Source organism: Homo sapiens, chromosome 4 (assembly GCF_000001405.40).
Source record: "Homo sapiens chromosome 4, GRCh38.p14 Primary Assembly".
NCBI lineage: Eukaryota > Metazoa > Chordata > Mammalia > Primates > Hominidae > Homo > Homo sapiens.
In genome coordinates this window covers 51,818,400-51,962,578 of record NC_000004.12, presented here as the reverse complement: position 1 = coordinate 51,962,578, position 144,179 = coordinate 51,818,400, and the positions used below count along the sequence as shown (strand labels likewise).

The following is a 144,179-nucleotide window of genomic DNA, read 5'->3' as shown; positions in this document are numbered from 1 at the left end:
AAAATAAAAATGGAGTCACTTATGTTAAAATCCCTGACAAAATGGAGCCAGAGAAGGCCATGAAGGCATGCAGGGTTTTTGTGCATGAATGCCAGATAACAAGAACTATCACGAAAGATTCTGCAAATACCACAACCTTTCCATCAAAGTCTTACACACCAAAAATACTTCTGCAAGGACATCTACCCAATAACTGCCTGTCCAACCTGAAACTGGCACTGCCCATCTTATTGATCCTTGTAGCTGACAGTAATTGTCTCAAAACAATTATGTAATCCTCCTCATTTTTACATTAAAACACTTTGTCTTCCTTTACTGTCCTGAATATTCACATAGTTTACTATGGCATGTATATTCTCATTACAATGCCCATTCACAAATAAATATCATTTTCTTTACAAAGCAGAACTTTCCACTGGGTAGCCAGATCATGTGGCTGCCCTGTAGAAAATCTTTCAACTCAGCTTCTTCCTGGGACCACAACACCCTGTGTGACCTGCCCCACCACCACCTTGCCAGTCTGCTATTCTCTGTGTTTCACCACTTCAGCCACAGTAGCTTATCTCTGCTCCTGGAATATCCCAACTGGGGCCACTACAGGGCCTTTATGTTTGCCATTTCCTCTGCTTGGAATGTGCTGTCTGTATTTCCTAGCCCAGTTTCTTATTGTAATAAAGATCTCAGATTAAATCTCACCTGTGCACATAGACCTTTCCATTTTACCCTGTCTAAAGTAGCACACCCATCTCAAAGCATTCTCTATCATGTTTTGGTGTTTATTGTCTTCCTACCCCCTAAAATGATCTACAGAACTATTGTTTTTTTAAGTGTTTCCTTGTATATTATTGGTCTTCCCAATAAAGGTAAAAATCTCATTTGTCTTGGTTGCTACAGCATCTCCTGGGCTAGGGACAGTGCCTGGCACACAGTATACTGGTGCTCAGTCAACATTTGTGGATTCAACAAATAAATTTGGACTCCAGATAAACCAAATAGAAACAATGCTTTTCAACATACTATATTAGAAAGGACACACATATTAGTGATGGGAATGAGGTCTCAGACTGTCCAAATTCAGAAAGGACTGAAGAAAAATGCATTCAATCTCCTTTATTAATGACTTTATTTTCTATTTTATTTATTTATTTTTTTGAGACAGTCTCACTCTGTCACCCAGGCTGGAGTGCAGTGGTGCAATCTTGGCTTACTGCAACCTCTGCCTCCCAGGTTCATGCCATTCTCCTGCCTCAGCCTCCCAAGTAGCTGGGACTACAGGCACCCGCCACCACACACGGCTAAATTTTTGTATTTTTAGTAGAGACAGCATTTCACCATGTTAGCCAGGATGTTCTCAATCTCCTGACCTCATGATCTGCCCGGTTTGGCCTCTCAAAGTGCTAGGATTCTAGGCATGAGCCACCATGCCTGACTCTGTTAATGACTTTATGTGATTTTGTGGGAAGGATCTCCATGTTCCAAAAAATTGAAAACTTAGCAGAATGTTTACTATCCTTGAGTCTCAGTCTTTTTCTTCACTTAAAACATTTTCACAAAATTTCAGTAGAGGAGGAGCTACCAAATAGTGACAATTTTCACCACTGGGAGGTGGCTGCTTTGATCCAACTTTTATATGCTTTGGTGAAAGGAAACACACCTGTCATTGTATTATTAAAGGAATTGGGTAAGAATTCCTGGGGATTCTAGGTCCCTGGTGGTATCTAGCTCACCCTTGACTTCACTTTAGTCTCTTGAGTCTTCATACCTTCCTTGGCATGTTGCAGTGCTTCAACCAAAGTCCTGTACTTGCCTGGGCTTTTCACCTACACTTTGGCACAACCCCAATTTCTGCATGACACACGTGCCCAAAGGCTCAGTCACACAGCAGTGGAAGGCGTTTATTATAATCCTCTGTGGTCTCATCAACGGGTCTGCCTGGCGTTTTACCATTCCTTAAGGGCAAGGAGCAGGTTTACATAATTGTCTTGGTACAATGGCTCATTCCACAAAACTGGGACAGTGGGTGCAGTCAGCCTACCAAATACCTTCTTGCATTTAACATGTGACCTTTGTCCACTTTGTTACCTTAAAACAATCTTTTCGAGGAAAAGTGCCTACCCCTGGCATAAACAAACAAACAAACAAACAAACAAAAACTCTTGCAAACTTTAAAAGTAAGCAGGGTTCACAGTGCTTCATCTTCCTCCTGCTAGTCTGTAGGAGGTCATATTAAATCATGAATCAGATTGTCTGGAGCCAGGAAGCCAATAAACAACTAGTTCTTTCTAGAAACATTTAACCACCTGGCTTTGTATATGTTCTGGCTCAAACACAACTACAGATTAAAGCTGCGTACAGTAAGAAAAGTGACAAATGCTACAAATCAACTGCCAAAGTATTTCAGTAAACCTCATCAAATTCACAAAATAGACAGGAGCAGGATGAGAATGATTTGTGTCATGGCCAAGGAATCACTGAGTTTAGGGAGAGCTCTTTCACAGCAAGCCTGCTCTCTGTCTAGGGTAAGATGTTTCCTCATCCCTCAGGCTACTCCCTGCAAACATAACCCTGAGGAGTGGCCAGGACAGGAGTGAGAGCCACACACTCAGCACACCCATAAGACCTCGTGGGGACCTACATGGCCATCGCATCTCCCAACAGGTCCAGAGCCAGTCTCAGAAAACTGAATGCACAGTGTCTTCCAATGAATAGGGAAAATCCCTTTTCTGCCCATAATGCCTGGACAACAGGCTTGCTGTTGAGGATAAGAAGATATGAAATAATGGGAGGGAAAGTTTAGAACCTGCCCCTTCGGGCCTTGAGGGATTGTGGGAGGTGATAAGAGAGGAAGTGAGATGGCCTTTCTCAATGCAGAGGTAAGCATGTGGGTTAGAGCAGACCAGGAAAATGCTGACAGCATCAGGACTCTGGGAAGGCGACCACCTCAGACACCCACCACCTCACCAACCTGGGGCTACCACAGCTAAGGAAGCCCTGCAATGCAGTGCAGTGAAGGAGATGGGGGCTGGAAGCTAGCTGTCCACAGCTGCTGTCTCCTCCACTGTGGTGTGGTTTATCCCATAATGACCCAGGATGAGAGTGGACTGGGCCTCATTTCTCTGCCTCCCCAGGTTCCCCTAGCCACGTGCTCCTGGGCCCATTCATGGAGCTGCTGCCAGCCCACAGGACCTGTTCCATCTCTGCCACAAGCTAGCAGCACACTACTGCCTATGAGCCCTAGTTTCTTCATCCATGTAGTAAGGATTAGAAAAGCCCCTATGCATTGGCTTATGCAATACTTTTTGTTTCAGTTTCCTCATCTGTAAAATGGAGCTAATAATATTACCTACTTCAAATGATTGTTGTAAAGATTTCATGATTTAACATGGGTAAAGCACTTACAACAGTGTCTGGCACTAAGAGGTGCCATAGAAATGTTTACTGTTATGGTTATTCTGTGTCCAAGTTAATTTTGCTTCTTCAAAGTTTCTTCATGAATCATATCACTTAGGACATGAAAATATTTAAGGGTCACAAAATTGAAACCTTATAGAGTTGGAACAGACTTTAAAAACCAATCTAGTCCAACCCTTTTGAGTTACAAATGGCAAAAACAGGCCCAGCATAGTATATCCTAAGTCAGCCAGCCCAGTAATGGCAAAGCTGAGACTAGGATCCAGTTCAAAGCTCTTTCCAATGTGCCACACTGAGCACCATATACATCAAATTAAGCACCATGTGCCAATGGCTCAATAAAGCCAGAGCTTTTACTGCAATCAACAAGTTTGAGTATAGAAGACGACACAGAAGAATTTGGAAGTTACCCCCCAGCACCCCCCTGCAACAACCCCCACTGAGTTTCACTTTGAAATACCTACAAATACCTGATTCTTTAATCCCATAATCTCAAGAGATGTTATATTGTTACCCCTCTGTGCTCAACCCCACAGCTTTAACTGCAAATCTATGGATTAAACATGAAAGTTTTCTCAGTTCCTCCCAAATGAATTCTGTTAGTACTGCTACTTAATTCTCCCTAGGAAATCTCTTCCCAGAGAAGAGTTTACATGATTTTCTGCTAAGCTTAAAGCACTATTATCTTTTGGCAGCTGGATACTAATTGATCATTGATCTTTGAACTCTGGTTTTAGGGCTGCTGGGCTGAAAAAAATTAGAAAACTTTGTCTTTTAGAGTGCTTTCTCTAATCCGTCCTTTCCCCTTCTTTGCTACTGCTGGCATTCCAAAGTGGATTTGTTTTAAATCCTGGGTGGCTTAACAAAGAGGTGCTATAGTGCAATGATTAAGAGGTGTTTCAGGGTGAGACCAAGGATTGAGCCTGGCTTTGCCATTAATGTGCAGAGAAGTGCTTTTGAGGAAATTGTTTAACTAAGCAGACACGTACTAAAGATGGCTAACTGGCACATGGGAGCAAATTTTGTGCATCTCTTTCCAATCCTACTTTCAGTGACATTGTGTTGGTAGCTTGAAATTAGCTATGGTGATTGTCATAACTCTCATTTGCATTAATGCGGCCTTGGCATCCGTCTGCTCGTTGTGTCCCTGGCTTGTCACCTTTGGCCTACATATTGTAAGACAGTCTGTGTACCCAGTTCCCAGTTTCATGTTCTAGATAGATAAGGCCATACCTTGAACCACTTGACCACCTTACTTCTTCATTAAGTCTGGTGAACCCAAGAATGTAACTCCCAAATTCCCAAACCTAGCCATACCCCACCTGAAAATGAACCAGTCCAAATCTGTCACACGAAACCACCTAGGTAATGTCTTGGACTCCCATAAAGCCTTCAGCCCACAGGTCCCTCCCTTTCTTTCCCCGACTGGTTACACGTCCTGGAAGGTCCCCTCTTGTGGTCTGTGCTGCCTTCCACTCTTGGGATCTGTGAGTAATAAACTTAATTTTGTCACCATTCCTATCTAAATGCCCCTTTACTGTGCCAAAACTGGATAACACCTAACCTAACTTAAGTACCTCACTTAACACCTCAGAATAGTGATATTTTACACCATGGAAAATGGGAGACAGTACAAATCAGCGTCTCCTTCCCTTCCCAAGCCAACTGTTTCTCTAAGCCCTAGATACTCATCCATACAATAGGGAAGACAATAGTACTTACCCCATGGGATTGTAGTGAGAGTTAAATGACATAATGTATGTGCAATACCCAGGGAACATCTGGCATACAGTTTCCTATGTTGCTATTGTTATTATCCATGTCTTACTTGATTGCTACCTCTGCTGTGGTCTGACTGTGTTCCCTCAAAATGAACATATGTAAAAATTTCATCTCAAATGTAATATTATTAAGAGGTGGGGCCTTTGGGAGGTGATTAGGGATTAGTTCCCTTATAAAATAGGCTTGAGAAAGCCTATTTTCCCCATCTATTAGGGAAATAGAAGAATAGGACAGCCAGGATGACCCGTTTTAAAACCCATCCCATCTTAAAACTAGCAAGGCACATTCCCTGCCAGTCACAACCCATGGTAATAAGATGTTTATGGCTAAGGAAGCTGCCTAATAATGACTACAAGCACAAACTCCTACAACAGCAGAATGTCCAGATGTCCGAATATTATATAACAATATATGCTTTTAAGATTATTATAGTCATTCTTTGATGTACTTATGCACTAAAATGCCAAGGATAACCTTCTTTATATCAACAAAGTAATACATTTTTTCATACTGTCAGCCCATCCACACATAGTCGTAACTTAGCTTAGCTTTTAAGTTGATTAAAAGAAACAAAAACCTACATAAGAAGAATATAAAACAAAGGCCATGCATTCCTCCTCTTGTTTTCTGAGGATGTCGTACTCTGTATCTGAGTAACTTTCTCTTCTCACCACACTCTGTGGCTCACCTTGAATTCCTTTCTGCACAAGATCCAAAAACCCTCTTTTGGGGTCTGGATCAAGATTCCTTTTCTGGCAACACATCCACCATGTGAGGATACATAGAAGGTGCCATATGTATGAAACCAAGAACAGCCCTCACCAGACATCAAGCCTGCTGGAGCCTTGATCTTGGACTTTCCAACTTCCAGAACTTTGAGCAATACATTTCTCTTGTTTATAAACTACCAGTCTAAAGTATTTAGTTATAGCAGCTTGAACAGGCTGAGATAGAAACTGAGACGTAGGATGCTGCTTTAATAAATTGTAAAATGTATCTTAAAGTGTGGATAAAGGTTTGTAACTGAGTAACAGGTAGAGACAGTCTCGCTCTGTCACCAAGGCTGGAGTGCAGTGGCGTGATCTTGGCTCACTGCAAGTTCTGCCTCTCGGGTTCATGCCACTCTCCTGCCTCAGCCCTCTGAGTACCTGAGACTACAGGTGTGTGCCACCATGCCTGGCTAATTTTTTATATTTTTGTAGAGACGGGGTTTCACCATGTTAGCCAGGATGGTCTCGATCTCCTGACCTCGTGATACACCTGCCTCGGCCTCCCAAAGTGCTGGGATTACAGGTGTGAGCCACCACGCCCAGCCGAGGCTAGAACAGTTTTGAAGTGCATGCTGGAAAAAGCCTGTATTGCTGTGAATGGACTATAAAGGGTAACTCTGGTGAGGGTCAGAAAAACAGGAGAGCTGGAGAAAACATCTTAATCTTCTTAGAGATTCCCTAAGATTTCATAATCAGAATATTGGTAGAAATATGAACAGTAGATCTCAGAAAGGTCCACTTTATAACAAGGATGACCTCTCCTCCAGTTTCCAATAACATGCTCCTCATGGGCATCCTTATTATAAAGTGGAACTGAACTTGGTTAAATTGTACTTGTGTTCTAGTGTTGTGTGGAAGGTAGAACTTAAGAGTGATGAACTAGGATATTTGGTAGAAGAAATATCTAAGCAAAATTTTGAAATAATTAATTCAAAATCTAAGCTCTTATGAGGCCAAGGCAGGACCTGATCACTTGAGACCAGGAATTTGAGACACCATCTCCGGGGCAACATAGTGAGACACCGTCCTTTTAAAAATAGGTGAATAAACTTTTGAAAAATCTAAGATGTTGGAACTCTAAGTTATTTTGAGCCTTAGAAAAATATGATTATGGAACCTGAGTCACTATGACAGGCAGCTATAACCTAGGAAGCTGTAATCTTTTGTTTCTTTGATTATAGATTAAGACTTTTCCCTTACCTGCATTGTTTTATAAAACATTGTAAATGGCCTAAGGGTACCAGGGAAGACCCTCTTTCCTCTCCAGGGTTGACTTTTATGACAGTCCAACTTCTCTCTTACCCGTCTTAAACAAAGACTTCATGGCTATCACATTGCCTTAAATTATTTTAAATTGTAAAGGAAACGAAGACAAGCTATATAAAAAAGAGAAAACAATCCTCAAGGGGAAGGGGGACTGTAATTAATTTATTATAATTCTTAAATTAGTCTTGTATAGAACCTTTTGTAACCCTGTTAAAATTTTTTTGTGTTCTTCCTATACATGCAAGAAATTAACTTTCAACTTTGGAGAACTGACCCTGTTCCTCTGGAGTTTTGTGTCCCAGAATATCCATTCCTAGCTTTTCACGTGAAGAAACTCTTTAAAACTGGATCCTGACTCTTTTGATTATTTCAGTTTGACAAGTGCTTGTTTGTTAAACACTTCCTTTCACTGAAAGATAACAGTGTATAATACATCTTTAAACAGTATATGATGCATTATTTCAACCTGAAATTTCATCTCAAGGCATGACAGGACTTCCCTTGACTGCTTATAGTAAATCGTGAGGAGAAACTAATTAAAGATGGAATTTATAATCAAAAGGGAAGCAAAACTTAAAGATTTGGAGAAGTCTTAGCCTGGCCATGATGTAAAGAATGAAGAAGCATGTTCAAGAGAGAAGATCAAGGGTGTGACCAAGTGATCATGTGATAAGGAGATTAGTATGAATCAGAGGGATAACAGATGCTGTTCATCAAGACAATGAAACAATGACCCTGAAGTCATTTCAGAGACTTTTGGGTCTGCCCACCTATCACAGACCCAAAATGCCAGAGCATTTTGGGGCAGAACGATCTCATTGCTCTTCTCCAGACATTCCAGTATAGCACTAGCATTGGTATAAAGAACTACCTAAGACTGGGTAATTTATAAAGAAAAGAGGTTTAATTGACTCACAGTTTCACAGGCTGTACAGAAAGCATGACTGTGGAGGCTTTAGGAAACTTACAATCATGGTGGAAGGTGGAGAGGAAAGAGGTACGTCCTACATGGTTGGAGCAGGAGGAAGAGAGAGGTGTGGCGGGAGGTGCTACACACTTTTAAACAAACAGATCTTGGGAGAACTCTATCACAAGACAGCACTAGGGGGATGGTGATAAACCATTGGAAACTGCCTCTGTGATCTAATCACCCCAACCAGGCCCCTCTTCCAACACTGGATTATAATTCAACATGAGATTTGGGCAGGGACACAAATCCAAACCACATCAGCACTCCTTGGCTTTTCCAGTTGTGGGACTGAAACAGACCTGGGTGTGACACCTCTCTGGCCCTCCAGAAGTCACAGATGGTAACCATGGCAGTGTCTACACAGTGCTCTCTCCACTACTGTACAGAGTACAAAGCTTTGTGGTGAAGGCTGCCTCTACCCAGATTTCAAAGGATGCCCTGGAGAGCCTCAAGGGCCCAGGAAGAGAACTGCCAGAGGGGTGGGGCCCCATAGGGAACATCCCCTCCTCCACTACCCATGATGAGACATTATCTTGTAGAGCCTCCCTGAGATTTCAGAAGCATGCAACCTATGGTGTGAAAATCAATCCTGGGAGAGCCATGGGTAAGTGACTCCAAACCATGAAGTCTGCAGTGTGGGCTGTGCCCAGCAAAGCCATGGAGATGATCCCAGCCACCTGGAGCCCTGGGGGCCCAACTCCTACCTCTGGGTGTCCAGAAGACAGAACATGGAGTCAGAGAAGATGATCATCAAGTCTTAAGGTTTAATGTTTGTCCTGTTTCATTTTGGATTTATTTTTTAAAAGTTACACCTCTCTTCCATCCTATTTCTCCACTTCAAAGTGGGAATGTCTCTACTATGCTTATCCCATCATTGTGTTTTGAAAGCCCATAACTTGTTTGATTTCACAGGTTCACAGATGAGAGCAATTTGCCTCAAGAGGAATATTGAGTTTCACCATGTGTTAGGCCATTTTTTCACTACTATAAAGAAATATGTGGTGGGGGCGTTTCCAAGATGGCCAAATAGGAACAGCTCCAGTCTACAGCTCCCAGTGTGAGTGATGCAGAAGACGGGTGATTTCTGCATTTCCAACTGAGGTACCGGGTTCTTCTCACTGGGGCTTGTCAGACAGTGGGTGCAGGACAGTGGGTGCAGACCACCAAGCATGAGCCAAAGCAGAGCGAGGAATTGCCTCACCCAGGAAGTGCAAGGGGTCAGGGAATTCCCTTTCTTAGCCAAGAGAAGCTGTGACAGATGGCACATGGAAAATCGGGTCACTCCCACCCTAATACTGTGCTTTTCCAATGGTCTTAGCAGATGGCACTCCAGGAGATTATATCCCACGCCTGGCTCGGAGGGTCCCACACCCATGGAGCCTCACTCATTGCTAGCACAGCAGTCTGAGATGGAACTGCAAGGTGGCAACGAGGCTCGGGGAGGGGTGCCCGCCATTGCTGAGGCTTGAGTAGGTAAACAAAGCAGCCGGGAATCTCAAACTGGGTGGAGCCCATTGCAGCTCAAGGAGGCCTGCCTGCCTCTGTAGACTCCACCTCTGGGGGCAGGGCATAGCTGAACAAAAGGCAGCAGAAACCTCTGCAGACTTAAATGTCCTTTTCTGACAGCTTTGAAGAGAGTAGTGGTTCCCTCAGCAAGGAGTTTGAGATCTGAGAACAGACAGACTGCCTCTTCAAGTGGGTCCCTGAACCCTCAGTAGCATAACTGGGAGGCACCCCCCAGTAAGGGCAGACTGACACCTCACACGGCCAGGTGCCCCTCCAGAGGAACGATCAGGCAGCAACATTTGCTGTTCAGCAATATTCGCTGTTATGCAGCCTCCACTGCTGATACCCAGGTAAACAGGGTCTGGAGTGGACATCTAGCAAAATCCAACAGACCTGCAGCTGAGGGTCCTGACTGTTAAAAGGAAGACTGACAAACAGAAAGGACATCTACACCAAAAAAAGCTGAAATTCTAAAAATCAGAACACCTCTCCCCCTCCAAAGGAAGGCAGCTCCTCGCCAGCAATGGAACAAAGCTGGATGGAGAATGACTTTGACAACTTGAGAGAAGAAGGCTTCAGATGATCAAACTTCTCTGAGCTAAAGGCAGAAGTTCAAACCCATCTCAAAGAAGCTAAAAACCTTGAAAAAAGATTAGATGAATGGCTAACTAGAATAACCAGTGTAGAGAAGTCCTTAAATGACCTGATGGAGCTGAAAACCATGGAACGAGAACTACGCAAAGAATGCACAAGCTTCAGTAGCTGATTCAATCAACTGGTGGAAAACACTCTGCAGGATATTATCCAGGAGAACTGCCCCAGCCTAGCAAGGCAGGACAACATTCAAATTCAGGAAATAAAGACAATGCCACAAAGATACTCCTCAAGAAGAGCAACTCCGAGACACACAATTGTCAAATTCACCAAAGTTGAAATGAAGGAAAAAATGTTAAGGGCAGCCAGAGAGAAAGGTCAGGTTACCCATAAGGGAAGCCCATCAGACTAACAGCAGAACTCTCAGCAGAAACTCTACAAGCCAGAAGAGAGTGGGGGCCAATATTCAACATTCTTAAAGAAAATAATTTTCAACCCAGAATTTCATATCCAGTGAAACTAAGCTTCATAAGTGAAGGAGAAATAAAATCCTTTACAGACAAACAAATCCTGAGAGATTTTGTCACCACCAGGCCTGCCCTAAAAGAGCTCCTGAAGGAAGCACTAAACATGGAAAGGAACAACCTGTACCAGCCACTGCAAAAACATGCCAAATTATAAAGACCATCGAGGCTAGGAAGAAACTGTGTCAACTAACAAGCAAAATAGCCAGCTAACATCATAATGACAGGATCAAATTCACACATAACAATATTAACTTTAAATGTAAATGGGCTAAATGCTCCAATTAAAAGACACAGACTGGCAAATTGGATGAAGAGTCAAGACCCATCAGTGTGCTGTATTCACGAGACCCATCTCACATGCAGAGACACACACAGGCTCAAAATAAAGAGATGGAGGAAGATCTACCAAGCAAATGGAAAACAAAAAAAGGCAGGGGTGGCAATCCTAGTCTCAGATAACACAGACTATAAACCAACAAAGATCAAAAGAGACAAAGAAGGCCATTACATAATGGTAAAGGGATCCATTCAACAAGAAGAGCTAACTATCCTAAATATATATGCACCCAATACAGGAGCACCCAGATTCATAAATGGAGTCCTTAGAGACCTAAAAAGAGACTTACACTCCCACGCAATAATAATGGGAGATTTCAATACCCCACTATCAACATTAAATGATCAACGAGACAGAAAGTCAACAAGGATATCCAGGAATTGAACTCAGCTCTGCACCAAGAGGACCTAATAGACATCCACAGAACTCTCCACCCCAAATCCACAGAATATACATTCTTCTCAGCACCATGTTGCACTTATTCCAAAATTGACCACATAGTTGGAAGTAAAACACTCCTCAGCAAATGTAAAAGAACAGAAATTATAAAAAACTGTCTCTCAGACCACAGTGCAATCAAACTAGAACTCAGGATTAAGAAACTCACTCAAAACTGCTCAACTACATGGAAACTGAACAACCTGCTCCTGAATGACTACTGGGTACATAACGAAATGAAGGCAGAAATAAAGATGTTCTTTGAAACTGATGATAACAAAGACAGAACATACCAGAATCACTGGGACACATTGAAAGCAGTGTGTAGAGGGAAATTTGTAGCACTAAATGCCCACAAGAGAAAGCAGGAAAGAGCTAAAATTGACACCCAAACATCACAATTAAAAGAACAAGAGAAGCAAGAGTAAATACATTCAAAAGCTAGCAGAAGGCAAGAAACAACTAAGATCAGAGCAGAACTGAAGGAGATAGAGACATAAAAAACCCTTCAAAAAAATCAATGAATCCAGGAGCTGGTTTTTTGAAAAGTTCAACAAAATTGATAGGCTGCTAGCAAGACTAATAAAGAAGAAAAGAGAGAAGAATCAAATAGACACAATAAAAAATGATAAAGGGGATACCACCACCGATCCCACAGAAATAAAAACTACCATCGGAGAATATTATAAAGACCTCTATGCAAATAAACGAGAAGATCTAGAAGAAATGGATAAATTCTTGGACACATACACCCTCCCAAGACTAAACCAGGAAGAAGTTGAATCCCTGAATACACCAATAACAGGTTCTGAAATTGAGGCAATATTTAATAGCTTACCAACCAAAAAAAGTCCAGGACCAGACAGATTCACAGCTGAATTCTACCAGAGGTACAAGGAGGAGCTGGTACCATTCCTTCTGAAACTATTCCAATCAATAGAAAAAGAGGGAATCCTCCCTAACTCATTTTATGAGGCCAGCATCATTCTGAATACCAAAGCCGGGCAGAGACGCAACCAAAAAAGAGAATTTTAGACCAATATCCCTGATGAACATCGATGCAAAAATCCTCAATAAAATACTGGTAAACTGAATGCAGCAGCAAATCAAAAAGCTTATCCACCATGATCAAGTGGGCTTCATCCCTGGGATGCAAGGCTGGTTCAACATATGCAAATCAATAAATGTAATCCAGCATATAAACAGAGCCAAAGACAAAAAATCCACATGATTATCTCAATAGATGCAGAAAAGTCCTCTGACAAAATTCAACAGCCCTTCATGCTAAAAACTCTTAATAAATTAGGTCTTGATGGGATGTATCTCAAAATAATAAGAGCTATCTATGACAAACCCACAGCCAATATCACACTGAATGGGCAAAAACTGGAAGCATTCCCTTTGAAAACTGGCACAAGACAGGGATGCCCTCTCTCACCACTCCTATTCAACATAGTGTTGGAAGTTCTGGCCAGGGCAATTAGGCAGGAGAAAGAAATAAATGGTATTCAATTAGGAAAAGAGGAAGTCAAGTTGTCCCTGTTTGCCGATGACACAACTGTATATTTAGAAAACCCCATTGTCTGAGCCCAAAATCTCCTTAATCTGATAAGCAACTTCAGCAAAGTCTCAGGATACAAAATCAATGTGCAAAAATCACAAGCATTCTTATACACTAATAACAGAGAGCCAAATCATGAGTGAAATCCCATTCACATTGCTTCAAAGAGAATAAAATACCTAGGAATCCAACTTACAAGGGATGTGAAGGACCTCTTCAAGGGGAACTATAAACCACTGCTCAATGAAGTAAAAGAGGACACAAACAAATGGAAGAATATTCCATGCTCATCGATAGGAAGAATCACTACCATGAAAATGGCCATACTGCCCAAGGTAACTTATAGATTCAATGCCATCCCCATCAAGTTACCAATGACCTTCTTTACAGAATTGGAAAAAACTACTCTAAAGTTCATATGGAACCAAAAAAGAGCCTGCATTGCCAAGTCAATCCTAAGCCAAAAGAACAAAGCTGGAGGCATCACACTACCTGACTTCAAACTATACCACAAAGCTACAATAACCAAAACAGCATAGTACTGGTACCAAAACAGAGATATAGACCAATGGAACAGAACAGAGCCCTCAGAAATAATACCACACATCTACAACCATCTGATCTTTGATAAACCTGAAAAAAAAAAAAGAAATGGGGAAAGGATTCCCTATTTAACAAATGGTGCTGGGAAAACTGGCTAGCCATATGTAGAAAGCTGAAACTCGATCCCTTCCTATACTTTATACAAAAATTAATTCAAGATGGATTAAAGACTTAAATGTTAGACTAAAACCATAAAAACCCTAGAAGAAAGCCTAGGCAATACCATTCAGGACATAGGCATGGGCAAGGACTTCATGTCTAAAATGCCAAAAGCAATGGCAACAAAACCAAATTGACAAATGGGATCTAGTTAAACTAAAGAGCTTCTGTATGGCAAAAGAAACTACCATCGGAGTGAACAGGCAACCTACAGAATTGGAGAACAGTTTTGCAATCTACTCATCTGACAAAGGGCTAATATCCAGAATCTACAAAGAACTCAAACAAACTTACAAGAAAAAAATCAACCCCATCTAAACGTGGGCAAAGGATATGAACACACACTTCTCAAAAGAAGACATTTATGAAGCCAACAGACGCATGAAAAAATTCTCATCATCACTGGCCATCAGAGAAATGCAAATCAAAACCACAATGAAATACCATCTGACACCAGTTAAAATGGCGATCATTAAAAAGTCAGGAAACGCCAGGTGCTGGAGAGGATGTGGAGAAATAGGAACACTTTTACACTGTTGGTGGGACTGTAAACTAGTTCAACCATTGTGGAGGACAGTGTGGCAATTCCTCAAGGATCTAGAACTAGGAATACCATTTGACCCAGCCATCCCATTACTGGGTATATACCCAAAGGATTATAAATCATGCCGCTATAAAGACACATGCACACGTATGTTTATTGCAGCACAATTCACAATAGCAAAGACTTGGAACCAACACAAATGTCCATCAATGATAGACTGGATAAGAAAATGTGACACATATACACCATGGAATACTATGCAGCCATAAAAAATGATGAGTTCATGTCCTTTCTAAGGACATGGATGAAGCTGGAAACCACCATTCTCAGCAAACTATTGCAAGGACAAAAAACCAAACACTGCATGTTCTCACTCATAGGTGGGAATTGAACAATGAGAACTCTTGGACACGGGAAGGGGAACATCACACACTGGGGCCTGTCATGGGGTGGTGGATGGGGGAGGGATAGCATTAGGAGATATACCTAATGTAAATGATGAGTTAATGGGTGCAGCACACCAACATGGCACATATATACATATGTAACAAACCTGCACGTTGTGCACATGTACCCTAGAACTTAAAGTATAATAATAAAAAAAGAAATATGTGAAAATGGGTAATGTATAAAGAAAATAGATTTAATTGGCTCATGGTTCTGCAGGCTGTACAGGAAGCAAGGCGTCAGCATCTGTTGAACTTCTGGGGAAGCCTCAAGGAGCTTATACTTGTGGTAGAAAGCAAAGCAGGAGCAGTTATCTCACATGGCAGTACAGGACCAAGAGAGTGAGGAGGGAGGTGCCACACACTTAAAAACCAGATATCATGAGAACTCACTATCTCTAGGACAGCACCATACCATGAGGGATCTGCCCCCATAACCCAAACAACTCACGCCAGGTCCCACCTCCAACACTGGGAATTACAATTCAACATGAGATTTAGAGGGTACATAGATACAAACCATATTATTCTGCCCCAGACCCTCAAATCTCATATCCTTCTTACACTGCAAAACACAATCATCCTTCTCAATAGTTCCCCCAAAGTCTTGACTCATTCCAGCATTAACTCAAAAGTCCCAAAGTCCAAAGTCTCATCTGGAAATGAATGGAGATAGCATTGTAAAATCAAAACAAGTTGTTTACTTCCAAGAGTCAATGGAAGTGCAGGCATCAGGTATACATTCCTGTTCCAAGAGGAGGAAATTGGCCAAAAGAAAAGGGCTACAGGCCCCACGCAATTTCAAAACCCAGAATGGCATTCATCAAATCTCAAGTTTCCAAAGTAATCACTTTTGACTCCTGGTCCCACCTCCAGGGCACACTGGTGCAAGGAGTGAGCTCCCAAGACCTTGGGCATCTCCACTCCCCTGTGGTTTTACAGGGGTCAGCCCCAGTGGCTGCTTTCATGGGTTCAAGTTGAATGACTGTGGCTTTTCCAGTCACAGGATGCAAACTGCCAGTGGATCTGTCATTCTGGGCCTGAAGCATGGTGGTCCCCATCTCACAGAACTACTAGGTAGTGCCCCAGTGAGGAATTTGTGTGGAGTCTCCAACCCAGAATTTCTCCTCTGCACTACCCTAGTAGAGGTTCTATGTGAGGGCTGTGTCCCTGTGGCAGGCTTCTGCCTGGGCTTCTAGGCTTTTCCATACATCTTCTGATATCTAAGCAGAGGCTGGCAAGCCTCCTTCATTCTTGCACTCTGAGCATTTGCAGGCTTAACCCTATGTAGAAGCCACCAAGGCTTATGGCTATATCTGGAGCTTTTTGAGCTGAGACTGGGGTTGGAGCTGCTGGGATGCAGGGAGCAGTGTTCTAAGGCCACGTAGGGCAGCAGGGGCCCTGGGCCTGGCCCATGGAAACATTTTTCCATTCTTGGCCTCTGGGCCTTGATGGGAGGGGCTGTCACAAAGGTCTCTGAAATGCCTTTGAGGCCTTTTCTTGGCTATCAGCACCTTGCCCCTTTTTAGTTACGAAAATCTCTCTAGCAAGTGGTTGCTTCACAGCCTGCTTGGATTATTCCCCTTAAAATGGGCTTTTCTTTCTACTACATGGCCAGGCTTCAATTTTTCAAATATTTATGCTCTGCTGCCCTTTCAAATATCAGTTATAATTTTAAGTCATTTATTTGCTCCTGCATCTGAGCCTAGGATGTTAGAAAACAGCCAGGCAACATCTTGCATGCTTTACTCTTAGAAATTTCTTCCACCAGATAGTCTAAATTATCACTCTCAAGTTCAAACTTCCAGAGATCCCTAAGTCATAAACACAATGCAGACAAACTCTTTGCTAATGCACAACGCACATGACCTTCACTCCAGTTCGCAATAAATTTCTCATTTCCATCTGAGACCTCAGCAGCCTGGACTTCACTGCCCATATCACTATCAGCATTTTGGTCACAACCTTTTAACCAGGCCCTAGGATGTTCCAAACTTTACCTCATCTTCCTGTTCTCTTCTGAGCCTTTCAAACTCTTCCAACCTCTGCCTGTTACCCAATTCCAGAAACACTTCCACATTCTTGATACCAATTTTCTGTATTAGGCCATTTTTTGCATTGCTATAAAGAAATACCTGAGACTGAGCAATTTATAAAAGAAGAGGTTTAATTGGCTCATGTTTCTGCAGGCTGTACGAGAAGCATGGCACAAGCATCTGCCCAGCTTCTGGGAAGGACTCAAGGAGCTTTTATTTGTGGTGGAAGGCAAAGCAGGAATAGGTATCTCACATGGCAGAGTGGGAGCAAGCGAGTGAGGGGGGAGGTGCCACACACTTAAACAACCAGATCTCATGAGAACTCACTATCTCGAGGACAGCACCAAACCAAGAGGGATCTGCCTCCATGAACCAAACACCTCCCAGTAGGCCCCAACTCTTAATACTAGGGATAACAATTGAACATGAGACTTAGAAGGAACACATATCCAAACCATATCAATCCACATCTGATTAAGACTCTGGACTTTAGACTTTTGAGTTGATCCTGGAAGAGTTAAGATTTTGGGGGCTGTTGAGATGGCATGAATCTATTTTGCCTGTGAAATGGACATAAATTTAGTGGGGGAAGAGGTGGAATGCTGTGGTCTGAATATTTGTGTCCCCCCAACAATTCATATGAACTTTGACATGAAACGTCATCCCCAGTGTGATAGTATTAAGAGGTGGAGGATTTGGGGATTAGGTCATGAGGGCTCATGAATGGAATTAGTGCCCTTGTTAAAAAAGGTTTGAGGGAACCTGTTTGTCCCATCTGCCATGTGAAGACACATAGAAGGTGCCAGATCTATGAAGCAGAGAGCAGCCATCACCAGACACTAAATTGGCTACAGCCTTAATATTGGACTTCTCGAGCTCCAGCCCTGTGAGGAATGCATACCTGTTGTTTACAAATCACCCAGTCTAAGGTTTTGTTATAATAGCCAGGAACTGAGATAACCTCCAAGCTGTTCTCACTCTAACTCATCATTCATTTACTCAATAAACATTTTATTTGGCCCCCCCATGCTCCAGGTAATTCTCCTTACATGAGTTTCCCCACACCTTCCCATTGTCTATGATAATTTCCCCCAACCCAACTATACTGCAGCCCTATTCTGAATCATATATTCTGTGAATGAGGGCAGGGGAGGAGAGAGGTTGTGAATGAGAGGAAGGGAAATATAGAGTAGTGGTAACGAACTGCTTTACTGAGGCAGGGATTGCATTTTTATTCCTAGCTCTTCTGTTACTGGAAAGTGGTCCTGATCTAGACCCCAAGAGAGGGTTCTCAGATCTCACGCAAGAAAGAATTCTGGGCAAATTTACAGAGTAAAGTGAAACCAAGTTTATTAAAGAAGAAATAAAGGAATCGCTACTCCATAGGCAGAGCATCGGCATGGGTGCTTGACTGATTATATATAAGATTATCTCTTGATGATCTGCTAAACAAAGGGTGGATTATTCATGAGTTTTCTGAGAAAGGGATGGGGGCTCCCAGAACTGAGAGTTCCTCTCCATTTTGGACCATATGTGGTAACTTCCGGATGTTGCCATGGCATTTGTAAACTGTCATGGCACTGATGGGAGTGTCTTTTAGCATGCTAATACATTTTAATTAGCTTTTAATGAGCAGTGAGGATGACAGAGGTCCCTTTTAGGGCCATCTTAGTTTTGGTGGGTTTTGGCCAGCTTCTTCACCTAATCTCATTTGATCCGTGAGGTCTTTGTGGCTTGAACCTTGCAAAACTCTTCCTGCTGATTCCTATCACACCTATTCAAGATGGAGTCACTCTGGTTCAAACACCTCTGACACCTCCACTAATTCTTTGTTGTTTTGGAAATGTGAAATTCTCTACATGCCTCTGAGTATCCATCAGCAAAACATGAGCAGCCACTCTGTGTGTGTGTGCGTATAAGCACAGGTGTGTATGCCCATGCACACACACTCTCTACCATATCTCACCAAATGAGATATGACCACAAGATAATATAACTGATTTGTGAACCTTTCTGAAGGCAATTCCAAACGTGGAATTTTGAAAATATTTTGGGCCAAAGAAACATTATCTGAAACAGTGTGTAGGTGTCCGACTTGACTACTCTGAAGGAAAATCTACAAGTTTATACTCTGGTATGAATATTTGGGGAAAACAACCCTACAAAATCATTGCTTTCCAACGATACATCATGAGTCATTGACTTGGAATGCCAAATACAAGCTGGCAACTCACAGACCTTCTGAAGCTCGCTCAGTTTTCACTTTGGTCTTCTGCAGCTCGCTGAGTTTTTGTTTTTTGTTTTTTTAACTTTTCATTTTTTAATTGCAAGATTTTAATTTTTAAAAAATCTCAATGTCCCACTAATCAGGAAAAATCAGGAGAACTGTGCCGTCATGATCAAGCATGCTCTGCAGCTGGACTGTCTGGGTCTTAATCCCAGTTCTGCAACTTTCTACTTCTCTGACCTTCATCAAGTTATTTATCCTCTCTACCTCAGGACTGGAAGGAACTCCAGTTATTTTCCTCATCTGAAAAATAGAGATAATAATAGTACCTCCTGAATAGGGTTATTGTGAGCTTAAAATGAGAACATCGATTTGTTTAAAGCATATTAAACCCTTAGTAAACATAACCTATTATCTGGGAACACCAAACTTTATTCCTGCAGGACTCAAGCAGCATCTGCCCTGTGCACATGCGGGGAAAAGGGCTCCAGTTCACCCATTTCCCATCTGGTCCACTTCATCCCTTTGCCTTATCTGCCTGGCTCCTGTGGGCATTTGCAGTTTGCAACCCCCACTTTAGAATCACAGATCTGGTCAAATGGCCATGTTTAAAGAGAAAGAAAGCATTCACTCCCAGTTACAAAGTTAGGTAACAGCAATGCTCATATCTCCTGTCTGCCCATCTAGTTCCATTCTGGGTGCTCCTTATATCTGTAATCTTGGCCAACAGCAAAGGCTCTCCTCTACAACTCCAATGAATTATAGCAGGGTCACAACATTACTCACAAGGCACACAGATTTGCAGAGTAAATGCAATTTCTTACTTTCATCTATAACTGATCGTCTTCCTGGGGCTCCCACCACCCTGGATAGCAGAAATAACAGATTCGTCAATGAAAAATATTTCTATCTCTTCCAATCTAAATGGTTTCCTCTCTATTTCCAATTTTAATCTTAAAAATTCACTGAACTCTCTCTTTTAGGACTGGTCAAAGCAGCCTCTCTGGAATGACTCACCTCTCTGGCTTCTGTTTCTGCTTCATTTCTTTTTCCTGGGGTTGGCATCTGAGTATATGAGGGCACACTTCATTTTTGAGGCTTTGGAGCATAGGGCTTCTCAGACGTGGCTTTGCAGAAGGTGTCTCTGGACTGCCCAGTGGCTGCTCGTCTTATTGTCAGTCTCTGGCTGAAAGCAGCTGTCACTTGTTCTGGCTTTGTCAAGACCTGATGACCTCCCCTGACTGACCTGCCCCCACCCAGACTCCCGCAAACACTGTGACTCGAGAGGTCTGACTCTCACTTTCTTCCACTCCCATCCCTAAAGCCACCTGACCCTCATCGTGGAGATCCTGTTTGACAAGGTCCCCAGGCCAACCCTTAACTAACCTCAACACATGCCACTTGAGGCTGGGTTGCCTGGAAAAAGAGTCTGCAGTAAAACTTAAAAGTCAGTGTATTATTGGGGCAGGGGGTCAATCCTGAGAAAGCCAGAATGAAAGGAAATGTAACTAAAGTAGGGGCCAAGAGAATGCAGATACAAAGTGATGCACAAAACTTTTCTGCAGTGCTCCCAGCCTCTCCAGGCAGCACTGAGGGAAGTCGAACCATGTTGCATCTGACCTTGAACATGGCGGAGCTCTGGCTTCAGCAGCAATAGCTCCCATAGGACACACAACAAGCCGTTAGGAGGTAAGGTCAATAGCATCACCTGGGGCAAGTCATGTTCCTCCAGGCCAAGCAGGCCAAACTACAGCCCTTACTAGCCCAAGGTACCTAAAATGAGAAATGAGGGGAAGAAATGGAAAGGATTTCCCATGGCTGGCCAAAGGCTCATGAGTGGGTCCAGGAGCACATGGCCAGGTGAACCCAGGGAGGCAGAGAAATGAGGCCCAGTCGACTTTCATCCTGGGTCACTGTGGGATGGTCTGGGTTGAAGCCACACCACAGTAGAGTAGAGAGCAGCTCTGGACACCTGGCCTGCAGCCCCCCTCACCTTCACTGAACTGAACCACTGGGATTTCTTGGCTGTGGTGGCCCAGGTTGGTGAGTGGGTGAGTGTCTGAGGTGGTCAGCTTCCCAGAGTCCTGGTGCTGTCAGCATTTTCCTGGTCTGCTCTAACCCACATGTCTACCTCTGTATTGAGAAAGGCCATCTCCCCTCTTCTCTTATCACCCCCCACAATCCCTCAAGGCTGGAAGGGGCAGGTTCCAACCTTTCCCTCCCATTATTTCACAACCTATTCTCAGCAACAAACCTGTGGCCCAGGCATCACCCGCAGAAAAGGGATCGTCCCTATTTAAAGATAACTTCCGGAATAGGAACGGCTCCGGTCTACAGCTCCCAGCGTGAGTGACGCAGAAGACGGGTGATTTCTGCATTTCCATCTGAGGTACCGGCCTCATCTCACTAGGGAGTGCCAGACAGTGGGCGCAGGTCAGTGGATGCGTGCACCGCGCACCAGCTGAAGCAGGGCGAGGTGTTGCCTCACTCACGACGCACAAGGGGTCAGGGAGTTCCCTTTCCTAGTCAAGGAAAGGGGTGACTGACGGCACCTGGAAGATCGGGTCACTCCCACCCAAATACTGTGCTTTTCCGACGGGCTTAAAAAACAGCGCACCACGAGATTATATCCCGCACCTGGCTCAGAGGGTCCTACGCCCACGGAGTTTCACTGATTGCTAGCACAGCACTCTGAGATCAAACTGCAAGGCGGCAGCGAGGCTGGGGGAGGGGTGCCCGCCATTACCCAGGCTTGCTTAGGTAAACAAAGCAGCTGGGAATCTCGAACTGGGTGGAGCCCACCACTGCTCCAGGAGGCCTGCCTGCCTCTGTAGGCTCCACCTCTGGGGGCAGGGCACAGACAAACAAAAAGACAGCAGTAACCTCTGCAGACTTAAATGTCCCTGTCTGACAGCTTTGAAGAGAGCAGTGGTTCTTCCAGTACGCAGCGGAGATCTGAGAACGGGCAGACTGCCTCCTCAAGTGGGTCCCTGACCCCTGACCCCTGAGCAGCCTAACTGGGAGGCACCCCCCAGCAGGGGCACACTGACACCTCACACGGCAGGGTACTCCAACAGACCTGCAGCTGAGGGTCCTGTCTGTAAGAAGGAAAACTAACAAACAGAAAGGACACCCACACCAAAAACCCATCCGTACATCACCATCATCAAAGACCAAAAGTAGATAAAACCACAAAGATGGGGAAAAAACAGAACAGAAAAACTGGAAACTCTAAAAAGCAGAGCGCCTCTCCTCCTCCAAAGGAAAGCAGTTCCTCACCAGCAACGGAACAAAGCTGGATGGAGAATGACTTTGACGAGCTGAGAGAAGAAGGCTTCAGACGATCAAATTACTCTGAGCTACGGGAGGACATTCAAACCAAAGGCAAAGAAGTTGAGAACTTTGAAAAAAATTTAGAAGAATGTATAACTAGAATAACCAATACAGAGAAGTGCTTAAAGGAGCTGATGGAGCAGAAAACCAAGGCTCGAGAACTACGTGAAGAATGCAGAAGCCTCAGGAGCCGATGCGATCAACTGGAAGAAAGGGTATCAGCAATGGAAGATGAAATGAATGAAATGAAGTGAGAAGAGAAGTTTAGAGAAAAAAGAATAAAAAGAAATGAACAAAGCCTCCAAGAAATATGGGACTATGTGAAAAGACCAAATCTGCGTCTGATTGGTGTACCTGAAAGTGATGGGGAGAATGAAACCAAGTTGGAAAACACTCTGCAGGGTATTATCCAGGAGAACTTCCCCAATCTAGCAACGCAGGCCAACGTTCAGATTCAGGAAATACAGAGAATGCCACAAAGATACTCCTCGAGAAGAGCAACTTCCAGACACATAATTGTCAGATTCACCAAAGTTGAAATGAAGGAAAAAATGTTAAGGGCAGCCAGAGAGAAAGGTCGGATTACCCTCAAAGGGAAGCCCATCAGACTAACAGGGGATCTCTCGGCAGAAACCCTACAGGCCAGAAGAGAGTGGGGGCCAATATTCAACATGCTTAAAGAAAAGAATTTTCAACCCAGAATTTCATATCCAGCCAAACTAAGCTTCATAAGTGAAGGAGAAATAAAATACTTTACAGAGAAGCAAATGCTGAGAGATTTTGTCACCACCAGGCCTGCCCTAAAAGAGCTCCTGAAGGAAGCACTAAACATGGAAAGGAACAACCAGTACCAGCCGCTGCAAAATCATGCCAAAATGTAAAGACCATCGAGACTAGGAAGAAACCGCATCAACTAACGAGCAAAATAACCAGCTAACATCATAATGACAGGATCAAATTCACACATAACAATATTAACTTTAAATGTAAATGGACTAAATCCTCCAATTAAAACACAAAGACTGGCAAACTGGATAAAGAGTCAAGATCCATCAGTGTGCTGTATTCAGGAAACCCATGTCATGTGCAGAGACACACATAGGCTCAAAATAAAAGGATGGAGGAAGATCTACCAAGCAAATGGAAAACAAAAAAAGGCAGGGGTTGCAATCCTAGTCTCGGATAAAACAGACTTTAAACCAACAAAGATCAAAAGAGACAAAGAAGGCCATTACATAATGGTAAAGGGATCAATTCAACAAGAAGAACTAACTATCCTAAATATATATGCACCCAACAATACAGGAGCACCCAGATTCATAAAGCTAGTCCTGAGGGACCTACAAAGAGACTTAGACTCCCACACATTAATAATGGGAGACTTTAACACCCCACTGTCAACATTAGACAGATCAACGAGACAGAAAGTCAACAAGGATATCCAGGAATTGAACTCAGCTCTGCACCAAGCAGACCTAATAGACATCTACAGAACTCTCCACCCCAAATCAACAGAATATACATTTTTTTTCATCACTGCACCACACCTATTCCAAAATTGACCACATACTTGGAAGTAAAGCTCTCCTCAGCAAATGTAAAAGAACAGAAATTATAACAAACTACCTCTCAGAACACAGTGCAATCAAACTAGAACTCAGGATTAAGAATCTCACTCAAAACCACTCAACTACATGGAAACTGAACAACCTGCTCCTGAATGACTACTGGGTACATAACGAAATGAAGGCAGAAATAAAGATGTTCTTTGAAACCAACGAGAACAAAGACACAACATACCAGAATCTCTGGGACACATTCAAAGCAGTGTGTAGAGGGAAATTTATAGCACTAAATGCACACAAGAGAAAGCAGGAAAGATCCAAAATTGACACCCTAACATCACAATTAAAAGAACTACAGAAGCAAGAGCAAACACATTCAAAAGCTAGCAGAAGGCAAGAAATAACTAAAATCAGAGCAGAACTGAAGGAAATAGAGACACAAAAACCCTTCAAAAAATTAATGAATCCAGGAGCTGGTTTTTTGAAAGGATCAACAAAATAGATAGACCACTAGCAAGACTAATAAAGAAAAAAAGAGAGAAGAATCAAATAGACGCAATAAAAAATGATAAAGGGGTTATCACCACCGATCCCACAGAAATACAAACTACCATCAGAGAATACTATAAACACCTCTACACAAATAAACTATAAAATCTAGAAGAAATGGATAAATTCCTCGACACATACACTCTCCCAAGTCTAAACCAGGAAGAAGTTGAATCTCTTAATAGACCAATAACAGGATCTGAAATTGTGGCAATAATCAATAGCTTACCAACCAAAAAGAGTCCAGGACCAGATGGATTCACAGCCGAATTCTACCAGAGGTGCAAGGAGGAACTGGTACCATTCCTTCTGAAACTATTCCAATCAATAGAAAAAGAGGGAATCCTCCCTAACTCACTTTATGAGGCCAGCATCATTCTGATACCAAAGCCGGGCAGAGATGCAACCAAAAAAGAGAATTTTAGACCAATATCCTTGATGAACATTGATGCAAAAATCCTCAATAAAATACTGGCAAACCGAATCCAGCAGCACATCAAAAAGCTTATCCACCATGATCAAGTGGGCTTCATCCCTGGGATGCAAGGCTGGTTCAATATATGCAAATCAATACATGTAATCCAGCATATAAACAGAGCCAAAGACAAAAACCAAATGATTATCTCAATAGATGCAGAAAAGGCCTTTGACAAAATTCAACAACCCTTCATGCTAAAAACTCTCAATAAATTAGGTATTGATGGGATGTATCTCAAAATAATGAGAGCTATTTATGACAAACCCACAGCCAATATCATACTGAATGGGCAAAAACTGGAAGCATTCCCTTTGAAAACTGGCACAAGACAGGGATGCCCTCTCTCACCACTCCCATTCAACATAGTGTTGGAAGTTCTGGCCAGGGCAATTAGGCACGAGAAGGAAATAAAGGATATTCAATCAGGAAAAGAGGAAGTCAAATGGTCCCTTTTTGCAGACGACATGATTGTATATCTAGAAAACCCCATTGTCTCAGCCCAAAAATCTCCTTAAGCTGATAAGCAACTTCAGCAAAGTCTCAGGATACAAAATCAATATACAAAAACCACAAGCATTCTTATACACTGACAACAGACAAACAGAGAGCCAAATCATGAGTGAACTCCCATTCACAATTGCTTCAAAGAGAATAAAATACCTACGAATCCAACTTACAAGGGATGTGAAGGACCTCTTCAAGGAGAACTACAAACCACTGCTCAAGGAAATAAAAAAGGATACAAACAAATGGAAGAACATTCCATGCTCATGGGTAGGAAGAATCAATATCGTGAAAATGGCCATACTGCCCAAGGTAATTTACAGATTCAATGCCATCTCCATCAAGCTACCAATGCCTTTCTTCACAGAATTGGAAAAAACTACTTTAAAGTTCATATGGAACCAAAAAAGAGCCCACATCACCAAGTCAATCCTGAGCCAAAAGAACAAAGCTGGAGGCTTCACACTACCTGACCTCAAACTATACTACAAGGCTACAGTAACCAAAACAGCATGGTACTGGTACCAAAACAGAGATATAGATCAATGGAACAGAACAGAGCCCTCAGAAATAATATCACACATCTACAACCATCTGATCTTTGACAAACCTGAGGAAAACAAGCAATAGGGAAAGGATTCCCTATTTAATAAATGGTGCTGGGAAAACTGGCTAGCCACATGTAGAAAGCTGAAACTGGATCCCTTCCTTACACCTTATACAAAAATCAATTCAAGATGGATTAAAGACTTAAATGTTAGACCTAAAACCATAAAAACCCTAGAAGAAAACCTAGGCGTTACCATTCAGGACATAGGCATGGGCAAGGACTTCATGTCTAAAACACCAAAAGCAATGGCAACAAAAGACAAAATTGACAAATGGGATCTAATTAAACTAAAGAGCTTCTGCACAGCAAAAGAAACTACCATCAGAGTGAACAGGCAACCTACAAAATGGGAGAAAATTTTTGCAACCTACTCATCTGACAAAGGGCTAATATCCAGAATCTACAATGAACTCAAACAAATTTACAAGAAAAAAACAAACAACCCCATCAAAAAGTGGGCAAAGGATATGAACAGACACTTCTCAAAAGAAGACATTTATGCAGCCAAAAAACACATGAAAAAATGCCCATCATCACTGGCCATCAGAGAAATGCAAATCAAAACCACAATGAGATACCATCTCACACCAGTTAGAATGGCAATCATTAAAAAGTCAGGAAAAAACAGGTGCTGGAGAGGATGTGGAGCAATAGGAACACTTTTACACTGTTGGTGTTACTGTAAACTAGTTCAACCATTGTGGAAGTCAGTGTGGCGATTCCTCAGGGATCTAGAACTAGAAATACCATCTGACCCAGCCATCCCATTACTGGGTATATACCCAAAGGACTTTAAATCATGCTGCTATAAAGACACATGCACACGTATGTTTATTGTGGCATTATTCACAATAGCAAAGACTTGGAACCAACCCAAATGTCCCACAATGATAGACTGGATTAAGAAAATGTGGCACATATACACCATGGAATACCATGCAGCCATAAAAAATGATGAGTTGATGTCCTTTGTAGGGACATGGATGAAGCTGGAAACCATCATTCTCAGCAAACTATCGCAAGAACAAAAAACCAAACACCGCATATTCTCACTCATAGGTGGGAATTGAACAATAAGATCACATGGACACAGGAAGGGGAACATCACACTCTGGGGACTGCTGTGGGGTGGGGGGACGGGGGAGGGAGAACATTGGAAGATATACCTAATGCTAGATGACGAGTTAGTGGGTACAGCGCACCAGCATGGCACATGTATACATATGTAACTAACCTGCACATTGTGCACATGTACCCTATAACTTAAAGTATAATAATAATTAAAAAAAAAGATAACTTCCTTATTTAATGGAAGAAACTCCCCATGCTGAGTCCTCTGAGGCTGGTTCTGGACATGCTGGGAGAAGAGATGGCTGTGTGGGTCCCCACCAGTTCTTGCTGGGTGTGGTAAGAGTGTGAGGCTCTCATGCCTGTCTCGGCCACTCCTAGGGGTTATGTTTGCAGGGAGCAGCCTAAGGGATAAGGAAACATCTTCCCCCAGACAGACAGCAGACTTGCTGTGAAAGAGGTCAACTCCCTAAGCTTAGTGCTCCTTGGCCATTATACAAACCATCCTCAACCTGCCCTAACTTTTCTTGTGAGTGCCTGGTCAGGTTTAGTGAAGAACTTGTAAGTGGGTTCAAATACTGTACCTTCTGAGATTTCTATATTATTATGCTAGCTCACACTCTGCCTTTAACAATTAATTAAAAATCTTAGTTGAATTCTTCTTGCCAACTTGTACGGCATCTAGAAGCCTCTGCCCTGGGCAAGGAAGTGCTCATGGCCCACTCCTCCTTGGATGTGCCTGTTGATTTTTAAATTTCAAGTTAGTTGCTTGCCTTGCAACCCCTGCTCCCTGAGAGACTCAAGAACAGTAGTGAATTTGCAGGTTTTCTGACAGCTCACTCTTCATTTAAATAAAGCCCAAAATGTTCAAGAACAAGACCACAGTAAACCAAATTAATAAAATGTTTCAGTAGTAAACAGAGATAATTGGAGAATAAACCATCAAGTAACAGGAGAAAGTGATTGAATATTAAAAATATGATAAGGAGTGGACTGGGCTGGGAATGAGTGGTACAGATGATTTGGTTTTTGTTAGAAGACTTTCTGAATTATACAATTCATACGACTGTGTTTGTCTATTATTTTGATGAATATATAGTTTGTTTTGTTTTTTAATGGAGACAGGGTCTCGCTCTGCTGCCCAGTCTGGAGTGCAGTGGCAAGATCTCAGCTCACTGCAGCCTCCGCATCCTGGGTTCAAGTAATTCTCATGCCTCAGCCTCCTGAGTAGCTGGTATTACAGGCACCCAACGCCACACCTGGATGTGTGTGTGTGTGTGTGTGTGTATATGTATATATATATGTGTGTGCGTGTGTGTGTGTGTATGTATGTATATGTGTGTATATATATGTATATATATATGTGTGTGTGTATATATGTGTGTGTATATATATGTGTGTGTGTGTGTGTGTGTGTGTGTATATATATATATTAGTAGAGATGGGGTTTCACCCTGTTGGCCAGACTGGTCTCGAATTCCTGGCCTCAAGTGATCTGCCTGCCTTAGCCTCCCAATGTGCTGGGATTACAGGGTGAACCACTGTGCCCAGCCAGTATTTTAGATAGATAGGTAGGTAGATAGATAGATAGATAGATAGATAGATAGATAGATAGATAGATAGATTGATTTAGAGACAAGGTCTCACTCCATTACCCAGGCTGAAGTACAGTGGCCTGATCATAGCTCACTGCAGCCTCAAACTACTGGGCTCAAGGGATTCTCCTGCCTCAGCCTCCTGAGTAGCTAGGACTACAGGCACATGCCACCATGCCTAGCTATTTTGTTCAATTAATTTGGTTTTGTAGAGATGAGGTCTCACTATGTTGCCAGGTTGGTCTCAAACTCCTAGGTTCAAGTGATCATCCCACGTCAGCCTCCCAAAGCACTGGGATTAATAGGTGTGAGCCACCATGACCAGCATGAAACAAATTTTAAATTTATGGAAAGAACACAGAATCTTATTGATCACTAAGTCATGAACAATAGGGCAAAGCATCTCAGTCATATGTTGTTTGTTGTTGCTGCATTTGGGGGACATAGCATCAAAACAACAGAAACCAAATCTGTACCATTGAGAGAATCTGAAACAGCTCCCCTCTAAGAAACAGAAATTATTAAGTCAAGAAGTGATGACTTACTATAAAAAGAGTTATTTTTATGAATCTTCTTTATTTGATGACTGAAAATTTTTGAGTTGTTTGTGGCACCAAGCCGACATCTATGAATATCCTTAAAATTAGCCTTCATATAATGAAGTTGCATGACATGAGCCATAATTATCAGGTCTCACATATTGAGATCACTGCCCAGGCAAGCAGAAATACTGCACGGGTTACAAAAATTCATGATGGCTTCATTCAAGCATCATTCTAGCAAACAAACACTTTGCCATCTGCTAACACCTAACTGTTACCTGGGCTGGAAACATAGAGTCCCCAGACAGCCTGGCACCTGTGGACAGTCTGAACCAGGTCAGGGTTCTATTTGTCTTCTCTTAGTTTCTTTAAACCATCATTTCCAGAAGCACATATTTACAGAAAGAAACGGGTCCAATGGTAGGAAATGCTAATATCTTAACTGTTAGTACATTCCTTGGACACCTTCTATTTAGTTGCTTAGAACTTACAGGGTCTCAGTGAGAAAACTCTGATGTTACAAAATGACATGCAGTCTATAACCTCCCTTCTTCCCAGGGACTTAGGGTTTGACACTGGACCAGTCTTAAGCAGAAAAGGGCTTTGCCAGGAGAGGGATCCTGCCACTGCTGTGATTGGGAGAGTTACTTATTGTCACGCCCAAGCTCCTCTTAAGTCAGAAGCTTCTAGTTGGTCAGCAGCTTCCCCTGATTCCAAATTTCCCCCGTGACTAGGCTACAGGAAGGGTTTTTATTGCAAAGCTGCCAAAGTGAAGGCTTTCCACACAGATGAGTTTCTAACCACAGCCAGTGGAGGGAAAAAAAAAACCCACAATATTTTCTTTGGGTAGAAAGAACATTCTTCCACTGCATAAAAAATTGTATTTGATACCCTTACTGAGTGTGCACGCAAAAGCAGTTTCTGAAGGTGCTAATTAGCCTAGAAGAGCTAGCTGTGTGGATAAAAGTTAAGAGTATGGGCTCTGTAGCCAGATTGCCTGGGTTCAAATCTTGCCGCCTCTTATTATTTAATGTGTGATCCTGGGGAAATTGCTTAACCACTCTGTGCCTCTGATTTTTTCATCTGTGTAATGAGATTAATAAAGCTTATATTTTTGTGTAAGAATAATAATATCCTAATATCTACCTCATAGTGTAGCAAGGACTAAGTAAGTTATTGCCTTCAAAGAGCTTAGAACAGGGCCTGGCTCATAGAAAGCACTCAGCAGATGTTACCTATGATTATTTTGATGTCAAACATTTCCTCTCAATTGCTTGTGATCCAGGAGATGCCCTCTATGATTCATCAGGAGAGGGACATTAGGGAGTTCTGTAGGGTATTTGTTAACCAAGCCTTCAACAAAGCCCCTACCCCATAATGGATTTTCTAAAATTGTTCTCCCCTGTTCTTTGAGATCCCTGACAGCTCTGTGATTCCATTATGACAGCTCAGGGATCTATCTGGATGCTTCCCATACCACATCTAAAGCTCTACATTGTACTCATTGGCCCCATTCCTGAGTTACATTAGGGTTTGTAGAGTTGCAGGATAAATTGTTGCTGCCTTACAGAACAAGAAACATGATGAGTATTTATATAGTGATTCAAAGGTTTTAGAACTTCAGTAAAATGGGCAACTTTGTATGCTATCATGTTAATGTAAACTCTCTTATGGAAGTAGAATGCATATACCAGAAAATGGCACAAATATTAAATATACAGGTTGATGAACTGTCACAAAGTAGAGAAACCTATATAACCATCACCCTAAGACAAATCACTACCAGTACCTTAGAAATCCACCTTCCATCCATTACTCTCTCTTCACCCCATCTCAGAGGTAACCACTGTCCTGATTTCTAACACCTTAAGTTGGTTTTCCTGTTTTTGAACCTTACATAAACATAATCACAGGGAATGAATTGTGTCTGGTTTCTTTTATTTGATTTTGAAATTGTGATAATCATCTATGCTGTGATTAGGATCCCCTAATCGCCAAGTGAGAATCCAGCCCTGGAGATGATCCAAGGGAGGAAACTTGTGGTACCACTAGGTGAGTCCTCCTTACTTAAGTGGTCATACAGTGTCTTTATACCTTAGCATCTCATTCCCTAAGACTTACTGTATCCTTTGGAGAATTTGACCTCTTTTGATGTTTATTCCAAATTAGTGAGAAGTTTTGTATTCCTAGTATTGCAGTGCTAAGATGCAGCATGAACCTTGTCCCACTCTTCTACTTTAACCCACCAAGTCATCCCCTCCAGTGCACCAGAATAATCCCACAGATGCCCATCTTTCACTGGGCCTGCAGCTCAAAAGCTATGGAAAGTTACCAACTAGATTACACAACTCCAGTAACTTAGAAAGTTTCTCATGCTGGCCTCAGCCTTTTCCTGCTCTTTCTTAGAAATGAGGTCGTTCTGCCCAAGCCTGCTGACCATTCCACAAGGACTGTACTGGACACAGGGCTGGTATGAGTTTGAAGACTGGTGGGAAGAGGAGCTCAATTCAACTAAGGAAATTTCCACTTTTTTTTACCATCCCTTCACCTAGTAAACAATGCAAAGTATATGCAAGTATTCAAGGATACATACATGATGGCTCAAGCTAGTGAACATTGTTTCACTGTGACTCCCTTATTTCCTCAGAAGGCATGTTCAAAGTTGGGTGGTCTCAGCAGTTTGTACAGAGGGAGAAATTTTCCAAACCAAAGGAGTTCAAAGCCCAAATCCTGCTGCCTTTAATGCCAATTTAGGTTTTGGGCTGCAGCCTATCAGCTCGTGTCACCTTGACCTAATGTCCAGGTTCTGAATTCATAAGTTCATTCTGTACCACAGTTACATACCTAGTCTAAATTCTCAATTTTATTTCTGTCTCAACAATTAGATTTATTCCTTATCTTTTCTTACTCTTTTCAGGGGCATTTCCAAACTTTCACCTCTCTCCTTGGATTTTCTACCCTCTTCTCTGTTCTCCCTCCATTATAGACTAAAATATGTCCACTTGAAATCCATATGTTGAAGCCAAAACTCACAATGTGACTGTATTTGGAGACAGGGCCTTTAGGGAGGTTTAAAGTTAAATGAAGTCATAAAGTTAGGGACCTGTGATGGTACATTCTGGGTCAAGTTGACTGAGCTACAGGATGGCCAAGTGGCCAGTAAAACATTATTTCTGGAAGTATCTATGGTGATTCTAAAATACATTAGCATTTGAATGGGTAGACTGAGTAAACCAGATTTCCTTCTCCAATGTGGGAAGTCATGATGCAATCCATTGACAACTTGAATAGATGAAAAAGGTGGAGGAAAGAAGGATTTGCTCTCTCTGCCTGACAACTTGAACTGGGACATGGATCTTCTCCTACCTTCAGCACTCCTGGACCTCAGACCTTCAGACCTAGACCAAAATCTACACCATTGGCTCTTCAGCAGTCAGGCTTTCAAACTATACCACCAGCTTTCCTGGGTCTCCAGCTTATAGGCAGCAGATGGTGAGACTTCTCAGCCTCAAGAATCATGGAAGCCAATACCTTAAAATAAATCTCTTTATATATATAAAATATATATGTATATATATGGGAGATTGGAATGTTAGACTATATGTATGTACACACATTATATATATGTGTACATACATATGGTCTAAACCTCTATCTATATATATATGATATATATATAATATATATAATATATATATTATATATATATATCATATATATGAGATATATGTAGTCTCCTATTGGTTCTGTTTCTCTGGTGAATCCTGAGTAGTACAGATTTTGGCACCAGGAGTGGGTCTAGAGAAACAGAATTTTTTAAAGAGTGTTTTCTGAATTGGTTCCAGAGTTTCTATAATCAGCTCTCTAATGTGATTAGATTTAAAGATGCTAATGAATATATTTCTAGTAGTAAAGAAAGTTCTGATTGTCCATGCTGTAATCTGGCAATAGAGATATGCAAAATACCTGCATTGGATACTCCTAATCCACCGCTTATAAGAAGCAAGAAGCTGGGTGATTGTGTATATGATACTTTCCAAAATTTTTCAAAAATTAATGAATATGCTAAGGTTGGCTGGTTGCTCTTAATGGCATTGGAAAACGTGGTAAAAAAAAAAAAAAAGCTAAGGGATTTGTATTCCAACTCAAGTGCCATATAAATGACCTGAAGTCTCTGTGTGTTCCCTGAAAGAGACCCTTATTTTCTGTAGCCTCAAGGCTGAGATAATTGAAATATCAAATCACATGCAGAATCTCATCCTGCAACTGGCTGAATTACAATGCAGGTTGAACTCTCAGCCTTGCAGAGTGTCTACTGTTAAAGTAGATTGGGATTGGGAAACAATGAGATCCTATAAATTGGAATGGTGACATGTGGGAAAACCTTGATGAAGCTGGGAACATTGAGTTTCATCAGTGAGTTTGAAGATTCATCAAAATTCTGAGGAGTCTTCTCTGCCAAGTGTAAGAGTTCTCCTCATCCCCAGTAGAGGCAGTTTTCCCACCCCCAGTGGCATTGGCGTTTTCACCTCCGACTGAGGAGATTAACCCTGCAATGACTGAGGAAACTACAATGATCTTTCCTGAGGCAGTTGCCATGCAAGACAATGCTGAGTCTCCTCAAGACCCATCCCTACCAATCCTCTTTGCTTCTAGACCTATAACTAGACTCAAGTCCCGGTGGGCCCCTAAAGGAGACATACAAATGTGACCCATGAGGATGTGAGCTACACTCCAAAAAAACTACTCGAGTTTTCTAATTTATAGAGATAGACATCTGGGGAATTTGTGGGAATGGATATTAAGGGTGTGGGGGCCAGGCACCTTGGCTCACACCTGTAATCCCAGCACTTTGGGAAGCCGAGGCAGGTGGATCGCCTGAGGTCAGGAGTTTCAGACCAGCCTGGTCAACATGGTGAAACTCCATCTCTACTAAAAATACAAAAATTGGCTGGGCGTGGTGGTGCATGCCTGTAGTCCCAGCTGCTTGGGAGGCTGAGGCAGGAGAATCACTTCAACCTGGGAGGTGGAATTTGCAGTGAGCCGAGTTTGTGCCACTGCACTCCAGCCTGGGCAACAGAGGGAGAATCTGTCTCAAAAAAAAAAAAAAAAAAAGTGTGGGTTAATGGTGGAAGGAACAGAAGGATCAGGTTAAATTTACTGACACAGCTTCACTAATCAGAGATTCTGCATTTAATGCTGCAGTTCTGGGAGTTAGAAGGAGCTCTAAAAATTGGTTTGGTTGGATATCTGAAACATTGACCAAAAGATGGCCCACAGTGAGCAAACTGGAAGTGCCCTACCTGCCCTGGTTTAATGCAGAGGAAGGGATTCAAAGGTTTAGGGAGTTTGGTATGTTAGAATGGATTTGTTACCTAAGACATACTCATTCACCCTGGGAGGATTCAGAAATCATACCTTTCACCAATAACATGAGAAATCAATTTGTGAGGGGAGCCCAACATTCTTGAAAAAGTTTGTGATTGCTCTTCTCTGTAGGTGGGACCTCACCATGGGAACTTCAGCCACTGAATTGGGAAACCTAAATGCAGTGGGAATAATTGGATCCCAGGGAGGCAGGGGCCAAGTGGTGGGGCAGGGACTAAAGGTAGGTGGGCCTGGTAACAATAATAAACAACAGAGTCAGAGAAGCAATCTGACTCTCACTAACTTCTGCTATTGACTGGTTGATCACAGTGTACCTAGAAGTGAAATAGATTAGAACCTACTAAATTCTTACCTTATCTGTATAAGCAGAAAACTTCCAGGTCAGGTGAACAAAAATCTAACCTGAATCATAAAAGCAGAGAGTGACAACTACTCAATCAACTCCCAGATTTCAGCTAACTAGGATTCGTGGGTCTAGGAGTCAAAGAGTAGAAAAGGGAGTGGAACAATTCACTATTAACCCTAGTGACAGACCCGGAACACCTTGAATAAAGGGGACACTAAATCCCCTTGAGGAAGGACTCCAGTACACTGTCAAAAATTTACACTATTAAGGCCAGGCGCAGTGGCTTACACCAGTAATCCCAGCACTTTGGGAGGCCGAGGAGGGTGGATCATGAGGTCCGGAGTTCAAGACCAGCCTGGCCAATATGGTGAAACCCCATCTCTACTAAAAAATGCAAAAAACTAGCCGGGCATGGTGGTGCACACCTGTAGTCCCAGCTACTCGGGAGGCTGAGGCAGGAGAATTGCTGGAATCCCAGAGGCAGAGGTTGCAGTGAGCCAAGATCGTGCCACTGCACTCCAGCTTGGGTGACAGAGATTCCATCTCAAAAAAAAAAAAAAAAAAAAAAAGATTACACTATTAATCTCCCAGTCTTCCCCAAAGGATACTATGGTCTTTTACCAGGATAACTGTGCATTGATAAAAGTAAATAATCAAATCTTTGTGGGACTACTGGACACGGGTTCTGAACTGACACTAATTCCAGAAGACCCAAAATATCTATATATACTGTGGCTCACCAGTCACAGTAGGGGATTATGGAGGTCTAATAATCAATAGATATAGGAGAATAACAATGGATTATCATAACTTTAACCAGGTGGTGATTGCAATTGCAGCTGCTGTACCAGATGTGGTTTCATTGCTTGAGCAAATTAACACAAATGATTTTGAAGATTGGTGGGAATGGGGACTGAACTACGGAAACTTCCATTTTATTTACCATCCTTTCACCTAATAAACAATACAAAGTATATGCAAGTATTCAAGGATATATGATGATTCGAGACAGTGGACATGGTTTTGCTGGGACTCCCTTTTTTCTCAGAAGGCATATCCAAAGTGGAGTTGTGTCAGCAGCTTGTACAGAGGAAGAAATCCTCCAGGTCAGAGGAGTCCAAAGCCCAAAGCCTTTTAGGTTTGCCAATTTAAGTTTGGGGCTGGAGCCTGTGAGCCCATTTTGTGGGGTGACACAAAACACATCCTCTGGTGTCTGACTGACACACCCCACTAGGCAGAGATTCTGCATTTAATGTTGCAGTTCTGGGAGTTAGGTCTTGTGATGGTTAATATTGAGTGTCAAATTGATAGGATTGAAGGATACAAAGTATTGTTTCTGGATGTGTCTGTGAGGGTGTTGCCAAAGGAGATTAACATTTGAGTCAGTGGACTGGGAAAGGCAAACTCACCCTAAATCTGGGTAGGCACCATCTAATCAGCTGCCAGAATAAAGCAGGCAGAAGTTGGAAAGAGCAGACTTGCTAAGACTTCCAGCCTTCATCTTTCTCCTGTGCTGGATGCTTCCTGCCCTCAAACGTCAGACTCCAAGTTCCTCAGCTTTTGGACTCTTGGACTTACACCAGTGATTTGCCAGGGGCTCTTGGGCCTTCAGCCACAGACTGAAGACTGCACTATCGGCTTCCCTACTTTTGAGGTTTTGGAACTCGGGCTCACTTCCTTGCTCCCCAGCTTGCAGACAACCTATTGTGGGATTTAACCTTGTGATAGTGTGAGTCAATACTGCTTAATAAACTTCCCTTTATATATACATCTATCCTATTAGTTCTGTCCCTCTAGAGAACCCTGACTAATGCAGGTCTCTTAACAGTTTAGTTGGTTGGCTGTCTGAAACATGGACCTGGTATCTGATATGCAGCTATTGACCTGATAAATTCCTTTCTCCACCCCTGCCAACATTCTCCACCAGAAGTTGTTTGTTTTCAGTGGGCAAAGTCAGCAATGCACTTTCACTGTCCTACTTCAAGGTATATAAACTCTCCAGCCCTATGTAATCATTTAGTTTGCAGGGCTCTTCACTTTTCCCTTCCATAGCATATCACACTGGTCCATTACATCTAGGACATTATGTTGATTGGATCTGGTAAACAAGAAGTAGCAATTACTCTAGACATACTGGCAAGACATCTGTATGCCAAAGGTCAGAAAACAATTCAACAAAACTTTAGGAGCCTTCTATCTCAGTGAAATTTTTCAAGGTCTCGTGGTGTGGGACTTGTTGAGATGTCTTCCTAAAGTGGAAGACAAGGTTTTGCATCTAGTATCTCCTGCAACCAAAAGAGGTACAACAACAGCTACTTCCCTTATAAGAAACACCTATTGGCCTGCTAGTGGGCCTTAAGAAGCCTGGAATGGTTAACCACTGGCCAAAAAATTACCATGAAACCTAGGCTACCCATCATGAACTTGGTGTTCTGACCCACCAAGCCATAAAGTTAAGTGTACACGGAGGTACTCCAACATCAAATGGAAGTGGTATATATGGGAGACTGGCTTTGAGCAGGCCCTGATAGCATAAGTAAGTTACATGAAGTGACAAGTGCCCATGCTTCACACTTCTGCTGTACTGCCTTCTCTCTTCCAGCCTCTACCTAAGGCCTCCTGGGGAGTACCCTATGATCAGTTGACAGAGGAAGATTCAGGGCTGGTTTACAGATGATCCCACACAATATGCAGGCACCACATGAAAGTGGACAGCTGCAGCACTATGGCCTCTCTCTGGGACATCCCTGAAGGACAATGGTGGACAGAAGTCCTCCCAGTGGGCAGAACACCAACCAATGTACCTGATTGTTCACTTTGCTTGGAAGAGCAATAGCCAGTGACATACTGATTCATAGACTGTGGCCAATGGCTTCACTGGTCAGGGACTTGGAAGGAACATGATTGGAAAACTGGCAACCAACATATTTCCCCTGGAAATATGGGGAAGAGGGATGTGGTTAGATGTCTCTGAATGGGGAAAAAACATGAAGTTGTGTGCTATTACCAAAAGGTGACCTCAGCAGAGGAGGACAGGAATAAGTGGATAGATGACTGTTGTGAGACTAGTCAGCCTCTTTCCTCAGCCACCCCTGTCATTGCCAATGGGCTTATGAATGAACTGGTCATGGTGGCATGGATGGAGGCTGTGCATTGGCTCTGCAACATGGACTTTCACTCACCAAAGCTGACCTGGCTGTGGTCACTGCTGAGTGCCCACTCTGCCAGCAGCAAAGACCAACACTGAGAGTCCCTGATATGGCACCATTCCCAGGGTGATCAGTCAGCTACCTGCCCATGAGTTGATTACATTGGATGACTTCCATCAAGAAAAGGACACCATTTTGTTCTTACTGGAATAGACACTCTAGATATGGATTGGCCTTCCCTGCATTCTTCTACCAAAACTACCATCCATGGGCTTACAGATTGCCACAACTGCTGTTATGGTATTCCACACAGCATTGCTTCTGATCAAGGAACTCATTTCATGGGAAAAGATGTGCAGCAATGGACTCACGCTTAAGGAATTCACTCTCTGAAGCAGCTGTCTTGATAGAATCATGGAGTGGCCTTTTGAATATACAAAGTGGGCACAGTACCTTGCAGGGCCGGGGCAAGCTTCTTCAGAAGGGTTACATCTTCTGAATCAGCATCCTATATATGGTGCTGTTTCTTCCATAACAAGGATTTGCTGGCCTAGGAATCAAGGGGTAGAAATGGGAGTGACACAAATCACTACCACACTAGTGATCCACTAGCAAAATTTTGCTTCCTGTTCCTGTGCCCTTTGCTCTGCTGGACTAGAAATCTTTGTGCCAAAGGGAGGAATGCTTCCATCAGGAGACAGAACAATGATTCCATTGAACTGAAAGTTAAGACTGCCACTGAGTCACTTTGGATTCCCCATGTCTCTGAATCGACAGGCAAATAAGGGAGTTACAATGCCAACTAGGGTGACTGATCCTGCCTACCAAGGGGAAATTATACTTCTGTTACACAATGGAGGCAAGGAAGAGTATGTCTGAAATACGGGAGATCCCCTAAAGCATCTCTTAGTATTACCAAGTCTTGTGATTAAGATCAATGGAAAAGTACAACAACCCAATCCAAGCAAGATGACTTGGCCAAGTAGTGGCCAAGACCCTTCAGAAATAGACTGGGTCACCCTGCCAGGTAAAGAACCATGACCAGCTAAGGTGCTTGCTTATGGTAAAGGGAATAAAGCATGGGTAGTAGAAAAAAGTAGTCAGTCACAAATACCACCTACAACCACATGACTAGTAACAGGAATGAAGACCGTAATTCTCATGAGTATTTCCTCCCTATCTTGTCATGGATCTTTGTGTCAGTTTTAGTCTTAGTTCAGGCTGCTGTAACAGGGTATCACAGACTGGGTGCCTCATAAACAACAGAAATTTATTTCTCACAGATCTGGAGGCTGAAAGTTTGAGATCATACCACTTTGGTTGGAATCTGGTGAGGGCCCTCTTCCAGGTTGCAGACTGCTGACTTGTCCTTATATTCTCACATAGCAGAAAGAGGTTGAGGAGCTCTCTGGGGTCTCTTTCTGTAAGGGCACTAATCACATTCCTGCATACCCCCCCCCTCATGACATAGTGCCTTCCAAACGGCCTTATACCATCACATTGGGGATTAGGATTTCAACATATGAATTTTGGGGAGTCATAAACATTCAGTCCCTAACATGCTCTATATGTTTATTTTCTTTCTTCTCTTATTCTCTTTTATCTTGTAATAGGTGTATTGATATAATAGTATTTAAGTATTAATTTTATATCATATTATTGAAGTAATGGGATATTATGGAGAAGAGTAAATATCACTCAAATACCTCATCTTCTCTTCTGGGAAAGGAGTTGGTGTGTTTTCAGTTGTATGCAAGGTAGTTATTTTCATTAGGTGAAATTATGACATTGTTATCGTCTTTATTTGGAGTTTATGGTTTAAGGAGATGTGTATAGGTTCCAAGTTGACAAAGGGTGGACTTGTGATAATTAATTTTGTGTTTCAACTTGACTGGGCCATGGAGTGCCCAGACATTTGCCCATTTTTCTGGGTTTGTCTGTGAGGATGTTTCTGAATGACATTAACATTTGAATCTGCAGACTTGAGTGGATGGCACTCAATAATATGGATGGGCCTCATCCATTCAATTGAAGAATTGAACAGAAAAGAAGAGTAGATTAAGAGGGAACCCTTTCTGCCTGACTGCTTGAGCTGGAACATGAATTTTTTCAGCAATCAAACTTGGTACGAAACATTGGCTCTTCCCGGGTCTTGAGTCTGCTGGCTTTTGGACTGGAACTACATCCAGTTCTCCTGGTTCTCAGGCTTTCAGACTCAAACTGGAACTTATGGGTGGTTGGCAGGTTTTGGGACTTCTCGGCCTCCATGACTGCATAAGCTAATTCCTTAACAACCCCACCCTCTACCTACATATGGTACACACACACACGCACACCCTATTGGTTCTATTACTCTTCAGAATACTAATATAACCCACCCAACCTCCCACCTTGCCTCACAGCACCCTTTGAATCCTCTGCCTAAGCTTAACAGGGTACAACCATTCAGAGCTCCTCCATGGGTCTAAGCTTAAGAGTGGGGACCAGATCTTATCCCTAGTCCCTAACCCTGTGCCTGACACACAGTCAGTCCCTCCAGGGTCCATCTTCTGCTTTCCGGCCTGCTGAGTACTTGGCTGTCAAGATTTCTGTGCTGGCTCCCAGATGGCTTCGGCCAGACTATACTGGGGGCTGCCTTGTGCATTTCCTCTACTCCTTTGAGTGATGTTCTGCTTCGTCTCCTCGGAGCAGCAATGAGATCCTCCAGGCTCTTTGAAGGTAGGGCCTAGTGGAGCCAAAAGCAGCTTCCAGGATGTCAGGGCTAGACCTGGCCATCCTCAATTGGCCTTCAACATTTGACTTGGCCTGTGGCTTTTAGCACTAATCGCAGAGGAAAGCTGCTAAAGCACAGGGCATGGGGTTTGGGTGGCATGGAAGAAAGTACATAGGATTCAGAACTAGAAGATGCAGGTTCCAGGCATACTTCTTTCAATTACTAAGTGTGAATTTGAATAAGCCACTGGAACTCTGTGACCCCTTTGGTTTTTTTTTTCATTTGCTAAATGAAAATAATAAAATCTACCTTATGGGGTGGTTGTGGGACTAAAATGAAAGACTATGTAAAAAGCACTTTGTCAACTGTGAAATGTAATTATAAGCCTCTCGAAATGGATCTATCCTTAGAAGTTCTCCAAAACTAAAGAGGAAAGAATTTTAGTGACAGCCTTTCAATTCCAAATACGTATGAGTGGGCCAATGAGGAAGAGAAGGCTAGAGGGACACAGTGAACAAAGTGGACCAGATAAGTGAATATAAAATCTTATTTACATTGAAATCTATATAGACAATCTCTAGTTATCAAATCATAGCTCTTCTTCACAAGAGCTGAAAAGGAGCAAGAAATATTCCAAAATACTCAACTACTATCCTCTGAAGTATTGCAACCATTAGCTGGGAAACATGTTACTACAGACCTTGTAAAACATGTTACAGGACACTATGTTTATTCAGTTAATCTGCAGAGTATGTTTGTTATAGAAAACTGAATTTGTTCAAACCATAAATCAATTTACCAACCCTGGGTTAATTAGCTCACCATTATGTATTTGATATATTTTGCAAGTCAGAAAGCATCCAGTACATACCTAAGAGAATGGCTAAAGTTTTAAAAACTGAAAATACTAAATGCTGATGAGGATATAGGGAGCCACTAGAACTCTCATACATTGTTGATAGAAATGCCAAATGGTTATGACTTCGGAAAATGGCTTGGCAATTTCTTACAAAATTAAACATACACTTACCCTATGACCCAGCAATCCTATTCGATCCCAAAATGGTCGAGAGAAAAGCCTATGTCCCCAAAAATATTAATAATTGCCCTGAACTGAAAATAATCCAAATGTCCACCAACATTTCATAGCACATCCATTCAATGGAACACTGCTCGGCAATAAAAAGCAATGAATCAATAGTGCATGGCTAAATCTGAAAAGCATAATAAGTGAAACAAGCAAAAACAAAATGCTACGTCACATAGGATTCCATATATATGACATCCCAGCAAATGAGAAAAAATTAGAACTCAGTGGATGCCAGGGCCTTGGGTTGGAGAGAGGGGATTTCCTGTTAAGGGCACTAGGAGACCTTGAATGAGCTAGACAGCAAACACACTTACAGACCTCAATCTTCTTGGCTCTTGTCAAACTTTGGTTTATCTCTTGGGGCTCCCCAAGGTGCTGGGGTGGAGACAGACTTTAGCTTCAACCTCAGCTTCCCAACTTTCCAGCTATGTGACTTTAGACCAGTTATTTAAATTCCCTCAACTTCAGGTTCCTCTACATACTTCACGTAAGTGTTGAAAGGTGTTCAAGGAGATCAGTGTAAAGCACATTGTCTGGACACTTTTTCTCAAAGGAGCTAAATGATATCAATAAGCAACCAACTGGCCTTCTTGACTACATCTCTAAAACCCATTAGAGCTTGCTGACCCATTCAGGTGCTGGAGCATCAACTATCAAAACCAGATCCATGAGTGTGCACTGTGGCATCTAAGGAGAGCCCTACACCGATTCCTGATCTCTTCCTATTGTACCTTACTCTCCAAAAGGAACTCTCAGCTCTAACCCAGTTGGTGTGTTTCTGGTCTACCATTGCTAAGTGTCTGAAGGCACTGACACTCAGTGGGCATAGGCCTCCCATTCATAGGTCTTTCCTAATTCTTTAGTCTGTTGATTTTCTATTATTCCAGTTTCCTCTATGCACTCTTGTAAACTTTAATGCCTGTGTTACCAATTTCACATAGGAATTCGGCCTAACACACAATTAAAGTTTGTTGATACAATGATTATATTGAGAATCTGAAAATCAACCCTGATGTAGGCAAAATAAGGACTTGAAGGATTTATGAGCACTTTGAGACACACAGAACACAGACACATGGAACAGGTTGCTAGAAGGCATCTATTATTTTATTCAATAATTTTGGAAGTGTGATAGGATTACAAACCTTGTCCAGGCCCTACTCTCACTATGGGATACAGAGAAGCCACCATAGGTAATGAAGCAAAAATGAACAATAAGCAAGTAGAGACAAAGAAAACGCAGTGGCTTTCAACATGCTATCGAAAGTTGGCCCAAAACTTTTTCATGAGTTATTTCACTGGTAATGAGTACAGCTGTAGCTCTCTTTATCATCACACATGTATCCTAAGATTTCTAGAGAACACTAGTTTGTAATTTTAGATATTCACACTTAGGCAATTCTGAGATGTCTCTGCTGGAAAGTGTCAGAGGGAAAAACAAACCCTTTTCAGCTTCCTTTCTCACAGCCAGGATTCTTTACAATCTATATTTTTCAGAGAGTGATTGCAAAGGAGTTTCTTTCAAAGGACCGAATACACTTATTGGAGAAGAGATTTACATTTTAAATGATGGTTTTTAAAGTTTCCATTTAATTACTATAGTCAATCTTTGTTTTTCAGTTTCCAATTATTATTCTCAGCATAGCCTACGTACTAATTCACCATGATTTCTAAGCAAGTACTTCTATACATGGGATGATTTTATTTTCGTTAAGGCAATTGGAAATAAATGCTAGGAACAAATTCTGGCAGAGAAAAAACTAAACATTTTTCTGCTGAATGTGCCAAAAGTGGTGAACATGCCCGATTTTGAATTACCTTCTGCCTTACCGGGCCAGAAAGCTTGATGTGTTATTTCTTCGCTTGATATATTTTTTTTTTTTCTAGCTATGATAAAGTCCCAAAAGCAATTCTTTTCTAAAGGAATCATAAAAGCTTTCATCTTTTGCTTACTCTTCATGTAAGGATTTGGAGGTAACATTCCAATGAGTCATTTCTATTTGATGCAACCAGCGACCATGGCATGTCCTGCTTTCACGTATGTTCAACAAATCAAGAAAGTCAGTGTCCGGAAATAGCCAATTTTATTCCTCACTTCTGTAGCCCTGGGGTTGACACAATCGTCTTTGATTTCTTCCTGTGGGTGTTTTTCATTTTTTCAGTTCATTTTCCTCTCCACCCCATTATTTCAAAGGGCTTAACAATGTCCTTCCTTTAGGGTGACCTTGTGTAAGTTTTTCCTTCATGGGTATGTCTGCAATGCACCTCTGCTAGGTTTTTTGTCTTGAGCCAGCATTCGTGGTTTACTCTCTCCTCAGTCTATCTTGCTCCAATTACAGCAGAGAACTTTATTTCAATTCCCATGAGTTTACATGTAGAGTCCTAGTACTGTCTAGTGGAATAAATCTCATGTTCCTATTTTCTATTATTGGATAACACGTCTCATGAGTTTCTACTGTTTGCTCTGCCACAAGTTAAGAATTCCCTGTCCTAAGGTTTGTTGTCTCTCACTCCTATCAATTCGGGATTAAGTTTTTTCCTTTATCTCCACCTCTCTTTCTTGATGTCTAGAAGCAGAGATATTTTCTTGGTGTGATGCTCAGCTTTTGGCCCAAATTATGGTTTAAAGAATCATCCACATTGACAATTTTAACAGCGTGCACCTGGATTCTAAGGAATCTTATTTTCTACTTCCTCTCTCTTGCTTTCAAGCGTATAAAAATCAAAAGTCTTCCTCGATTTATTCTTGGATTTTCTAATCTTTACATGTTTCTTAGGTCCTGACAATTCTTTGCCCAGAGAGGAAATTCTGTTACCTGCTTCCTTCCATTTTCTGGCCATCCACTACGTGCCAGAGGTCCTGCCCTCAGAAAGCTTACATTCTAGTATAGTGTAAGACAATTTTAGAAAGGGGTAGCCAGGGCTAACACACACTTATAGACTAATTGCGTGGCAGCCTTGAGGGTAGTAAAGTGGTCATTCCTGCCTAGCTTGTGGCCCACATTATGTACTTAATTCTTTAGCTCAATGTGTAGAAATACACAAAACATGGTGGGTTTTTTTAAAATCACTATTTGGCTGAGGAGTGACTGCACTATCTTTAATCAAAACATTTAAAATACTGTATCTGAAAGTGTTCTAGATTAAAAGAGACTAAAGAGGCGTAACAACTAAATACAATGCTTATCCCTGGATTAAAAAGATAATAGCTATCAAGAACATGACTGGCACAAATGGAGATACTTAAATCTGCACTGTTTATTATAGTATAGTACCACCATTAAACTTCTTGAGTGTGATCATTTTATCATGGTTATAGGTGAATGCCCTTATTCCAAATTAACAGGTGTGATGTGTCATAATGTAATTTACTCTCAGAATCTATTTACAGAATGTGAGAAGTACACACACGTATAGCCCAAGAGTAAGGCAGGAAATACAGTAAAATGTTAACAACTGGAAAATCTAAGTGACAGGTACACAGTTGTTCATTATATTATTGTAGCTTTGGAAATTTTCAATAGAAGAAGTTGGAAAAAAAACAAACAAAAAAGGATAAAAAATGCTTTAAAGACTACCTTAAATGGTTTTTGAAATGAAAGCCAGAAGAGAGAAGAAAAAATTTACACATCTGTTCTGAAACCAAACACAAATACTTTTTATTCATGGGATATCATTTTACATCAATGTCATTGAAACCTAAAACCAGTTTGCTGTACTCAAGTTAGGTGGCATAACAGTATTTCAGTTAAGCTGGGAGTCACAGGACTTGCACACTTTTATGAATGTAATGCAAATACTGACGACACGAAGCATTCACAGTTATAGGTTACCTGCTGTCATTGAACAGTAACCCCCAATAGAAATTATTTTATGAAAAAAGCAACCCACGTTTTGGTCTCATTTACAGACACCCAACATTTTAGTTGGTCAATGAAATCTATACATTTATTATACAACATATGAAAGAATAAAGGATAAGGCTTACAGAGGTATTTTAGCAGTTTTAAGAATAAAAACCAAGGGCACAAACTAACTTTTAAAGCTTTCTGTATAAACTTCAAAAGCACTGTTAAAATGGAGACTGAGAGAGAAAATAAATCCATTGTGAAACCAGAATCTAGGTTTGCCTAGTCAGATTTATAAAAACATAATTCAGAGTTCATGCTTCAAAAAAGGTGCATGTAACATTACAGTGGATGTTTGAGGCAAATCAAATAATACAATTTCTGACCTACTTCAGCAGTAAACATCTAAAGGTTGTATTCCATGACAACAGAGTATTGCAATGTGGAGTTCGAAACACAATAGAAAAAGAGAAAGGGTTGTAGACTTAGGTACTAAAGAAAACCCAGATGAAGGCACCCTAATTTATTCAACATTAGCCAGTAAATAAGTGCTTGATGATTGTTCAGTTTTGTGCAACTTAGAGAAGTTTTTAAGAAAATGTATCATATTACTCTGTCTGACCCCTTTTTCTCCCCTTAGAAATAAATATATAAAATCAAGACAATCAAGGGTAAGCACTCTGCCGCTCAGCAGTCAAAGAGGTTTATTTTTCAAGGCAGTTTAAAGATTATTTGGAGTTTTCTTAATATGCAAGATTATCCCTTTGGAATACTTACTTTCTTATCATACATAATGCAATAGTTTTTACGCAGTTTTTTCCCTACCATCAAAATGTTGATTGTGGATTAACTGTAACATCTCCCTCCTGTAACAATCCTCTCATTTTAGAATTAACTGTGCTTATCAGCATTTTTTAAAAATCTCTATATTCTAACATAGTGTTTAAAATAACTTCATCTATGATTTATATTTGCTTTAAATAAAGCTACAGTTGATCAGATTTAAAGAACTGTATGACCTGTTGCCTTTAAAGTGTAACTTTTTAACTTTATGGAATAATTTTGAAAATGAATCAATTCTTCACAGATCCAAACCTGCCTAGGCCAGTCACCACTGCAAAACAAATGCATCCATCACATCAGTATTAATAGCTGTTGCTTGCCATTAACATTTCCTGTTCTTTTCAGATATTGGTTTATGCAAACTGGTATTAATTTTTAAGGTTGAAAGTGAATCTACAAATAAGGAGTGGTTAAGTATGCTTAATCACTACAGGGTTTTTTAAACTTCTGGTTTATTTCACAGCAAATAAAACCTTTCGTTTGGTAGAAAAAGAAAGTAGTTGCATTCTACTATATCATGATTTTGTATACACACACACTGTATATACATACAAAATTTCTTTCTTTGGTGGTTTAGTTAGGGAAAAAATATGAAAATGTGAACACTGTTTGCAAAGAAATGGTAAAATAGTGGTCAAGAGTAGCACTGTCTGTGTGCTTTATTCACTTAATGCCATTTAAACGATCACATGTCACCCGAAAGAAGTTTTAGCCAGAGTTCCAAATAACCCAAACCTTTTTCCAGTCATCACATGTTCAAATCACGGATCTTGCTGACCACGACAGCATTTACTTGTTCAAATGCACCATTACCTTTTACTCACTCAAATCATTAGACTTTTGTGTTTTCACAGAACTTTAGGGACTGAATTAGTCATTCAATAGCACCAGATAGTTGGGGTGAAAACATGTCATCTCTATATTTCCTCAAGAATGGCAAAAAAAAAAAAAAAAAAAGACATAAAATACAAACCTAAAAATACCATTCTGTTTATTCTTGTTTCCTCATCCACAAAAATAATGGCTATTGCCCTTCTGTACAAATAACTCAGGTAATGAAAAGTGGCCCCTCTAGGACAGGTCCTAGCATGTACTGGGTTAGCTCAATGCTGGTGGTTTCTTGTCCACTGCCTGCAATGGACATGCTGCCAGGAAAAGCCTAGCATGAAACAAACAAACAAGGAAAACAAAACAGCTCTCACTTATAGTATGCTTGTTTTCTCAAAAGGCTGGAAAATTACATACCATGAAAGCTTAACTGAAAATTCAAGCCACAACTAGAAGTGCGATGCAGTTATAAACAGCCAGCAAAACCATGAGGTTTTCATTGAGGAGGTGAAATAAATTTTACTTAGAGTGGCAAAGAAAGCATTAGCAGATCAATCACTGGCTAGAAGAATGCAAAAGGAAAAAAAGAGAACAAACAAACAAAAAAGTTAAAGAATGTTTATAAGAGTTTAAATCCCATTCTTTTAAGAAAAGAGGTGCAATTTGAATTTGTTCATTGGTACCTATATTCAAGCTATTATAGTTTTAACACTAAAAAATAAACAACTTATACACCTTGCATGGTAGAAATGATTTGTGGCATGTTACATATCTATATGTTCAAATAATTATAACTCATCATTTTAAAACACTAATATTGTTAAGTATACCAAATGATATTTGGCATATGCCTCTAAAAAGTTATGACTCCTACCTCCTTCCAGAAGTTGGCCTCTTAAACAGTAAGGTTAATTCTGGCAATGTTTGTTCATGGTAACAGTTTTCTCTTGTTTTCTGAAATGCTACATAGGAGACCAAATAAAGTATAATTGGTTCATTCAAAAAAAGGGACTAGAAATGCCACAAAATTATTTTTACAATACATTTTTCAGAAATAATCTCTAGGTGAACCTTTTTCCTTTTATACACATATACAAAATTTAAACAGCAATATACACATAATCACAGTGAGGACGTTGGCAAATTCACCAATCTGTAGTGTAAATACAAACTGCAAAGCAGCCTTCCAAGAGAACAATGCCACACAGCAAGCAGAGCTGGCCAATTCAATAGCAAACACCAACATGTCCCTGCGAAAGGGAAACAGTGCAAGAGAAGCAGCATGCGCTTTGATACAAACAGCAATTTATGGCTAATGGGTGACAAAACTGTGGTAACAGTGACTCTCTCGCTGCTATGCATAAAGTCCTAGGACATCTGTTTGTCTTTATACCACTCCACAAACTCGTCCAACAAAACTGGCCCTGGAGAGAAAGAGAGAAACAGTAGTAATAATAATAATAATAACAATAATAATAATAGTAATGTAGCTGAGGCTTTTCCCAATGAGGATGATATAGAAATGTACACGAATGGCAGAATGGTAGCGGCAGTACTTACATGCTCCATCTTCATCATAGTTGCTGAGGTCAAGATTAATTGTTCTGCTAAACTCTAGGACATTGCACCACTGGTCTTTATTAATAACTTTGTATTTTGATTGCTGATGGAGGGAAAAGTAATATGAATTACTGACACTTAAAATGAACAAATGGGACGGTTTCAATTGCTTTATGAATCAACTTAATTAAGTTCATGTAAGGTTAACTCTTTCTGTTTGAGGTTTGTTAAGCACCAATCTAGGAGGATGGTGAGGGAGAGCAAGAGTAGAATTTAAGATGACAATTGTCATTACAAAAATATGACAGGGTCTCAATACAAAATGGAAAGCACATCAAAATAACATGATTATATATCCCCAGAAGTGAAAATTCTAAACTGCAAAAGCCATTTTATATAAAATGCAGATAATATCTACTTCATAAAGATATTATAAGAATTAAAAGAGATCATTTACTAATTTATGTGAAGCACTTCATTCAGTGTTTGGCACAAAGTAAGTGCTAAATAAAGAGTAGCTCCCATTAATATAACCCCTGACATAACCAGCACTGCCCATGGCCAAGCCTTCGGCTTAAAGCACATGCAGCAGCAGGTTACTTGACGAGATCCGGTAAGTGCTGCAAGTGGTCTCAAAATTAGGTGTTCTTGTCACAGAAAAAAATTACTGTTCTAATAATTCAAAACTCGAATCTGATCATAAAAGAAGCTAGAATAGCTGTGAAATCGTTTTTCTATTCCTCTTAGACGAGAAATTTGCCATGTGTCTATTTAAAAATACAGTATCCCTGTATGAAGATTCATAAATAAAATCCAGAACCAATGATTTTTAAATCTTCCCCACTAAAATCAGAAACATAGTAAAACAATACAAGTACATAAAAAGCAAAGAGAGTTGAGTCAATGGTTTTGAGGATGCAAACACAAGAAAAGCTGAAATGAGAGGAATACTGTCTTTTTTAAAGAAAAATGCAAACTAATGTAAGAGAGAGAACAAAGCACAGACTACAAGTTTAACTTTCTAAGCAGGTAAAAGCAAAAACCAGTCCTGAAACAGTTGATGATGCACCTGGAATTACACAAAGTCAGATTTCCTCCAGGCCAGGTCTTCCAGCTTAAGACTCTTTACACACAGGTGTAAATCCAGCTAAACTCTCTGAGAACAGGGAACTATTTCTATTTATTTTTCCAAATAATGCTAACTCATCTCAAGGGATTGTCAGAGAAATTAGAACAGACCATATGTCAACATGGACTATTTTGGGTAAACAGATACTTACGTAAAACTAGTTTTTAAATTTTTGAGGAGTCCCACTTAGTAATGTTAAAAGAAATTTTTAATAACAGTTCTCAAAGAATCCTATCAGATATTAAAAATATTCTGGACCATTACATAAAGTAAGTTGTGAGAAAGATTATTCAAGAGTGAAGCCAGAGTCATCTTACGGCCCAGCATTTTCTCAAAGACCCAACACCCTCATCCTTGCAAGCAAAGGACACTTTTTAGAAGGGCTTGGGGCAGGAGGGAAAGGAGGATGCCATATATGACAACCCAAGTAACTCAAACTTGTATCCCATATACTTCCAGGTCCCACAGAATGACACTTCAACAAAACCAGTAGCTCAGAATTTCTGATCATCAATACTTAAAAGCACACAAACAATGATGGAATAAAGTGCTGGATTGTTCTGATACTGATCTGAAGACAATTTAAACTGAAGGAGATATTGTCAGTCTGCCTAATACTTAGATTGATCTAAGGTCCTCAAGTTACTTGGTGACAAGAGTAGATAAGAACATACTACAAACTAATTTTGGTAAGAAGGCAGATGACTGTCTTTTAAACCTCTGCTTAATAAAAGTGGAAGTTCATCTAAAGTCAAAAGAAAGTAAATCTTCTTTTTCTATTGTTACAAAGAACAGAAAATCTAAACAAAAGTGAAGCTTTAAAATGGGGATGAGAAAAGAGAGAAAAGGACAGAGCTGTGGCTGTTTCGGATGCATTTTTAATGTGGAATGAAGCAACACAACATTAAACGCATACACAGATGCACTCCAAGAAGATAGGTAGCTGCTGACTGACAGCAATTATGTCACCGTAATTCCTACATAGGCAGAAAAGTACAACAAACAAAAAATTACATACAACGGGTGAATAAAGTTATTTGGTAGTTCCAAGCAAGCAAACATACATTTCATAAAACAACAATTTGGTACCTCTAAGAATTGGTGAAAAACTGGAAAAAGGGGCCAGATTTTTCCTAATAACAGTCCCAACATGCACTTGGCAGTGTTTATGTCTAGGCTGCGCTGGTCCTTTTCCTGTTTAACAAACAAAAACAAGGATGAGCCAGATGCCCCCAAATAATAAATTCCAATAATTGCAAATGTGTATTCACTTCAACAGGAAATTAGTAAACAGCTCATTTATCATACACCTTAAAGACCCTGCATCCAGACTAAGGTTAGGGAGGGGAGGTAGTCAAACACAATGGAAGGCTTGGGCATTACGATATTATATAAATTTACTGTGAGAAAGATTTATGTCAACTGAATGATCACCCTAATGCAAAATCAATTAGTTATGTCGTAGCAGTTTCTACAGGCTTTTCATGGGATTAATAAAAACTTGTAACTCAATCACTTGCTTGTTTGATATTTATGATAATTATCAAAATCCTAATTGTTGACCATAAAGCCTATAACTCAACGGAGCTTAAAGGTTTTGATGCCTATGATTAGGAATCAGGTTTCCTTAATAAAAACGAAATCAATTTGATTTCATTGATAAATATTTTTCTTGAACCTAAACATGCTGGAATTGACTTCAGCTCATACCAAATGCTGGGGCTCTGAAGTGTCTCTCTAAATCAGAGGATAGATTCATCTACCCACTCTGGTGGAAGGCAGGAAGTCTATCAATACAGTCCTTCAATAGACAGATAGATAGATAGATTTCTTAGACGTAAATTTCCTAGTAAAATACTCCTAACTAGTAACCAAGTGAAAGACAACATTTCATAAGGACACCAGAAAAAAAGATAAGAACATAAACCTAAATAAGGGCAGGGTAAGCTCATTCCACTTACATTTGCAATTAAGGATCCTAATTTCTCATTTCCGTCTTTCTTATATGCTTCCATTCCAGAACTACAAGCGGTCAGTTTCCATGGAAAGGAATAGAGGGCCTGGGACCATAAGCATACCTTACATATCCAAAGCTAGCCTCCATGTGTTATCTTAACTACAGTGGAAATTTGTAAAAGTAGTTTTTTACAAAGGGAGAAAGTGCCTGGCTAGCCCAGTGCAGTGGAATCTAAATGTTCAAATTAAGGGATGATGCTGTGACCACCACCCTAAGCCACATATGCAGCCATATATACCTCCTGATAAAATAAATCATCACTGCAAGGACGCTTAACAGTGAGGTACTCTTTAGTATACAAACCATTTCTAGCCATGACCCTGAATTGGGACTTAATACAGCAAATGTAAGGGCCTCACTTAACAACAACAATCAAGGTAGATGAAGACAAGGAAACTTGTTGCCTAAGGAAGATGTGCAATAGATCTGGCCTTTTGGTCTCAGTTGTGAAGTGTAACGACTGTCCATGAATAGACCAGGTCAGATGGCTCCACATCACCCTTCTTTCAGAGGTCACATAACTTAAGTCTGATGAGGGCAGGTGTATCCCAGTTCCACAGTTCTATGCAAACAGGTGGGACCTCCTTTCCACAGGGTTCTCTGCCTGTCCCTTGGCCATATGTATTGTCCTGCTCAGGGCTGCAGTACGCACTCCCAATGGAGAAGAGGACAGGAGAAGAGGTGATCTAGAGACTGCCTGCCTTTTGCCAGACAAACTGCATTGGTTTGTTGTGTTTCAAGGGCTTACACTTCTGTGATGACACTGTGCAAGCAAATGGAAAACTTCCTCTTACCCTGTAACACAGGTGTGGCAGACGGCAACAGCACACCATACTATGAAGCAATCCACAAGATAAACGAGTAAACTGTTGAGAAACACACGCGGCACCACAGGACTCGGCCAAAGTCCATTTGTTGAACAACAGCTTATGCAGCACTGGGCTGACAACACTGGCGCTCTGGAAGAGTTTTCCCTTTGCAGAGTTTGTAATCATTCACTAAACCCCAAATCTCTAGTCTTGCTGTGATATATATTGTGCCTTCTTCCACCATCATCAATACCTATGTCCCCGTCACAATGGACATACACTAAGGTGACAAAAAAGAAAAAAAAGATACAAAAGACCTGGACAGACTCTTTGCAACAATATAATCATCTGACAAACTGATGATCATGAAGGATTTCAATGCATATGTTTGGCAGTGATGCCAAAACACGGAGGAAAGGCATCAGACTCACAGGACTGGAAAGCTGAACAGCACTCACTTACTCCTGCTCTGCAAGGGTGCCAGCCAGCAGCTCGCAATCACTAACACCATCTTCGGCCTAGCAAATAAGAGAAAGATATTATGGATGCACTCACAATCTGAATAGTGGCATCTCACTGATAACCAACATTTCCTGTGAGTGGACTTGTGGCTATGTGCAAATGACCATGACTGGAAACACTAAAAATTCCCGGGAACAACAGTCGAGAGCTCCCACAGCAAACATCTACTAAACATCAAAATTGGAGACACTCGCAGGGGGTTCTCTGACAACAATGATCCTAATGACATTCTCTGCAAAGGGGTTCCCAATTAAAAGTGAAATGAATCTCCCAGGATGCTATCAGGCAGCCATCAACTTTATAGGCATTTAAAAAAAAAAAATCACCGTAACAAATTCAAGGAGTAAAGACATCCAAAAGCTCTTTGTAAGAAATTAAAATTATACGCTGTCAACACAAATCCTGTGACTCTCTGCTCATGGAGCACCAAGGAGCAAGGGGCAGACCAATAGATTCCTGGATCCCAAGGTCAGAATTAGACAGAAGGTACCTTGAGAGCCTGCCAAGAGCCAACCAGCATCCCCAGAAGGCCCATCAAGGTTAAAGGAGAAGGAAATGAAAACATCTCTCCCTACCCACCTCTTGACCCAAAATGTGTATGTAGGTATTTCATAAACTTTAATTTACTAAGATAAAAAGCAACGGAATTTTGTGTCATTTTTCAAATAATAATACAAACTGAACAGGCTCTATACACGAAAGATATACCAATCCCCCACAATATACAACTAGATTCTACTTTGTGGTCTTCCTTAATGCAGATTAAAAATAGAAGTTATAGAATGATATAGTACAGCTGCAAAACCAAAGGATCCTACTCTAAATATTCTACGTTATATTTTATAAATGGAATAAATATACTCCATAAGCTAAAGACTAAGAGCTAGTGTAGAGAACAGTGAAATTTTATTACAATCTGATTTAGAGTTCTAGTATGAAATAAAAAACCAGTGCCTTTGTTCACATACTACTGTTTCAGTATAGGTTCTCCTCTAAAAGGTGACAATTGAGCATTTTTTTCTTAGATGACACAAATGACTTAACAACTGAAACAAAATAGTTAACTGTAAACATGTAAATAGAAATATATTACAAAAATGAACCTTTAAACATCTGAGTATCCAGATCTGCTAAATCAAAGGCCCCTAACTATTTCAAAAGATGTATTTCCAATTTATACCAAACTTTACAGCTTAAGACTTACATATGAAAAGAGGAAAAGAGGAACCCTGAATTATTAAAATTACAAAGAAAAAAATTCAACGGGAAAAATTAAAACCCAGAAGATTTTCAAGAGAGACTAGCTGGAATCAAGAAATAATATACAGGCAAATCACAATTCCAAACATAAATGGTGAAGTCAGAAATTGGTACATGAAATCAAAAGGCCTTAAGTGAAGACCTATTACATGTGTCATGGTGTTCCAATTGAGGCCACAGGAAAAACAGACATAGAGAAAATGCAGTCCTCCTTAACCCAGCTAACCTAAGTAACCAAAAGATAAAAATAGAGGGCTGTAAAAAGCTCATATCTGAAATATTGTGGCTCAGTTTATGAAACCAAAAATACAGCAAAATAATTTTTTGAACGGGAGTTTAATTGTGCTCTTAGAACTTAGCTAACATTAGTTTAGAGACAACAATGTTTGCAAGGCAATCAATTAAGCTCAATTCTTGACACTTCCTTTAAAACAAAAGGAAAACATCTGCCAGCTGGCACAGGCTTTATTATTTTATTTGGTACAATCTGATTCTACTACTGTAAGCACTACTCTAAAAAAATGTCATTATTTGAAATGACGTCTGCAGACACCTAGGTAATATCAGTGAAGAATTCAACAATTATTTCTAATTCTATGGTTAACTTTTCCTGAGAACTTACTTCAAGCTAGAAACTGTTCTAAGTGCCTTACACTTAAACTCATTTCACCTCTATTAGTAAATAGGGACTACTATAATCCCCAATTTATAAATAAGGAAACTGAGGCACAAGGAGTTAAAATCAATAAATGGTAGAGCTGGAACTTGAGCTAGGAAGCTGATTCTAAGCTGGAGCTCTTCACTGCCTACCAAGGCTGCTTCCCTCAGAAGTAAGGAAGGAAGAGAGATTTCGATATGAAGAAACATACAGGCCAGTGGGCTCTATCAGTAACTGCTGAGCAAATATGCCTGGCTCTGCAACAACTAAAGAGGAATCTTAAGGATAAAACTAAGATTTTCAGTGTAATAGACCCGGGCTTAGATGACTCCATCATATTCTTATTCTTACTGTCACCCAGGCCTACCTTCTGTTTTCTTTGTAAATGACAGTGAAGTATGAGGGAGAGTGTGAGGAGAGTGTATGAGTGTGCACGTGGACACACGTGTGTTTGAGGTTGGGGGTGGGTTGTGTGGAGAAGGAAACTGGACGAATACATCAACTAACAAATGAAAGGCTGACTCACATCAGAAGAGGAAGTGAATCCAAATGATTGCAGGAGATTTAGGTTAAGCTTCAAGAGGATTTCTCTGATAACACGGGTTGTTGAACACAAGACCTAGCAAAATTTTCCTTAGTGAATTCTATGAGTAACATCCCTAATCATTTCTGGTTTGGCCATTGTGGTACAGAGAAGAGGACAGTGTACCAGCTTGAACCTGTGTGGCTGCTTACAGCTTCCTGAAACACAGCCTCAGAAACACTGGAGAAGAGCAGCTGGCACGTTCTGCTGGGAAAGAGAGTACATGGAGGGGCTGACAGACTTGCTCTCTAACCTGCCACAAGATTACCTCTCAGTAAAAGCCATTCCCACTTGAGTGTTCTGCCTCCACAAGACTCTTCATTCGACTTCTTTAAGGTTTTATTTCAAGAAGTGAAAAGGCGACCTCTCCAGTGCCCTCCTTCCATCTTCCCTTTCACTCGTTCCCCTTCTCCTGAAAGGCCTCCCTTTCTCTCCCTCTCTAGCAGTTTCTCCTAACTTTGTTTCCTTCCTGATTCTGTCTGGTTCACCTCGATCACTCCACCAGGGCTCCTCTCAAACTTCTCACTCTAAATCTGTCCCTTCCTGCATCAAGGTAGGACTGCAATGCTAGAAACACATCCTACTCTGTGGAGAACAACAGCACTGCAAATCCGTGGTCTCTGCTCTCACCTGGCCCTCAATGCTGCTGATCAGCGCACACCCTCCTCCAAATCCCATGCGCCAGCCTCTGCACAACCTTGAACCAGCAAGCTTGTCTCCACCACAGAGAAGGTAAAACATCCAATGGACTGATATTTATAACTAGTCTCAGATCAATGAAAAATTATATAGCATTTTAGTCTATTCTCTTCATCTAATCTTGTTCTCACTAGGTCCTTTTTTAAAAAGGAAGCAAGGAAAAATGGCTGCTTTATTTAAAAGAATCCATATAACAACAATTGTTTATATAATAAAATTTATATTGAGGGCAAAAAACCCTATGCATAAAAATACTGAGGCAAAATTCCAACTGTAGAAGAGAACTGATCATGTTGGCCCTTGTGTATATTCCACCGTCTTCTTCTAGCAAGATTCCACAGCGGGAGGAGAGCTTTGTGGAGGGAAAGCAATGTGGCTCTGTGAAGGACACTGGCCTGGACGTCAAGGGCAGATGCGGGCCCTGCTGCTGCCCCTCCTCGCTGGCTCTCAATCTCATCATCCTACATTGACAGGCCTGGACCAGATGACTTCTGAGGATCCTTTCAGCTCTCAAGCATCATATAGAACTATAAATAAGTTCAAGTCAAAGACAAATTAGGAGAAAAATAACACAACTTTATAGCCAAGTACTATTTTAAATTGGCTACAAGGTTCAAAGGGGAAGAAAGAAATGATCAGCCCCTTGGGGCTGCAATTTTGGTAGAGAGCTGTTAAAGGGGCTATTTTATCATTTTCTGGTGTTGTACTGTAGTTTCTTTCCCAGCATATTAAAGCAGAATTCAGAATATTTAATATATACCACCATTGTCAGTTGCAATATAATATTTGGGATATTAAAATTATATCATAAAGCTCAATTTTCATTAAAGTGTGATTTTTAAAAGGTCCACTGCTGGTTAATTGAGTTTTACCTCCAGGAGTCCACTTTTCTAGTAGGAAAAAACAGATTTGAGGGGGAAAAAATGAGGTTTGAGTTCTTCTTCCAACCAAGATAGGCTAACAGGTAAGATTTCCCTTTCCACTTAAAAACAACCAGGAAATTGGACAAAAAAGGTGAAATGATGGCTTCAGATGATGAAAAACAGGCAACACAGGACTGTGATCCCCAAGAAAAAGAAAATAAATAAGGTAAGCCTCAGGTTGATACCAGCTTACTCTGTGGAGGTGGTTTCTAGGCCATAGCAAAGGAGGGGGAACCCAAAACTGAGCCTAGCAATCTTGCTGAGTTGGAAAAGACAGAGCTTGGAGTTCAAGGTGGCAAAGATAACTATAATTTATGCAGCCAAATACTAGTGAGGTGGGAACTACACAAAGAGATGTGAAGGTCTCCAGAGTGGTCTCCTTCAGTCTTTGGCCATATACACATGTGAAGAAACAACCTGAGTCTGAAAAGAAACATTGCAAATGAGTGAGCAGAAGTCCCCAGGGTTTATTCAGGGCTGGGGACAGTTTGTAATCCCACCAGTCAGCATGGAAAGATCTCATAGCACACAAGGCATTGGGTAGAATCCTCAAAAAAAATATTGCCTTAGTAGTGGGGCCAAATCATCCCTATCAAGACTGCTTTGGACAGCCCTTCCAAAGGATCAAGCTGATTCCAGGTAATTTATGCACTTAAAAAACAAACAAACTCAACGCTATCTAAAGGAATACAACAAAACCCACAGCAACCAAATACCTAAAATTCATAATATCCAGCTCCAATTAAAAAAAAAAATTACAAGCAATGCAAAGAAGCTGGGCAAGTAACTCACATTACCAAGAGAAAAATAAACCAACAGAAAGAGACACAGAATTAACAGATGATGGAACCAGAAGACAAGGTTATAAAAATACCTACTATAAACATGTTCTAGAAATTCAACGAAGCAGAAAAAAATATTATCATGATGGGGAGAGAAACTGGAGACATAAACAAGACCCAAATGGAACTTTTAAAGATGAAAAATATAGTATCTGAAATGAAAAATATACTGGTTGAGATGAACAGATTAAACACTGCAAAAGAAAAGATTAATATTGGAAGACATAGTAATAAAAATGATTAAAAATGAGACACAGAAAAAACTGAAAAAATAAAAAGGAACACAGCATCAGTGGCTTGTGGGACACATTCAAGCAACCTAACATAGTTGTAACTGTAGTCGCAGAAGAGCAGAGACAGAACAGAAAAAATATTTGGAGAAATAACAGCAGAAAGATTTCCCAACTTAATAAAAACTATAAACCCACAGTTCCAAAAAGCTCAACAATCCCCAACCAAAATAAACATAAAGAAAATTATTCCAGGGAATATTATAATAAACTTGCTAAAAAAGCAATGGAAAGAGAATAAAAAGTCAGAAAACAAAAGACGTGTTTAGAGGAATAAAGGTGAGAATGACACCAGATTTATAATTACACATGATGAAAGACAATGCAGAGACATTACTGCAGTACCGAAAGAATAAAGTGTCAACCTAGAATTTTTTTACCCAGAAGTCTCTTCTAAGTTGAAGGCAAAATAAAAGCTTACAGAACTCATCACCAGCAGATCTAGCCTATGAGAAACATTAAAGAAAGTTTTTTAGGCAGAAGGAAAATGATACCAGATAGAAATCTGGATCTACACAAAAGAAATAAGGAGCATAGATATATATGATATATTTGGTATTTCTGAGTAACAATAAAAGACATTTTTGCCAATTTAAAGCAAAAGTTATAGTAGCATATTGCGACATTTATAGCCTAAATAAAATAAATGACAAAAACAGCATAAAATATGAGAGGGCAAAATGAAAGTACACAGTTGTAAAGATTCTTGCATTATACATGAAGTGGCATAACATTATATGAAGGTAGGCTGTGAAATTTAAAGATGTATACTGGAACACCCAGAGCAACTACTAGGAAAAAAAAGTTAATAAGGCAATAGTGAAAATATCCAAAAAGAAGGCATGAAAAGAGGAAAAAAGGAACAAAAAATAGGTGGGATACATAGAGAAAAAATAGCAAGCGAGGAGATATAAATTTTGTCCATACCAATAATTACATTAAATGTAATAGTTTCAGCATCCCAGTTAAAACACATATTGTCAGATCCAACCACATGCTATCCATAAGAAATCCACTTTAAACATAAAGAAACAAACAGGTTAAAAGTAAAAGATTTAAAAAAGATATAGCATGCAGACTTTAATAAAAAGAAAGTTGGAGTGAATACATTTGTATTGGACGAAGTAGACTTCAATATAAGGAATATTACTAGAGATAAAGAGAGACATTACATAATGGTAAAGCGTCTTAATTCATCAAGAGGATATAACAATACTAAACCTAGTATCAGTGCTTCAAAACATGTGGAGCAAAAAAGTGACAGAGGTGACAGAAGACATACAGGTGGAGAGTTCAACATTCCTCTCTCAGTAATTGACAGAACAAGTAGAAATCAGGAAGAATACAGAAGACCTGAAAGACACTATCAGCTAACTTGACCTAATTGACATTTATAGAACACTCCACTGACAACAGCAGAATATTCATTCTTTTAAAGTACGCATAAAATATTCACCGCAGCAGACCATATTCTGGACCATAAATCAAATAGATAAAAATTATACAGGGTATGTTCCCTGACCACAACAGAATTAAACTATCAATAATAGAAAGATTATCTGGACAATCCTAAATACCTGGAAAATAACATACTTCTAAATAATCAATGGGCCAAAAAAGAATTCACAAGGTGAACTAGAAAATATTTTTAACTAAATGAAAATGAAAATATAACATCTCAAAATCTGTGAAGATACAGCTCAACAAAACAAAGCAAAAAAGAACAGGATTCATTAAAAAATTTATCTTAGAGCATATTTTAGCTAAACTGAATCTATCCGGTAATTAAGCAATGATTAAATATGGTTGTTTTTATTTATTGTTATGTGAAAGGGCTTAATTCACCAATATTAATTGAGACTCTCCTTTAAAACAAAGGATGTACAAAGAAAGAAATTACAGAGTCCCTCAATCTGCCAGGAAAAATTAAGGCCTGTACTCAAACTCCAAAGCCAAGTAGAGGAGACACCAGGGGTATGTAACTGAAACCAGCACAATCCCACCCCGACAGGCTGATCCCTGACAGGCTGACCAGGAGGCTGTGTCGAAGCAGAAGCACATGGCTCAGACCCAGGGCCTGGATGGGTACAACTGTGCTAATGCAAACGGGGCTCTAGGCAAGGGCCCAGCACTCCCAAAGGCAGAATGCAGAGAGGCCAGGAAGCAGGGCCAGTGAGCAACCGTTAGTGCAATTTCATCATAATGCAGGCGTTGAGTGGGGAAGCTTGGGACTTAGTTGTGAGGGTCTGGAGTAACCCACATACTAGACTTGGAGACAGAAGGCCTAGGTTTGAGTCATGGATCTACTATGAACAACGTGGCCATTTCTCCCCTTTGCTGAAGCGCACTTTCTTACTCTGTAAAGTGGACTGAAACCACCCCGGCTGTCCCTCAGAGCTGACATGGGAACAACTGTGTCGTATACACAGGGAAGTGCTGGGTCGATATAAACACAGTGGGGAGGTACTAGAGGCTGTGGGGAGCAGGAAGGTGGCTGAGTGACCCAGGGGCTGAAGGAAGACGAATGACACCCTAGTGATGTGAGCACAGGGTAAGAAGTGAAAGAATGTGGACATGAGGCTACCAGAAGAGGGCTGGTAAGGAGAAGCAAGGCCTCCACCGGTGAGGCTGCAGTGGAGGCACCAAGAAAAAGGTGGCCAAAGAGCACTCATGAGATGTGCCAGGGTGACTGCCCCAGAACAGGACGTTAGCCAGGGAGGAGTAAAGCAGAACCTAGATCTAAAGCACATTGGATATCTGGGAGAACTGTGACTCCCCCAGTCAAGGAAGTTAGAAAATAGAGCTGATTTGGGTAGAGAAGGTATGATGTTTCTAAATGAATTTCTACCCATACTATAAGAAACAGCTGACTTTGGGAGGAAAAAAAAAACTCATGAAATAAACTATATAATCCTAGAAACCAGTCAACTATTCTAAAAGCATCTAGCAAAAAAAAGCATCTGGCAAATAACTTCCTTTTTCTTTTTTTAACCTCGAACTCCTGTTCTTAAGCAATCCTCTTACCTCAGCCTCCTGAGTAGCTAGAACTATAGGCACCATATCTGGCTAATTTTTAAATTTTTTTATTTGTTTTGTATAGAGACAGGGTATGTTACCCAGGCTGGTCTCAAACTTCTGGCTTTAAGTGATCTTTCTGCCTCAGCCTCCTAAAGTGCTGGGGTTACAGGTATGAGCCACTGCATCTGGCCTGGCAGGTAACTTTTATATATTATTATGCAAATGCCATTTTATCAAACACTGTATCTGAATTTCACCTTATCGTTTTTAACATCAATAAATTTCTATGCATGGTGTGATTTAACTAGAAGGTTGTAATAATAGGAAAATGCATGAATGAGGGCACCACAGAGAACGTTATTGCAAGATGCATCAAAATTCACCATCAAATAAACCTTTGGTGCTGAACTGGCAGAGCCAAAGAGAGTAAAAAGTGAAAAAAATCAATATGGTGGTAAGGAAAAAAGAATAAATTGTCACCGAGTTCTCTGCCTTAAAAAAAAATAATTTAAAAAAGTGCAATCAAACAAGAAAGCCTAGTCACCTGAATCCACTAAACAAACAGACCTAACAGAAAACATCATTTCAGAATAAATTGTAATTGTATGGGATATAGATTTTGTTTGAATTGAGTATGATGCCAACTGGTGCTTCAAAATTCTCTATGTATGGTGACTAGGCTGAAAAGTAAGATTTTTATTTCACTCCAAGGGAACCACTTTCACATACTTCGACTTGACTCACTATGTGACAAATAGGGTAACTGCTTTTCAAAACGATGATTAGAAAAATACATTTAAGTAATGTATTACATTAAGTAATGTAAGAAATTAGCTTACGTCTAAAATTCACATGATTTCCAAATACAATAATAGCACCCACGGTGAATCTGAATTAGATATGATTAGCTTATTCTAGTAAACTCAACAGGAGAAGGTTTGTTGTTCTGTGAGAAGGAAAGCTTTTCCAACCTTATCTAAGAGACATTTAAGACAGTGTGTATTGCATGCCCATGTCACTTTTAAGCCAATTCCAAGAGCCAGTAAACGTCTGCCACTAGAGCTTTTTGCTGACCTACAGAATGTTTGACCAGAATCAAACTTAGTTTTCAAAAGCATACATGTAGAAAGAAATACTAACTAGCATCCTGGGAGTTAACTTATTCAAGTTTTTTTGCTGTGGCATGTAAAAACTAACCTCAAAAGGCAATTTAAAAAGGGGAGGGAAGAGAGGGAAACATCTGGATAGGCTCCAGAGAACTCACCCGTGCAAAGTCAAACGCATATCTGTAAATAAGTTTAAAGTTTGTAGAATCATTTAAGAATGATCTTAAGTAATCCAAAGTATTTCTGAGTTTTTCTGTTGTATCACATCTAGAAAAACAGAATAAAGGCAAATTATGACCTGAGTTCATTTATTTATTTTTTTAATAGAGGCAGTAATATAAACACAATACCAAAGGAAAGAACAAATCCCTGAAGTTGAAACACATCCATAACCTATTTTTTCTACACTTAAAAAAAATTTTAAATGTACAGAAAAGTTGAAAGAATAGCAAATAACCACTCATATACCATCCCCTTGATCCAGCAATTAACCTTTTTTATATTTATGTACTCTCTCTCATATACATATACATTTTTCTATACCATTTAAAAGTTGCAAACATAATGAAACTTCATCCCTAAGCACTTCAACACCATCAACAATCTTACTACTGTATCAATGTTAACTTTCTTAGCTGATATACAACCACCTGCAAATTTCCCAATTATTCCCCAATTTCTTTTATAGCTGCTGTTTTCAATCAGGATCCAATCAAGGATCATGCGCTGCTTTTAGCTGTCATATTTCCTTAGTCTCTAGAAGAGTTCTCTGCCTTTTTCTTTCTTGACAATGTCATTTTTGGAGACCAGACCACTTGCTTTTGTAGAATGTCCATCTGTCAGATAATGTCCCTATGATTATATTTAGATCCAACACTTCTGACAAGATGTGTGTCCTTCATCATGTCTGTCTGTCCCTGTTCCATTATTGGTGGATTCCTATGGTTATGGTGGTGTCCACCATTTTCCATTTAAAGGCAATTCTTCCTCTTTGAAATAGTAAGTATCTACAGGATGATACTTTGAGACTATAAATGTCCAGTCCCCAATAACATTTCACTCAATGTGTATTGTACACCACTTAAACTTCCTATTTTCCTCCTGCCTCAGTATCCCCACAAATAAGCAATGAACATCCTACCCAGGAGACCAAGTCCACTAGCGGTAAGTCTGCCCCCCTGCCACAAGGTCCCCTTCTTACACTCCCCTGACTATGACTGAGTGACATCCACACATACCAATCTGACATCCAGGGAAGGCACTTGCCCATGGGTCCTCACTCTCTCTCAGTTCCCCACCTGCTTAGCGGAGCCCACTCCCTGGGAGCTCCTCCCATATAGCTCCCTGTGTGGCATGCCATGCTTCCCTCTCTAGGAACTGAGAATAAAATAAATCCTTTAATCTCCTATTCCTCTCCCAGTAGAAGTTCTGTGGCCAGGTTGGAATGATCTCTAAAGACCTCACAAGGAGGACATACTCCTGACAACACACAATGGTTATAGCATCCATTGGTGATACCTGCCTGAATCAGTAACATCTGAATACCCAAGATGGTGATTTTCTAATCCTATCATTCCTTCTACATTTATTGGCTATAATTCTTCTATAAAGAAGAGCTCCACACATGACCTTCTTATTTTCTGGACTTAGGATTTTTTGCGTCTAATTCAGTGTGTTATAATCTGTTACTGTCATTACTCTTTTTGATTGTAGAAACTTTCCCCATTTGGGCAGTAGCCCCCTAAAGCTGGCTCCAATTTCCTTCTGACATGTCCCCCACAAGTCTCTGAGCATTTCCTTGCTTTCTGGCACAAGATGGAACAGCTCACCCTGTTCTTACCCTATTCCAGACTTGAAATCAGCCATTTCTCCAGGGAGCCTTGGTGATAATAACCTGTTTTTACCAGTAAGTGATACAGTGTTTACTTTTCATAAGCAAGCATACTTATTGGTTATTTTTACAAACTAATTTTGTTTGCAATATCTAGCCCTTAAAAATGAGAATCAAGAGTCACCATTTTCACCAGCAATATTAAAGATTTTCAACACTGAATACGTATTTTCTCTATAGATCTTTAACCTACTAAGTACAGATAATACATACACCAAGTATTATCAATATATTTTGTATACTGTATGAACTAAAATGGTTCATAATAGAGCACACGAATCTATTTTTAAAAACAAGCCTGTGAAAGCTCCTTCTTTGTACCTAACTACAAATAAGTCCTTATGATCTCTTTGTTGATATGATAAACTATCTAAAAGCCTGCAATTATATTAAATGTTTAATTTCTATGAAACAGAACAATTTAGAAAGCCCCTTATTTCTTCCTAATGTGGAAAATAAAAAAGATTAAAATTAGGCTATTTTAGAGTCGGAAAAGACTTCTTCAAGAGAATGACACATAAGCTAAGAGAGTTGAGAGATAAGCAGGAACTAGATATTTTGGAGAGGTGGGAAAGGCTCTCTGTCTATTAGGAACAGCATAGGCAAAGGCCCAGAAGCAGATGGGAGTATGGTAAGTCCAACAGACTTAAAAGACAGCCACTGTCGCTGGAGTGGATAGAGGAAGTGGGAAAGAGGTATAAGATGATGCTGAGAGGAACATGGGGTCAGTCTCATAAAAGGCTTTTGTAGTCCACAGTGAGGGTTTTTAAAATTACATCCTAGGAACAATGGAGGCCACCTGCCACTATGAGAAAGACCACGATCAGGGCTGCATCTTGACAAGCTCACTCTTGATCTCCATGGAGAAGGACTGGTGGGAAGGAAAAGAGATATTGAGAGCCAGTTAGAGATCTAGTGCCAGAATCCCAATGAGGGGGTCACAGGGACTAGAAAGATACACAAGAAAGCAGTAAACAGGAGTAAGTTTGGGAGGCAGGGCTGAATTCGCACTATAGGGTTAGATTTTCTACTGTAGGGTTAGATTTTTTTAATGGTGTGTATATAATAATATAATATTAATAATAATCGGAGAGGGTCAAAGAGGAGGGAAACTGGGTAACCCAAAAACATAAGGTCGAGGTCCCTGTTCTTCACCGGAAAGAGGGTCAAGGACCAAAGCCATAGATTTGACTGGTAGTTTAGTTTAGTCCTGTCTACGAAGAAGAAGAGCGGTTGTTTGTTTTAACAGATTCAAGAGCAGGAAGCACTCATTTAGATAACTACCCCATAGTTAAAAGAAAATAAAGTTAGCTGTAAACTCTAGGCAGAGCTATGAGAAGAAATGTGAAGTTCTGCAGCATGCCTGGGAGCAAGCCCAACATCCTGGCAAAAAGATGTCCCTATGTTTGAAAGATGCTCAGAGATCCTGTCTGAAATGCAGGAAATGAACAGTTCTTGTGCTTTAAACATAAAAAACACAAGTAATATTACTAACTCTGGTACCCATTAAAAACCTGGGGTTGGGAGCTAATGTTGCCAATACAGAGTTTAATCTGCTTTAAAGGGTGTCTTGAACACACAAAGCCCCTGGACTGGCCCCCAATAGTGAAACAGGCTGCTGAGTCACCCTGTCCAGAACCACAGGTTGCCATCTAGTGGCCACTCAACGTACACATCTTCAGAGGACTCTAGAGCCTGGCTTGGGACATGTAAGCCACCAATGTGACCTCAGAAAGCAGTCACATCTTCAACTCAAGTCTTCCCACATGTTTCTGTGTACCATGTATAAAAAAATGTGTAGAAGTCACAGTGACAGTGCCACGCTTCTAAGGAACACCATTTCCCAACACAAAAAAATGCACACAATGTAAGATAATTTCTTTTTGAGTTTGCTGCTCTAACAGATTTGTAAGGACAGAAATCAACACAGTAATCATCGAAGTTTATAAAATCAGAGGTAGCTTTCCCCTATTACCCAGGAAAAGGCCCCTGCCCCTTCACTTAGTATTTTTCCAGCCCATCATCAGTTTATTGCAGTTAATTAACAATTGTCACTGTTTTTTTTTTTTTTTTTTTTTTTTTTTTTAAGTTTAAGCACCACAATTAGCTTAATTCATCAGACCAAAACAGGAGCTGTGTCTTCTCTGGCAGGGGAATGATCTCAGGAGTGCAAGGATAGATGTTCCCTACCAGCTGCCGGCCTAAGTCCAAACTCTCATACCACCCACGTCCTGCCCCAGGCTCACAGGCCCTAGGGAAGCCAAGCACACAATTCCTCTGAGAGCCCAGGCATAAGCCATAAGCCATACTTCACCACCCTAGTTTAAGGATGCTACCAGAGACACCCAGGAAATGACAGAAATGATTAAAAACTCTGGTTTCACAGCCGATGGGCTTTCTGTTTCTATCACACTCCCATCATACAGTAACCTTTTTTTTTTTTTAACAGCATTTTAACCAAATATAATGAAGGGTCTGAATGTTTGTATCCCCCTGAAATTTGTAGGTTGAAATCCTCACCCCCAAGATGATGGTATCAAAAAGTGGTGCCTTTGTGAGATTATTAGGTCCTGGGGGCAGAATCCTCCTGAATGAGATTAGTTAAGAGACCCAAGGGCGCTTGTTTGCCCCTTCCAACATGGGAGGACCCAGTTAGAAGGCACCATCTATGAATCAAAAAGCAGGCTGTCACCAGACACCAAATCTACGGCATCTTGGTCTTGAACTTCTGGGCCTCCAGAGAAATAAAATTCTCTGGAATTTTATTTATAAGCCACCCAGTCTAAAACATTCTGTTATAGCTGCCTAAATGGCCTAAGACATATATGAATACATAAAAATATTTTGTTCTATACTTGTTAATTCTAGTTTGAGATCAAAATATTTCATTAGATAGGTTTAATAAAATTAAAATGAGCAAAAATAGAAAAGAAATCCAAAATAGAAGACAAAATAGTTTAAAGATCGACTACTTTCTGCCTTTAGAGCACATAAATGATTACTCTCTGGGTTTTCTTGTGTACTAGGTGCACATACTTCACAAATACAATGCTTATTTAGTTACTTTACTGGCATAAAGACAAGTGACCTTATGACTTCTGGATCTTTTGTCTGAATATTGTTTATAAGCCCCTCCTCTTAATGGACTTTATCTTACTCATGGTTTTTGATTCCCTAGGGCCTGGAATACTACACTTGGCACATCACTGTCATTCAAACATTTGCCAAACAAATGACTAATCTAGAAAGGTTGGAAGGTGGGGGTGGGAGGGTAGGCAGAGGTTCTTAAACTTGAAGTTGGACTATTTTTGAACTACAAAGAACCTTAAAAGTTATTCTGAATAATTATCTCCACCTCACTGATGAGGACACTACAAAGAACCTTAAAAGTTATTCTGAATAATTATCTCCACCTCACTGATGAGGACATCAACTTCAGAGTTTCATACCACAAAAAGCAAGCGGTTCCTCCATGCCTTTACAGTGGATCAGGCTTGTCACTAAACCCTGAATTGCAAGGATCAAGTGGCAATCACCCTGAGAACCCACCTGCCACCACCTGCATCATACAAAGTGGCAAGCAAGGTTCCCAACAAACAGCCTGAAGGAGTACCCTGGACTCAGAACGCAGACGCAGACCTCTTCCAGGAAATTGCTTCTCACTTCCCAGGAGATAGGGCCCTCAAAACACATGGGCAAGGTCTGGTATCAGGTAATATTCTTTTGTAGAGGGACATTCTTTCGTAAAGAACTCAGTACTATACAAACTGGGTATCACACCTTCTTAAGACAAATAAAAATGGACCTGAAAATGTTGATGGTGCCTCGTCTGAAGGCTTGAAATAAAATCCTGATATGCCCATGCCTTCATCATCACAAGGACACTTTAAAAAGCAGCCATCGGCTGCTCTACTCAGCAATGATGGTCAGGCACGGTGGCTTACGCCTGTAATCCCAACACCTTGGGAGGCTGAGGCGGGCAGATCACTTGAGGTCAGGAGTTCGAGCCTAGCCAACATGGCGAAACCCCGTCTCTACTAAAAATACAAAAATCAGCCGGGCGTGGCGGTGTCTGCTTGTAATCCCAGCTACTCGGGGAAGCTGGGGCACAAGAATCACTTGAACCCGGGAGGCGGAGGTTGCTGTGAACTGAGAGCACGCCACTGCACTCCAGCCTGGGCGACAGAGGGACATTCCGTCTCAAAAAAAAGAAAAGAAAAGAAAAGAAAAGAAAAAGGAAGCAATGAAGAAAAGTGAGAAAAATAATGAAAAAACGAGTGAATAGGATTAAAATCATAAGGAGATGTTCCCCCAAAAGGATACACAAGTTTTAAAAGATTTCAGAGAATTTAACTCTAAAATTCTAGAACACACTCTGATAGGAAAGTATATTTGTAAAAGGGTGGTTTGGCTTTTACCTAAAACTCATTTGTCATCAGATAATATTGTTAGAAGGAAGAATGTGATTTAAGAATCAGAAGTCTTAAGTGTTCTTCCCATCTCTGCCACATTCACACATCACCGATCCCCTCTATGCCTCAGTCTCCTCATTTGTAACATGTTCAGGATAAAATCTGATCTGTCTTCTTCACAAAGTAGCTATGAGGCATTCAAATGGGAGAATAGTGAACAGTCTTCATAAACTACTAAAGCACAATGCGAAAGCATTCTCAACAATAACAAATGGACAGTGATATTAAAAGTGGACAAATTCCAAAATTATTTAAATAAAACCATTTCAACTCAAATTTTAATCCAGTAAAAATCAAGATCTATTATTCCTAAAGTGAAAAGAAAGTCATCCCAATTACTTTAGATTAAAATTACTATGTTAAGAATTAGCACTTCATCGTCAATGCTATTTGAAACATTTAGTTATCCACTTCAACTGTATCTTTCAAGGCCTAATATAGAATGACAATTTGTTTTCTTGAATGAAACTGAGCAAATACACAACACACAGGCGCATGCACACACGCACATATTGCATACACAAGGCAAATACATAAAACCACTGATTTTTCTTATCCTGGGTCAGGTTACACAAACCAAATCTTTTTAATTTTTTAAATCACTGGAGTAATGAAGTTTTAATTTTGCCCAAAGCTAAAATCAGAATATATAGAGATATCAAATATTTTAACTTACAAGTTATACATTACTCAACTTTTTCTCACTAAGTATAAACCAGATGCCAGTAAGTCTTTGCCTTTTAAGCTCTAAAACTGCACCGTTCAACTCAATAGCCACTGGCCACATGTGACTACTGAGCACTTGAAATGTGGTTAATACAAATGGAGATGGATCACAAAATAAACCCCAGATTTTGAAGACTAACCATGAGAAAAAAGAATATAAAAATATCTCATTGATTTCTTAAGAATATTGATTACATGTTGGAATGAAAATATGTTGGACTGTTTGGGGTTAATAAAATAGATTAAAGCTGATTTTACCTGTTTCTACTTTTACATGTAGCTATTAAAAAATCTTAAGTTACATAGAGGTGGCTTTCTCGTATGAGAAAATGTTGGTCTGTTTCTCCTGGAGAGAGCTGCTCTACAAGAATACCAACACACTCTCTCGCTCCAAATACACATATAGACACTTTATAAATTTGCCCAGAATAGTCCTCAAAATGGGTCTTAGTCTTTACATCTTTGGCCACTGGGGAAGCTTGGCCAGACCACCTGACTTCCTTCCACTCACTCAATCACCTCCTGAAGTCCTAGGGAGGAAGGAGGCAACCACCTGGGAAGGGCAGGGACCCCCACTAGTGCAGCCTAGGACTTACTGGAGAGAAGTCATTCCTTTTAACCACTCCTGTAGAGTAAAATAACCCATGTTTTGTGCATCCAATTTCCAAGCTAGGACAAGCATAACTACCTGTTAAAAAAAAATACACAATTAAAAAAAAATATATTACACAAATTAAAAAGAAAAAACAAATAGATCTGTCATTAATACATTAACGTTTTGCTAAATGCTTCTGTTCACAGTAGTTTAGTCACTGAAATATGAGCAGAGTTAACTTCAAAAATGAGTTCTAGTTTGGCAAACATCTAAAAAAGTTGACAATATAGTCTGCTGACAAGAGTTTGGAGAAGCATGTATTCTCCTGATGCACGATAGTGGAGGTGTAAGGTGATCACCCTCTCCAGAGGGCAATATCAAATGTAAAACCAGTTATTGACAATTCCACCCATGGCAAGTTATCTTATAGGTCTACCTGTAAACAGACACAAAGATGAATTTTAGTCAACAGTATTTACTGCAGTACAATTTGTAGCAGTTAAAGACTGAAAACAACCAAATGGCCATTAATAAGGGACTGGTTAAATACTTCTTTGCCGAATACATTCCATATAAAGGAATACTATGACACCACTAAGATGAATGAAGTAGAACTAGCTGGACAAATATGGAATAATTTCCAAGATGTATTAAGTGAAACAGCAAGGTGTAGAACAGTGTATTAAAACATAACAAGGTGGACAGGGGGAGACACGCAGTGAAGTTGTAGCACACATACTTTAATGTTTGTGAATTCACTATATACACTGGTGGGAAATTATTTTAAAGTAGCCCCACATTCCACTTAAGACAGCACTATGCCTGGAATGGGCCCAGGGTCTGTGGCATGGTGTCATCACTTGTAAAGGAGGGGCAGGCCCCCAGGTGCCACCTGTGCTTTTGTGACTCTTCTGAAACCATGCAGGTTTCAGAAACAGTGACAACTCTGGTTTATGCCACTGCTTACTACTTTTTCCTTAGCTATTTTAGAGAAAAGATAGCACAGGGAACTGATGGTGAGTTTTAATAAATACCTAAAGGTGTAAAGACAAAATGACATTTCAAAGGTGCACCCAGCTTTAAGCTATCTGGAATGCTACACAGGGACAGGGTTGAGGCCATGCCTGATTAGGACAGGAGGAGGAAGCCTTCCTTCTCATCTACCTCAAAGATCCTAGAAGAGGTGAGAAGTAACTAAAAAAGAATGTCAGTCCTAAAAAGGTAAAGAAGAGGGACAGGGCCTTCTTAGGACCATTCTGCCAGCCACTCTGTAGAGCTGGTTATCTCTGGACAGTCCATTCATACATAAGGAACACCCAACTCCTAAATTAGGGATCAGGTATACACTGTTAATGGGCTCTCTCTCTGTGCTGAAACAGAAAAAGGCAATAGGTAGATAAACACATGTTTCTCCAAGGACTAGGATATCCGACACTGGCAGTTAATTTGATCTCTTTACGTAGAGCCTAAGGCTTCATTTCAGCTACTGAAAGAACCATTCAAAACCATTAAAACACCATCCCTGTGCCCAACTGGGTCAGATGGCGGCTATGGTGAAAGGAACTAAGATGACATAAAAACATGAAACATGAGGCAAGAAATCATTTTTAATGATTTCTGAGCCTCCGAGAGCCAACATGTCCATTAAAAACTCTAGAACAAGAGTAGTTAGGAGATTCAGAAGCTCTTCTTTTTAATCTGTCTGCCAATAAGCTAGTTTGTAGGCTAAAAAATCTCTAGCTTTGTCTAATTTACATGCAGGGGAGTTAAGGAGAAGCTTTCGCTTGATGCTGACTTTATGGTTTTCCTCACTGGAAATTAATATCAGTGAGAACCTACGAAATTTTTAGGATCTTTCATCAAATAAATTAGTACATATCAATTTTTTGAAAGTCATTAGGTTTTTTTTGGATTAAAAATTTAGATTACTAGGTAAATTACTAGGACTGATTAGTAATGACTGCTTAAAAGGCAATGATTGTTAAATAGGTTAAAGTGGTGACTTAAAAGACCAAGGTGCTACTAAGAATTTCCCAAAAAGATGGGGTTACAGTTCTTCAAATTATTCACACATTAGTGGATTTTCTCCTCATCCCTCAGGTTTCTAGGAATTCTGACTCTTGTATATCGATTTACCTAGGACAACTAACCAACTCACATTTTCTAATGCAAACTAGGTATTCTCAAACCATCTCTATTCTACTCTCTACCAAAAAGATTTAAAAATTCTACATAAACACTTGTTAAGTTAAAAAAAAATGGTGAGGGTGCAAGAACACACACACACAAGCATGAATGAAACATGGCTAAAGAGCCAAAACAGGTACTCATAATGGGAAAGTTCATAAAAAAGAGACTTTCATAAGTTAACTAACAAGAAATCTAAGTACTTAAATAAAGAATGTTGCTGTTATCTTGGTAAATGAACATAGACTTGAATTTTACAAGCCTGCTTAATTTCATAAGCTGTAAATATCAGGCAAAGTGAGGGTTTTAAATACCTTAAACGTGCTTGCCCATCAATGCAGACAAGGCTTGAAAACACCATATTTCAGCACTTGTTTTACAAATGTTAATGTCTCTGAAATGGGAATGCACCCACAATTGATATAGCACATCAGAGTTTATTTAGCACATTTTTTCTTAGTGATATAAAATAATACAACTTCTATTGGTGACAGCTTGGAATTGAAGTACATACAGTATAAATATTTGGATAATATTCTCTCTTTTTTTTCTTTTTCGAGACAGAGTCTCACTCTGTTGCCCAGGATGAAGTACAGTGGTGCGATCTCGGCTCACTGCAACCTCCACCTCCTGGGCTCAAGTGATTCTTGTGCCTCAGCCTCCTGAGTAGCTGGGATTACTAGCGCACATCACTACGCCCGGCTAATTTTGGTATTTTATTAAAGATGGGGTTTCACCATGTTTTCCAGGCTGGTCTGAACTCCTGACCTCATGTGATCCACCCACCCACCTCGGCCTCTCAAAGTACTGGGATTACAGGCGTGAGCCACCACGCCTGGCCTACATACTTGGATAATATGGTCTTTTAGTCTTTAATATGATTATAAATTTTAAGGATATTTCTATTCCTACAGAAATGGAGTTTTTTTTTTTTTTTTTTTGGAGATGGAGTCCTGCTCTGTTGCCCAGGCTGGAGTGCAGTGGCATGATGTCGGCTCTGCTCACTGCAACCTCCACCTCCTGGGTTCAAGCGATTCTCCTGCCTCAACCTCCTAAGTAGCCACACCTGGCTAATTTTTGTATTTTTAATAGAGACGGGGTTTCGCCTTATTGGCCAGGCTGGTCTCGAACTGCTGACCTCAGGTGATCCGCCTGTCTCGGCCTCCCAAAGTGCTGGGATTACAGGCGTGAGCCATCATGCCAGGCCAGAAATAGAGTTCTAAAGGACTCATAACTGCCAAAAAAGAATGACAATAACTATCTTTTATTGAGTACTGGTATTTGGGGGTGAGGAAACTTGAAGAGCTGTGCCTCCCTTTCTTCTTCAGTTAGAGTCAACGTCAGTGCTCTCCCATCCTGGACAGGCTTTTCTGCCTCTGAGACTAAATGCTCAGCTAATCCCTCACATACCAGCAAGCCCTTTGTCTCCCAGTCTTCTCAGCCTCTAACTTCAAGCCCAGGCCCTGCTGCCACTCCTCTGTCATATACTTACTACGGTACCCCATGTGGAACCTCCGGAGCCCCTCTCAAGCCCAACTCACTCTCAGCCCTCTGACTACATGTTTAGAAAACACTCTGCCAAGCTTGGCCCAGTTCTCATAGAAAACTTCCTTCTTAAATTCAATGTAATGGTCTTTTCTTGTGTCTACGGCCCAGTCTGTGGCAAAATACTATTGACCCAGGTGTCCCCAAACCTTCATGCCAAGTTGGGTAATTTATTGAAATACCTGAACTGGAATACATTTAAAAAAAAAAAAAAAACCAAAAAAAAAACCAAGATAAAAATCTATGTAATAAGTGAAAGACATTCCAAAGGCTCTTTAGAAAATTTAAAGCACTGCTGGGGGCCAAGATAGATGACAGAAGCACAGAAATGGTAAGGGTAAAATAAAAAGTTTAAAGAAAAAAATGTGAATTTTGCTAGTTTCTTTAAAAGCATGACATACATGCCTGGGCACCAGATGTCTTGGAAACAGCCTGAATGAAGAGAATGATCTCTTGAGATCTCTTCCCAGATCACAAATTCATTGAGGATCTTGGACATATTTATTAAACTGGAGCTAATGTAATATCAAACTGCATAGTTAATGAGGCAGGGCATGTGTATAAGCATAGTTTTTCATTTTAGTGTAAGAGAGGTGATGTAGGAACAGAAAAAATATTCAACAATAACATGCTAAGAATTAGGCAAAAATAATTAAGCTTATAAAAATCACTCTAATTAAAAATAAATACCTAGGGCTTTTACATTATAAAAAGCAATCATGGCCGGGTGCTGTGGCTCACGCCTATAATCCCAGCACTTTGGGAGGCTGAGCCGGGCAGATCACAAGGTCAGGAGATAGAGACATCTGGCCAACATGGTGAAATCCCATCTCTACTAAAATACAAAAAACATTAGCCAAGCATGGTGGCGCACACCTGTAGTCCCAGCTACTCAGGAGGCTGAGGCAGGGGAAATCGCTTCAACCCGGGAGGCAGAGGTTGCAGTGAGCCGACATCATACCATTGCACTCCAGCCTGGCGACAGTGCGAGACTCCATCTCAAAAAAAAAAAAGCAATCACTTCTGAGCTAAATTCAATTGGAAGTAAACGATCTATGAAAAATTCTTGATGATTACAATCTACTCAAAATCATGATGAATAATTATAAGTCCTAGATTGACTCTACATTAGGCTAAAACAACTACTGAGGGGCACGAAGGTACACAGCGTACAATGTGGCCTCCAGTTGATCCGTCATTGTAGGCACATGTGGCCACACCATTTTGTAAGCATCTGGCTTACTGTACCTTTTACATACAAGAAATTAAATGAGAGAAAAAATAACTGTAGTTACACCATATCACTTACAAGAATGGAGAATCTGCTTATAAGTCAAACTAGAATTAGAACTTATTTCTTAGACTGCTTCATAAAAACTAACATACCACTACTTTTTAATTATTTATTTATTTGCTAAAGAACAAAGATTTAAGTATGAAAAACAACCAACTGATTCACCCAACTCAGTAAGTTTGACTCACGTTTTCTGGTTCAACACCAATGTCTTCACAAAATTTCTCCATGCCTTCAGGGCCTACAACATCATCAGTTCCTGTGAAATACAGTCTTATGTAAATTAAATCTGACCATGCACACCATACTATTACCACTGTAGTAGTATTATACTGTCAACAAGTAAGACTTAAAGGCCATTAACTCCTTTTGGAAAAAAAAATCAAGTCTAAGTTGAAAAGTATTCTCGAATTTCAGTATCTTTAAAGGACTCTACTTTGTACAATCATTTAAATCAACTTATCACCATGTCCTTCAATCGTTGGAATATGGTATATACCATTTGTCTAAAGTTAAGGCTGAATTCAATTCCTGCTCTTTAAAACAGCTTAATGTTCTACTCTTACTTGGGTAATAATTTCAATACATAAAATAATTTTTGGAAACATAGCAAAGAACCACATAATAGTCTCTATAAAATTAAATAAGAAAAAACATAAATGTTTCTTTTACATAGAAAAAAATCAAGTTATCACTCTGTTCTTGATAAAGACAGTAAGGCCCCCTTTTCCGTTCTAGCATTAGCTCTGATTCTTCCTGAAGGAAGCGTCCACACATTCCATCTCTAATTTATCTCCCCTTCACTTTGTAACCATTGGAATTTGGTTTCTTCTTCTCCTAGCTCTCCACTGAAATTCTTTTTGCCAAGGTCTCCAATAAGCCCCTAAATGTCAAATCTAACAGACAAATTCAGTCTTTGTTTTATCTGACCATTGTGTGATATCTGAAAATCTGAAGCAGTTCTTTTTTCACAAAACTGTCTCTTCCCATGGCTTCTTGAAGCACCCTCTCTCATCTGGCTTTCCTCCTTCCTCTCCCCTTCTGGCTTCTTTATGGGTTCTTCTGCTTCTCCCAGATGGTTAAATTTGATGTGCAAAGATTCATCCTTAAACCTCTTCTAGTGCCTGCTATATACATTATTCCTAGGAAATTTTAACCATACTCAAGGTCTCGGGTCCTACCCAAATGTCTTTCTAGACCACACTTTCCCCTTACTTTTGAACTACTTGCCTCTTTATCACTAGCTGCTCCACCTCCTGTTTAACTGCCGTAACTACACTCATCTTCTGCTTCAAACCTACTCCTCCCGCATTTCACATTTTCAAACACTGCCTCACTAAAACGGAGCCCAATGTCTCTCGATATCAGGCCTGCTTATCCTCCTGTATGCTGTCCCAGCTGGTGGCACACCCAGAAATAGAAACCTGGGAGTCTTCCTGTATTCCTCCTTTCTCTCACACCCAATCAATTATCAAGTGTACTACCAATTTTACCTTCTAATTATTTCTTAATTGTGCCTCTCCTGCACCATGCTCTTTCAAGGCTTTATTCTTGACAACTACAGCAGTCTCCTCATGATCTCCTAATTCCAGAGTCTTTTCCCCCCGACCCATCCTGCAAACAGCCACTGAAGGGATCCACTTCAAACGCAATCCCATGCTGGCTTAAAATCCTTCAATGGCTCCCTAGAGCCTAAATATAAAATCCAAAGTGTTTGGCTTATCACATAAGGTTCTCTATGATCTAGTGCCTTTCTTCCCTCTTCAGTCTTACATCTTTCCAACTGCAAAACAAGTTTCTCAGAAGTAAATGAATCAATAAATATTGCTGGATGAAAAAAAATTAAGGTCCAGAAACACCTACTTACCTGTGGCTTCACTCTGCACCACCACCGAACACACACCCAGCACAGTATTACTCTTTGTGTCTCTGCCTGTCTTCCTCTAGTCCCCTTCCTGTCCCCTCCTCTCCCTTCCCCCAACTCCCCTGGCTAACTTATTCAACCTTTAAGACTGAGAGCAAAGGAGTAGTCCTCACAATCTCCCCACCTGCAGAGGCTGGGTCAGGCAGTACTGTGACCCCTCGCAATGCTAGGAATGGTTCTCACACATTTAGCACACTGCATTCAAAGTCCCAGCTCATCTGTCTTTCCCTCTAAACTCAAGAGCAAGAGTTCCTTTATTCTTCTTACAAGCTCAGCATACTATCTGGCATAGAATAGCTGGTCCAATAAAAACTGAATGAAGGACTAAATGAATGGCTGAATACCAGAATATAGGAAACGCTCTACAATCCTCCTATACCCTCTAGATTTAGCAAGTCACCAAGTCCAGCAGAATTCACCTTCTTAGTATGTATCCATTTCATTCCCATAACATTTGTTAGACACATCCTGGAGCTATGCACTGCAGTAGTTGCCTAGGGTGCAAACAGTCCCTGCCCTCCATGAAGGGAGACAAAGTACAGGAGTAACCTCAATACAAAGTAACAACAAGACTTTCACTAACACAAAGTATAAGGTGGCTGTTCTTAACAAAGGAGGAACACTAAAGTCACCCGGAGCTCCTGCTGGGAAGTCTTACGTCATTTTTCTGCTTCAAATCCTTGGCTCCCCCTAAAGTTCAAACTCAGGCCCTTCCTCATAATCTGGCCAAAGCAAATACTTTTTTCTTGTTGCCATTATTTTCCTTTTAATCACAAATGTTCTACTTCATTACACAATATTTTACTTCATATATTCAAATCTGTTACTTTTTTCTGGGGTTTTGTCCCCTTCTATCCCCTTTTTATATAAATGTATAAACATAAATTTAAAAATATAAATTTATATATAAATATATATATTTATATATTCCTAGTTTTCTTATCTTGATTATCAGAAGAAAACCAAATACTATTTTAGTTTTGTACATTAATACATAAACATGATACAAAGTTTCATTTGAAAATAAAAAATAAAATGTTCCAAAAGTGAAGTTGTCCCCTCTAACTCCTCCCTACTCTGCAGAGACAACTATTTATTAAAGAGCTTCTTTAACAACACTTCTCAAAATAAGCCATCTATAGAATTGTATATGCATGGAATATATACATATTTATTTAGTGTTTCTAAGTTTGCCCAGGCAATTCTCTTTGGCCTTCCAAGTGTAAAATAATTTAATCATTTCATCTGCAATGATCATTTCTGTCTCCTCCTTTCCAATATTTACACTCCTCGTTTCTTTCTCTTGTCTAACAGCAGTGCCTAGTAGCTTCCAAAACAATGGCAAGTAAGAGTAGTGAGAGTGGACATTCTTATCTCATTCTTGACTCAAATACGACATTTAGCATTTTATCACACAATATATTGCCTGCTTTCTTTGGTTTGAGAGTGCATATATCCACATGTGCACATTCATGTATGTATTAGACACACTACACATCAATTCATTCACATGACAAAATATTTAAATAGAGAACATACAGAATAAAATAAACAGTAAAAAAAAAGAAACTTGCCTTCTCCCTTTCTTTACCAGATAAGACATGATAGTATCCTCCTGGACCTTTTTGCTGCATATGGGCAAATATATACTAAAATGCAGTTTTCAAATTTGTTCACCTACGCACATGGGTTTGTGAGGTACTTGTAATTCTACACCTTGCCTTTTTCACTGACTGTGTCTGGTAATCTTCCTGTGACAGTACCCATACATCTACTTCATTCTTCTTAGCTAATATTAATACATTTTATGTTATCCCATTGTAAGTGTACATATGTGTGTTGATATGAATCAAAGTTCTTTTCATCATTCTACTAAAGTATTTAGGCTGTGAGACTGAAGAATATTCTGATAAGGAAATATTCATCTATTCCTATTTTGTTAAGGGTGTTTTTTTTAAGCAACAGATACTTTTTGGTATCTACTGATATGGCTTATTGAGAAGCAGCTGCATAGAGCCGGGGGGGAAAGTTACTTTGTAATTCTTTTAAAATTCCTCTCTCTTTGGTTTCTATTCTTCCTAATTTAAAAAAGCTCTTTCTGTGCAACTTATTCTTTTATTTATTTATTTATTTTTTGAAATGGAGTCTGGCACTGTCGCCCAGGCTGGAGTGCAGTGGTGCAATCTCGGCTCACTGCAAGCTCTGCCTGCCGGGTTCATGACATCCTCCTGCCTCAGCTTCCAGAGTAGCTGGGACTACAGGTGCCCGCCACCACGCCCGACTAATTTTTTGTATTTTTTAGTACAGATGGGGTTTCACCTGTTAGCCAGGATGGTCTCGATCTCCTGACCTCGTGATCCGCCCGCCTCGGCCTCCCCAAGTGCTGAGATTATAGGCATGAGCCACTGTGCCCGGCCTGTGCAACTTATTCTTGAGCCTAGCAAGCCGCCTGCATTTGCCATGCCTCTGCACATGGCTTGGGTGTTCCCCGGCTTCCTCTCCCCGTCGTGCATCCTCCAACCTGGCTACTGCCTTCTCTTTCTGTCAATGTTCACCATAAAGGTAATGTTTCTCTACTTATTTGCCTGTTTGCCACATGGGAAAATGAACTCTGAGCACGGTGCTTCTGCTGACTGCACCCCAGACCTCAACGAAGGTCTACTGAGGTATCCTTTGCAGTGGTTATGTAAGTTATTAATGCTTTTTCTTTTTTCCCAATTTTATAGTGTTGCTGTACTACTTATAAATACATGTGTCTGTGTGTTTTAGAAGAGCAAGATTTTAATTTGCAATGGCATGACTGTCAAAGTAATATCTTATCCAAAATAGGTTAAAATATAGTTTGCCAATCAACATTATTGAAATGCTACCAATAACCCTGCCATCTAACACTTTTCTTAAGAGATGGGGTCTCACTATATTGCCCAGGCTGGTCACAAACTCCTTAGCTCAAACGATCCTCCTACCTCAGCCTCCCAAATTGTTGGAATTACAGGCGTGACCAACTGCACCCAGCCCTAACACTTTTCTTCTCATCTTTCCCATGCACACATTTAAATCTAGTTGTAATTGCATGATTTGTTGGGATTCTAGTTGTATTTTACACTAAATTTACCTGTAGAATTAAGGTAATTACCTCTGTCAAGCAAGCTAACAAATACACCACTGGCTAACACAAAGTGGGTTAGAAGTGAAGTTTGAGACAGAGAGGTTTTTTTTTTCTTGTTTTTTTTTTTTTTTTTAACTTGTATCTAAAATAATAAGCTATAAAATGCCCTAGGTGACAAGATACTGGAGGTACATCTGGTAAGGCTGATATACTGACAATAATCCAGAAAGAAGTGGTCCTTCCACTTTCCCTGCCATCTTAAGCAGGGGCCCCTAACTAAAGATATTTGACCTTTTCATAATGGCCCCATAATTATAGCATACCACATCACAGAGGCAAATGGGGCCCACATGGTCTCTTAGGTAGTTTTTAACATCTCTTCCTTCGCTATCAGACCAGTTTATTATTTGTTGCAACTGTCCATGACTGACTTTATTTTTGGTAAACCAAACAATTCTGCTATAGAACTTAATCCAAAATAGACTAAGGGCCTACAGTCAGGACTTGTAGAACTATTATGACCTATGTATGTGAGCTTTAGTATAACTGTAAAACCAATGTTGGCACCTGTGTATTTGGTTTAATTCCTTATTCTTAGATATATTTCAAAAAGTGGAAGTTATTAGATAAATTATGTAAACTGGTCATCTTCATTCTTTTTTTTTTGAGACGGAGTCTCACTCTGTTGCCCAGGCTGGAGTGCAGTGGCGCAATCTTGGCTCACTGCAACCTCTGCCTCCCGGGTTCAAGTGATTTTCCTGCCTCAGCTTCCCGAGTAGCTGGCACCTCAGGCGCATGCCACCACGCCTGGCTAATTTTTTGTATTTTTATTAGAGATGGGATTTCACCGTGTTAGCCAGGATAGTCTCGATCTCCTGATCTCATGATCCACCCGCCTTGACCTCCCAGTGTTAGGATTACAGGCGTGAGTCACCATGCCCAGCCTGGTTGTCTTCATTCTAATGAAACAAAATGGGATTCCAGGTTCAGATCAAGGTCTAAATAAACACTTCCCCTGAACCTCCCAGCCGATCCTTTCTAAAGTCACAGAGAGCTAAAGTACCAAAGTGTGAAAGGGAGTACACCTACAACCAGAGAACAGGAGGAAAAGCCCCCAGCGAAGAAGGGTTTATTCATTATATTTCTGGAGATCAGAAATTGAGCTGGTGGAGATTTTAGAAAGTGAGAAGCTGCATCCTAGAATGTGCAGAGGATGACTGGGGTTAACTGGCCAGACAGAAACTTGGAAGAGCTGGGCTCAGGCCTCAGGAGCCACGGAAAGCAGAGGGCAAGGTACAAAGTGGAACTGAGAATTCTGGGAAGAGCTGAAGGTCCATCCATGTGAAATAATCACACACCAGGCCCCCGCTGCCCCTCCACTCCACTCTACTCCAGATTAAAAGGCAGGGAGTCAGCATTTATCCTCAGCCCAAACCAGCCTGCTCTCTTCTACGGAAAATGAACATGGCTCAATTTCATTTACAAGCCCTCTTCGTGCTGGTATCTAGGGGGTCTGTGGCATCACAGCCTGTTCCCACAGACTCATCCTACAGCACAACCTGTTAGTCACACTGGTTCTTCTCACGATTCATTTTTCTTGACTAATACTGACCTACAGTTTCAGTTTATGTGGTTGAGATACACAAAATGAAAACACATGCCAATGGGGCTTTCAGTTATTCCCAATGCCAGTTATTTTCCCTATGGACAAGCTATAGCAAAAGGGGGAAAAAGAAGGGGGTGGCTAAAAATAGGAATAGTCACCTCCACACAAATTTCTTGAAGGGTTCAGTTAAAACGAAGGACTTAGCAGGGATTTCAAGGAACCTAAATAATGTAGCTTAATCTTTATGTCCAAAATGTCACCCTTCTAAAGTCAGAGAAAGGCAAACAAGAAGAAAAGTCACACCTTGCTATTTTCTTGGCTTATATTATGAAAAAATCTGTATTTGCTTATAAAGGAAGGTACCAAAAAATCAGAATAGCTATGCTATGGTGATGGGATTAAGTGTACTTTTTCTTTAAAATTTCCTTCTTATAAAACATTTTCATAACAATAAATGTGAATCAATATAGGAAAGCAAGAGATCTTCATAATCAATGTGATAAGAATATGAGAACGCTCTTCATTCATTCAGAACCTATTTACAGAATATCTGGTACAGTGTCAATTATTTTTGTTTTCTGGAGACGGAGTCTTGCTCTGTCGCCCAGGCTGGAGTGCAGTGGCACAATCTCGGCTCACTGCAACCTCCGCCTCCCAGGTTCGAGTGATTCTCCTGCCTCAGCCTCCTGAGTAGCAGGGATTACAGGTGCATGTCACCACAACTGGCTAGTTTTTTGTATTCTAGTAGAGACGGGGTTTCACCGTGTTGCCCAGGCTGGTCTGGAACTCCTGAACTCAGGCAATCCTCCTGCCCTGGCCTCCCAAAGTGCTGGGATTTCAGACGTGAGCCACCGCGCCCAGCCGTCAATCACTTTTACTAGAAATTCTAAAGGTTTCCAAGAGATTCAGGTTCAATGAATCAAACGAACTCATGTTTAATTTGTCTGTAAACATGAAAACAGACAAATGCTAACAGCATCCATGTGTTTGCACTAGTGTCCATGCCCCGCAAACAAAATCCAGATCAAACTCATTAAAGAAATGACAGAGAATCCATTAGAAAGATGTTGGGGTAGCTCATAAAAGTCCAAAGAAGAACTACAGGAATCAGAACTATAACCTCTCGAGTCCTCCACCAGAAGAGAAAGACATGATCCTCCCAGCTTCAATCTGAAAACCCCTGTGAAGATTTGTCTGACTGGCCTGGCCTGGGTTATGTGCCAGCCACCTAGACCAATCTCTGTGGCCAACAGGGGCAAGGCTCTTATCACAAAAAGGGTTGCATGGGAATAGGAGAAAAATAGCCAGATCAGGCTACAGGGGGAATTCCTCATTTTGATACCAATAAAAGGGAACCAAAACAAGTTACAACAAGTTATAAACACTATCCTGTGGAAGTACAGAAAAGGCTACTAAGGTAATTAAGGGTTTAAAAGATGTAAGAGCATGTCAGATGGAAAAACGGAGAAAATCATTTCAGGCAAAGGCACGGGGAGTTCACTCTCTTTTATCCTGCAGATAGCAGGGATTCTTTTGGCCAGGAGATAGGGTTGGGATTAGAGGGGAGTGGTTGAGGTTGTTCAGGAATGTATGTATGATCTGCTCAGCTTAGTTTTAAAAAAATTAGACAACAGTGGCACATGGCAGGTTGTCTGGAGAGGAGATGACAGGAAAATTGGTTTAAAGGTTGCTAGAATAGCCAGTTGGTAAGTTATAAAAGAGCCTGAAATAAGGTGAGAAAGAAGAAAGATAAAAGAGCCTTCAGCTTGAGCTTGTTTGAAAATTTTTTCTTTTTCTTTTTTACACCATACAAAGCCACAATAACAAATAAGCCCCAGGTCGCAACATTATATTACCCAACCAATTATAGTAAATTGCAAAAAGAAAGACTAAATTTAAAACATTTTAAGTGACAAAACAAACATTTTCTGCCAAATGATCTTTCCAAATAGAAACACTTAATATAAAGAAATTTCACTGCACTAAGTAAGGGTTCAAAGCAGCAAAGCTTATTTTAACACAGGTGCTTTGACCAAATAATCACCCATTATCAGCATTCCAAATAGGTTTCCCAGCAATCCAAAGTATTTCTCCCAAGTCATTTCATCTTTTCAGTTCCCTTCTAGTGTTCTGAATTATTTGGCTTAGCTGCTGGCTATAAAATAGGCTATCTGGTGATTTGTTACAGCTATGTCCCTCTCTCCCTCTAACAGGGACACACACACACACACACCCAAATTTGAAATGTACACATTTTTAAATTCTTTAATCATCTCTAAGGTACTCCTTATTGTCATAAGGATCAGTCTTAGATGATACAAATGAATACCTACCTGCATATTCATAGAACCATTCCAAGCACCTTTTACTTGAAAAGGCTTCTTCTTCAGTCTTTATTCTAGTCGAATCATATTTTCTATACATGCTGGAAATTGAAAAGGCAGTTTTAAGTTATTTAAAGATACTGAGTTCTTTAAAGTAGCAGATAATTTATATTCTTTTACCCAAACCAGACATCTATTCAATCAGTATTTTAAGTATATTTTAAACGTTTTATTTCCTGCATTTGCAGGCTTCAGCTTTTAACTACAGTGTTTAAACACAGTCACTCCTAATATAGAACTGGTAAGCACTTAATACAAGTTTTTCTCTGATTAACAAATAATCAGTAAGAACTGAACAGAACAGGTATTTGATATACTCCCTTCTACCTCACCAGCCAGAACTACAAAATAATGGTGAGATATGGCAAGAAATGTCTTGCCTACATTTATTAATGTAGCCTACAACTCATGTCTGTCTTCTGTGTCTTACAAGTTAGACTGGGCACGGAACACAGTCTAAGGAAGAATCTCTCAATATTAGACAACTCAAGAGAACACTAAGCAAATAAAAAGAAACATCAAATCATGTCCAAGCTTCCGGGAAAAAAATAAACTTTGATGTAAGGCTGACAAAGACAATGTCGCTTGGGTGGTTTCTTGATTAGTATAACCTTAGAAACCTCAGGAGACAGAAGTATAGAGAAACTAGCTTCTGCCTTTTTCTTCTAATTCTAGCCTTGTGGACAGCCCAGCATAAACTAGAGAACTGAATCAGGAAGCACAGCAGCCTCCTGTTGCAACTGTGACCTTCCACAAAAATGACATACTTCATAATAACCAGGGGCTGAGGAAGGTGATACTCCTCACATGGAGAGGGAAGAGGAGGCAATAGCTTTAAAATGATGATATGGATATAAAAATTATAAGTATATACATTTTTATATCCCTTACTTATATATAAATTACCTAGTGGTGTATATAAGCATTTATAAATACAGTTTTTATTTTCATAGTATGTAAGAATATGAAAATAATATTCGGTAATTCCCCAGTATATGCAGGGGACTGTTTCCAGGACCCCCACCTATACCCAAATCTACACATACTCAAGTCCCCCAGTCAGCCCTGGAAGACCCATGTATACCAAAAGTCAGTGCTCCATACAGGTGGGGTTTCACATCCCTCAATAGTATATTTTCCATCTCTGTTCGGCTGAAAAAAATCCACAGAAGTAGACTTGTGCAGTTTAAACTTGTATTGTTCAACAGTCAACTGTATAATCCTTTTTTTTTTGTATTATACTTAAGTTTTAGGGTACATGTGCACAACGTGCAGGTTTGTTACATATGTATACGTGTGCCATGTTGGTGTGCTGCACTCATTAACTCGTCATTTAACATTAGGTATATCTCCTAATCCTATCCCTCCCTCCTACCCCCACCCCACAACAGGCCCCCCGGTGTGTGATGTTCCCCTTCCTGTGTCCATGTGTTCTCATTGTTCAATTCCCACCTATGAGTGAGAACATGCGGTGTTTGGTTTTTTGTCCTTGCGATAGTTTGCTGAGAATGATGGTTTCCAGCTTCATCCATGTCCCTACAAAGGACATGAACTCATCATTTTTTATGGCTGCGTAGTATTCCATGGTGTATATGTGCCACATTTTCTTGATCCAGTCTATCATTGTTGGACATTTGGTATAATTCTTTTTTATTGAACATTGATTCATGACCTAGACACTCACCCGATTATCAGTATATGCCTCTGATTAGTTTCTGGGTTTTAACACCAAAAAAAGTACATGGTTATAATAAGGTGTTAGGTTACTGAAACTGCAAACCAGCAGTTTTGTATTTCTTCTATAAAAGGTAGCCATACCACCTAGAAACAAAAGTGGATACCGGCCAAGTGTTCAAATAGATATGATCTAATTCTGGGCCCAGGCATTCCTATCTCAGCTCAAAGCCTGTAAATGGTCAATAACTTGGAGACACTATATAAATTATTCAAAAATACATAAAAAAGAACCAAGAGCATACAACGGAATACCATTCAGCAAATAAAAAGAATGATATGCTGATATATGCTATTTCATGCAAGAATCTCAAAAACATCATGCTTAGTGAAAGAAGCGAGACACAAAGACCATATCCATAAAAGGGAAATCTGTCGAGACAAAGTAGATTAGTGGTTGTCTGGGGCTGGGAGTGGCTGAATGGGCATTAGGGATCTTATTGGGATAATAGAAATGTTCTATAACTGGTTTGTAGTGATGGTGTGTACAACTCAGTTAACTTAATAAAAATCACTAAACTGTACACTTAAAATGGATGAACTTTATGGTATGTAAATAAAGTTGTTTAAAAAAGAAAGGCCAAGAATGAAACTCAGAAACTGCAACTACACTGCCAGTTTCAAATCTGGCTTTATCATACTATATTTTATTAGACTGTGGTGAGAAAATACTAAGCGCTACAAAGTCACAAAATGTTATGTGATTGTTAGAATTTAACAATTCTGATAATAACGTCCACACCACCAAAAAAGTATCAAAGTAGCCTGCCTTTGTAAAGTTGAAAAATCACTGGCCTAAAGATTGCTGGTGATTATTTTCTAAATCACTACTATCTTCTTTCAGATAATATTTTCTATTCATTTGAGATATAAACAATGACATTATTTTTACATTTTCAGAGTCTTTCTTATTCCTCTGAGTCACAGCAAGAAAGAAACAGAAAAATCTCACTTAAATTCCCTGGATTAATACATGTGGAAATTCTGGCCCATTAGTGATATGACCCACAAAGCCAGAATGGGGAAAGATGGAGAAAGGTAGAAAAGACTAGACAATGATGTTCGTTTGTTGTTTCTGAAACAAGGAAGAAAAAACTACTTACTAAACTCAGGGTGAAACAATAAAGATGTTTGAAATAAACGAATCTAACAGGCCCTTGGAGTTACCAAAATTAACAAGTTCACTTATCTGAAAGAGAAGCGATTTAAAGAGCCTTGTTTTTCACAGTTCTATCGAATTCTCACCCATGTGAGAATAAACCTCAGCTTGGCTGATATTCTGGGCGGGCACAGACCATTAAGTACAGGAAGATCTCTCCAGCTCTGTGGTTGAAGTGAATGAGTGAGACCTGCTTAAAGAACAAGACACCAATTCTGTGGTCCTCAGCAGGCACAGACAGCAAGGCTTTGAAAGGAAAGAAATCAACTCTGCACCAGTTTTGGGCGATCAATGGATTAAGATAAAACTTTAACTTCTAAGAATTCAAATTACCTAATTTGTTCTTACGTTTTTAAACTAAAACACAAAATAAACATGATTAAATAATTACATTTTGAAAAATCGACTGGCAAAGCCCATTCCACTTGGCATTTGCACACTTAGAAGACCCACACTGAATTAGGTAGAAATGTGCATCTTCGACATATGTATCACTGATTCTGATCTACTGTCTCTACATCATACCTATCATGTCTACTTTTCTTGGCAGATAAATCATCTCCAGAGGCAGGTCTTCTCTTTTTCCTTGGTGGCATCACTTTATTAAAGCAGTCTGAAGAACTGCAAGACCGCAGACTTCCTACAAAACAAATTCAAAGAGCACAAAATTAAGGTATGCTACATCCTAACTCTGTACTTCCAAAGAACAGTACTGCTAATTTAAACACTTCCACAGCTTGTATTGTAAGGAATTTAGATGTTAAAGAAAAGATGGGTTTTTAGTTCCTTTTTGAAAAAATGTTATGGTCAAGAAATAAACCTAGCGACGACACAAATAAGTTAATACTTCCACCAACCCAAATCACACCAGAAATAGAAGTTATTATAATTTCAATTTACTCTCCAAAAATACTAATCTAAGTCATCTAACCTTTCTGTTTCTCTTATATGTCAATGTTCTCTCAAAATGCACTGCAGTGCTATCTCATGTACACACTTCATGAAACAAGGTTAGCTCAACAAGTAACCCTGACTCTAAAATACACGTAGGCACATCAGTCCCAGTAGTCTTAAGCTTCAAGAGATATCTGATTTAAAAAAAACAGGATTTGGGGTTTTTTAAGCAGAAGTCTGACATGACCTTGAGCAAAATGTCCACAACAATTTTGTTTGTTTCTGCCACTTGAAGATTTTGCCACATTCAGTCAGGGTTTTCAGTTAGGAAACATAACTTTCATTTGGTAATTGTCTGATACCAAAATGTAATAACAGATAATAATAGCCACTGAACACTTACTGAGGTCTTACTTTGAACCAGGCCCTGTTCTTAACACTTGCATGTACTAACTCATTTAGGTTCAGTTTCCATGAGGAAAGAACTATTATTGCCTTATGCAGATAAGAAAACGGAGGCGGAGGGAGGTTAGGCAAACGGCAAAGCCAGGATTCGAATCTGGGCAGTCTTGCTTCAGGCCGTCTTAAGTTATAAACTACAAGACAACTATAAGATGATTAAAATACCCCACCTTGGTACAAGTGCCCTCAAATATATTATGTCATTTGGTTCCTACAATAATCATGAATGACAGGCAGGGCAAAGATAATTATTTCTACTTAACAGACAGGGAAAACTAAGGCTTAGGTATTTAAGTGACCTCCTGAGGTCTCAGGAGTGAGAAGTGGTGAATTCTGAACCTCATGCCTTTCCTCCTTGCACAAGCCCTTGGTTGAAGGCCCAGGGCTCTCAGGGAGTGATGAGGACAGGAGAGCGTGAAGGGTGCTGGGGACTGAATGATCTGCAGTCAATGAGTGAGTTCCAGTTCTTCACCTATGTGGTTCTATCAGTCACTAACCTACTTAGGGTCTCTCATTCGCCATTTGAAGAATGAGAAATGTTATATAGCTACCTCTCAGGAGTTTTATGAAGGAAAAAAATACCCATTCACTAAGTGCTTAGGTGCCAAGTGTTGTGTTCGGGTGTTGCTGAAATAAAGACATTGGTTCCGAGCAGCATCACGGAAGGAGGCATGCGCACTGCGCTCATGGCGGCCTTCAGCATTCACTGAACTCTCAGGACACTATTCACCAGCATGTATCATATTTTAACAAACAGGGAAACCAAAGCAGAGAGATTAAGTGACAGCTGGAAAGCAGCACGTAAAGCCAAGTCAGTATGAACCCAAGCAGCCCAGTGGCAAAGCCCAAGCTCTCAGCTACCATTTGCTGCCACTTCTATGAGGCCATAAAAGCAGAAACAGAAACAGAGGACTAAGGACAGAGCCCTGGGAAAAGAAGGTAAAACCCAGGCAGGAAGGAAATCCAGGAGAGTGTCATGTCCTGGAAGCCAAAGGAGGAGAGCATGCTTTGAGAAGGGAGTGTTCAATTGCAGCACGGAGGTCAACTCAGGTAAGGAGTGAAGGCACACATGAGATTTAGCAATCAAGTACAGTGTCCATGGATTGGTGGGAGTGCAGGCCAGATTGCAGCGGGCTGTGGAGAGACAAGAGATGTGAGGTGAGGAAGTGGACACAGTGAATGTGAACAGCTCTTTCCAGATACCTGCTCTGAAGGCAGAGAGAGCTGTCAATAGCCAACATTCACAACCCTGCTAAGAGCAATGATCAGAGCTGAAACCTAAATCCCAGTTCATATCTGGGCTTCCATCACTGTGCTAAGTTCCTAAGGTGACATGCTTCAGCAACATACCAGTTCAAAGCACCCTTTCCATTATAAATTGGGACTCTGGCCCAGATGAGGGTCCTTCCCAGACCCCAGTCTTGGACAGTGCCCAGGCTCAAGGATCCTGCCTGCTCCTTCGGCACAAAACCAGTTCAGGTCTAAACAGATGACCCTCAGCCACCATTCCTGGGGAACCAACCAGGCTCTTTCCTTCCAAGGATTGGAGTAGAGAGCTCTTCAGAGACACTAAGCACCCCCATATCACTCCTCCCACACCAGCAGGGTGTGGAAGAGAAAGAGTCAAGGGGAGTGCTGCCCACCACCCCACACACCCCATTCATCTTCCCTGTAAAATGCTGCCCTGGTTCACAAACACCACTAAAGCATATTAAAAGGTCCAAAGAATTGCAGTGACCCAAGCTTCTGCAGACTGCCAACATACAAAAACAAAGATTTATTCATATCTATTAATGCCCTAGGGCAGGGCTTGCAGAAGGAAAAAGTTTGCCCTGCTCAGCTGTAAAGCCTGTTATACTGCCCAGAAATGAAGAGTCTGTCCTGATCCTCAAGGCTGGCTTCTCCCTCCTTAGATGTATATGCAGGAAGAAAAGACATTTTCTTCCAATAGCAGTCACGGTTTGGTTCTTAGCTTCCAGTCTAGCAGTAACCCCTCCCCTTCCACATGTGCAAAACACAGAAGAAAATGCACTTATCGCCTCAATCCATAAGAAGAGGAACACTGTTTAAAATAACGTCTACACCAATATATTCACCAATAAAAGTTCATTCATTAGCTCCTCTACCACCTGGTTCTTCCTAGACACACACTGTACAACGTTTGGTTTCCACTGAATCCTACTTGTCAAGATTAGCATGTTTTTGGCAAATACACAAACATCATAAGTTAACTAACATTTTCAGCTTTCTCTTATGTTTCTTTCTTATTGATAAATGCTTTCTATTAAAAGTTTCACAAATACTTTTTTCTTGTGTCTGTGGAAAAGTTACTCATCTCTGAGACCCAAATCATCCCAGTGATTCTGTCATTTATTAAAATGTTTATCTCCTAACTAAGAGGCATGACTTTTTTTTTTTTTTTAATCTCTCCACTCTAATCATCAGTGTAAGCAAGTGACAGTTAAGGGGTCATTTTTCACAAAGAAACTGTGTCTATCCACCTGCCCCAACAGCCATCCTAGTTCAGGCACTGACTCACTGACTCTCACATGGCTGGCTCACAAGGAGGATGAGGCAAACTCAGATCCAGGCAAGGGAAGGGAATTGACTTAGGACCACACAGCACAGCTGGTCAAGGCAGAGCCACCCTGGAACCCATTCAGGCTACAAAAAAAAAACAACTTTTTAATGCTTAGGGAAACAACTTTACTTAAAATAGTAATTTGCCAACATGAACTAAATAAACAAAATGCACAGAGAACACCCAATTCAAGTCTGTTTACCCCAAACCTGCTCCCCCAATGGTTGCAGGGATCCCAACTAAGCAAGAGCAACAACTAGGATTTCTCAAGTGCACGTGCAAAGGCACATACTGCTTTGCGGGGTCCTGTTTGGTTCACTTGTGCATACTCAGCAGCTAATACAGTATCTTATTACAGTAATAATAAGATACATCCATTACTGAGTCATACGGTAGACTCTCAGTAAATATTTGTTGAATAAATGCTCCTAAAACATGTATAAATCAGATTCTTCTAAAAAAAAAAAAAGTACATTTCCAGAGACTTAAAACACCTATGAGTAAATAAAACACCATCATTTCAGATTTTTTCCCCATTTGTCACTAAAACAAACAGTTAACTTTAAGTTTCTTGGCAGATAGGATTTTTTTAGAAGACATATTCAAGGAATGCTTGCTTCTTAAAATAACTGTGATTTTTTTATGATAAAAATACTTAAATATAAATAATTTCTACAAATTTGTATTTATTTGTATCATTAAATTTAGACTTCACCGACTTACAACTTGTATGAGTTGTATTACTTGACTTTACAAGTTTATCTTTAAACTACAAAAAAAAATACAAATAATATAAACAAGAATGTTACGGAATATTTATCTGCTTCAGAAAATGAGCTATTTTAACCATTTTAAAGTACTTAATTAGGTACGAACATCTGGCATCAGAGGTAGAAGCAAGATATTAAGGCTGACGTTTTAGTGAATCGGAAATCAATCCTCCTATCATTAGAAGCTCTTTCTTAATGTTTTGGTGTTTACATGACACTTAGGAAAGCAATCAAAATTGTGTGCAATTTTTGCCCAAAGATTATTATTTAAGTTCAGATTCATTTCTTTTGGGTTCAGTGTTTCAAGAGAACAAATTAAATATTTTTTAACTGACCCCATCTGATTTCAAATAAATCAGTCAATGAATAGAGCTTTTCTTCCCACATTAATCAGAAATACTGCCAACATTTTTTCAACAGGTCTATCCTAATATTTATGACAGAAAGTCCATTTTAAAGGGCAACTTGAGTTCACCTGGTTCAGACTAAAGGCCCTTTATCATCTATCCAGCTTGCTATTTTCATAATAATTTAATTACGTAGCACATTATTCTTAACAAATAGTGCCTAAGTATGTGCTTCACTTCCTTTTTTTTTAATCTTTCTGCTTTGTGGTCCTCAAGTAAAAAAGAGTACAAGAGGTTTACAAAATTAGAGAATATATTTTACTTCTCCAAACTTAATACAAATAGATGTGCCAATACAAAAATCTCACTGTCTCATGTTTCATTTTAGTGAGCTGATTGTATCACAGCCTTGTTTCACTTACTAACATTTTACGGAGCTCATTCTGCCACTTCAGTACTTTTTATATAGCTATTTCACCTCACTTTTCATTGAACATTGTCACAAAGATACAGTAACTTAAGTTCATAAATAGCTTGCCGCTTAAGATATCTTACCAGTAGCTAATATTTTTATTTCATTTTCTTGAACAGATCATTGAACTGCTAAGGACAAAAGAATTTTTTCCTCTCTCTAAATACTTCTGACATCTATCATCATCATCCCTACTCATTTTTTTTTATTTTTTTTATTTTTGGTCCTCTCTGATTGACTTTTTTTTTTTTTTTTTTTTTTGAGATGGAGTCTCCCTCTGTAGCCTAGGCTACAGTGCAGTGGCATGAGCTCAGCTCACTGCAACCTCGGCCCCCCGGGTCCAGATTCAAGCAATTCTCCTGCCTCAGCCTCCCGAGTAGCTGAGATTATAGGCATGCACCACCATGCCCAGCTAATTTTTGTATTTTTAGTAGAGACGGGGTTTCACCATGTTGCCCAGGCTGGTCTTGAACTCCTGACCTCGTGATCCACTGGTCTCAGCCTCCCAAAGTCCTAGGATTACAGGCGTGAGCCACCACACCCAGCCTGATTGGGCTCTTTAAAATTCACTCCTATTTTGTGCTATTTCTCCAAGATTAGCCACTAATTCATTCTCTCTTTTTCCTTTTGGTAGGAGGAAGATTGTGACACACAAAAGAAAGGCCTGAGAGGAGGCAGAGCAGGAAGATACCCGATCTCTGTGACTTAGGTTTGGCTCTTCCACACACAGTAGCATTGCCCAGACTACTGTTAGGCCAAGAGACTCAAAGAAGTACTACAATGACTCAACTATTTCAGATTTCTAAACATCATAGATTTTATGTTGCTCAGTTTTTAAAGTATACTCTGTTGGGTACCGGAATCACAAGTGATGCTATAACCAGATGGCAAATGTTAATGAAGTTGACTACTCCAAGAAATTACTAACACTAACTGACATTGACTGGGCACTTACAAGGTAACAGGCAATAAACCAGCATGTCATACTGATGGCAGCAGCAGCCCGTCTGGAGCAATCACTGCCATGAGGTGGGCTGCAGTGGAGGAGGAGCAGCAGGGGCTGCACACTCCACGGAGCTTGGAACAGGCAGGAGCCCCACCCCATTCTGAGCTGTGGGGGCAGGAGTCTCGCCCTTCCAGGAACAGCTGCAGCCGCCCAGCCATGGCTGCGGACCCAGGCATCCCTGCACTCTCAAGGACTGGGAAGGCCCCCTGCCCCCACAGCCTCAAAAGTGACTGCTCCCACTTCCTGGCATCTCCCTACTCCTGGTGCTTTGTCCGTTATCAGAGTAAAGTTGAGGCTGAGCCCAGGCACTGTCGTGACCTGACCAGGTGTGCACATGCTTGGGGCAATGCTGACACACCAGCCCCCTGCCACCTCAGCCCCCTTCAAACTTTGGGCACCAACAAGCACGAGGGGGAAGCCGAGGGGGGCTGAGAGCAGCTTGGCGCAGACCTGCAGGTGCCCCTTGGCACGAACAACCTGAGCGCCGTGGGCACCATGGATGGCAAGTTGATGGCATCAGGAAGCAGGCTTCTGCGCAGAAAGGGGTGGGTCCCCGGTAAATCCCCAACTTCAAGCCTGGAATGGCCTGAGGCCTGGAGGCTGGGCTGCCAGTTCCAGGGACTAGAGTGAGAACTTATGGTGCTTTTTCCAGGCCAGCTCATGGCTGCCCATGGACCAATCAGCACGTGCTTTCTCCCCTCTGAAACCCATTAAAAACCTCAGACTCTGCCAGACTCAGGCAGAGGACAGGACAACCTGCCTGCAGATAGGAGCTACTCACTCCAGGTCTCCTCTCCACCGAGGGCTGCACAGATGTCGGGAGGACCTGCCTGCAGAAAAGAGCTACCCACTTTGGGTCTGCTGAAAGCTGTTCTGCCACTCAATGAAGCTCCTCTACACCTTGCTTACCCTCCAGTTGTCTGCATACCTCATTCTTCCTGGATGCGGGACAAGAACTCAGGATCCACCAAATGGCAGGACTAAAAGAGCTGTAACACAAACAGGGCTGAAACGCACCCCTTGCCACTTGCCACGTTGTGGGCGGTGAAGAGAGAAGAGCTGCAGCCCTTTGAGGAGCCTAGACCTATGGGCTCCTTGAGCCAGGGCTGTGACACCCTCTTTGGGGTTCTGTGGTTCCTGGTGTCTCCAAGCTTCCGGGCGCCACCTTGTTCCCCTCATCCAGGTGCAGGTGCCCACAGTGGAAGCCACATGCAGTACATCTGGTCCAGCTGCAGCCTCGCACAGAGCTGGTGCCTGTACTGGCGCCTGTGCTGGCACCTGGAGCTACTTGCCCCACTGCAGCAGCCAGCATGCCTGGCTGTGTGCAGTGATTGGAGCGGGTGCTTGCTCACCCACACACCGTGTGCTGCTCCATGTCTAACTCACACTTGGCAGGTGTGGGATCCAGGCCAGTAGTGAGAACTGAGTGCAGCCTGCCTGGCCAAGTGGGTGGAAGGAGCCCAGCAGACACAGGCAATACTCAGGCAGAAGGTGCCACCAGCCACAGAAGTTTCCGGCTGGCAAAGCAACACCCCAAGAATCCCATGAAAAGTACTCCCAGTATTGGACGTATCCACTGTAACCAAGGCAAAAGTGGAGGCATGAGTCCAAGTATACTTTCGTTTAACTGAATTTCAAGTGCCACACTTTGGGTTAAATATTTACATGCAAAATTACTATAGTAACAATACTTATCTAATTCAAAAGTTCAGAACTACTAAAACTGGTCCAAAAGTTATATTCCTGCATTATTAGTGGTGGCTAAAAGTTAAACATATAAGCATAAGTGTACATAAATCAACAGGAGGCTGAAGGAACGTATTATAAAATACCCATGGATTAGAAAATTACAGTCATTAAAAAAGAAAGCAGATGCTTTATAAATGTGTTAATATGAAAAGATCTCAAGGATATACTGAGTGGAAAAGTGGCAAATATAAATGTACACTTGTATTTAAGGAAAAAATACATCATCATCATCATCATCATCATCATCATCACCATAATTTGGTTAACAAACAGAAGAGTTACCTCTGGAAAGTCAAACGTGGACTACTAGTGGGGGATGGAACCTAGGGGTGATAAACTGGGACAGAAATCTTCACTTTTTGTTTTATATTTTTTCAATACTTCTTTCAAAACTATGCGAATATACTGCTTTTAAAATTATTAAATAAATTGTTTTTGACTGTCCTTGAGTTGATCTATATTTGCTGATATGGAATGATCAGGTGAAGGGACCCTTAGTACCCCTGAACTCCTAGAACACTCCTAGCGCATTCTCTGCCTCTCTGTCTCACTCCTTTCCCTGGAAGAAGGAGTGCCTGATCTAAGTGCTGAGAGACTGAACTGAGCAGAGAGCCTGAAATGAGCAGAAAGCCCAACCCCTCTGAACTCCCTTTCAGATCTGCCTGCAGTGGAGCAAGCTGAAAGAGTATGAACACTTCCACTGTCATAGTGCAGGGTGTAAAGGGTCAGCAGGTATGCTGGCTTGTGCTTATCTAGTTGTGACAGTGATTCAGGTGAAATGCTGAAAGTCCTGTGCATTCTTGCTGCACATCTAAGTTGTGTTTTCCAAAAACACTGTTACTTCAGTCTCCATCTTACACCTAATTTTCAATTGATTCTGAACCAATTTAGAGAAGGTGGGGACAGTCTTAAATCTCAACAGCCCCCAAAATGCACCATTAAATGAAAAAGAAAAACACACTATAACACGTACAGTATGATATCACCAATGCTAAATTAAAAACCACGACTATAAACATATATGCATGCATACAAATGTGAGAAGGGATCCTGCACCCTCTCATTCCCTCCTTCGCTCACCTTCTCGTTCTGCCATGCCCTTCTCTAAAGAGATACCTGCCATTTCCCCCAGCAAGCTCTCTGGTCTGTGGAGGAGGTCAGCATGCAGCTCTGCCTTGCCCAGCTCTCCAAGCATACCACGGCCTGACCTGAGGGTCTGTACAGGCTGCAGGCTATGACCTGTACAGTGCCTAAGATGATACAATACCACCTATGGAGAAAGCTCTTGTGAACAGACATTTAGATAGAGCTCCTCCTTCCAGGTGTTGTGGAAGAGTAGCTCCACGCTGGCTTGGCTGCAAAACACTTTATAGATGTAGGAGGTGGTATCATAAAGGAAGATTACAGAGGAAATGCTGGTGCTGTACTGTTTTATTTTGGCAAAGAAAAGTCTGAAGTCAAAAAAGGTGATTGAACTGCAGTTCATTTGTGAACAAATCTTTATCCAGAAATAGAAGTTCAAAGCTTTGGATGACACTGAAAGAGGTTCAGGAGGTTTGGGTTCCACTGGAAAGAATTAAAACTTATGCTAAGAATAGAAAATGAGAAATCATACCTTTTTCTTAAAGAGTTTTTGCTTTGAAAAAAAAGTCTGAAAGAACCAATGTTAAACCATGTGCTGGCAGAAAGTGACAGCTGTCACTTTTCACTCTATTTAGTCATCTAAAGAGACGTCTAAATAGTTGTCTAAAAGACGACTGTAACTTTCCACTCTATTTACTTTTGTGCTATTCAAAATTCCCCAACAAGCACTGCTATGGCCTGAAAGTTTGTGCCCCTCCAAAATTTACATGCTGAAAGCTAATCCCCAGACTGCTGGTAGTAAGAGGTAGAGTTGGGAGGCAATTAGGTCAGGGAGGTAGAGCCCTCATTAATGGAATTAGTGCCCTTATAAAAGAGGCCTGAGGGAGCTGCCTGCCCCTTCTGCCATGTTAAGATGCAGTGAGCAAGAGGCACCATCAGTGAGGAACAGACCCTCACCAGACCCAGGATCTGCTGGTGCCTTCACCTTAAACTTACCAGTCTCCAGAACCATGAACAATCAAGTTCTATTGTTTATAAACTACTCAGTTTAAGGTATTTTTGTTACAGCAGCCCAGACTAAGACAAATTTCAATTCGTCTATTACTATGGCCATTTTCAAAAACTTTAAAATGTGTTTAAATAATTTTTGCTAGGATTTTAGTAACCATAGATCAAATGCAAGTTTCTGGACTTGATGATTACTAACAGTTGAGAGAAGTGGTTCTCAAAGAGTGGTCTCCAGACCAGCTCCATCAGCATCACATAGGAGCAAACTCTGGGGCCCCACCCCAAGTCTACAGAACCAGAAACTCTGGGGTGGAACCTAACATCTGTACTTTAAACAAGGCCTTCCCTCAGGTGATCATAATGCCAGCTAAACTCTGAGAACCACAGGGTTAGAGGATAACTTATACTAATCAAGCTTCAATTTTCTGATTTCTAAATCTTCAGTAACTATGAACACATACACACACACCATATTAAATCATTTTTCAGCTGAATTTCTCAAATATTTGTGGAATACCTTTCAAATTGCATTACTGTAGCACCTTTTTAATATAAATGAAAATACTGCAGTAGAGAAAACAAGGTATCTTGAAACTATGAGAATCCCGAGCCTCTTTAAAGGCATTAAAAAGTGCTTCCAGAAGAGATTTCCTACTGGGAAGAAGCTATAACATGGCTGCCTTCATTACTCCCTGAAAAACAACCTCAGCCAAGGAACAATTTGTTAATGGAGTACATTATGACAACATAGCGCATTCATAGCTAGTATTTCTCTTTCCTAATATTAAGAAGCTATTTAAAATTAAGTAGTGTTAGCATTTACAGATACCTGTTTGGTGATCGTCTTGGCCAATGTCTTCTGTTAGGTTCTGAAAGAAATATGTTCGTTATTACGAAGAAATCACATACCGTTAGCATTTTCATAAACAACTGATATCCTAATATCTAGAATCTAAATTTTTATCAAATACACTTATACAAAATGACTACTTCAAACAGTTGGTAATTTTGTCTTTAAAAGAATGACTTACCAGCTTATTAAGGGTGTGGTAGATCTTATGAATATTTGCCAGTGTTGAGAGATGAGAGTTCAGCTGAAAATCTTGAAAAGAAAAAGGAAAAATGTCAGCGTCATTTATTTCCAATATTGTAAAAAAACAAACTCAGAAAATAAACAAATGTTTTGATATAATTAAATACTATCTCAATTAATTTGACACTAAAGTTTTTTAAAAACATGCAATTAGTGACCTCCTAGAAATAGTCTGACAATAAAGTTAAATTCCCAACCAAATGTTAAAGTTCATGAAATTTTCATGTGAATTCTAAGGTAAAACAAAAAGTACTTCAGTAGTTATAAAATCCTGCCAGCAGTGAACTTGAACTTAATAGAAAGATAAGTCTCAAATGAAATGTTCACTTTCCCCTCTCTTCCCTAGAATTACTGGTACAATTAAGTAAGCTCATGGCAAGAAAATGATAGAAAAGCATCCCAACATTAGTATTTATTTTTTCTTTTCCTTTTTTTGAGACAGGATCTCACTACGTTGCCCAGGCTGAAGTGCAGTGGTGCAATCATGGTTCACTGCAGCCTCAGACTCCCAGGCTCAAGTGATCTGCCTGAGCCTGCATGGTAGCTGGGACTACTAGTGTGCACCATCATGCACAGCTAATTTTTCTTTTTTTTTTTCTTGTAGAGACAGGGTCTTTCTATGTTTCCCAGGCTGGTCTTGAACTCCTGGGTTCAAGTGATCCTCCTGCCTCAGCCTCCCAAAATGTTGGGATTAAAGGTGTGGGCCACTACGCGCAGCCTCAACTTGAAGTAAAGTATGTTTGCATATATATTAGGCAATAAAAATGTAAGCTGAAAGTTTATTAATAATTTCATATATAAGTACCACTGGAAGTATTTTCACAAAATATCAGGATTTACATTAGTTCCTTCTTTCCTATTAAAGGTTAGTATGAAAATGACCATGAAAAGATATTGTAACTCTCCAAGTTATACCATTCTGACAAAAAGAAAGAAAGAAAAAAAGCTCCCTTTACTGAAACATTTTATTTAGGACACGTATCAGATCCAAAGAACAGATCCAAAGAGCAGGTGCTACAATATCAGGTGTCTGTGCTTGGGCTGGATCCTCTGTGCTGCTACTCTGAACCCTGAAAACAAGCTGGCCTCCCTGTTCACAGTTAGAAAGCTTTACTTTCTCTTCTAAAGCTTGTTGGGCATCCAGTTCTGAGTAGGTCTGCAGGGCAGAGGGGCTGGCAGAAGCAGAGCCCCTCACATTCACATGCAGTGTCAGGAACAGCAGGTCATACCTGTATACATACATGTGCATATGCACTGTTCACAGTCATAGCCATATAGAATGGTCCCCAAAACCAGCATTTTGTGCTGAGAGACAGCCAGAGCAGGGCCTCAAGCTCTAAATGGCCCTCCAATATAGACATGCTTGAATTGCTTAGCATCTGAATAGCCCAGCCATGCTTAAGGTAAATGATGACATAAAGTGGCTGAGAATCTGGATTTTTCATCTAAATACGACTGCACAGAGGTTTAGAAAAGTATGTGTATTATACACCTATTTATTTACATTTATATTTATTAAACGTGAACAGGGGTAGAAGCTAGAAGCTACAGCCCTCTCACCAGCAAGAGGCCTCTCAGGACCAGCAAGAGGTGCTGAGGAGCTTGAACATTCAACTCTTGCACCTCCACCCCATCCACTACCAAGCCATAGCCCCCTTTTTGTACTCTCTCAGATTAAATATAGGAAGACAAATGATACATTCCATTATCACCTTAAAATATGAAGTTAAACTCTTGGGCCCCCAAAAAAACAAAAAGCAAAAACTGAGAAAACTTTAGCCTCTTGATTCTCTTTTCACTGAGGGTAAGGGAGGGGAGAGAAAAAGGGGCTTGCCAAAAGCCATTCCAGCAATGAGGTCTCTTCTAACTCTCCAGGCTATGCTTTTGTCATTTCACCACCCTGCTGTTAATTAAACTCCCAAAATTCCCATAAGAGAATCTAAATAAACCAAAACTGTTATATCTTTCTCCCTCCTTTATATAAATGTGGAAGAAGTAGAAAAGACAAGAAACACAAGTTATCCTCAATCTGGAATTCCAGGACTTCGGTGAGCTGGGCCCAACTCATACTCCAAACATCTTTCACCACCCCACTCCACAAAACCCTTCCTTCCAACCCCACATTCTGCCCACTGCCCTTCCTACACCCAAGAGAATTCAAATGTGTGCACACACTTGCACACACACACAAAACCACTCTATTCCTGTCAAAAATCCACTTTGCTTCACAACCTGACTCTGGAGTCTAACAGCTGGTTCAAATCTCAGGTCTACCAATTTTCTCATCTGTAAAGTGAGGATAAAAAATTCTCCTTCATAATGTTGTTGTATGGTTGAAAATATTTATCAGACACCTATTACAATGTCTAGGTATGTCAGGTACCCATTACAATACCTGGAAGATAGTAAGTGCTCAATAAAAGACATCAATTCCGACTATATTTACTTACACCATTCTCCATACCACACAGCTGTCTAAAATAGTCTCTAACTTTTCCTAGGTTCAATTCTCGCCTTACATCAATGATCCCAAGGTCAGAGCTTCCTCTGTAATTGAGGCAGGTGGCCTGGTACATCTTTTAGCCTATGATGGTGATATAGTTTGGATATGTCCCCACCTAAGTCTTATGTTGAACTGTAATTCTCAGTGCCAGAGGTGGGGCCTGGTGAGAGGTGTTTGGATCATGGGGGCGGATCCCTCATGGCTTAGTGCTGTCTTTGAGACAGTGAGTGAGTTCTTATGGGGTTCAGTCATTTAAAAGTGTGTGGCACCTCCTCTCACCCTTTCTCTCTCTCGCTCCTGCTTTCGCCATGTGGTGTGCCTGCTCTCCATTCACCTTCCTCCACGATTGTAAGACTCTCTAGAAGCCAAGCAGATGCCAGCACCATACTTCCTGTAAAGCCTGCAGAACCGTGAGTCAATTAAACCTCTTTTCTTTTATAAATTACCCAGTCTCAGGTATTTCTTTATAGTAATGCAAGAATGGCACTGCGACTCATATACCAGCAACTGATGTTCATAATGTTGACTGCAGATAATCACAACACACAGGAACAAAAATACAGATATTATGTTTAAAATCAGGTTCCACGTATGAAGTTTTACTTTACTAAAGGCAACAAGAGTAAACAGGTTCATTTCACAAATACATAATATATGTCACCAATTATCCATTTCTATATCCAATCCCTATTGCTACCACATCATCATCACTTCAACTAAAAAAAGAAAAAAGAAAAAGGAAGAAATGAAACCAGTAACATGGATAATTTTTCTTTCGTCTCATCAACATAAGGAGAAGTTAAGACACAAATTCAGGAGAAAAAAAAGACAAAAATGTCATTAAAAGATAGATTCACAAAGGTTAACACACATTGGATTTACAGTTCATCTGTTCAATGCTCATGGCAAGTAATAGCCCTTGAAATCTACAGTAGATTTCACCTCCTTAAGGCCTAGATGTTAAGGGTAAAGATCAAATGCTTTACCGAGAACGTATTCTGGAAAGCACTGATTGATAAAAATCTCCTTCTGCTCGTATTTCAATTCCAAAGGATAAATGCTGGGTTTTGACTGCATTCCATGATCAGACGGCTCTCCAAAGTAAAGCAGTGCTGAGTCTGACTCTCCTGTGTGACATGGCAACTCTATAGTCTGTATTAAAACCAGCAATCAGCTCTACAAAGGCACAGCCTGCTTGATAAATAGCTTGCCTAGATTATCTTCTGGATTTTCTTAAAACTACCAACAACTGCTGATTGGGCATAAACTTGTCTGGGTTTTTTTTTTTTTTTTTTTTTTTTTTTGCTTGTTTTAACTACCATTTGCTGTGACCTACACAAAAGAAAAAAAAATGAATGCCATTGAGGGGGTCAAAGTCCATTCCCCCAAACTACTCTAGGTAAGAAAACTACACAATACAGGGGGAGACATAAACATTAATAAAACAATTATTGGTAAGTTCAGACAATGACTCTCAATCAAAAGAAACAAAAATTAACAGTCCTAATAGTTTACTCTCATAAGAGGGTTAGAAACAGAATTTAAATACATAAAAAGCAAAAACTTCCCTTTATACCATAGTCACTTGCAAAATATAACTGGGACAAGAACGCAATTATAATGGCAACAAAAAGCAACAATACATATAGGAATAAACTCCAATATGTATGATTTTATTGTTCAGAATGAACAATTAAAGTTTACTGAAAGATATACACGTAAAGAGATATTTCTGGAATAGAAAGACCCAACGTTGTAAAGCAATCACTTCTCCCTTCACTAAACCACAAATTAATGCAATCAAAATTCCTATTCTGCTGGCTCCCCAGTTCTCCACCCCAAAAAGAGGTGGGGAAAAGAAGGAAGTCAGGCAAGCTTGGCAGATTGATTCTAAAGTTCATCTGGAGAAATAAACATGTTAGGCCTGCCAAGAAATTGTTGAAAAAGAATGAGGATGAACTTGCCCTATCAGATATCAATACACAGTATAAAGCAGAGCCTGGTAAACTCTGTATGAAGGGCCAGATTGTAAATATTTCTGGATTTCTGGCCCATACAGTCTCTGTTGCAACTACACTGCCATAGTAGCTCAAAAGCAGCCATAAACAATACGTAAGTATGGCTGCTTTCCAATAAAGCTTTATTTATAAAAACCAGGTGGTAGGGCTGGATTTGCCCCATGGGCCATTGTTTGCCAAGACCTGGTATAAAGGTACAGTAATTAAAATGTTATACTATGTGTGCAAGAAGAAAAATCAATGACAGAGAGCTGATAAACATATACGTATAAATACACATACACAACATATAATTAAATGGCATTTCAAACTCAATGGAGAAGACATAATAATTCAGTAAACAGAGGGGCAACTGGTCAGCATGTAGAACAAATTAAAATTAATTCCACCTCACCCAATAGTTACAGATGGAAGGGGAAGCTGTTCAAAGCAAAAGAAAACTTATCATGGGCTCAGGGCCTTGTACACCCTGCATCTGCTAATCTCTCCAATCTCATCTTCTACTCATCTTCCCCTTGTTCATTCTACTCAGCCACAGTGAGCTTCCTACTGCTCCATTAACACTCCAAGAACACTCCCACCTCAGCGCCTTTGCACGTGCTGTTCTCCTTACCTTGAGCGCTCTTCCCCCTAATAATAACATGGTTGCTCTCATACTTCATCAGGTTTCCATTTTAATATCACCTTTGATGGATATGTTAATTAGTCTGATTTGATCACTCCACAATTATGCATGTATCAAAACATCACATTGTACTCCGTAAATATATACAATTATTTGTCAATTAAGGATAAAATTCTTAAAAATCACCTCCTTACATAACCTTGCCAGACCAACAGAGCCCCATCTTCACTCTATCATCTTACCATGCTTTGCTTTTCTTCACAGCATTAATACCATCTGACATTATATTATATATTTGTCATCATCCTCTCCCATTAGAATGTAAGCTCCACAAGGGCCAAGACTTAAATCTTGCCCATTGCTGTATCCCGTAATATTAATACCTAGAAGAGTACCTGGCACATATTAGGTGCTCAATAAATATTCAACAAATGAATAAACGCAGATACAAAGGCACCAAAGGCTTAAATTCAATACATTCAGGGCACTTCAAGTGATCTTCAAATGTGAGAAGTGTCATGGTAAGAGGAGACTGAACAGGAAGGCAAAGATCAGAAAATGAAGAACTTGTGAATCCTGCTTGAGCGTTTAGATTTAATCTCCTAAGGATCTGTACCTCAAACACAGGCACCAGAGACCATGCAAACGTAATGACAGGAATGGCACATTCCAGCAGCATCAATTCTAATCAGCAATAATATGACAGTCTTACATGAAAACAAACATAATCCCCACATCAAGCTGTGCTCCCAGGACCCTGAAACAACTTATTCCACCAAACTCTGTACAGGAAAACATTGGTGGGAAGTCTGAGAAGCACTCCTTTGAGAGTCTTGGTGCCATGGAGGTGTTCTGATCAGGAGAGTTATTTAAAAAGATCACTCTAGGACAAGTGTGCAGCAAAGATGATGGGTGATCTGAATTTAGAGTGGCCATTTATGGAGATGACTAGAAGTGACTGAGGTGGGAAAGCATTAGGGCCGTAAGTTAGACACTGGCTGTAAAAATGGAGAGGAGAGATTCTGAGTACACTGGAGTTGCAGAAAATAGATATTTAGCTTACACAAATTCAACTCTTCTCATTTGGTCAAAAAAAATAAAAAAGGAAGAAGCGAGATGAAAAGAAATTTCAGTTGTCTCACTAACTGCCCACCCTCCCTTCTACTTAATGAGCACGAGACATGACACATGAATAGTCACTCTGTTGGTCTCAGTTTCCACATGCCAATCAGATTTTGTGCATCTCACAATACGGTATGAGTCGAGTATTTAAAGTGATGTATTTTCATAAAACATGGTCCCTAAACTGAAGTTGAAGACGAGGCCAGATGCTTCAACTGGTGCTCAAATAAACAGCCAGAGATCTATTCCAATGCTGGAGGAAGGAATAGGCTGTGCTGGATTCTTCTGAGACAGCTTCCAAAGAGGAATCTTCTGCAAGTGTTTCCAGTGGTATTTTTAACACCAATGATCTTCACCTTACACAGGGACTTTAGAACCAACCTCTATATAAAATGTGATTGCAGTGTAAGGAAAAACTAACAGGACTGCATGTGAGAGATGAGCAAGTGAGGCACTCAATGGTTCATGTTCTTTTGTCCAATTCTCATTTTATTAGCTTGAGCGGAGTCAGAGAGCTAGCTATGGCCAAGCTGGGCAAAACTCTTATCTTCTAACTCCCAATCCAAGGCTACTTCTTCCATTCTAAATTATTTCCAATAAAAGCAAAAATATCAATCTAACTTTACACTCTGTAATAGGAAAAAAGCAGCAACGTTTCCTAACCAAAGCTGTCAACAAGCAACCACACACTTAAAGTAATTTAATATTAAAGAAAAAAATTTTAAAACTGGCTGAATCTAAAACAATTCACCATTTTTCCCCCAGGGAAATAATGGTACAGAAAAGATTTAACACCAGTGTTAACTTTCTATTTTTAAGCACAATTCGCTCTTCTGGTCACTAAAGCATCATCAAAGTGTTTTATTATTAAACTACAGCTGAACAATTCTCTCAGATATAAAAGTTTTAAACAGTATTATGCTCTTAACAAATGCTTTTCAAGTGACGATGAAAATGATGAAATAAACCTGTAAAGGCGGCAGAAGGAAAGGGCAAAATAGTGACCATGTTATTGCCAAAAAAGCAAAACAAAATTGGACAAAATTAAAGGTTACCATCTAACCTTGGCACTCATCTAAATGTCTCTGGAACAGAACAAGAACACGACTGAGGTATAGGGATCTGCCTCTCTAACTGGGATTCATCAGGGAATGCTTAAGGGTGTTTCAAGCCATGGGTCACATGGCTCAGCCTCCTGAAAAGTCAATTGTACCACGTGATATGGGAAAAGAAAACAAAAATTGTTAAAGCCAAGGCTGCACTGTGGTTGGGAGCCACTCTTTAGATTTGCCTTGTTTCCTTCCTTCTAGAAACACATGCCCTCTTTTCCATGGGTTTCAGATAGACTAGGGATGAGAATGTCAACGATGTGGAGCAGAGACCCATTCCAACCCACAAAGGATGCATTACAACCTTTTACTTGAATCACTGAGATGTTGTATTTGCTATTGCAGCATAAAAGAAAAAAAATTCTAGTCCTCACAAGGCTCTACGTGATCTGACCTAAGTCATCCCATTCCATTATCCTTGCCTACTCCATTCTAGCCACACAATTCGTGAATATTCAAGTGAATTCCTACCTCAAGGCCTTTGCATTTACTGTGCCCCTCAGCCTCCATGACCCTTGACGTTCACAGGCCCAACAGCTATCTTTCCTGAAATATCTATTTAAATGTCACCTCATCAGAGATGTCTCATCTAACTTCTTTATGCAAAACAGTACCTCCATCTCCCAGTGGATTTAGATTTTTTTCATAGCACTTACCACTTCCTGATATTAAAAGCTTTGAAATATAATTCACATAGCATGGAATTCACTCATTATAGTGTAAAATTCAATGGTTTCAGTATATTCAGAGTTGTGCAAACATCACCACAATCTAATAATAAAACATTTTTTATTAGCAGTCATTCCCCATTTCTCCCTTCACCCCTCTTCAGCTCTAGGCAACCACTAATCTACTTTCTGTCTCTATAGATTTGCCTATTCTAGACATTTTATATCAGCAGAGTCACACAACAGGAGGTCTTTCATGATCCTGACATTATATTAAATATTTATTTATGTCTTTGTCACTCTTCCTAGAGCCCAAGTTCCATGAGGATAGGGACTTCCTTTTGCTTTATTCACTACTCTATCCCAATATCTTTTGGAGTATCCCTTATCAGAAATGCTTGGGACCAGAGCATTTCAGATTTCAGATTTCTTCAGGTTTTGTTGTTTGTATTATACTCACCAGCTGAACATTCCTAATCCAAAAATCTGAAATGCTACAATGAACATTTCCTCTAAGTGTCATGTCAGCACTCAAAAAGTTTCAGATTTTGGTGCATTTTGGGTTTCAGATTTTCAGATAAAGGACACTTGACCTGTACCTACAACAGCACAAACCTAGCACAAGGCAGGTACCAATAAATAGGGGAATAAATGCTTTAAAAATAGTTACTGAATTTAGCAACATGGAGGTTACTCCATGACCTCAAAGACTGCAATGACAGAACTGAGACCAGAACAAAGTGGGCTGAGGATTGTATGAGTGATGAAGAAATACAGACTATGTCAGGCAAAGACAACTTGTTCAATAAGTTGGCTATTAAAGGGGAGACTAGAAATGCATGTGGGTTTGAAGGAGTTTGGGTTTTACAATGGCAGGACTTGAGCATGCTTCAAATGCTGCTATTAGTTTTGCTTAGTATCCTGGAGGGTTACAGTAGCCAGAATGTGAAGAGGCAGGTCAGATCACAAGTCAGTGAAGATCTAATATGCACTCAAAGATCATAGTACATATGTTTTTAAAAAGTACAAAATACAATTTTAAGTAAAAAAGATTCCCTTAAAAATGAGGTACATCTCAAATAACCTGAAATATAAAATGTACCATAAAGTAAAATCTATGTCAAAACCATAAAAAAGTAGTGTTTTAAATGATTTACAATACCAATTTACAACTCTGTATGCTAACTGATAGTCACTAGCTACATGACATGGCACAGGTCTCAGTTTCATTTGTAAAAACAAATATATTCACATTTGAGGCTAAATTACTAAAACACAAAGATCTGAAATGTTTTCTATACTGTAAATCTAGGAAAAACCAAAACCTAGGTTTATGGGTCAGTTTCATACTACATGTCCTTCATGGCTACAAGTAGGAATTTCTTTTTCTACGAAATGGATAATCACAGTGCCTGCCTCATAAGGATATCGTGTGGATTAAATGAGTTAATGCTGCACTGTGCTTCAAACAGTGCGTGGCACAGGGGAAGCACTACCAAGAATTGGCTATTATGTCATAGGCGAGCAGGAAGGGTCTGCACGATCTGCCCAGTGCAGTGCCCATGGGGGAGCTGCTGCATCTTTTGAGCCCCATCTCCACAGCCCAAAATAAACCCAGCTTCCTAATTAAGCTATTAATATTTAAATGAAACCATTGGCTACACAGTGGAATCACCTAAGAAGACTGAAAAACACCAAATACCAGGGCCCCAATCCAGATCAATTAAATAAAAATGGGTGTGGGGCACCACGTGTTTCTCAAGCAGCCCAGGTGATTCTAACATGCAACCAGAGAAGTAGATTCTATCCCTGACTCTCAACTCAATCCCTGGCGTGCCAGTAGCCAATCCACTCCTGGAACAACCTCAGCACTGCTAGACAGGAATCTAACTCATTCACCATACCCTATCAGCACACGATGAAAAGGCCAAGGTCCAGGAAAAAGATTGCAGAGCTGAAAAGCAGGGTAAAAACCAAAAGAATTGAAAGTAGCAGGTGAGGAAGGTGTTAACTAACTTCATTCTCCTCATCAATAAATATTTGCTATTTACAAGGCACAAAAGCCAAAGGAGAAAATTGATAAGGGAACAGGTCATTCAAAGTGACTCAGCATTTTCACTGAACACAGATCCAAAGTTAAAGCTATCCAAGCATATTGCTGCTGGCTTTTTCTTCCTCTTGCAGGACTCAAAAAAGGGGCTGGGAGAAGAAACCATCCGCCCAAGGGAGGCAGCATCCATCCATCGCCCACCACACTGCCTGTGCCTGCTGGTGCTATCCCAAGGGACTCAGTCACTTCAGGACACCCGTCTGGCTGCACTCCCAATGTGACATGGTACAAAGGGCCCTAGCTTCATTCTCCTCACCCCACCTACCCACTGAAGGTGAGCACAAATGATCTGTACTACCCACTGAAGCACACAGAATCACTGGGTAGTTCACAGTAAAAATCTTTCCATCTCACTAATGTTAAATGAGCCCAGATTTTGGTTAAAGAATGTCAATCAGCTCTGATAACATAAAGCCCTGGGTTGGAGTCAGAGCTCCAACTGAGTCCCAACTGAGTGACCCTGTACATGCTTCCAAACTTCACTGTGCCCGTGTCCTCATCCATAAAGCCGAAATAACAGAACCTCTTTGCGAAGCTACTGTGGGGATTATTAAATGAGATGGTGCATGTCAAGCACTTAGCACAGTGCTGGTCCATATTATGTGCCAATCAACGTTAATTGTTTTCATCCCTATTATTATTTAGAACGTAGAAGACACTGAGACAGACTGAACCTAGAACTACAAAAAGACAGGGCAGAAGAGATCACAAGGTGATGGTGTTTAAAACTACTAATTCACTAGCTATTGGACTTAAATGTACAACTATCCCGTTTCCTGTTTAATTAATAATTAAGAAGTGATCTGTGGCTTAATTTTGGGAATTGCATATGTAGGACAAGACATTAAACTTACCCTAACCTACAGGAAAAAAAATAAAAATAATTTCAAAAATGTTATGTAAAAATGATGTTAGTAGTTGTTTTCTAGTTTTGCTGCAATGTCGTTGAGATCTCCTATATTTAAAAATAACAAAGTCTATTTAAATAAAATCTAAGAAGACTAAAAATGACTATTTCATTAGTTAAGAGTATGAAAATACTTTGCCACAATTCTTCAGTTTCCCACTTAAAATCAGTTTTTAAATGTCTACTCTCATTGTAAGCAAACCAGCAAAAATGAGAGGGGATGAAGAAGAATGGGAAAGAAGAGACTCAGAAATCCCAGATCCTGATCCTGCTGGGACTCATTCCAAGAAGAAAAGAACCAAGAGATAATCCATCAGCTGGCTCTGTCAGCATCATTCATAGGCCAGTGACAAAAGAAAAAAAAAGAATTCCAATATACATGCAGTGTTCCAATCAGGGTTCAATGAAAAGCACAAACAAAATGTTAAGAATGATTTCAGTGGCAGTAGAGGGTTACCAAGACCATGGAGTCAGAATGCTTGAGTTAGAATCTCAATTCACCACTTATAAGCTGTGTGACCTTGAGAAGGGGAGTTAACCTTTCTACACCTCAGCGTCCTCATCTGTGAAACAGAGATAATAACAGTCCCTAACTTATTGAGGGTTGCTGTGAGGATTAAATGAGTTAATGCAGGCAAAGCAGTTGAAGCAAATCCAAGATCATCACTGAATTCGTGTTAGTCCCTCCCCATTCCCCTTTGCTCCTCCTCCCTCCCTGTGCCCCACCTGGGACTTCTCTTTCCTTCTCTCAGTTCCTTTCCACTCATACACTCTCCCTGGTGCCTCTTTTGAGTTCTTCCCACCGACCCCACCCCACCCCTGCCACCAGCTCCTGCCTAGCCCTGCACCTCACCTTCCCCTCCACTCTAGCCTACCAAACACCCACTCTCCTGCCACAGTTCTCTGTCCCCACCATGCCATGTTGTCGCTGGGCTTGGAAAGCTCCCACCTGACCCCATATGCCACCTGCACATGCATACACATCCTGTTCTTCACATAATCCAACTTCAAAAGCTAAAACTCACATGACAACTGCTAACCATTCCCCACATGTTCTCAAAGCCCCCGGGGCATCCATCTAACCTAGCAGGCATCATCGTCCCATGCATCCATTCCTTCTGTCTCCACAATGAACTCACTGAAGGAAGCTCCTGAAGCCCCGGTCTCCCCCACACAGTCCTGCCTGTGACAGCAGCACCTGGCAGCAAAAATCCCCTTGAATGTTTGCTGAATGGCTGAGTGAGGGAATGCCTCATTTGGTTCTGTTCTTTCTTATAACTTTTCTTCTCAAGAGTGATTTTTTAAAGGCTACCTAGGAGACTGTCATCACACAGTAATTGTAAGCATCAAAAACACTTTACGTGTTTCATCTCATTTAATCCTTTGGACCACTTATGATTTTTGCCTCCTACTTTCTTCCCTCTGCCCTCCCCCACAACTCTAAGCACCCCAGCCTCTGCTGTTCCTCAAATATAGGCCTGCTCCCCACTCTGAGCTTCTGCATTTGTATTCTCTCTGCCTGGAATGGCCCCTCAGCTCCATCAGGGCTTAGCTTAAAACCTCCTTAGTGAAGCCTTTCCTGGCTCCACTATTTAAAATTACAACACCCTCCACCCCACCCCACGCCCGCACACAGGGGTGCCTGCATGCACCCCTTCCCTGCTGTTTTTCTCTACAGAACCTATCACCATCTGACGTATTACACAATTTACTTGTTACTATCTGCCCCCTCCCCTACACTAAAAGGAAAACTTCATGAAATATGAAGAGCAGGGCCTGGTACATAGTAGATACCCAATAAACACTTGGTGACTGAACAGCCTTCAACAGGCAATTTTTAGGCATGAGGGCTCTGAAGCGCACACAGAGCAGCTGGGTAACTCTACTCCAGTCCCTTGGCTAGGAGATGACAGAGCAAGGATTTGAATTCAGCCATTTTGGCTTTCTTGCCTCCCAACCTGACCCAGATAACAATTAAAAGACATCATCACATCCAGGGAGAAAACCCGAGCCCTGCATGTCTACAGGCCACAGAGAAGCCAGAAAAGCCATCCACTGGAAAGCCGCTCACCAGAACAAGTCATCTAACTCAAGACACTTCTGTGCGGCAAAGTATTATTTATCAGACTGATAATTTATACAGCACTGATAGTTTTTCTTTGGATTTCATAGTTCAGTAAAAACGAGAGATTTATCATGCCTTTATTATACTGTAATATCCTCAGGAACAGCAAAGTGACAAATCATCAGCTAATATGGAGGAGGCCTAAGGTAACATATGTTAAAAGCCAACAATTGTGGTAGTGGGGCAGGAGGAGAAGCACTGACTACAAGGGGACACAAGGGAACTTTTGGGGTAATGAAATGTTCTATATCTTTAGTAAATTCACCCAACAACACTTAAAATGAGTATAATTTTATAATACGTGAAATTATACCTAAATAATGTTGACTAAAAAGGTATTTGGTACATCAGATGTAATTTTTGGCTAAACAAAATAAACATTCCACTAAAACACGCACACACACACACGCACGCACACACACACATATTTCTGTAGCTAATATTCCCACATCAGAGCCAAAAAAAAAATGCACAAGGAGTTATGTATTAGCTCCTAGGCATCCCAACTTTTGGGGGACAAAGAATTAGGAAAAAGCAGCAGTAAAGAGTGGCACATGATGAGACCCAGTGGGCTGGGCTAGTGTGTGGTTCGGGAGTCCTGCCTGACCACCAGCAAACACAGCTCCCACGACCCACAGCTGATATCGACTGTGTCCTCCTCCAGTCCTCTGGGTCACCTCTGACCAGAATGTACAGGCAGCCAGGATGAAAAAGATACATCACTGCTCTTCACAAGGGCTTCTACCACGTATCTGACCAGCGACAGTGACAAGTCTGGATGCTGAAGTATCAGAATTCTTAGTTGAGAGCATCAGAAACTAATTCTAGGTAATTTAAACAGAAAAGTGATTTAAAAAAAGGGGAGGCGGCTATTAGACAGTTCACAGAATCTCCCCCTGGCCATAACAATGCCTAAGGGGACACAGCAGACTGCATCATCATTGCAGCAACAACTAGACCTTGCCTCTAGAAGCAGCACAGCAGCCACCACTGTGCATCCCCCCAGAAAATGGCCACATGGGCTACTCTTCTTTCCTTGCCTCCAGCCTCAGGTTCACAGTCTCAGGCGAGTGTGTCTGAGAAGATCTGCCTGCCAGGGTAAGAATTCTCCAATCAGACCAAGAGTCAATGGACTGACAGTGTCCATTACAGACACTAATCATAAACTAATATGGAGGAGGCCTAAGATGACATATGTTAAAAGCCAACAATTGTGGTCGTGGGGCAGGGGGAGAAGCACAAATGGATTACTCCCCGTCTCTGCAAATCTACTGATACAGGCCAGCAAAAAATTTCACAAGGAAAAAAAAATCCTCGAAGGCAGAACTAAAATAAATCATACCACAGGTAATGCTATTTGAAGAGGGCAGGGGTCTTTTTCATATCTAGTGTTTTTTTCAGTACATTAGTTACAAATGACAAGCCTATCTTCCTAGATTGAACATAACTCATTAACAGCATTTTCTGATTAAAAGCAATTCAAACCTGAAGTAGCAGATACTTTGCTACATCTAAAACTGTCACACAATGATTGTTAAAATACCTAATTCTATTTAGAATGCATTTCAATGTTTTCCTTCTTAAAACACATTTTAAAATACATGTTCTGCTTAGAATACTTCTCAAGAGGTACTTCTCCTAATGTAAATTTCAAAAGAAAAAAAGCAAGCTATGAGAAGAATTAATACCAATTCGAGTTGACCAACTATAAAAATTTACCAGCATTTATGTCAGATTCATCAAAGAAAATTTTACTCTGTAAATCTGAAGAAAGACTTTCAGTGATCTCACTATATTGTTAACTTAAGAAATAAATCCTTAGGACCAGAATATGGATATAAAACAAAAAGAAGGGAAAAGGACAAACACTCTAGGCCCCTTAACATCAGACCTGTTAATGCTGCCTTAACCTTGTGCAGGTAGGACGCTGACACGAGAGACCAGAAACGGACGTGTGCACATTCACAAACACTCCTTCTGTTCCCTCAGCACATCACCAGCATTTTACTCTTTCCTTGAGAATTTCTCCACGCCACATTCTCTAAAACTGATATCTGCATGTTTGAAAAATATTAAATTAGTTTGCATACAACTGACTTTGTCTAAAAAATGCAAAGAATGAGTAGGTGAAAGCTTGTGTTCCTTGAAGAAAAATCTAAAGATAATGAAAGACAACAGGAACAGGAAGAATTAATTTTTCTAGATAATGCACAAGTTATTCAATAGTTGATCATTTAAGTTCAATTCAATACATATTTGGGTAGCTATGCAAGGCATCATGCTAGATGCTAAAGTGGATACTGGGTAAGACATGGTCCCAGATCTCAAAAAGGTAATAATCTAATTGGGGAGGGGAAATAAAAGTAAACAAGCAGCTATTGTTATGTAACATAAAACTGAGTAACAGAAGGAAGCACTGCTTCAGAGATTCCATGAAAGGAGAGTCTGCTAGAGAGGGAGCACAGTAAAGAAAAATTCTAAAACAGCAGCACTGAGGGCAGCTGGAGCCGGGTGCAGTGGCGTGCATCTATAACTTCAGCTACTCAGAGACTGAGGTGGAAGGACCCCTGAAGCCCAGAGTTCGAGTCCAGCCTAGGCAACATAACAAGACCCAACCTCTAAAAAAAAAAAAACAAAAAAGAAAGAAAAATGTATTGCTGGTTATTATAACACTGTAAGAAAGGCTGTCTCAGACATAAGGCCATGGCAATAGGTATGGGAAAGAGAGGCTGGGCATGGGAAGAGATGCAATCTCTCCTTGCCACTGACCAGGGAAGAAGAGGATAAGAAATGTCCAGGATTTCAGTGTGGGTTATTAAAATTACTGCAGCTTCATTTACCAAATGAATAAAATTTATTAGTTTTGTTCTCTTCTTTGACTATTAAAAAGCTCAGTGCCAAATATTTCTAACATATGGCAAGTGTTTCTGTGTACCTTACAAGTCTATATATAAATTTTTCTTCTCTTGACAGGGTTTTATCTATATTTAGCAAGTCACCCCTAATTCTTTTAGAATAAGGCAGAAAATAAATCAACGTAAAGGTTGAGACCAAGCCAGAGACAGCTGGCCAAAGTAGCTGGTTCAGGGATATAACCTGCAAGTTGCCAACCCAGCGCATTCTTCTCACCCTTCTTCCACCCTACGAAAGGCCATATCTTACAAGAGATGCTGGTAAATGCCAGACATTCACTGTGTCAGGCTTCCTCACAGCTAGCAGTGGCATGAGATCAGTTCAATCCAATGACACTGAAATGGAACTCTCCAAAGTGAGTTTCTGCAAAAGACTTCTCTGTTAACAGGGAGTTATAAGGAAATATGCACCTTCCTTCCCTGCTTTCCAATCCAGGCATGATGTCTGGTGCTACGGCAACCATACTGCAAACATGAGGCAAATGAGCCTGAGGAATAAAAGCTAAAACACTAATAGAAGAAGAAAAAGATGCAGAACCTAGATCCTTAATGACATCATTAAGCCACTGCACCAGCTTTAGAACCAACTACTTCTAGGTTTCTTGCTACCGAACAATAATAAGCCCTATTATTTAAGCCATTAATTTGAGCATTGTATTGGCAAAGGCATCCTAACTGATACAAGAGATCATCATGAGGTCAGTTTCTCACAGGTTGATTTTTATACTGCTAAGTTAGCAGGATTATTAGCTATTAATTATTAGTTATAATTAGCAGATGATGATTGAGATAATAATGTAAACGTAGCCAGGAAGAAGGTAATAAGCCAAGAAGAGCTGCTGGGAGCAACTTAACATAAAAACAGAAAAGGAGACAATGATAAAGTTTGAAAAAACATGATTAAGTGCCAGTAGGGGTACACAGAGTTAACAACAGAGGAAGAAGAGAGTGAAGTCCACTAAGAGAAAATGAGGCAGGCCTTCTTTTCTGGCAATGTTACAGACAAGATTACCTAAAAATCCTTCTTAATATAAAACAGTCAAAAATTCTGGATAACGTGTAAGAAACATCTGTTTAAATGCACAGCTACGTTCACAAGAAAATAAAGGACCTCCCCAAGCGCCAAAAATCAAAAAGGAACCTAAAAACCAGAGCAGAAAGTGTGTAGGAGCCTAGGGCTTTGGGGAATGGAGGGAGGTGGGCTATATGTGTATAAAAAGCACCTGCCCTTTGGGATATAATAGAACAAAAGAAAAAGAGAAAGCTATGACTAGCTTCATATTTTCTTTAAAAACACCATTTTGAAGACAATTATAGCTCTTGCATGTTTTTCAACCTCATCACTTTACCCTCTGCAAGAAAAAATTCCAGAGTTAAGTGCACATTTTTGTACATATTTTTATATTACCAAGAGTTTCCTGGATATTTCACCACACGATTAAGTAAAATATGACAGATAGATATAAATGATCTCCACAAGAACACCACACACATTGCCCAATTTTTCACTCATCATGAAAAGAACCATCAAACAATCAAGTATCCAAGTTCAGTATGTTTGTAACCACACCAAAAGGTTTACAAATCTTAGGACTTCTTGGTAATATTTTTATCATCAGAAAAATTACAATATTCTTCTAATGACTATGTTGCAAGTAGTTTCATAATACCTTATATATTACATACAAAAATCTATCATCTCTGCATTAATCTTAGCCTTCTACATTACAGATTCTGGAGTCCCTTCCCTGTAAACAGTAAAGGGAACTGGTGAAGGATGTGACGTTTAGGGAGTCTACTTATGGAGAGGAAGGTTTCTAGTATTAAGGAGAGAAGGAATTGCAGCCTGCAGCTAATAATAAAACAAGCAAACAAAAAAAGTCTTATGGTTCTCCACTTTTTACAGTTTTCTTCTATTCTCATTTGCTTTCCAAGCTTCTTCGAAAATTGAAGACGTCACATATTACCTTTGCTCACCTTCACATTTCCACCCTAAATTCCACTAACCCACCTCCATCACTCATTTCAAGACAGTTATTTTTTCAAACACCCCAAGAAATACCAACACATAGTTTATATTATCGTTACAAGGGTTACGTGTACCTCCACTGTGTTCTCATATTTATGCAAGGGAATGCTGGAACCCAGTGCTTACACACACTGGATGCCAAAATTAAATACACCATTCTAAAGGCTGCTTTACATTGTGTTGCTTCTTAAATGTTTTCCCACAACCCGTGCGCATGATGGTACAAGACCAAGCATTTATTCCACAAGTAAGGCCACAAAATGCAGGGGGAAATTCACTTGGGGACCAAGAACCTAAGCGTGAAGAGGGCTGCGCCTGGCGTGGGCTCTCCCTCTCCCAAGGGAGAAGGGCTGGGGAGTCGCTCCGTCCCTGGGAACTCAACCGCCTCCCGAGAGCGCGCAGGAGCTGGCCGGGGAATAAAGCACGAGTTGGCCGAGCAGGAAGGCTCCAAGGGCGCGCTGCATGCCGGGACCCGTTTCCACAGTTACCCACGTGCACCCAACCCAACCGCGGCCGGGCGCGGCCGCGACTACAAGTCCCAGAATTCGGCGGGACCGCCTTTCCCCTTCATACCCGTTGACTGGAGACAAACCCTAAAGGAAACCCCTCAAGCGCCCTCCCAGCACGCCTGGGAGAAGTCGCGCCCCCCGGGCGTGGGGCGCGGCCTAGGGCCCGGCCATCCCTCTAAGGAAGCGGGTTCCATGGCACCAACCCCCACACCTGATAGCCAGAAATTAGACAACTGCGTCACAGACTATCAAACCCACGGACTGCCAGGGACCCCGACACCTCCCCGGCGCCAAGCCCCCGACCCGGCCATCAGGGCCCGACCCCTCCGGCTCCCGCTGCTGAAACCCCGCAGCCCGCACCCCTGCCCCGCCTCCTAGTCCCGCTGCCGGAGCCCGCGCCAGCGCTGACCTCGCTTCCCGCCGTCCGGGGGGAACCACGGCCAGTTCCAACCTTAGGGCACTTACCCCGTCTCCTCCACCTCAGCCCCGCCCCCTCCTCTCTCCGCACCCCGAAGCTTGGACTCCCCCCTTCAAGGGACCCTGCCTCGACAGGGAGAGGAAGTACCTCCCCTAAGCACAGTCTGACACCCCCTTAGCCCGGCTCCGGACCGAATCTGGACGTGACAGTCCTCCTGCCCAACTCCGCCCCACCTCCCCTTCCTCCCCGACTAGCTCCTCACCCCCATTTCATATTCTCCACCCCTGCCCCCACTCTGCCACCCCAAATCCTACCCACCTTTTTCTCCTCTTCCTCCCAATCGCCCTACCCTTCCACACCTGCCCCATCTCTTTACCCCAACATCTTCCACTCCCACCACTCTCCGTTACCCACCGCCCTTCCAACGCCCCTCCCGCCCCGCAGGACTCCCCAACTACCATTACACCCCAGTCCCTCCCACCACCTCGCTTTCCCGTTACATCAGCCCTCGTCCAGTCGCCCGCCCTCCTGCCCCGCTCGGCCGCTGCCCCCATTCCCCCACCCCATTGTTCGCCGCCCCCCCCCCACCCCCCCGCCAACCAGCCCTTCTTCCCATTGTCCCCGCCCCCGCGCCCCCCTCGCACTCACCCGCCTTTCTCACGGAGCCGCCCGCACCACTCAGCCCTTTGGAAATCCTCACCCTTGTGCCCCGCTCGCTCGCTCGCTCCCTCCCTCTCCCCGCCGGTGCCACCCCCCCACATCCCCGGCCCTGCCCGCTACAGCCCAACGCTGCCTCCACCTCCATGCACCCCGGACACTCCGATCTCGGCCCTTCATCGCACGTCCAGCCCTCCCTTCCCCCAACACTGAAAGAGAGCCAGTCCCCACCCCCCTCACCTCCGCCCTCCCCGCAGGCCGGTCCCTTCCCCCCACGCCCGCCCCCGCCCCACGCCGCCCGCAGCGTCACCGCCCGCCCCGGCCCCGGGAGGGGAAGGGGTGGTTCCCAGGCAGGGGCTCCCGGCGCGTTTCGGGACCCGAGGCGTGGGGCGGGGACTGCGGGAGCCGAGTGGCGAGTTTGGCAGCCGCCCGGCCCCGGCCCGCTGGCTGGCTCTCTGCTACTCACTGACAGCGGCGGCATCCGAGTGCATTTTCAGGCAGCTCACACCCGGCTCGCCGCCCAGGCTCCCGCGCTCGCCTCGCGGTCCCCCCACCAGCTCACTGCACCTCGGCTCGAAGCTGAGGACCCGCCGCCGGGCACTCCCAGCCCGCCCATCTCGCCTTCTCCATTGGCTAAACCGCGGCTCAGGGGCCGCCCTGCTGCGTCTCTCATTTGACAAAAGGAGTGCCCATAGCGCCGGTCTGGAGCTGGCAACGAGGCCCCGCCCCCCACTGGCCAATACGATTGGTCCTGGGGCCTTGTCTCCGTAACGCCCCTGGCGGAGGCCATGCTCCGGAGCAGCGGGTTGGGCCCGGCTGCTGTCAGTCACCCCCAGGGGTCCGAGAGCGCGTGTAGGGGCGAAGCTGGGAAATTGGTCCACCTTGACCCTGAAACCCCGCCCAGTGGCGGGCGGGATTGGTGGAGCTGGAGACCCACCAAGAAAGATGGGTCGGCGTCTGAAACAAAGCACGCGAAGTGTTTCCCAAAGAATAGAGCAGCGCAGCGCAGTTGGGGGCGGCTCGTACCAGCTGCTGGAAGTAGGGAAATGCGTCCGTCCCTAGCGCCCGGCGCGACGCGGCCGGGTCTCCCGCCACTTGTCCCACGACACTTGTCCAGTTCGCGCCGAACTCGGACTGGGACTTCTCTTGTCAGCTGCTTCCTACCGCAGGAAACTGGATTAAGAATTGCCGCGTCTTAATTTCCAGCAAACCTTCTGGTGGGGAGCAAATTTCCATTTCTCCTACGAAGATCCATCCTCTCCCCACTTTCGAAATGTACTTCTTTTCCAGAGTCCGCATACTTGTTTCGCAGAGTTCGCACACTTCTTTCCTCTAGTCACTAATGTCTGTTAAAGAGGCTTCGAATGCCACGAGCATTGTCCGTCACACACATCTGTATGCCCCAGACATCAGACAGAAATACAGGGCCGCGCTCTGAGCTGCGGACTGAGCCTAACACATGGACGAGTCCAGGGGGCAGACCACCAGCCCGTGAAAGACCCCCGGCGGCATCTAAGAAAACCTGTCACTCCCGCGGAGAGGCCGTCCAGAAATTGAAACTGGCTGTTATTTGGCAGAGGGAGACGTTAATTTTGGTGAATTCTTCTGACCCTAAGTCAAGAATTCGCACCATTTCCATGAGTCCTGCCCTGATTTTTCAATACTTGAAGCTAACTTATCACACCGCATTATGGTAACAGAACAATATTTCGAGATATTAACGGAGGATTCCCCCCACCCCAACCCACCCCCACCCTACCCTGCCTCCACCCTCATCCCAGCCACCAACTCCAACAACAACACACCTACAAGGCATCCCCATATCCTAAGGCCCTGGGCCATCTGGGAGCCTCAAAGAGTAGGTGACACCACAAATCACAGGTAACAGAACGCACGGTCTTTTTGGTTTTAGATTTCTACAGCCCAGGCTTTTGGGTTTCCAGGCTCTGAAATTTAGATTTTAAATCAGGACACAAATGTTATGCTATTTGGAAGGGGCTCAGACAAACCAGTTTCTGTGTCCCACAGCACTCCCATGGTAAAATGCTCCCTCCATCTTAATCGCTAATTTCTCTTTAATAAATTACATCCTTATAATACTATTTATATAATATTTTTATCATTCAAACATTTATGAATCACTTTATGGAATCTCAGAACTGTACCTGAAGTTATTTATTATTTGCTTCAGGTTCTTTCGCAAGACAAGAATCTCTCATAGAACATCCTTATTGATCACCTTTATCATGACAGTACCTCAGCGGGGCCCCACAGTGATGGGTAGGTACCTCTGGACTCTGAGATAGGGGATTGCTTGTTGGGCAGATCTAGCAGTAAGAATATCCGCCCTTACTCTGAGCAGGGAAGCTGCTCCTGCATTCTTTATTCTATTTATGTTTCAGCTTAATCTACATCTAGGAAATAATAAATTATATGTCATTTAATACAAGTTTCAAATCTTTTGTGTGTGTAATATTTATGATTTTTTTTTTTACCGTTTACCATGGTACTTCAAAGACTGAGACACATGTTATTTTGCACAGAAAAGGGCTTCCTTCGTGACACCTCTAAATTACAATAAGCCCACAATTAATTATAGCTAGTCATTTGCTCTATTAATTTATTTGCAGCATACTTTATAATAATGTGTATAAGAGTTAAGCTAGATGAAGGATGGGTCGGCTGCTTTGCCCCAGCTCCCAACACTGGCCTGGCATATGCATGGTGTCCATAAAAATTTATAGAATGTACAACCTCTGTTATTTCTCAACATTGCTTTCAGTTGAGTCAGTATGATTATTTTCAAGTAGAAAACAGACTTAGAGGTAATTTACCCAGATCTTTATAAAGAGTCAGCTATAGCCTAAGGATTGAGAGGCAAAGCTCATTCCTAGTCGGCTGACCCTCACTGCCCCCACGTTTTACAAAGTATAATAAAATGACTACATAATGCTCTGCAAATATTACCTGGTCATTTAAATAATCCACACCATATAAACCTCTGATATCAGGAAACTTGTTATAGTTATCTTTTTACTTGCCTAGCACCTAGTACAATGCTTTCAAATATTGTGGTAGGCACTGGTTAACCATACCCCTTAAAATGAATGTTTACCGTACATGAAATTTTAGATCTGGATAGGAACCTTGGTGATTATCAAATCCAACATCTTCATTTTAAAAATAAGAGACTTGACATCCAAAGGAGTTAAATGTTTAATCTGAGTCACTTGGCTAGTTGATAACAAAACAGGGCTTAAATTCAGGTTTCTCAACTCTATCCCCTGTACCACACTGTCTAATATCAAAGCTTCAAATTCCAAAGATAGGTAAACTACTCTCCCTTCCCATCTGAAAGTTACTATGCCAATCTAATACAAGTCTGCTTCATGGTTGAAATGTTGCCTTCTTTTTTATGTATTTCATTCAGGATTTTTTTCAATATGTAAATCAATACTTCACTTTTTTTTTTCTCATTTGTAGTATTCCCAAAGAACATGATCCCCATGGAGAGGTTTACTGAGATAATAATGTTATACTTCTGTACATTTATATTTGAATCCCTGGAGAAAAAAATTAATAATTGAATATCTTGGGACTGTGATGGGTAGAGATATTTGGAGATGCAGTCTTTATGCCATTTCATTTCACCCAGTTACTGCTTTAAGGTAATATTGAAGCAAGTTACTCCATGTTAATGATACCTAATTTAATTGGAATTTTTCTATTTTATTAGTCATACAATATTAATTTTAATCAGATATATTTTGAAATGCCCTAAGCCTAGATTAGAATGTGATATGGAGAAGTCTAGTAAGAGAAAAAAAACAGCAGAGCTCTTCAATCAAATGTTACGCTTTCCCCTAAATTCTGCTAAGCCCACTGTAGCATGCTTTTCCTGCATGTGTTGGGATTGGGAGTAGGAGGAAGAATAGCATAGTTCTTGAGACTGAAAATAAGTTGGGCCTGCACAGACAGATAAATGTGTCCCTGGTAAGATTTAAAGAGAATAAGAAAGAACACAGGACAGAGAGGAATTAATTTGGCCTTAGATTACAGTGAGAGAGTTGGCAGAACTCCTTTAGTAATAAAATGTCAGGCTAGGTGGGTTTCTAGTATTTGGAAATGAAAATAAACCCCCTCCGAAAGGAGAATTTATCCATAGAGGGCAGGATAGTTTTCTTTCTCCAAATATGACCAACTGAATTTGCTGTCCCAAGTGATAACAACTTCTTTCTTAATGCTTCCTATGTGACGGGCACTACTCTAATAGTACTGTACTGGTAAACTAATCTACTTAACTTCACAACAACACAGTGGAGTACTAATAACTAATAGTATCCCCAATCTACAGGTAAGTTAACTGAAGCTTCAAGAGCTTCGGTAACTTGCCACCCAGCTAATAAGTAAACGTGCCCCTAAGTAGCCAGACTCCATGTTTTTAATATTCCTGTGTTGGGCTTTAGTTTCTTTCTTTCTTTCTTCCTTTCCTTCTTTTCTTTCTTTCTTTCTTTCCTTCCCTCCTTCCTTCCTTCCTTCCTTCCTTCTCCTTTCTTCCTTCCTTCCTTCTCCTTCCTTCCTTCCTTCCTTCCCTCCCTCATTCCCTCCTTCTCTCCTTCCCTTCTTCCTTCCTTTTCTCTCTCTCTCTCTGTCTCTTTTGAGACGGAGTCTCACTCTGTCGCCCAGGCTGGAGTGCAGTGGTGGGATCTCCATTCACGGCAACCTCTGCCTCCTGGGTTCAAGTGATTCTCCTGCCTCAGCCTCTCAAGTAGCTGGGATTACAGGCACACGCCACCACACCCGACTAATTGTTGTGTTTTTAGTAGAGACGGGGTTTTGCCATGTTGGCCAGGATGGTCTCAAACTCCTGACCTCAGGTGATCTGCCCGCCTCAGTTCCCAAAGTGCTGAGATTACAGGCATGAGCCACCGCACCTGGCCAGTTCCTTCTCTTTTTAATCAGGTTAATATATGCCCCTATATACCTCAGAGATTATTTATAAGGATACAATAATATGGTTGTTAACATGCTCTCAAAAGATAGTGAAATCAGGCTGGGCATGGTGGCTCATGCCTGAAACCCCAGCACTTTCGGAGGCTGAGGTGGGTGGATCACTTGAGCCCAAGAGTTTGATACCAGTCTGGGCCAACACAGGGAGACCCTATCTCTACAAAAAAATGCAAAATTATCTGGGTGTGGTGGCAGCTGCCTGTAATCCTAGCTACTCAGGTGGCTGAGGTGGGAGGATCCCTTGAGCCCTATGGGTGGAGGCTGCAGTGAGCTGAGATCACGCCACTGCACTCCAGCCTTGGTGACAGAATGAGACCCTGCCTCAAATAAATAAATAAATAAATAAAGTGAAACCAGGCCTCTTTTTAGGGATGAACATCTAGCCACTCAGGCTCCTTTTATAGATCTATATAATGAAAAGTATGGGTCAGAAGGATTACATCCAGGTTACTAAATTCTTATTTATTTTACCCTTTTGACCTTATCCCCACAGCAAATGAGATTATTTATTCAGAGTGTCTAATGAAGCTCTGCTGAATGTTATAAATTCTCGACTTCGATATATCACTGAGAACCCAGGCTGGAGTGCAGTGGCATGATCTTGGCTCACTGCAATCTCCATCTCCTGAGTTCAAGTGATTCTTGTGGCTCATCGTGTAGCTGGGACTACATGCGTGTGCCACCATGCCCGGCTAATTTTGTATTTTTAGTAGAGACAGGTTTTCACCATGTTGGTCAGGCTGGTCTCTAACTCCTGACTTCAAGTGATCTGCCCGCCTCAAGCCTCTCAAAGTGCTGGGATTGCAGGTATGAGCAATAGTGCCTGGCCCTATACTTTTAAATTTTCTAGAAAATCCTGATATCTTTCCTCATGAAGGAGCCATCTTAGAAATCTCTCAGAAAAGCTAAGAATTTTCCAATTATATTTGACATCTGTGTTTCAGTTTTAATTTCGTTTAGCAATGATTTTTTTTTGCCTCTCCTGGATATAGAGAAAATATCATTTATTTGTAAATTATTTCTAACTTCTAAGATTTCTTTTTTTTTTTTTTTTTTTTTTTTTTTTTTTGAGACGGAGTCTCGTTCTGTCGCCCAGGCGGGAGTGCTGTGGCGCGATCTCCGCTCACTGCAAGCTCCGCCTTCCGGGTTCACGCCATTCTCCTGCCTCAGCCTCCCGAGTAGTTGGGACTACAGGCGCCCGCCACTGCGCCCGGCTAATTCTTTGTATTTTTAGTAGAGACGGGGTTTCACCGTGGTCTCGATCTCCTGACCTCGTGATCCGCCCGCCTCGGCCTCCCAAAGTGCTGGGATTACAGGCGTGAGCCACCGCGCCCGGCCTAAGATTTCTTAACACATCACTATCAGGGTAGCATTAGCAAGTCTTTTTGCTAATATTTTATTCCAGTACAGCCATAGAATTCTTAAACTGACTCTTTTCCTTTTTACTCAGGACCTTTTATTTTATGGAAATCACACCTGCCTAGGGAATTAACAAAGTATTTGAATAAAAATGTATTCATTCATTACCACATGTTCTTCTCTGAATTGAGTACTTTCACCTTATTCTGCATTGAGCTAATCAAGTCCTAATGATGCTGCATTAAATTTGATCTCAGAAGGTGCAATTTTCCAACTGAGTCTAAACAATGCATGACCTTTATGGTGTTTTTCATAAATATAGCATTGTTTCAATTACTCCAGCTAGCAGGGGCTGGACAGAAAGAATAATCATTTTATTTGGATAATGGCTTCTGTGTATTGTCAGGCTCTTAATTTCTCCTTGCCTTCTCTAGCCTGCTACCATGAATACAGTGTCTTTCTAACATCCCTCTCAGGGCAGTACAGGAGACCCCATCCATCTCCGGTTGTTGGTGGCTGCATGGCAGCTGAGCATCTCATTATGGCAAAGTGAAGCATTCTGGGAGAGTGGATGGGGAAGGCAGACAGCAATAGGAAATGGGGGAGGGAAGAGGAGGATGGGAGCTGTGGAAAATATGTGCTCACTTCCTTGGTGATGATAATGTGTTATGGAAGTAAGAACTTCCTGTCCTAGTGGGGAAGAGCATGAAGTATGTCAAAAACCCATGATTAAGCAGATTCCAGACCCTACAACCGGGTTACAGCCGCCTCAGCCACCCCGTTCTGCCCAACACTCAGATCTGAACCCCCAGTTGAATCTACCACAGGGGCTATGTTGGTGGGAGGAAAGCAATGAATCCAAGCACTGAAGAAAAATCTATGGTTCCAAAATTGAAAAAGAAATAAATTTGGACACACACACATATGTTCATCTGCAGGCACGCACACAAACACATGCAAACCACTAGCTTACCCCATTGAAAAATATTTATTTCCAACTAACCCGAATGCTTACATTTTACTTTGTTACACTGCCTCAGCTAAGACAGGTTAAAGCAAATGGTCCTTAACATTTTAGGGGTCACAGACCCCTTTTACTAATCATTCACAGTGATGATTATCAAAGGCCTGCAACCCACTCATGCTACCCCACCAGCTCCTGAGTTAAGAATTCCTAGATTAAACATTCAAGTTAACAAGTATTTTATTTTTAAAAGCCAGGGGCTTTAGGGAACAATCCATGGCTCTCAGTAATTTTGTTAGTGAGAGATTAGTTCCACTCTGTTAGCTTTCCTCCCGAGTCTGGTTGACATCTGAGCCTGCACTCAAATGATGGGAATTCTGTTAGGGGGCTGGTGGGTTAAGTGAACAGTTTCAGGCTGTGGAGCAGTGGGAGGAGGAAGGCTTGGCTTGGGGGGCCAGTATTTTAAGGCAGTGGGAAGGTACTTTACATGAAGCAAGAGAGGAGAAGAGCTCTTGGAGATGAAATGCCAAGAATAGATTTCATCTCTTTCGAAATTTTACCCAATTCCAGCTCCAAACAGGGGTCTAGTCAGAACTGCTTCTTGTGAGGCCACCCACACCCAGACACAGGTACCCCCACCCACAGTCTTCCTTTGCCATCTCTCTCATCTCATCATGGCATTCCCTCACCCTCAACCCGAGGCCCCAAGCAGCTCCTCAAGCCCCAGAAATGCCCCAGACCTCCCAGCTGCCCTGTCCCCACCCCACAGGCTAGTCTTAGCCTACAAGTCCAGCCTTGGGCCCCCACAATAGCTTCTCTCTTATTCTTTACTCTTCCATCTCACAAGCACTTTTTCTGGCTTCAAAGCACCATCACCACAACCTCAGTGGTTCCTAAACCTCCATTCACATTTTATAGCTTTAGCTTTGAGAAACATTTCAAATCCACAGATAACAGATTGGGGAATAGAAATATTGGCAAACATTTTAAGTACCACTGACTTTGTAGCAGGTACTGTCTCAAGTACTCATGTTAAGTCATTAATCTTCCCAACAATCCCAAGAGGTAGACATTTTTGTAAAACCCACTTTATGGGTGAAAACACTGAAGCACAGAGAGGTAAAGTAACTTTCTCAAAGACACACAGCTAGTAAGTGATGGAAGTCAGAGAATGAAATCCTAGCAGATGAGCTTCAGATTGGTATTTTTACTCACTGTGCTATGTTGCCTCTTTGATAACATTTTACAGAGGGCTGCTTGCCCACCCGCTACCTGCATCCCCAACACAGATTCCAAATTCTTTAATGTGAAAGCTGTGCTTTTTTTCCTAGCATCAGTAAACACCTAGCATAGTCTTTGGAGTCCAAGGCAAATCTCCTGTATTCTCTCTGCCCACCATTACAGGCAACATGAAACACAGTTTCCCCAATATCAGGGTATGGGCCTTTATTCTTTTCCTTGATAAGCAGATTAGAGGATCTGGAAACAGGACCACAAGTTGGCATATGTAAGAGTAGGTCCCTAAGTAGCAGAGTGTAGTTACAAGCAATGCGACTTTAAAGGATTGCCATTGTGCATGGATCAGACGTGCGTCATTTGCTCCCATTCTCCCACATCCTCTTTGGGAGCCTCTGCTCCCCTTTCCAGCTTCCTGTCCCGGGTGCCCAGGGCCTCTGACCATGGCTCTTGGTGGGTGGCCCTCCTGGACAGACTGCTCCCATTTTCGGGACAAGGCCCATTCTCAGCGAGTAAAGGCAAACCTCACTCTTTGTTCCCTAAACTTGTGAATAGGCTGAAGAAGATTAAAAAGAGCTTGAACAACATCCTTGAGGAAAGCCGTGGAGAAGGAGCCTGAAGACTCAGAAGGAGAATAGACTAGTGCCAAGATTATTCTATTTTAATGATCTAGGGAAGGGTATAGGGCCAGTCGGGTGTGTAAAAGCCTCATGTCCTTTCAGCATCATGAAATGGAGATGCTTCTTTCTTCCCTGCCTCCCTGAAGCACTCTCAGTTTGTGCTACTGGAGCACAAACTACCACCCCCAAAACCCCCAGCACACATACGAAGTATAGACCCCAAGGGAATCAGCCTAATTCAGACACCCTAGACATGTTTGTATTTAGGACCTATTTTGATTAACTTGCCCTTATCAAAACTTGCTTTTCCAACGTCTCATTCCCTCAGATCCTTGTGGATGATTGGCTTGCTGTTCTCGGTTAGGGGAGAAATATAGATGAGTTAAGATATTACCCCTTGCAAACAGATTTACAGCAAAAAAAAAAAAAAGAAAAAAAAAAGAAAGAAGAAAAGAAAAGAGAGAGAGAGAGAGAGAGAGAGAGAGAGAGAGAGAGAGAGAGAAAGACTCCTAACAAACAAATGGCTCAACACCAAAACCTAAAATACTTCCCCAAGCCAGGCTCCCACTCTGCAAAATCTCCCCCCTTCTACTCTTGGTATACAAATCCTCATCCACCTTGATGCCACAGCTTAAAGCTCACCTCCATTAAGCCTTCCTTGACTGAGGCTCCCCACAGTCATGTCTTTTTCCGCTTACTGCCTCCAGCACTAGAACAGAATTTTGCAGGAGAACCAGAACCAGAACCAGAACAAAAGGGAATGGAATCTTGGGGCTAGATAATCTCAGAGGTGAGCTCAGCACATTCTCCCCTTTCACAGGTGAGGAAAGGAAGACACAGAAGTGGCCAGCCTGTGGGCATCAGTGGGCTGTTTGGGGGACATCTGGAGTTGTTTCTGTTTAGCCCTCCTGTCTTTGGCTGAGAAGGACTCCTTCATCTATTGGGAAACTGTTTACTCCACCATTTATGCAACAAAGTTTTAATAGGGGTTGCCAGTCAGGGAGACTCCCACTCCCAGAGAGCATGTGATCTCAGCTGGACCAATGAACATCCTTCCCTGGAATTCTAAAAATTAGAATTAAGGAGAAGCAGCCTTCTCTGGCTGTGAGCTCATAGCTACCAGTAACCATGGCTCCCACCTCATAGAAAAAGCTAGTCTAAGAGAAATAGGCAGAAACACTCATTTCCTTGCATATTCATTTCATTCATGAAACAACCATTATTTATCCAGGGCCTTCAATGTGTCAGACACTGTCCTGGGCTCTAGGCATTATACATTGAGCAAGAATGGACCCAGTTGCTGCCCTCATGGGGCTTGCCTTAAATAATCATGTAAGCAAAGTAAAACTACCATTTTAACAAGTAGTGAGATGAAAAAGTGCACAGATTTTTTTGAGAGCTATGGAATCTGGCTCAGTTGCTGTATACAGTTGTGCAATTTGTGCACTGCACAAAACAGCATGAGCCAAGGGGCCAAGTGGGCTGAAATGTCATACTCTGCTCATCAAGCCAAGAGCCCTGGCGAGAAGCTGTGTTTGCTCAGAAAAAGGGGCACTCTGTTTTTCACATACTGGCACTGTCTAGCCAAAGGGATCACCTTTTTCTAATTTGCCCCAAACACTTGAGTGGAACAGCCAGGAATCTGGGTGTGATCCAGTCAGGGAGTTGAGTGGTAGGAGGGGGAGGCTTCACTGAGGAGGTGACTGGAATCACATGAACAATGAGCAAAAGATAAACTAAGTTGGAGGAAAGAGCTTTCCAGACACAGGGAACAGCCTATGCAATGGCCTTGTCTTGATGATGACTTTCTAGCCCCTGGTTTCAATCACTCCCAAGGCCTGGCCAATTCTCTGGCCTTCCAGGGCATTGGTCTCATGGCAATCCATCCCCCTCTGTAGTTCAAGTTAGGTTTCTGTCCGTTGAAACCAGGAAAGTCACAGCTCATAGAGCAAAACTTGTCCAACTCTCTTTCCTCCCAAGTCCAGGGAGCCTCCATTATCTCTACCAGACCCCTTCCTTCCATGATAGAAACTTCTACTCTGTATGACTTGCTCTCCTTTAGGGCAAGAACTCTATTGTTGATGATTTAGCACTGTCTCTAGCAGATAATAGAAGCTCAATAAACATTTCACAAATCAAGATTTGACAAATTCTTTGCTAGTAGTCATTTCATCCACCATGGCTGGACGATGTGGTGAAGTACTGAGGGATAGGTTGGCTTTTCTGTACTTCTCTCATCACCCTCCAAATTCATCCACAGGTTTCTACTGGTACTATTTCTATACGCAGTCTCGGGCTTATACTTATGTTAGTAGATGACTCTGATTTGAGTCTGATGACTCTAGAATTTGTCTATGGATAGCTAGAGTGGTTGATTTCATGAGGAAAAGAGTCTGCAGCTTTTATTCTGTCTCAGTATGTTGAGTGCCAGTGGGCCACCTTTAGGTTAAGGTGTTTTCCAGATCTGAAAGTCTATTGCTGAATGTTAAAGATGACTTTCACTCTGTGCTTAATATCCACTAGGGCCCTGTCTAGAGGTGTCAGGCAACTTGAAATCCTCTGTGGTTTTGTCATCCAACAACAGTCTGCTTTCCCATTGGTCTCTGTATTATTCTTAGATTAAAGGCAATCACTCTTTGCGGCATATCCTTCCCCTGCAACTCCAGGGCCTGAAGAATTTCAGCTTCTTATCGCATCTCATGCTGTTGCTGCTGCTGCCACCACCATTGCTATTAGTTTTGTTAAAGAAGCTGGTGTTTGAAGCTTTTTGTTAAAAAGGCTGGTATTTGAGCTGGTGTTTGAGACTCATGTCCCTTTTTAATAAGCCGGACTCTATTGGCTGAGACCCAGGCTGACCTACAGAGGCTGCTGAATAAACCGATATTTGGGCATAAGAATCATAGAATTAGGTTGCTATTCTTCCCAGAATCTTGGGACCCAAGGGTTTCGAGAGTATCTTTCATTCTTTTCACAATTCATCTCATAAGAGGATAAACATGAAGACAATGCTTCCATCAGATTCTGTTCACACTTTCTCCCCCAAGACTATAGAACCAGCAAATCTATTGAAACCGGGTGGTGGGGGTTGCAAAAAGATGGTACACCTACATTTTGCAATGAAATAGCCAAGGTTTGATCTTGGCTCTTCCACCCAACAGAGGACATTGTTATATGGCCTTTCCAGGCAAGATTTTCTGTCTCTAAAATGGCCCAATGGCGCCACCTGCCTCACAGGCCTGTTGTGGGGACTCAAACAGACAATGCATAATGCGAAAGACAGGATAATGGCAAAGGAGACTGTAGATGTGATTAAGGACCCTGAGCTGGGGAGGTTATCCTGGATTCTCACTGTGGGCCTCATGCAATCACAAGTGTCCTTAGAAGTGAAGGAAGGAATCAGAGAAGAAGATGTGATAAAGTCAGAGTAAGGCGATTGCTGGAAGGAGCCAGGAGCCAAGAGCCAAGGAACGTGGTGACCTCTAGAAACTGAACAGGGCAAGGAAACAGATTTCCCCTAGAGCCTCCAGAAGGAACACAGCCCTGACAACACCTGGATTTAATCCCATGAGAGCCATTTTGGGGTTCTGATTCAAGAACTGTAAGACAATGAATATGTGCTGTTTTGAGCCACTAAAATTTGCGGTAATTTGTTATAGCAGTCATAAGAAATTAATACGGCATGTAAAACACTTATTCAGGTACCTGATAAAATTTCATAAGTTGTTGTGGCTTTCACTATTATTTTTGTTTCCTTTAGTCAGATCACTTTTGTTATAAATGATAAAAGTTCAACCTGTATAGCTTAGGTAAAAAAGGAGTAATCAAAACAAAGCAAAACAGGTATGCTAATAGAAGAAAACTTATTTATTGAGCACTGGCCCTGACATTGAGAGAGGGGCCCCAGTGGCTTGCCTGGGATCATGTAAAACAAAAAGCAGATACTCTTGCCCAGGACTTTTCACTTTTACAACGTGGTGCAAAGGTACAAGAGTGTATTAGAGATCGTCACTTGACTCCAGCAAAGTTGAGAGTCTAACAGCAACACAGAGAATTCAGAAGCAGCAGAGTCCAGCATTATGCAGGAAGTGTCTGGAGCACTGGCCTGGTGCCAGTGGCAGCATCCTAAGTGACCCATCTCTGTGGCAGGACTTAAATTATGCTCTAAACTGCTTGGTTCTTGCATAAGCTAGGGTTTTCAAACTTTCCATGCTTTCTATGAACTCCCCAGTGCTCTCCCACTAAATGAATCATCTGTATAAGTTAACCAGAGTCACTTTTGTTGTGTGCAACCAAGAATCTTGCCAAGTTCAGCAGACACAATCTAGTCTCAGGGTCAACTTGATCTAGGAACCGGAACACAAAGGGATTCCTCTCACTGTCTTGTTTCCACTTCTATGTATGTTTTGACTTGTTTTGGTTGTGATGGTGGTTTTGAGTTTTTTTGTGTGTGTGGTTTCACACACTTCTCATTTTGGTAAGGATATATTATCTTGCAGTTTAGGGTCACTCTTTAAAATGTGTGATCTCAGGATCTTGATTGGCAGGGCTTAAATCATGTGCGTATATCTAAGCCTATGGCACAGCAGGGGATGGAATAGAATTGGCCAGGACTGAATCATATAACTTCTTCTGGGGCCATTGGGTACTATGATTGGGAGCCCCAAAGGAACAACATAAAGTTAGTAAAGAAGGGGCAGTACTCCAAAGAAGGCATGAGGCTGTTTCCAGAAGAATAGAGGAAAGAAATGCTAAGCAGGAAATTTTTTTAAAGATGTCACTTTGTAATTGTTATTGTTATTTTATGACAATGCATTCATTTGTTTTAACAATACTTGTTGAGCACTTGCTATGTACCAAGCACTGTGCTAGACTCTAGGGATACAGCAATTAGCAAAACAGATAAAAAGTCATGTATAGAAATTCAAGGAACCCTGAAAAGGCAAAACAATATTGAAAAATAACAACAAATTTGGAAGCTCACACTTTCAGATTTTAAAACTTACTACAAATCTACAGTAATCAAGATGACGTGTTACTAGCATAATGATAGACATGTAGATCAATAAGATAAGACTCAGAGCACAGAAATAAAAATGTAAGCATTTATGGTTGATTGATTTTTGACAAGGCTGCCAAAACAATTCATCAGAGAAAGAATAGTCTTTTCAATAACCAGTGCTGGGACAACTGGATATCCACAGGCAAAAGGATAAATTTGCCTTGCTACCTCACACCATATACAAAAAATAACTCAAAATGGATCATTGACTTCAGTGTACGAGCTAAAACTGTAAATAAAGGCTTATAAGAAAACGTAGGCATACATTTTTTTGTGAACTTGGAATAGGCAATGGTTTCTTAGATATAATACCAAAAGCACAAGTGACACAAAATATACAGATAAACCGAACTTCATCAAAATTAAAAACTTTTGTGCTTCTAAGGACACCATGAGGAAAGTAAAAAGGCCATGCACAGAATGAGAGAAAATGTTTGCAAATCATATATCTTGCAAGGTATTGGTATTATGAACATATAAAGAACTCTCACACCTCAACTTTAGAAAGACAACTAGCTCAATTTCAAAATGGGCAAAGGACCTGAATAAACACTTCTCCAAAAAATATACACAAATGTCCAATAAGCATATGAAAAGTTTCCCAGTATCTTACTTATTAGGAAAGTGCAATTCAAAACCTCAGTGGGACACCCTTTCATACTTACTAGGATGGCTCTAATCAAAAGACAAATGATAACAGGTCTTGGCAAAAGTGTTACAGGCCAACACATCTGGGAGAAATTGGAACCCTTATACACTGCTAGTGAAAATGTAAAATGATAAAGCAGCTTTAGAAAGCAATTTTTCAAAAGATCAAAAAAGACAAGGCCGTTACATGATGACAAAGAGTTCAATTCAACAAGAAGATATAACTATACAAAATATATATTCACCCAACTCAGGAGTACTGAGATTCATAAAGCAAGTTCTTAGAAACCTACAAAAAGACTAAGACTCCCACACAACAGTAGTAGAAGACTTCAATACCCCATAGACAATATTAGACAACTCATCATGACAGAAAATTAACAAGGATATTCAGGACCTGAACTCAGCACTGGATCAAATGGACCCTGATAGACATCGACAGAACTCTCCACCCAAAAGCAATAGAATATGAATTCTTCTCTCAGTCACATGGCTCATACTCTAAAATTAATCACATAATTGGGCAGAAAACATTTCTCAGCAAATGCAAAAGAATTGAAATAATAACTACTATTTGAGACCACAGTGCAATGAAATTAGAAATCAAGACTAAGAAATTCATTCAAAACCATATAATTACATGGAAATTGAATAACATGCTCCTGAATAACTTCTGAGTAAATAATGGAATTAAGACAGAAATCAAGAAGTTCTTTGAAACTATGAGCACAAAGCTACAACATACCAGAATCTCTGGGACACATGTAAGGCAGTGTTACAAGGAAAATTTATAGCACTAAATGCCCACATCAAAAAGCTTAAAAGATCTCAAGTTGAAAACCTAACATCACAACTGAAAGAGCTAGAGAACCAAGAGCAAACAAATTCCAAAACTGGCAGAAGAAAAGAATGAACCAAAATCAGAGCTGAACTGAAGGAGATTGAGAAACGGAAAACCATTCAAAAGATCAGTGAATCCAGGAGCTGGTTTTTTGAAAGAAATTAATAAACTAGACCACTAGCTAGACTAATAAAGAAGAAAAGAGAGAAGGTTCAGATAAACACAATCAGAAACAATAAGGGGGATATTACCACTGACCCCACAGAAATACAAACAACCATTAGAGAATATTATGAAGATCTCTATGCACATAAACTAGAAAAATCTAGAAGAAATTGATAAATTCCTGGCACATAGACCCTCCCAAGACTGAACCAGGAAGAAATTGAATCCCTGGACAGACCAGTAATGAGCTCTGAAATTGGGTCAGTAATAAATAGCCTACCAACGAATAAAAGCCCATAACCAGACAGATTCACAGCTGAATTCTACCATATTTACAAAGAAGAGCTGGTATCATTCTTTCTAAATCTATTCCAAAAAATTGAGCAGGAAAAACTCTTCCCTAACCCATTCTATGAGGCTAGCATCATCCTGATACCAAAACCTGGCTGAAACACAACAAAAAAGAAAACTTCTGACCAATATTCTTGATGAAGATCGATGCAAAAATCCTCAACAAAATACTGGCAGGCTGAATCCAGCAGCGCATCATAAAACTTACCCACCATCATCAAGTAGGCTTCATCTCCAGGATGCAAGAATGGTTCAACATACATTAATCAGTAAATGTGATTCATCACATAAACAGAACTAAAGACAAAAACCAATGATTATCTCAATGGATGCAGAAAAGGCTTTCAATAAAATTCAACACCTTTCAGGGTAGAAACTCTCAATTAACTAGGTATCGAAGGAACATACCTCAAAATAATAAGAGCCATCTATGCAAACCCACAGCCAATATCATATTGAATGGACAAACGCTGGAAACATTCCTCTTGAAGCCCAGCATAAGATGGGGATGCCCTCTCTCGCCATTCCTATTCAACACAGTATTAGAAGTCCTGGCCAAGGAAATCAGGCAAGGGAAAGAAATAAATGGCATCCAAATAGAAACAGAGGAAGTCAGATTATCCCTATTTGCAGATGACATAACTGTATATCTAGAAAACCCCATGGTCTCAGCCCAAAAGCTCCTTAAGCTGATAAAGAACTTCAGCAAAGTCCCAGCATGCAAAATCATTGTGCAAAAACCTCAAGCATTCCTACATATCAACAACAGTCAAGCTGAGATCCAACTCTGAAATGCAATCCTATTCACAACTGCCACACAAAAGTAAAATACCTAGGAATACAGCTAACTAGAGAGGTGAAGGATCTCTACGATGAGAATTACAAAATACTGCTCAAAGAAATCAGAGATTACATAAACAAATGGAAAAACATTCCAAGCTCATGAATGGGAAGAATCAATATCACTAAAATGGCCATACTACCCAAAGCAATTTATAGATTCAATACCATTCCTATTAAATTACCATTGACATTCTTCACAGAAGTAGAAAAAAACTATAATATTTTTAAATTCATATGGAACTAAAAAAGAGCCTGAGTAGCCAAGGAAATTCACACAAAAAGAACAAAGCTGGAATTATCACACTACCTGACTTCAAACTATGCGACAGGCCTACAGTAACCAAAATATTATGGTAGTGGTACAAAAACAGACACATAGACCAAGGGAACAGAATAGAGAACACAGAAATAAGGTTGCATACCTACAACTATCTGATTTTCAACAAAAATAAGCAATGAGGGGAGGATTCTCTATTCAATACATGGTGCTGGGGTAACTAGCTAGCCATATGCAGAGGATTGAAATTTGACCCCTTCCTTACACCATATACAAAAATTAACACAAGATGGATTAAAGACTTAAATGTAAAACCCAAACTATAAAAACTCTGGAACATAACCTAGGCAATACTATTCTGAACCTAAGAATGGGAAAAGATTTCTTGACAAAGACACCAAAAGCAATGCAACACAAGAAAAAATTGACAAGTGGGATCTAATTAAACTACATAACTTCTGCACAGCAAAGGCAGTGATCAACAGAGTGAACAGACAACCTACAGAATGGGAGAAAACATTTGCAAACTGTGCATCTGACAAAGGTCTAATATACAGCATCTATAAAGATCTTAAATTTACAAGGAAAAGAAAAACAAACAAACCCATTAAAAAGTGGGCAAAGGACATAAATAGACACTTTGAAAGAAGACATACACGTGGCCAATAATAATATGAAAAAAAGCTCAACGTTACTGATCACTGGAGAAAGGCAAATCAAAACCACGATGAGATACCATCTCACCCCAGTCATAATAGTTACTATTAAAAGTTAAAAAATAACAGATGCTGGCAAGGTTGTGGAGAAAAAGGAATGCTTATACACTCTTCGTGGGAGTGTGAGTTACTTCAACCATTGTGAAGACAGTGTGGCAATTCCTCAAATACCTAGAAACAGAAATATCATTCAACCCAGCAATCCCATGACTGGGTATATACCCAAAGGAATTTAAGTCGTTCTATCATAAAGACACCTGTGTGTGTACATTCATTGCAGCACTATTCACAATAGCAAAGACATGGAATCAACCATAAATGCTCATCGATGGTAGACTGGATAAAAAAAATGTGGTACATATACACATGGAATACTGTGCAGCCATAAAAGAAGAATGAGATCATGTCTTTTGCAGGGACAGGGATGGAACTGGAGGCCATTATCCTTAGCGAACTAACGCAGGAACAGAAAACCAAAGTCCACATCTTCCCACTTAGAAGTGGGAGCTAAATGATGAGAACACATGGACACATAGAAGGGAACAATATATATTGGGGCCTATCAAAGGGTAGAGGGTAGGAGGTTGGAGAGGACTGGGAAAAATGGCTAATGGGTACTAGGCTTAATACCAGGGCGATGAAATGATCTGCACAACAAACCCCCATGACACTAGTTTACCTACCTATATAACAAACCTGCACATGTGCCTCTGAACTTAAAATAAGAGTTAAATTTTAAAAAACAGTTTTTCAAAAGTTTAAACATAGAGTTATCATATGCCCCTGTAATTCCTCTTAGACCTAGGCCTAAGTCAATGAGCTCATTGAATTTCTTTGGCCATTGTAATTGGTTCAGTGACAGGCACATGACTGAAGTCAAGTCAGTCAGAGCCAGCATGTATTTGAGGTACTCGAGTCTCCATCTCTCCTTCTGTATTAAACCTGGAAGAGCTACCTGAGCCATCTTGCCCTTAGAAAGGAAAACCTGTCTAAGAAGAGAGTCAATCCAGCAGAGGGCAGAGCCAAGAGACAGAAAGAATGAAACTGCATCCATATGAAATAATTGAGAACTTAGTACATTAGGTTGGGATTTAAGAGTCTTAACGCAATAAAAAACAGTCTTAAACAATGCAGTTTAAGCCATTAAGTTTACAGAAGTAGTTTCCCTTAATACTTTAAACTTCTGATAGAAATGTCAGCAGGCTGTGTTGAAGGCTATTCAAACACTATCTTTTTAATTACAGGAGACTTCCTATTCATGTTAGGTTAGTTGGTATCCTTCGTTGCCATTATTTCATACCTCTGTACCAGTTTTTGGTACCCAGGAATAAGAAAGACATAATCCTATTCTTGAATCTAGACACTTGGTCTAAAAAAGTGGTTCTCAATCATTTTTCTGTCATAATACACATAAAAAATTATGTTCCCATGAGCAACTTGTTCCTAAAGACTTATTAAGATCAGGAGTGCTGCAATATATATAGCATAGGTTTTTATGTATACAGGGCCCTAACCAAGTCTCCACTCAAGAATATGAGAATACAAGGGAGTGAAATTGAAGTTAATATAAAGATAATTTTAAATCTATCTAATTTATTTAGAAAAAATACAATTCACATGAGAGAAAATATTTACAAATCACATCCGACAAGGACCTGGTATCCAGAATACGTAAAGAATTCTTACAATTCATCAACAAAGAGACAACAAGATTTTATAATGGACAAAGGAATTGAATAGACATTCATCTAAGAAAGATATACAAACAAACAATAAGCAAGTGAAAAGATGCCCAAAATTATTGATTATTAGGAGAAGGCAAATCAAAACCACAAGGAGATACCACTTTATACCCACTTAGATGGTTATAATTGAAAAAACAGAATATAACAAGTGTTTGTAAAGATGTAAAGAAATTATAAGCCTCATCTCTTCCTGGTGAGAATGTAAAATGGTTCAGCCACTGTGGGAAATAATTTGGGATTTCTTTTAAAATTTAAACATAGAATTACTATTTGACCCAGCAACTTCACTCCTAGGTACATACCCCAAAGAATTTAAAACAGGCACTCAAGCAATTACTTTTACATGAATAGCAGCACTTTCACAATTGCCAAAAGGTAGAAACAACCCAAATGTCCATGGATGGATGAATGAATAAACAAATTGTAATATATACATGCAATGGAATATTATCAGCTATAAAAAGGAATGAAGTCGTGCTACAATGTGGATGAACCTTGGAAACATTTTGCTAAGTGAAAGGAGCAAGACACAAATGGTCACATATTGTATAATTCTATTTATATAATACATTCAGAACAAGTAAATCCATAGAAACAAAGAATGGATTGGTAGTTGTCAGAAGGGGTGGGGTGTAACTGCTTAACAGACACAGGGTTTTATTGTAGGGTGATGAAAATGTTTTGGAACTAGATAGAGGAGGTGATTGTACAACATTGTGAATATACTAAATGACATTGAATTGTTTACTTTAAAATGGTTAATTTGATGTTATGTGAATTTCACCTCAATAAAAACATAGTAAAGCATTAAAACATAGGCATTTATGATATAAATAACCTACTAATTTATATCTGTGTCAAGACATTATAAAGTGCCCTCCCATGAAAATATTACTACTATTTCTCTTTTGTTTAATTCTCAACTAAATGCCTACCACTGTGTTTCGCATACCAGTGAATGATTGTTGTGTAAGTGTGTGATTTTTAGATATACAGTTCATTCTGCTTCCTCTTCTGTCAACTGGCTTATCTTGAAGAAGATATCATTCTCAATTGTCTTATTTGAATTGTCAATCCTATTTCATCCACTCTCAAAGATATCTGTAAAGTCTTTCTCCCATGTCTTTAACATCTCAAGCCCATTTTATTTATCATCGTGACTCTATGCTCCTGTTAGATTCTACAACAAGAGTGTTTTCAACCTTCTGAATAAAAAGAAAGGTATAACTCTGTGAGATGAATCAACACATCACAAAGCATGTTCACAGATAGCTTCATTCTGGTTTTTATTGTGGGATACTGGATTTTCATTCTAGGCCTCATAGGGCTCCCAAATGTCCCTTCACGGATTCTACAAATAGAGTGTTTCCAACCTGCTGAATCAAAAGAAAGTTTTAACTCAGTGAGATGAGTGCATACATCACAAAGCATTTTCACAGATAGCTTCTTTCTAGTTTTATCACAGGATATTCAGTTTTTCACTGTAGGCCCCAGTGGGTTCCCAAATGTCCCTTCACAGGTTCTACAAGAAGAACATTTTCAACCTACTGAATCAAAAGAAATGTTTGACTCTATGAAGTGAATCCACACATCACAAAGTGTTTCCACAGATAGCTTCCTTCTAGTTTTTATCATGGGATATTCAGTTTTTCACTATAGGCTTCAATAGGCTCTCGAATGTCCCTTTGCAGATTCTAGAAAAAGAGTGTTTCCAACCAGCTGAATCAAAAGAAAGATTTAACTCTGTGAGTTGAATCCACACACAGCAAAGCATTTTCACAGGTAGCTACTTTCTAGTTTTTATTGCAGGATATTCGTTTTTTTACTGTAGGACTCAATAGGCTCCCAGATGTCCCTTCGCAGATTCTACAAAAAGAGTGTTTCCAACCTGCTGAATCAAATGAAAGGTTTAACTCTGTTTGATTTATCCACACATTGCAAAGCATTTTCACAGATGGCTTCTTTCTAGTTTTTATTGCAAAATATTCCATTTTTCACTGTAGGCCTCTATGGGCTCCCAAATATCCCTTTGCACATTCTACAAAAAGATTCCAACCTGTTGAATCAACAGAAAGGTTTAACTATGTGAGATGAATCCACTCATTGCAAAGCATTTTCACAGGTAGATTCTTTCTAGTTTTTATCACCGGATATTTGGTTTTTCACTATAGGAATCAATAAGCTCCCAAATGTCCCTTCACGGTTTCCACAAAAAGAGTGTTTCCAACCTGCTGTACCAAAGGAAAGGTTTAAATCTGTGAGATGAATTCATACATTGCAAAACGTTTTCACAGTTAGTTTCTTTCTAGTTTTTATTGCAGATATTTGATTTTTCACTACAGGTTTCAATGGGTCCCCAAATTTCCCTTCATAGATTCTACAAAAAGAGTGTTTCCAACATGCTGAATCAAAAGATAGGTTTAACTCTGTGAGATAAATCCACCCATCACAAAGCGTTTTCACATCTTCTTCCTTTTAGTTTTTATCTCAGGATATTCATTTTTTCATCATAGGCCTCAATGGGCTCCCAAATGTACCTGCACAGATTCTACAAAAAGAGTGTTTCCAACCTGCTGAATCAAAAGAAAGTTTTAACTCTGTGAGATGAATCCACACATCATACAGCACTTTCACAGATTCCTTCTTTGTGGTTTTTATCACGGGATATTGGTTTTTCACTGCAGGCCTCAATGGGCTCCCAGATGTTCCTTCGCAGACTGTATAAAAAGAGCGTTTCCAACCGGCTGAATCAAAACAAAGGTTTAACTGTGTTTGATTTATTCGCACATTGTGAAGTGTTTTCACAGCTAGCTTCTTGCAAGTTTTTATCACAGGATATTTGTTTTTCACTGCAGGCCTCAATGGGCTCTCAAATGTTCCTTCGCAGACTGTATAAAAAGAGCATTTCCAACCTGCTGAATCAAAACAAAGGTTTAACTGTGTTTTATTTATTCACACATTGCAAAGTGTTTTCACAGCTATCTTCTTTCAAGTTTTTATCATGGGATATTCAGTGTTTCACCATAGACCACAAAGGGCTCCCAAATATTTCTTCACAGATTCTACAAAAAGAGTGTTTCCAACCTGCTGAATAAAACGAAAGGTTTAACAATTTCATTTCTTCACACATTGCAAAGGATTTTCACAGATAGCTTCTTTCTAGTTTTTATGGCAGGATATTCAGTTTTTTACTACAGACCTCTATGGGCTCCCATGGGTCCCTTCACAGGTTCTACAAAAAAAGTGTTTCCAACTTGCGGAGTCAGCAGAAAAATTTAAATCTGTGAGATGAGTCCACTCATTGCAAAGTGTTTTCGCAGATAGTTTTTTTCTAGATTTTATTGCTGGATATTTGGTTTTTCAATAGGGCTCAGTAAGCTCCCAAATGTACCTTCACAGTTTCCACAAAAAGAGTGTTTCCAACCTGCTGAATCAAAAGAAAGGTTTAACTCTGTGAGATGAATGCACACATCACAAAGCATTTTCACAGATTGCTTCTCTTTAGTTATTGCAAGATATTCATTTTTTCACTATAGGCCTCAATGGGCTTCCGAATGGCCCTGCACAGATTCTACAAAAAGATTGTTTCCCACCTGTTGAAACAAAAGAAAGTTTTAACTCTGTGAGATGAATCCACACATTGAACAGCACTTTCACAGATAGCTTCTTTATAGTTTTTACAGTGGGATATTGGTTTTTCATCACAGGCCTCACTGGGCTCCCAAATGTTCCTTCGCAGATTGTACAAAAATAGTTTTCCAACCTGCTGAATCAAAAAGAAGTTTTTACTCTGTTTGATTTATTCAAGCATTGCAACATGTTTTCATAGCTAGCTTCTTTCAAGTTTTTATTGCAGGATATTTGGTTTTTCACTATAGGCCTGCTGAATCAAAAGAATGATTTAAATCTGTGAGATGAATCCACACGTCACAAAGCAGTTTCATAGATAGCTTCTTTCTAGTTTTTATCTTGGGATATTGGACCTCCTCTTAAAAATGTTAATAAGCCTCCAGAAATTGGGAGGTGAGAAACCTCTAATACGAGAGGTTTGACCCCCTCTTAAAAGCCTTAGTGAGCCTACAGAAAGAGGGGGTTAGACACCTCTAATAGGAGAGTTTGGAGCCTCCCCCACCACATGGCCTCTAAGGTGGGGAATGTTTCAAATAAGACAGGAAAACTAAGGAGTCTAGATAGTGACAAAATTCCTTCTGATAGCCTCTTGGGGCCTATGCTGAAGTATTGGAAAGATAATGAGAGAACCAAGTATGAATGAAAACAGCAGATGATAAAATATTGTTTTATTTGGGTTCAAGAACCCATCCTTAAACCCTGACTTTTCTGGCCAAAATTTGGGTCTAAATGAGGAGCGATTTGTCAGCTCTTAATCGAGCATGTTAATAATAAGAGCCCTGTCTCCTGGGAAGAAATCAATTACACCTTCTGTTGGTGGCAGAGGCCTGTCCTCCTTAACCCTTTAGAATCCGGAGGGAGAAAACCAGAAACCAACCTCTCTGGAAGGGAAAGTGTCCCCATGTCTAGACAACCCACAACCACTAACACATCAGACCCTCTAGATCATCTTCCTTCATTCAGTGCCCCCGACCCCACTCCTCCAGTTTCCATTTCCGGACACTCCCCTGCTTCCATCCTTCTTCTGGCTGTCCCCCATCCCACCCCTCCGGTTCCTGTTTCCATTTCAGGTCTTTCCTCTGCTTGCATCCTTCTTCCAGCTGTCCCCGATCCCGCCCTTCTGGTTCCCATTTCTGTTTCAGGTCCTTCCCCAGCTTGCATTACTCTTCCAGTTGTCCCCATCCCACTCCCCCCATTTCCATTCCAGGTCACTCCCCAGGTTGTGCTGTCTGTCCCTTCAGCTGCGGTTTCGGGTTACTCCTCAGCTGTTTCAGGGCACTCCTTTGCCTGTGTTACTTGCCCGTGTTCTATTCCCCCAACTGCTGCTGCGGATCCCTCCCCCGCTTGTGGTGTCTCTGCTGATATTGCTTCCCCTCCCTATAATCCCGACTTTGCAGAATTACTACCTTGTGAGCCTGCCCCCCAACCTATTAAGTATCCCTCATTAAAGGGGCTTCAACATGACATAGAACAATGTAAAAAGGAAATTCAAAACTTTCCATTTCCCTCCACACCTAGAGAGACAGATCCGACTTTCTTTCCACTAAGAGAGGTACCAGGGGGTGGGGAGGGGAGGGCTATTGGCTTTGTAAATGCCCCATTGACTAGTTCAGAATTCCAGAATTTTAAAAAGGAGCCTAAGACACTACTGGATGACCCTAATGAAGTATCAGATCAAATTGATAAATTTCTAGGGCCTCAAATATACACTTGGGCTGAATTGGTGTCCATCTTGGGCATCCTCTTTTCTGGGGAAGAACAAAGTATGATTTGGAGGGCCGCTATGGTGGTTTGGGAACGTGAGCACACTCCCGGTCAAAGTGTTCCTCCTATGGACTATAAATTTCCCTCTCGAGATCCCTAGTGGGAC

At 40.8% G+C, this 144,179-nt stretch overlaps 1 protein-coding gene and 1 pseudogene across 24 annotated transcripts, besides 6 other annotated features; one reads left to right on the top strand and one right to left on the bottom strand.

The window, feature by feature from the left end:
- Window positions 1-45,741: 45,741 nt before the first annotated feature.
- Window positions 45,742-128,695, bottom strand: DCUN1D4 (defective in cullin neddylation 1 domain containing 4). 24 transcript variants are annotated; one of them, XM_047449872.1, is made up of 13 exons: window positions 119,312-119,426; window positions 114,212-114,374; window positions 101,916-102,036; window positions 99,072-99,142; window positions 98,870-98,909; window positions 88,194-88,308; window positions 84,725-84,816; window positions 75,941-76,011; window positions 70,728-70,819; window positions 63,201-63,309; window positions 51,405-51,509; window positions 49,187-49,289; window positions 45,742-49,050 (listed from the first exon to the last, which is right to left on the bottom strand). In XM_047449872.1, the coding sequence occupies exons 3-13, from the start codon at window positions 101,944-101,946 to the stop codon at window positions 48,995-48,997; spliced, it is 885 nt and encodes a 294-aa protein (XP_047305828.1). In that variant the 5' UTR covers window positions 101,947-102,036; window positions 114,212-114,374; window positions 119,312-119,426; the 3' UTR covers window positions 45,742-48,994. The 24 variants fall into 24 exon arrangements, 23 of the variants coding, with proteins under 23 accessions (XP_047305828.1, XP_047305829.1, NP_001274686.1 ...); XM_047449873.1 differs by lacking the exon at window positions 119,312-119,426 and adding an exon at window positions 118,837-119,000; NM_001287757.2 differs by lacking the exon at window positions 101,916-102,036.
- DUTP7 (deoxyuridine triphosphatase pseudogene 7) lies at window positions 97,044-97,526 on the top strand (annotated as a pseudogene).
- Window positions 108,223-109,124: an enhancer, noted in NCBI's record as "H3K27ac-H3K4me1 hESC enhancer chr4:52719621-52720522 (GRCh37/hg19 assembly coordinates)". NCBI's record gives its function as "activates a minimal SCP1, AML or CMV promoter by ChIP-STARR-seq in naive H9 embryonic stem cells {active_cell/tissue: H9 hESC(naive)}" and the evidence as "EXISTENCE:reporter gene assay evidence [ECO:0000049][PMID:30033119]".
- Window positions 118,199-118,318: a silencer, noted in NCBI's record as "silent region_15420". NCBI's record gives its function as "represses an Ori minimal core promoter by ATAC-STARR-seq in GM12878 lymphoblastoid cells {active_cell/tissue: GM12878}" and the evidence as "EXISTENCE:reporter gene assay evidence [ECO:0000049][PMID:35858748]".
- Window positions 118,869-118,948: a silencer, noted in NCBI's record as "silent region_15419". NCBI's record gives its function as "represses an Ori minimal core promoter by ATAC-STARR-seq in GM12878 lymphoblastoid cells {active_cell/tissue: GM12878}" and the evidence as "EXISTENCE:reporter gene assay evidence [ECO:0000049][PMID:35858748]".
- Window positions 119,049-119,398: a silencer, noted in NCBI's record as "silent region_15418". NCBI's record gives its function as "represses an Ori minimal core promoter by ATAC-STARR-seq in GM12878 lymphoblastoid cells {active_cell/tissue: GM12878}" and the evidence as "EXISTENCE:reporter gene assay evidence [ECO:0000049][PMID:35858748]".
- Window positions 119,489-119,538: a silencer, noted in NCBI's record as "silent region_15417". NCBI's record gives its function as "represses an Ori minimal core promoter by ATAC-STARR-seq in GM12878 lymphoblastoid cells {active_cell/tissue: GM12878}" and the evidence as "EXISTENCE:reporter gene assay evidence [ECO:0000049][PMID:35858748]".
- Window positions 119,549-119,698: a silencer, noted in NCBI's record as "silent region_15416". NCBI's record gives its function as "represses an Ori minimal core promoter by ATAC-STARR-seq in GM12878 lymphoblastoid cells {active_cell/tissue: GM12878}" and the evidence as "EXISTENCE:reporter gene assay evidence [ECO:0000049][PMID:35858748]".
- Window positions 128,696-144,179: the final 15,484 nt, after the last annotated feature.

Coding starts and splice junctions, on each gene's coding strand:
- DCUN1D4 (NM_001287755.1), bottom strand. CDS start 118,993: ATGGAGGTGGAGGCAGCGTTGGGCTGTAGCGGGCAGGGCCGGGGATGT. Junction 88,309..98,869: donor CCAAGACGATCACCAAACAG/GTATCTGTAAAT, acceptor TTTGTTTTGTAG/GAAGTCTGCGGTCTTGCAGT. Junction 49,290..51,404: donor TTTTTCACCAATTCTTAGAG/GTACCAAATTGT, acceptor TCCCTCCATCAG/CAATCAAAATACAAAGTTAT.